This window comes from Leuresthes tenuis, unplaced genomic scaffold (assembly GCF_036924035.1).
Source record: "Leuresthes tenuis unplaced genomic scaffold, fLeuTen1.0.hap1 SCAF_9, whole genome shotgun sequence".
Lineage (NCBI taxonomy): Eukaryota > Metazoa > Chordata > Actinopteri > Atheriniformes > Atherinopsidae > Leuresthes > Leuresthes tenuis.
The window spans coordinates 8342980-8486129 of NW_027325363.1; the positions used below are offsets into that span (position 1 = coordinate 8342980).

Sequence of the window (143150 nt, forward strand, 5' to 3'; positions counted from 1 at the left end):
AGGGAATCATATTACATTTATTTTAAGAAACTTACAATTTATTATAAATTAATTTGATCATTTGTCATATACATACATATATAGATACACATATATAATTACATATATATATATATACATATATACAAATACAAATTACAATTCACAGTGGTAAATAGATTGTATGTATGTTGTTTCCAAATTGTTTTTTCTATTACATACAGTGACAGTGATAATGAAGGTTAGTATCTACTTTGGCGTAATTTTCAAGATGTGTTGGCTTTATTTTTCATCTTTTTGTGCAATAGTAAACTCATTTTTAACCGCTAACAAAAAATAGAAACTAAAGTCAAAATAAATATTGACTAAACTGACTTGGTAATTTAGAAACTAAACTGATTTTTACAAATATTTGAATAATAATTTCCACATATAGGTCCCTTCACTCAAAGAAACTGATAGACCGTCTTTCCAGATTCAAGTTTAGCGCCGTGTTTTGGACAACCAACTGCACAACAAGGAAGACTGGGACACAGAATGTCCAATGAGATACTCCAAGGAGTTTGCGGCAGCCAATGTCCGACAGCCGGAGCCTAATACACGGAATAAACACAGAGGGAATCTCTCAACCAAAAGACCACGTACCGACTGTGCTTTTCGTGCCATTGTTTGAGACGTACATTTGGCCGAGGAGGTAAGCATCCTAAACGCTATCGCATGAACAAAGCGAATACTGTGTTACACATATGAATTAATCCCCGGGCTAGAATATGCTTTGCACAGTATACATCACTGTAGTATGTATTTAGTTGTATGGCTGAGCAAGATAGGAGGTAAACCCAGTTTCAAGCTGTTTAATGTTGCCCCGCTAACTTGGCTACGCAGATACCCTACACTGACATTAGCCGTGGCTACGAGTAGATAAAATAAAAGGTAACTGTTCCATTATGCGACTTAATCGGTAACTTCTTATGAGTAAGCAACGTCATCTTCTGTGTAACCAGCTGATATCAATGAGCTAACTTGTATGCTATCCCGCAGTTAGCCTGTTAACGGTGGCTGTAGGCTAACGTTAGCTGGTGGTTGAATGTTGCCGCTGACTGGTGCTGAGGCAGCCCAGCTGCGGTGAGACTGGCATAGCATCTTTCTCCCTCACCATTGTTACTTCCATGAAAACTTTTATACAATAGTCAACATTAACGGGAACTGCTTTTGATATGGCAGGTGATTCCATATCTTAGATTAGAAGCAGTGAGGGTTGTGAAATCAGCATGCCAGCCATTGTTGGCAGTCAAATCAGCCATTTTAATAATCGACTCATGAGGTGAACACTGGCATGCTAAGTTAGCTTAAAGCTAATGCTAAAAGCGAGGGGACACAAAGCAGCAGCGGAGCCATAATGGATAACAGCAAGCGAACATTAGCGGAAGCTAATGCTAATGTATTCATGTACAACACCAATCCGGCTCACTACGCTCTGTCATTGGGAGGCAACAGAAAATAACCCAGCTCAACGTTTTCACCAGTTTGGTACTATAACACTGGATGACTGCGGAAAGTAAAGCGCTGGCAAAATAAAGTGTAGCTGGCCGTAATTTAAAAAGAAGCATCATGTTGGCCTCTTCGTACAATGGGTCATCATTCACCCCAGACACCCTCCTCCCACCTTCTTGTTTAAACAATAGATGGGACTGACAAAGCAAGAGACAGACTGTTAAGCAAAAGGAGATTTGCATATTTTCACTGCTATTGCGTGCCGGCACTTGGAGACATATTTTCAAACTATATATATATATATATATATATTTTTTTTTCTTTATTTAGTAAGTCAAGATGGGGAAGGATCCAAAGAAGCCAAGGGGGAAAATGTCCTCCTATGCGTACTTTGTGCAAACATGCCGAGGAGAGCACAAAAAGAAACATCCGGATGCCAGCGTCAACTTTTCAGAGTTCTCCAAGAAATGCTCTGAACGATGGAGGGTAATATAAATGATTGAGTATTTTCATCTTTTGTTTTTCTCCTCCCATGTTTTAATTCAGTATTTCTTTTCAAATGTTTCTTTTTTTTCTTTTTTTTTTTTTCCCACCTACATGTTTTTTGATAAACTGTTTTATTTTTTCCCAAAGACAATGTCACCAAAAGAGAAAGGCAAGTTTGAGGATTTGGCCAAACAAGACAAGCTGCGTTATGAGGGGGAAATGAAGAATTACATACCCCCCATGGGTCAGAAGAAGAAGCGATTCAAGGACCCTAATGCCCCGAAGAGGCCACCGTATGTACTGTATTCAGAAAGCCCCCCCCGCGACAATAAATTCTAACTTTGTAATGATGGTCTGCACAGTAACACTTTTTTTTTTCCACCCACAGGTCTGCATTCTTTCTCTTTTGTGCAGACTTTCGCTCCAAAATAAAAAGTGAGTATCCTGGACTTACTATTGGGGACACAGCAAAGAAGCTGGGAGAGATGTGGAACGGCTCATCTGCAGAAGAGAAGCAGCCGTATGAGAAGAAGGCTGCCAAGTTGAAGGAGAAATATGACAAGGTAAACGGCCGCCATGTAACTACGGTGTAAAGCTAGACGGGATCATATTTGATGAGTTTTATTGTTGGTTTTATTGTTTTTTTTTCTTTGTTTTTATCCGTTGCAGTTAAAATATATTTGCCATTTTACAAATACATTTTTTCTCTCAGGATATTGTTGCCTACCGCACAAAAGGTAAAGTGGATTCAGGATCAAGTGCTGCAGCTGACGATGATGATGATGAAGAGGAAGAGGAGGAGGAGGACGAAGAGGATGATGATGATGATGATGACGAGTAGATTGCATAAGGAGAGGAAGGAGCTGAGGTTTTGTTTATGCCATTATAATCAATGTACTCAATTCACTATCTTGGATCTGACTGATCAAGATCACGTGTATATTTAATGTTTTTAAGATGTACAGTGTTATTCTCCTTTTTTGTAAAGTTAACACTACATATCCTATGTTTGAGATTTTTCTAGTGGTAGTTCTTTATCCCTGCTATCAACTTATTTAGGAGGACTTCAAATCAGTATGAAAGCAACTAGTCTAACTTTAGGTGTTGCCACTCAAAAATGAGATTTCTGAGTTGGTAGTGTAATTTTTTTTTTTAATTTTGAAAATGTTTTTTTTTTATGTGCAGTCCCAATATCTTTTTAAGTGTTCTTTGAATACCACTCTATTATCAAAATGCAGCTGTTGACATTCAAGAATGTCTTCAATAAAAGTTTTTTTTTTCTTGATGACGTTCTTTTCTGACGTTCCTTTTTTCTTTCTAATTTTAGTTATCTCAACATCTGCAAGACTACTTGTCAGTTATTAGACCGTGTAGACCATCTAGGTTGTGAGTTACAGCACATGGATGACGGAGGGTTGAGCATTTTCATTTAAGATGCAGCTACTGTGTATCTGATGGTCACATGAGTGAATAACTACTTGTTGTTGCTGCCAGATTTCTATTTAGTCATGAAAATTGGAACTTTTAAGTTCAGATTTGGGATCTGACATGTTATCAACTCTTATTTTACATGTATGTTGTCTATTGAGTGATACTGCTTAGTGTTGTGGGGATATGCTCATTTACAGAAGAGGAAATTGGCAGCTGTGAATTTGAACACAATGAGTAATACTGGTTTATTAGACCTGTAACATTAGCATTCAATGAGTTATTTGAGAAACACATTGCTGAATAGCTTTGGTTTCGAAACTAAGAAGACAAATGCCACGAAATAACAAGAATTTCTCTGACTCACTTTGATATAATTCAAGCAATTTAAGTCCAGAGGGTGGCGCTGGAATGAAGTACACTCGACAATTAATTCAGATTAAATGCAGTTTGGTTATTCGACTGTGTGTACAAGCCAATGTGGAATTCTGTGACATCCAGAAAATGTAATGGTGAAACTGGACAGACATGCATGTAGCCTCTGCACTCTGTCCCAGATTACAAGAAATACCAGCCACCAAAACAAATCAAATGACTTGCCTATCCGGAAGTAATTAAAAGAAATAAAGGACATTTCGAAAAAGGAAATGGTTGTAATTGATTGTACAATGAGCAAAAATAAAACCTTAACAAACACCTTTTTTTTCTTCTTCAGGGAGAATACTAAAGATACAATGTGTCCAAGTCAAATATTACTCATACAAGAAAATGCCCTACCCTGCTACAGTTTCTAGTGTTTGCACAGACATTTAGAAAAAGACATAGTACGTCTAAATCAGTCAGATAAAGAAGTGAAAGGACTGTAGAAAAGTCCTTTTCTGTTTTGGTATGTGCTCCTGTCCTTTTGAGACAAGGCAGCAGCCTTTTCTGATCCCTTGCTGGTTTTGAGTTCCCTCTCTCAGTAATTGGAGACGACCTTGCGGTCACGGTGGCCTCACAGTCACTTAAAGGGGGTTAATATATCCGTTCATTGGACTTCTCTCTATGGCAATGCAGAAAACTCTTCTTTTCTCAGAAGTGTTTGCAAATAAGAACAAAGCTGCCGTGGTCTTTTTGGTTTTCACACAGAAACAGTCCTGGTGACGCTGCAGTGCACTTCAGGGTTATAATCGTTGTTTTACTGAAGACAGCAGGGATAATGGCTGCCTTATGTTCCCTCTTAGATTATGTGCTATGTAACCATTATTCAGCAGATCACAAAATGAGGTAAACCCCACAGAATGCCAATACAATTATAATTAATCAAACTTAACAAAAGATGTTAACATGTGCTCTAAAACAGTGTTGTGCTTTGTTTACGGCGGTACACGAAAAATCTAATTTTCATTGTTTCATTGTTAGCTCTCTTTTGAAAGCTGTTATTTAATGTGGAGCCCCCCCTCCCCCCTCCCTACATTTTTCTGTCCTTTCACCCATTGGATGTCTGCCATGGAGTCTCTGAATAAATCCCCCATCTGATTAAAGCACAAAACTGTGGGCAGCTGTTCAAAGAGTGTACTCTGTGTAACCTCAACAGTGAAGTCTATGGACAGAATAATATTCTATAGAGAAAAAAGCCAAATCAGCAAAACACGATGGGAGAAATTGTTATTGCTCTTTCTCTCCCTGCCTGTATTTGGGTTCAGTTTATGAACCGTGTAATGAGGTACATGTATTAAGATAAAGTAGTGAGCTTTCTGTTAAAGTAATTACAACAACAAACTTTTTATCTTCATTTTTGAAGGCGTAAGAAAACTTGTTTTCTCCTGCTGAATTTGCATAGTGTGATGTCAGAGAGGCGTGTCAGTCAGGATTACAGGCTGAGAAGATTGAGTAGTCACTATGGATACGGGTTTTATAGTTTTCCATGTGTGCAGTGTCCAGGACCTCACTCTTTCAAGCCACGTCTGTTTTGCTTTGCGCAGGATCTTTTTCTATGACTTGATTTTGTTATCATGACCAAGAGAAACGCAAGAAGGCAAACTTTATGATGGATTCAACAGGACAACTGAGGAGTTGCATAATAATATTGTTACATGTTATGGTAGGTGCATCTTTGAACTCATATGCTGTGATAACAGCTTTTGTTTAAAATAAAGTGGTTAAAGGATTTGGATCTTTCCTAGCAAATTTCCTCATTTAAGTGCATCAAATGTTGTACATTTTCAGCTTGAAACACGCAGTCTTTTCTTTCATTAGGTTTTTGAAACTGTGTCCTCTTATGGCCCTTCATCTGGGAACTCAGTGAATGTAAGTACTGAGGGGGAGCTTGCAGATCTTGTCGAAATGCAGCATATGCTTCCCTCCTGGTATCATACATCTGTTGAAGCTGAGCAAAAGCATGGCACACTCAGCTCACACTCACAAAACAGATGGCGACAGCAGATGGCTTTCTCCAAAACTGTGTATTCATTTCAAGTAAAAGAAGACGCAGTACCAGGTAATTCATCTTTCCTTATGTGAGCACGTAAATGTTTGTTAACAACAGTCAGTTTGACTATTTTATAATACTTTGTGCCAATCTGTCTAATGTTTAGTATTTAGGATAACTACAACACTTTTAGATTTTCCAGTAATTGCCTTCTTTTCACTCCACAGTTATTAGATCACCAGATTCTAATGCACTGTCCACTGTGTTGACAGGTACAATTGTGGGAAAGGTGGAAACACAGTTTGAGAGTCTCACGCCTATCGCATACTCAGTTCAGGAAGACGATGGGGATAACCTATTCCTCCTGAGCCCCATCTCAGGGGAGTTCCTATTATCTCGCAGCCTGGATTTCGAAACACAAAGATTCTACATTCTAACAGTGCAGGTGCAGCAGGGGGACGTGCAGGTATCCAGTGTCAGGGTGTACTTCAATGTGCTGGATGTGAACGACAACCCCCCTGCTTTCAGTCAGGATGATTTCTCTGCATCGCTGCTGGAGGACACTCCTGCTGGCACTTGTTTCCTGTCACTGAACGTTTCAGATAAAGATGATGGTAAGAGTACAAAATGCCACATCACAAACATTCATTTCACTAAGGACAGTTACAGATGGGTTCTATAATCTTAATTGTCACAGCATTCACTTTACATCAGTCACAACAAACTTTAAAGCTACATTAGATATGATATGATAAAATAAAGACTAACTATAGAACCATGGCTGTATGTGTTTATAATGCCTTTATATTAGGAAACAACACACCATTTTGGCTTCTGAGTGTGAAGGTTTGTCTACTTTAGGAGCAGTGTTAATCACAATGTCTTTTCTTGAAATAATTCAACATTAACAATAAATTATGTACATTTTTTCAAGAAAATGTTCCCAATGTCAGAATACATATAATATATTAATAAGACATACAGAAATAAGAAGAAAAGCAGAAAAACTGCTGTTTTTAGTTAAACATTTTAGGTCTGATTATATTCTCATTTCCATGAGGACGAGCATTGTGGTCTTAATGTAGATAACAGCTGCAATGTTCAGTTGAAATTGATCAAAATATAGCATATTAGATATTTAAACTGAATATTTTTTCTGTTCTAACAAAATATGATAATTTTTAATAATATACCACCAACTTTCCTCACAAAAAAGTTTGACGTGAAGTAGCAAAAGATTGGAAAAGCTGTGTTGCTAAAAACACAACAAACACAAACAACTGAATAAAATGTAAAACTGTTCTGTGATCTGATGAATCAAGGTCTGAAATCCTTTCATAAATCATATATGCAATGTCCTATGAATCAAGGTTTCTTTTTTTTAGTGGGCATTGACAATATTGACTATTTGTACTTCTGAAAAATATAACTTGTTTAAATCTTATTTCAGAATGCATTATTTTACAATACATTAAACAAATTGTTTTTATCTGTGAAAGACATGATTGCAGTCTTCCTTACTTTACGCTACACCAATACTTTATCATAAGGTCATCCATGACTTGTCATCATAAGCTAAGCTTTATCTCTTCCTCTCTGCCAGGAGATAATGGAGAACTGAAACTGAGAGTGGTCGGTGGTGATGAAGCAGGCGTGTTCTCCATACATTCAACAGGTAGTTTATGTTTGAACAAAGAGTTGGACAGAGAGAGACAATCCTCCTACAATCTGACAGTGATGGCCAATGACTGTGCCCAGCCTATGTCTTTTCAGCTCACCAGCTCAGCACACATTTCTGTAGCTGTTGAAGATGTCAACGACAATGCTCCATTGTTTATATCTGCCAATAGTGTTCATATACCAGAGGACACTCCATTACATTCTGTTATTAAGACTGTACATGCTGAAGATGGAGACATAGGATCCAATGGGATGGTTTTGTATTATTTAAACAACACTTCTGGGGGAACATTCAGTATCAACAACACAAGTGGGAAAATATACCTGGAGGAGATATTGGACAGAGAATTGGCAGATATTCTGACTTTCACTGTGACAGCGGCTGATAAAGGGTTGCCTCGGATGATGACCACAATGACTGTCACCGTGCATATTGAGGATGTGAATGATAATGACCCTGAGTTTTCACAAAGCAACTACAGCCTGTCAGTCAGAGAGGATATATCCTTGGGAAGCAGCTTGTTTCAGGTTCAGGCTCATGATCAAGACATTGGTCCAAATGGACAAGTGCGGTACAAGCTGAGCCCAGCTGGTCCATTTGTGGTGGACACAGTAAGAGGTGTTGTTATGGTCATGGATCGACTTGACAGAGAAAAGGACTCAAACTACACCCTAGTAATAACTGCTGTTGATCAAGGGTACAAACAAAGATCTGCCACTGCTGTTATCAGTATCACAGTGTTGGACATCAACGACTCAGCACCCCAGTTTTCTCCTGAAACACTGATCATTCATGTCAAGGAGAACGAAGAGGAACAATCTCAACTAACACATCAGGTTCTGCTGGCCCTCAATAACCATAGAGTTCACATTGTATGTTGTTGCCACAAAGTGTTGATACCAATCTCTTTTTTTGTGCAGGTCTCAGCCTTGGATGAGGATTTAGGGATCAATAGTCAGCTTACCTATTTTATAGAGAAAGGGCAACACGATGGTTTGTTTTCCATCACTCCTGATGGTTTGTTTCAGATTTTACACAGCTTAGACAAAGAGAAGGAATCAATGTATGCTGTTACCATCACAGCTGTTGATTCAGGTAATTGAGGTCCGAGTTAAACTGCAAGACACTTTGATTTAATTAGTAGATAATGCACACTAAGTATTTCTTCAAACAATACATTTTCATGTTTGTTGATGCATTTCACCTTGTGATTTGAAGGTCTGCCACCTATGACTGGTACTCTAACTCTTTGTGTCGTTGTGGATGACGTCAATGATAACTATCCAGAGTTTAGTGAGGAAGCCTACAACACCATTGTGACTGAGGACAGTCCTGTAGGCACAGTGTTTGCCATAATAACTGCATCCGATGCTGATGAGGGTGTAAGTGGGGAAATAAGGTAAAAGGACAAATCAAGAGGTCACTTAAGTATTGAGGAATAAGTTTGGGGAAATTGCTCAGTGGCATAACTTTAAATGCACTATCACCGAGAGACTGTCAGATACAATCTGTTTACTTTTATTTTGATTTCAAAATACTGATAGAGTATCATATTTCTTCAAATAGGTATTTCATGGAAAACCTTGATGCACCTTTTGCCATTGAGGCAACATCTGGAGAGCTGTTTACAACTGATTTCTTGGACAGGGAGACTGTCGCCATTTACAGGCTGACAGTGATTGGCAGTGATACGCATCCCACTCAGCCTCTTTCAAGCTCTGTGCTTGTTACTGTGCTCATTGGAGATATAAATGACCACTGGCCTCAATTTATTAACAGCCCTTATGTAGCTTATGTGCCCTCTGAGCTGCCTCCAGGTGAGAGATTTTATTTTCTTGTGACAGTATAGGTATATATTTTTGGAACTAACAGAATTGTTGTTCTTTTACAGGCTCAGTTGTTTGTGCAGTGAGGGCAACCGATGGAGACACTGACATGAATGCAGAACTCCATTATTCACTATATGGACCGAGTTCAGATCTGTTTTTCATTGATCCACACACTGGCACTGTATTCACTTCAAGTGCGCTTCAGGACACAGGCAATATCATTATGAATGTGCATGTAGAAGATGCTGGAGAAAATCCTAAATTTGACATAACTACAGTAAGTGTCAGGTTTCAAAACATGTCTGACTTTCCAGAGATGAATGCAGCTGTTCTGAGGTATTCTCTCGTTGAGGATGAACCAGTGGGAACACTAGTGGCTGTGATCTCTGCAGGGAGCACCAGAGCTGAACCCGTGTCTTTTTATCTTGCTTCTGGAAACTTTGAAGACATGTTTCATGTGGACCAATTACGTGGATCACTGACAGTGGAGAACCATCTGGATTATGAAAACAAAAAGGAATTTTCTTTGTTGATAGAAGCCAGAGACTCTGGCTCTCCTCCTTTCTCATCATTTTTAGAAATCCACCTGAACATCACTGATGTGAATGACAATTTCCCACAGTTCACTCAAGCTGAATATAGATGTGAAGTTTTCGAGAATTCTCCACCATCTGCGGTTTGTGATGTTCTTGCCATTGACGCAGATTCTCCCAATTACAGCACCGTCCGATACAACATAACAGAAGGAAATGATGATAACTTTTTCACAATTGATCCTGAAAATGGTTTTCTGAGCACCACTGTAGGTTTAGATAGAGAAGCTGTTCCGGTATTCAATCTAACAGTTGAAGCTTCAGAACCTGACAGTCCCCTTTATAAGGGCAGAGCAACCGTCATTGTGATCGTTTTAGATAGAAACGACAATGCACCTCGTTTCTCACGGATTTTTCTTGCAGAGGTGCCCGAAGATGCTCCTGTTGGACACACAGTTATACAAGTCACCTCAACTGATGATGATACTGATGCTAATGCAGTAATCAATTATTACATATTTGACCAAACTGAGGACAAGGTTTTTAACATTGATCTCACCACTGGCTATATCACTGTTCAAGGGCCTCTAGATAGGGAGGTACAGGATCATTTTATCCTGAAAGTAAATGCAAATGATTCAGCATGGAGTATAAGCACTGACGTCACTATCTTCGTTTCAGATGTAAATGATAATAGACCAGTATTTTCTCATTCTTTTTATTCAGCTGTCCTCCCTGAAACAAAAGAAAAAGAGGTGATTGTTTTGCAGGTTCTTGCCTCAGATGCAGATGTTGGGCAAAACAGTGAGATTTTCTATGTTGTTGAACCTCCAAATGAAGAATTTTGGGTGAATGCTTCTTCTGGTGAAGTCTATACAAAGCAGCCACTCATTTTACATAATTCTGCTTTTGAAGTCTATCACTTTACAGTTCTTGCTTTTGACTGTGGCAATGTTCCACTGTCCAGTAACACCACTGTCACAGTTAAATTAGAACAATATAACCACCACCCACCAATGTTTTTCCCTGTACAGCCTCTGGTTGCTATTCCGGATCACTTGCCTGTGGGAACTGAGGTGGTCCAGCTCACTGCAACAGATCTGGATGTCAATAGCAGCGCTAATATTGAGTATGATTTTCATGGAGGTAATGCTTCAGATTTCTTTAGGATTCAAGCAGACAGTGGAAAGATATTCTTAAATCAAACTTTGTCGGGGAGTGAACATATGTTCCTCGTTTTGTTAGTTGTGGCCAAAGATCAGGGCTTCCCCACTTTGACATCACAAACTGAAATCATCTTTGAAATAACTGGGAGGAATAACTTCTCTCCGAGTTTCATTGAATCAGATGTTAATTTCACTGTCCCCGAAGACTTGCCTGTAGGATCAGTGATAGGGAAAATTCAAGCAGAAGATAAGGATTATGGTCCCAATGGTGTAGTAAAGTACTTCATTAGTCCTGAAAATCAACATTTACCACTATCTGTTGGTGAAGTGTCTGGGCTACTAATACTTATTGGAGAACTTGACTTTGAAAGAGAAAGTATTTTTAAACTCCAACTTAAAGCCACAGATTGTGGCTGGATATCAAAAACTGGTGTTTTAAATGTCACAGTGATAGTTACAGATGTAAATGACAACCCTCCAGTATTTTCATCTTCAGAATATATCACATCATTGCCTGAAAACTCAGAAATTGGAACAATCATTCTTGATGTGAAGGCTACTGATGCTGATTCAGGAGCAAATGCACAACTATCCTACTCTCTTATTGCTGGTCATGTCGATAAATTTGCAATTGATTTAAGTAATGGCAGTATCACCACTTTGAATGTCTTTGATTATGAGCGAGAGCGGATTTTTGATCTAACAATCAAAGGTTCAAACACTGGCGGACACACTTTATTTGGTTTAGCACATGTTGTCATCCAGATCTCAGATGTCAATGAGTTCCCTCCAACATTCAGGAAGAAAGAATTTAACTTTTCAGTATTCAAAAATGTGCCTGTAGGAACACTGATAGGGAAAGTGACAGCTGTAGACTATGACCAAGGCTCTGAAGGTCAGGTGTTTTATTTGATGTTTGGTCACAGCAAAAATACAGGCTTTGACGTTGACCAATTTTCTGGAGAAATATATACAAGCAGCAGTTTGAGGAAACGAGGCAACAGCCATGTTGTTTTAAAAGTTCTGGCAAAGAACTCTGGTGTTATTACTGGCATGGATGTAGATGAGACTTTGGTCCACATCAGTGTTATTGACATAAATGATGCACCTATATTCACTTCCATTCATTATGAGGCAAATATTACAGAAGACAGCCCAGTAGGGAGATCTGTGCTAACTGTGAGTGCTCTAGATCAGGACTCTGTGTTGGAGTGGAATCGATTCTTCTTCAGAATTGAAAGCGGAAACACAAACTTATCTTTCTCCATTGATCCACTCAGTGGTGTCATTTCAGTTAATTCTGAACTTGACAGGGAACTCTGGGCAATTTATAATCTGACTGTTACAGCCACTGATAATGGCTCTCCTCCAGCCACTGGAACTACTAATGTCATTGTGACTGTTGGTGATATTAACGACAGCGCACCCAAACTCACATCAACTGAGGCTCAAGTTATGGAAAACCAACCAGAAGGCACCATAGTTGCCAAATTAAATGCATCTGATTCTGATTTACCACCAAATCAAGGTCCTTTTACCTACTGGCTACTAAATCCGTCAGCGGGCGTTGCTTTTGCAATCACTCCTGATGGAGTTTTACTCACCACACGGCCCGTTGATCGGGAGCTTTTCTCTGAATATCGAATCCTAGTGGCTGTTAGGGATGCAGGATTTCCTTTGCCACTATCCTCAACAACAACCTTCCACATCAGGGTCCTGGATCAAAATGATAACCCTCCTTTGCCGAGAAATATCTTCATTGAGGTGAAATATTTTGGTAGTTTTTTTCAGGGAGGCATGATCGGTAATGTGCATCCTGAGGATCGCGATGAATCTGATACATTCACCTGTGCCATTAAAAGTGGGCAAGTTAACATGTTTGCGGTACCAAATGGTACATGTGAGCTGTGGTCATCTCCTTTTCAAGGAGAAGCGACATTTAACATTACTGTTGAAGCTACAGACCAGCTTCACTTCCCAGTAAACAACAGTATCTATGTAAACTACAAAGGTTTTACAAATGCCTCTATCGACAGCTGTATATTATACTATGTGTCATCATCTTCAATGGAAGAGTTCTTGTCTAATAAGTATTTGAGGTTTGTGAAAGCACTGGACAGTCTGTTTAACCTGCAGGCCTCAAAGACTCATGTTTTTGGAATTAAACATATTGGCAGTGAAATCCTTCTTTTGGCTGCAGTCAAAAACTACAATGGTCAGTATCTTAGCAGAGAGGTAGCGAGTGGTATATCTGCTGGTCATAAGAAGTTACTGGAAGCTCAGAGCAATGTGACAATTTCTCACATCACCAGTGATCCATGTCTCACTAGCCCCTGTCAAAATGGGGCACCATGCAACAAAAACATCTACATCAGCCAGGAGGTTGCCGTCTTGGAGAGTGTGGCTGTCATCTTTGTGTCACCACAGAAGGAGATTCTTAATTGTACCTGTCTGGTTGGATTCAATGGTTCACTGTGTGAGGATGACATTGATGAATGCAAGCTCAATCCCTGCGAGAATAGTGGCACATGTGAGAATACTGCAGGAAGTTTCTACTGTCACTGTCTGGATGGCTTCTATGGCTCCGTCTGCTCTGCAGATTTTGATGGTTGTCTGAAGGTGAAGTGTCAAAATGGTGGAACATGCATTCCCTCACAGGATGGAGACTACTGTCACTGTGTGCCTGGTTTCAAAGGTAGATTTTATCATACAAAGAAAATGTATAAAACAGATTATCATGTGTGCATCTCTTTAAAATTTGTGGTTAATTTGATTTTCCAGGAGAATTGTGTGAGGAGCTTGTAGACCACTGCAGATCGGCACCATGTGGTCAGGGCAGCTGCATCAACCTGCAAACAGGATTCTCCTGTAATTGTCCCTTTGGTGAGAATAATGCCTATACAATGATGTTTTAGTGAACAGATCAGCAGTTTAGCAGAGAGTGAGAGGAGAGAAATGGTGAAAACAATAAGCTCTAATCAATGTGTTATATATATGTGAGAAGGTAGTTTGGTTGATGTTGGACATCACAATACCTGGCGTGCCTTTAACATTGGTCCACCTCCCGATTTTTGTAACCTGTTGTGTACTATGCAATGTTTGTGCCTTAAAAGCAAAAGAGCAGCCTCGAACACCAGTATAAATGGACGCAATGACTGATATGTTGAGCACAATAAACCCATAAGTATCTCAAAAATGCTCTTTTATGGATCCATTAACGTCTGTTACATTGCCAGTTAGAGTTTTCTCTATTTCTGTTTGGAAAAGGAAGTTGGGATATAAGAAAAAAAAAAACATTTCTCTGTTTCAACATTTTTACTATTACTTAGTTTTATACATTAAATTTCAATTATTTTCAATCCTTTCATTAAACTTGTATATATGTGTGTGTGTATGATATACTTCCCAAAGCACTGAATTATTTATTTAAATAATTTTTTGTTTTTTTCTCAACTAAAACATTTATTTAAATGCTCTTATTTTGCAATTTATCTTTATTGTAGGAGTCAGTGGAGTACACTGCGAGGAACAGAGTTATGGCTTTCAGGAGCTGTCCTTCATGGAGTTTCCATCTCTGGATCGCAGGACTAATCTAATTTCTTTTGAGTTTGCAACCGTGCAGAGGAATTCACTCCTTCTGTACAATCCTGGAGGATCACCCAGCAGGGAGTTCTTTGCACTGGAGATAATTGGTGGGATGATACATCTCTCTTATGACCTGGGTTCAGGGCCTGTAAGGCTGCAGACAAAAAAACAAGTTGCAGATGGGTATTTTCACAGTGTTGCTGCTAGGAGGATTGGCAATGTGAGTATTAAACATGTCCATGCACAGTATTAACCAGACAGCACTTTTCAGAAGGGGAAGAGGTATAAAGACTCATAGAACTGTATGGATTTAATAGATGGGGTCTTTGCTTGTGGACAACTGCACAGATGTTGAGAACGATGGATTTTGTTTTTCAAAGAGTGATGGCATTATCTCAGAAAGGTACCAGTGGAGCCATTTAAATAATAATTTACCATTTCTGCCTGTTCATAGGCTTGTGTCAACTCCTTTTTTTTTAAAGTCATTCTTTCTCTTTCTCTACCTCCATGTCTTATCAGGACACTTGATGTTGGCAACACTAATATGACATTTGGAGGACTGAGGACTCTTGAACTAATTTTGCTGCATCCTATTCAGATAACAACTCATGACTTTGTTGGATGCATTCGAAACATTCATGTTAATGGCATATTGTTAAGACCTTCAATGGCCCTTGCAACATATAATATCTTTGACAGGTAGGAGAGTTACACTTAAAACATGCTGAAGCTTAAATAGCTGTGGGTTTAATAGAGCTAATGTTCCTCCTTTTTGTTTTTGTATATGTTTGGGCTATAAAGGTGTCCTCGAGCACCAATGCCTGTATGCAACAGCCTCCCATGCAAGAATGGTGGTGTGTGCCATGACCTCTGGTCTGACTATCTTTGTGAGTGCAAAAGCCCTTTTACTGGAAGAAACTGTACCACAGGTGAAGAAAAAAGCTATCTGGTTGTGTAAGTGACTTTCTCTTCTGTAGTTGTGACTAAAATATCATGCTTTTTCGCTTTTGAAACAGAAATGTCTGAGGAGCTTGTAGTGCGATTTAATGGGAATGACTACATTGAATACGTCATAAAGGAGAGATTCAAGAGAGACTACCTGCTGCAAGACTTGGTGGCTGATGAAAAAGTGGGAAACACCAGAGACCAAACTGGGATTAGCATCAAGTTCAAAACCAAAGATGATGGAGTGTTACTCTTTGTTCTTGGGCCGACAGGTTACATTATGCTGATGGTGGGTATACAATATATTTGATTCTTTTTCAAATATTTAATGTATTCATATCTAACAAACGTTTAATCTTTCCTCTTCAGATAAAAGATAGAAAGCCTGTGTACATGCTCAAGGATAAATTGTCAGGACACCTGTCAGAGTTCAGTGTGGGGCCTCCAGTGGCGGATGGAGTATGGCATGTCTTCTCTTTCTTCAGCAATGGGCACAACATTATTTTGTCTGTGGATGGTAAACTAGTCTTAAACAGCACTGGGCAAAGCATCAATTTCACTCCCATTAGTGCGGAAAAGATATTTCTTGGTGCTGCTCCAACAAGAGAAACAAAGCTTCAACAGTCAGGTGATCTGATGATTTATTAGGTTTTATCAGGTTAAATTTTGTGCATTGAAAAGTTCAATCATTCAAATACATTCTAATTTCAATCCTTATATTGAAAGAAAATTTCAGCTGACACTTGGAGTAGCTCTGATCTATCTACATTCCCCTTATGACAGGATTCAGAGGATGCGTGCAGTATTTCAATGTGACCGGCTACATCCTGCCTGCCAGTGGACAGAGTATGATGGTGGAGGTCTGGCCGAGCTCGACTCTTATCCAGTCCAACTGCAGCGCTACAGGTGTCTGCCTCCCCATACCTTGCTTTGAGGAAAAAGCTGCTAAGAAGTCATGTTCTTCCCACTGTCAAAACCATTTGCCTTGTGGATCCACCTTGCAGAATAGGTCCTGCGTCTGTTTACAAAATGTATCAGATCGTTTCTGTGATATCTGCGTGTCCACAACTGTTGACTGGTGTCCTGAAGGGCAGCAGGGCAGCAGGCCTCTGTGGCTTATTGCTGTGATTCTTCCTCTTGTCTCCGTCCTGGTGATCATGATAATGTGTTGTGGCTTGTACAGAGTGAAACAGCGAGATGCAAAGAGTCAAAGAGAAACCTTTTGGCAAAAAACTGGACAAGGAACAGCACACACAAGTTTTTGTTTTGAAGATAACACAATGCTTTCAGGTGTTGTATCAACAGAGAAAGGGAAACCCTATGACACAATGAACCCCAGACAGCAGAGGTTGAGTATGGAGTTCTCCTGTGATGCCAGTGAACAGCTGACTGCACCAAGCGAGCTGGAGTATTATGAAATTAGCAGCATCTGTGGTGCACTTCCTTCAGACAATAACTCACTGAAACTAAGCTGGCACAAGCATTCATACAGTCAAAAAAATGTGAAAGCAGATTTGAAACAGTGGAGAGATCTAAAGATGCTGTTTACTAAATTTAAAAACGAAAGCTCCGGTGAAGAAAAAAGTCCAACAAATCCTCAAGATGTCGCCTCCCAAAACAAGCAGTTGCTGTATGAGCTTGATACAGAGCAGCCCCAGAAGACTCTGCCTTCTTACGCAAAGAGATTCCTGCAAACAGAGCTCCTGGAGCCAACCCAGTGTCTCAGTTTTGAAGAAATTTGCAAACTAAATGCTCCCCTTGAGCCAAGAGTGTCAAAACAAGCATCTCTGAAGCCTGAGTCCACCACAATGTTAGAGGCTTCATCTGAGTGTGAAACTGACAGCACATGCACTTTCTCAGAGTCTGAGTATGGACAGTTTTATATTATCACCAGCAAGGAATATATCCATGACCAGCCAACTCCATCAGGACACAACTTCAAGCAGGAAAGCATCCTGCCTGTCAACTTCTGCTTTGAACCAACCTGCCCCTCTGCTGTGGGTCAGGATGGTCAGAGATCTCCTCCGTCATTGTTTGAACACTGGGAAAATATTTTAAATATGCATCTTCCCTTTAGCTGCTATGCGCCTGTATTTGAGGATATTGCATGTTTACCCACTGAATACAGTCACAGTGGGGATATGCAAAGTGACATAGAGGAAATTATTTGATCGGTGGACAGGTGGATTAATGCAACCTGTTGCTGTGATGCAACCTTTTATGTTCTGAAACGCTCACAGGTGATTCATTTATTTTCTGGTTAACTCTGGGATCGTATCTGGGAAAAATTAACCTTAAGACAAAAGCCACAGGTTGTTCATGTATCTGGAAATTATATTAAATATATAAAATCCTAATAAGAACAACCCAGTTGGATGTTGATGTCAAATGCAAACTAATATGTTCACATGTTAATCCTTGTTGTCTCTTAAACTGACTTTCTTTTGTTATTTGATTTCTGAAGATGTTCATGTATTAAATAGTAAAATGTTGATGATTAAATGGCCACTTTAGTGAAGATCAACAGTGTGGTTGCATTCTTTGGACAACTGTGAGAATGTTAGGGAGATTTAAATGTAATCTGACACTGTGTCTTTCATTTAGATATACAGTAATGCCAGCTGTGGATGAAAATCACTCTTCATACAGTGATGAAATAGTGTGTTGAAATTCAAACTACTGAAATGAGTGTCGCACTCTCCCATTAGATCTTTGTGCTCCTTATTGCTTCAAAATGGGAGCACATAAGCTTTGTTCACATCTTCTATAACCTTGTTTCCGAAGAGATTGCGATGCTGTGTTGAACGTCAATAAAAATAGTGCAATTATTTGCAAATCAGTATATGGTAAAATTCTTTACAATTATAACTGAGAAATATGATAACTGAGTTGATGCACAATCCGTAACAGATAGTTTTATTTATTTATTTTTTTTTTTAACTATTAACTTTAGCCTCGTTTGCATCATGTAACTTTAGCCTCGTTCCCTCCAGTACTACTAGGCCTGCTAACTCCTCGGTGCAAACTTCGACACGTGAAACATTTTCGTCACCACCAACATTGCTGGGCAAAGGATCTGAAGTTGGTGTTTGGTGCAGGAAAACACTTTGTCCGACTGCTGGTGAGGCAGGGATGCGGCGCGGGAACGTGTCGCCACTAGCGGGACTAGCTAACAGCTGACCGTCATCTTCTGAAGGTAGATTTTCCCCTTCAGAATAAGGATTATTGAATAGAAGATCCAGCGCTTCTTTGCAGGTAAACTTTTTAGTGGACATTGTGCGATTATTGGAAAAAAAATACTCGCTAATGCTGACTATATCGCTCTGCTGCTGTCGCCCAATGACTACTCGCTCGTGAAGAACTCGTACTGATTCAACTTGCTGTAGCTCAAAAAAATTACATTGAAGGATGACGTTTTTTGCGTCAAAGGTGAAGTTAGACATGTCTGCCAACCAGAAGTGGAGAGTAGGAACAAAATATGACGTTATTTTTGCCACAATGGGCCGTTTTATTCAAGGCGCTTAGAGGGTTAACAGTTGTGAGATTTTTTCAAGAGGAATCTTTTTTTAGCAACTTCCCCAGCCTTCTGTTGTGTCTGTCCTAATTTTTGAAAGTGTTTGATACATTGTTATTTTTATACTATTTACAAATTAATAAAGCATCTTGATTATACAAATCACTCCATTGAGTTTTTATCAACATTTTACACAGATTTTTGTCTTTGTTTTGTGTGTTAATTATCTACTTCTTCATTTATCTATTTCTATTTATTCATTTTGGAAACAGGGTTTTAAAATAAAATGCATTCATTCAAAACATTTTTCACTGGAAATAAACTTTAAAGCATATAAACAGACACTCAATAAGATGCAATAATATTTATAATAATATTTAATGAAGAACAATAAAAAATAATTATACAGCATTGCAAAAACTCCATTGCACAACCTTCTACAACAGCACATAATTTCATCTTCTTTATTGTACAAGGCATCCACATTCTGCTCTACACTAAACACACTCTGCTGGTTTAACTCCATCTTGTGGACACTAGAGCTAACGCCAGAATCTTCTTCACTGGTTCTTTTAAACGTGGTGAAATTATTCAGTTTTGTGGTGGGTACAGAACATGACCATCCTCCATGAAAACGATTGCAAGGGACCATTTTAAACTAGTCATTCAAAGTCTGTGAGAGGTTTCTTTTGCATTTAGCTGCAGAACATAACAGTTTTATGTATTCAAGAATTGCAGACATTTGGACTGATTGACTTTGTATTTACTTCAGGAAAAGGAGGTCAAATAACTCATATAACTACATGTCAGAGGAAAAGTGGATTCTGTGAATAATTTGCTGTATATTTGAGACTGTAACCCACATGATATCTGCTATCAATTACCCTGCTATCAAAGACAAACTTTAAAACATGCTATCAACCAATCTCCCTGGTTCAATATAAATGAGTTAATAATAAATAGATAAGAAAAAATAAAATGTAATGGAAAGTTTCTTGCATCACCAAACCCATGTGAGTTTTACCAGAGCTGCGGATGTTAAAAAATACTAGATATTTTGCTTATAGTCCTTCTTTAATTCATTTCTTATTTTCCTATTCGTACACCTCTGTATCAAAGCCTTTTTAATGTCCATAGTCTGAAAGCAATATATCACTGGATTAACTGCAGCAGGTATGAGGCTGTACATCATTGTTAGAATTATGCGAGCGTCAAGACTGTATTTGAATCCTAAATGATCAGTGAGATAAACAAAACATCTAGGCACATAGTAAAGGCATGTAATAAAGATCTGAGGAGAACATGTTGATAGCACTTTGTAACGTCTCTCTATGTGGGACATTTTCAGAACAGCTATGATGATAGAGAAATAAGAAAAAATGATGAATGTTAAAGGAACCATGAGAGTGACCATGGCATTTGCAAGAGCAACTTTTCCAACATACGCAACCTTATCACTGCAGGCCAGCTTAGTTATCGAAATATGATCACAGTAACATTGCAGGATGACATTTAGGTCACAGTAAGGCAAGGTTAAGGCATGAAGCACAATCCCCATCAAACGTATTAATGTAAATACCCAACACAAGCTGCAAGCAATAGCAACTGTTCTGTTTGTAAATAAAATGGGATATTGTAATGGAGTCCATATGGCAATAAAGCGATCCAAAGCCATCATCAGTAAGATTAAAGAATGAATAGCTCCCAAAGAATGGACAAAATACATTTGAGCAAAGCAGGCCCCGAATGAGGTTATCATGTCATTCCACCAATATCTGGCAATGATTTTTGGGAGTGTCACAATGCCAAAAAGGATGTCTGTCATTGCAAGGTGAAAAAAGATCCAGTATGTTGGTTTGTGGAGAGTCCTCTCAAATATGATAACAGCTAAAATAAAAGTGTTTCCAAACACAATAGCAAGGAAAACAAGTAAGAGAACAACAGACACAAGCCCATAATACTCAGGCGGAAGTCCAGGGAATCCTTTGATTATGAAGTCATTTATATTTGTAACATTAGTGTATTTCATCATTGTCTGTACAAAGAAACAATCCTAAACTAGAAACTTGAAACAGAAGAAAAGAGAAAAGAATGATATTGATGCAATAATATCCAAAAAAAAGCTGTTCAGTCATGTAGTATCTGAAGGATGTTATTACAACAGTTACAAGTTACAACAATTAGGATTTAGCCTTGCATGTCACATACTTAGCTATCTGTAAATCTCACCTCCGATAGCTCGTGGTACCCTCCCTATGGCAGTTATGCTGTGGCAGATGCTATGTTTAAATATTTTCCCCAGAGTCTGGTTTTAGAGTCTCTGGAGTCACCAGCGCATCTGTGCTGTATTTCAGGAGGAAGAGCAGTCGCCCACCAATCGGAAGGACGGTGGTTCGACTCTGGCTTCCCTGGGCTACATGTCGAAGTGTCCTTGGGCAAGACACTGAACCCCACGTTGCCTCCCGATGTATCCATCCATATACATGAATGTGTATATGAATGATTAGAAAGCACGTAGTTATGTGTAGTATCTTAAAACGTGCTGTATGTGGCAAGTAGTGTTAGAAGTGCTTTGAGTGGTCAGTTAGACTAGAAAAGTGCTATACAAGTCCATTTACCATCCGTGGTGATGAAAGCTTAGAGGGGCCAACTCTCATTTGCACTAAAACTTTTGAATTCTTGAATACATCATGACACTCATGCTGGACACTTTTACTGTAGGTGCACTGAGTCAGTGGTATGAAGGCAAAACTGAGTGTAAGACTATACCTCAGCAATCAGACTTTAGGTCAAATGCTTCCAGAGCCAGAATGCAGCAACATGAACACTAATCATTCCCACAACTCAGAACAACTATATTTTTAGATTTTTATAACTTTAGATTTTGGGAATCTATTTTCTTTTAAAACCCTTAACAATAATCTGCATGACATTCTCAGGCTGGCATCACTTGTCTCTGTTGTCCTGCAGAACTGATACAGCTCTCCATTTATAGTTACAATGAAATCACCATTATAAGTGTCAAAAAGATTTTTTTTCTAAAATCATTTATTCAACTTGAAAATCAGACAATTTTTTTTTATGTTTTAACTTTTTAAAAATATTTTCATTTACATCTAATGTCAGTGATATCTTTCAGTCCTCTGTATTCATCCAGTATTAAGCCTGTATTAAGCTAATTTTATTTGTGTGTGTGCACATGTCTGTCCATGTGTCTACGTGCGTGTACATGTGCTGGGGTGGGGATGAGGGCTGCTTTCAAACATGTAAAGCACGTTTTTAATGTATGAAAAGTGCTTTATAAATAAAGTTTGATTGATTGAATGATTTTTATTCTAATGTCAGTGATATTTTTCATCAAATTTCAAACTTGATGCTGGTAATACACAAAACAGTTTAATGAAAAATGGACTTCTAAGCAGTAAATAAAAAAGAGAAAAAAGGTATATTGATACTATCCATTTCCTGGCGTAACCAGATTTCTAATACTTTAATTTATTTAAGAGTGCATTTTCAGAGTGCAACATGAATGGGGCCTACAAACAGCTCCATACTGACCAGTAAAATATGTCCAACTTCTAATGTCCATTCCTTCATCACATGACACTTACAGATATCTTTGAAGTGCCTTGAGATGCAGTTTGTTATCATATGACGCTATATAGATAAGACTGAATTAAATTTAATGGAAAAATGTTCAACAATGGACAATTCAAGCCTTTAGTGATATGCCACAAATGACAAATTAGTGGTCTGAAATAGAATTTCCCAAAAAATGACGTTTTAACAGTTATTTTACCTTTTTCCAGTTAGATATTGCTGAAAAAATTAAATCTATCAGTTTTTAAGCCAGATATTACTTTAAAAGTTTAGTGTGTATTTTTGACATGAGATACTATTATGAAATTAATTTAAGGTACAAGTAAATTTAATTATGAACAGAGATGCAAAGTATTACCTTAGTACAGAGACACATGGAGTATACATTTAGATTAGAACAATTAAGTAGATAAAAGGATAGAAGTTTGGAATGAAACATATGCATTCAAGCACAAATTAATATATGAATAATATTCTAACAACCAAGCTGTTAAATTTGAACAAAAAGAAACTTGATAAATATGTAGCAGATGTTCATTAACCCTACTTTGATCTATTAACCAGTTTTTAAACTCATTTTAATTTTGCTAGCAAAAAATTTCTTTTTCAAGTTTTCTTTGATGTCCTTGGTTTTAAAACAGTATATTATTGGGTTGACAGCAGCAGGTAAAAGGCTGTACAGCATTATAACAACAATTCGAATGTGAGCACTGAAAGTGAAGCCCACAAAATTTGACAGGTACACAAAACATCTTGGCAAATAGTAAAGACATGTGATTATAAGCTGTGGTGTGCAGGTAGACAAAGTCTTCATGCGGCCCTCAGAGGAGGAAATCCTCAAAACAGCAACAATAATGGCAAAATATGATAAGATGATAAAACCCAGAGGCACCAACAAACTAAACATGGCAAGACCTATCCCGAGAACGGTAGATCCTCTCACATTCTCGCATCCAAGGTTTATTATTGACAAATGGTCACAGTAGCACTGCACGATTATATTTGAATTGCAAAAAGGTAGTCTAAGAGCATCTAAAACCACGGCAACCATCCATGATGCCGGCATAAACCAGGATATTCCACAAAGCACAGAAACTGTAGTGTTTGTGAAAAGCGTTGTGTACCGCAGCGGAGCAATAATTGCAATAAAACGATCAAGGGCCATCACCATCAACACGAAAGAGTGAGTGGCTCCTAAAAAGTGAACAAAGTACATCTGTGCAAAACAACTGTAGAATGAAATAATGCTGTCATTAAACCAGTATTTTGATATAGCTTTTGGCAGCGTGACAGTCCCAAACATTAAGTCAGTTAATGCCAAGTGGCAAAAAATAAGGTATGAAGGTTTGTGAAGGGACCTTTCATATTTAACAAATATTAAAATAAAGATATTTCCCACAGCTATAGCCAAAAAAACCACTAAGAGCAGAGCTGATACAGGTCCAAAATATTTTGGCAAAAGTCCAGGAAATCCAACAATGAAAAAATCTTTTATCCTTGTCATATTAGTATACAGCATAATCACAGATACAACAGAAATACAAAGAAAGCAAAAGGTTTGAAGTAGTTATCAAATGTGACAACCTGAGAAAATGTGAAACTAAGCATCAGCAACTACAAAGTAAAATAATGCATCATTAAGCACGAGTACAATGCAACATCTCACTGTGCTGTCAACCTATATGTTCTCAGCAACTTGTGTGTTGCTGTTTTATGCAAAGAGATGAATCCCAAATGGGACACTCTCCCAAATGCGTTCAAGGATCAGTGTTGTCATTACACTTCATGTTTAGTAAAATAGCATTTAACTAGTGGCTTACAAACATATATTTAATTAAAGAATGATATATATATATATATATAATTTTTTTCCATAAACTGGCACAATTTCTACTGATATCAGCAAAACATCTGTAGCATGCTTTAGTCAAAACAACAGTGGATTACAAAACCACAGCACTTTTCTCAACCCTGCTCATGCTAATAGCACTCTTTCTTCTGCTGGGTGATGACCACCACGACTACTACCATACCACAGCAAACATAAATTTGGATACAAATTACACTCCCATGAAGCACATTATTATGGTATGAGAAAGCATGCAAAACCTAGGAAGCTCACACCACCACACACAACAGATCAGGCTGATACCACCACAAAACAAATACTTGGTCTCATGTTTGACCGCAGACGGCTGATAATGATCCTTTTTAGGCACAGTCTTGTTAAGAGTCCTGGGTTGACCTGACCAGGCTGATATATCACCGCACCACAGAAAAGAAAGCTGTAGGAACATAACAGGCAGCAGGTGGGTGATGGGCTTGTCAAACTTACTTCTTTAAGTATTCTCTGTTGGTTTGTTTTTCTTTGTAAATTTTATATTTTAGAGGCAAATCCCAAGAAAAGTTTTATTTGTGGGCCATATTTCAACATCTAGAATTTCTTTTTTGTGGTTGGGTTCCAGTGTGGCGCTTGTATTTATATACTGATGCTGCATTCGATTAAAAAAAAGTATTCCGGAATTTCCCATTTCTGTAAGTCAGCAGTTTTCACGCTGTTTCATATGGACTGAAATATTTCTCAAGTTATTAAATTTGTCCACATTTAGCTAAATCCTCTTTCCTCGGTTTACAAACAGGTGACATCAAAGACAGTCAAAAAATAATGATTTTTTTTCCATTGTAGATGAGCCTAGACCCTTCCATTTTATTTGTTTTTCATTTGAATATATCATTATTATATGATTATTTGCAGTCACTGCTTTGAAGACATATATGAGCTGAGCAAATTCAACCAAAACATAACTGAGTTTTGCCAATAACCTAATTATGAAGACTGAAGTTGTCCCAAACATTTTATTCAGAAGACAGAGCTTATCAGTAAAGTGCTAATGTTATTTTTCTCTGTCCCGCTTCTGTTAGCACTTCCAGCTCTCGTGGAGCAGGGGCTTAGCCCTCTGCCAGCTGGGGCTGAAGATACTGGCCACCTCCCCGGTCAGTAGCTGAAGTTAGTAGCAGGTTCTGTGGTGAAAGACATGAGTAGTGCTCTCTGTTTTTGCATAGTTGAAAGAGACGTTGCAGAACTATAGTATGCACAGATGTGCGTGAGGTTAGACCAGCATATTCATGGATTCTCAAGAAGTTGCAAAATTAAAACCCATACAATATAAAGGCCATGTTGATGTATAAATGCGAATGCCACGGTTTTAAGCTAATAAATTGAATTTTTTAAAGTTAATTTAGCTTTTAGGATGTTTGAGAGATGTTGCCACCAAATCTACTATGGTGAGTGGCTCTTTGTTGACATTATATAAAAAGAAAAGTGGATAGTTCATTGTTCACTGGACACAGCAGATGACCAAACCATATTAGGTGGATCAGCTCTACGTTTGTTCATCATTTTATATTAGATAAGTACTGACTTTGTCACTCTCCTGTTAAATTCACTACATGTTTGTTTTAGATTATAAACTAATAGAACAATGAAAAGCAATAATCTCCTCCTCCATGATCTTATTGACCAGGAGGGGTGAGATCATTTGTGCTGATCACCAAAACCAAAACATTTTCCTGACCCCAACCAAATAACTTTTCTCCTGTAAACCTCACAAAACACGACAACTTAATATGAAACAAACTGAAGTGCAACAGAAGGCTTGTTTAACAAAATAATTATCTATGCTGTTGGAGAGTGGTCCATTACAGAATAGTGGAGAGATGGGTGTTTGCCTGCACTGTGTACACATTTGAAAAATAGTGAAATGTAAAGAGGTGCCTAAAATAACTTAAAAACAACAAGATAAAGAATATGGTATCTGGAATCATAAATTGGCAAATGTTTAGTACAGTATTATTTGTTTTATTGGCTCATTTTGTACCATTTATATATCATCTATCATCATTAACATCTAAAGTAAATATAAGCAGAACAGGAATTAAACAAAAAAACATACAAAATTTAAAAGACTAAGGAGTTAAGACAACGTTCTACCTCATTTATTTGATTATATGTATATTTATGTGTATATATTAATATATTTTTGCACCATCACGCTTCCTACAAACTGATCTGATTAGTTATTAGGTAAATATCTTTACCACTATACCAATCCTCGTTGCTCTCAGTTTCCTCATCAAAGCCTGCTTAATATCCTGAGTCTTAAAACAGTATATGATTGGATTAACTGCGGCAGGAAGAAGACTGTACAACAATATTAATAAAATGCGAATATCTAAACTGAAAGAAAATCCAATAGTATTAGCCACATAAACAAAACATCTGGGTAGGTAGAAAAGACAAGTAATGAATATTTGTGGAGTGCAGGTTGACAGCATTCGTTTACGTCCTGCAGTATTGGATATTTTCATTATAACAACAATAATTGAAATGTAAGAAAACAAGATAAATGCAAGGGGTAGCAAAAGACAGATCATAGCTATACAGAGAGTAGTGACTTGTGCAAATTTGACATAATCTCCACATGCTTGACTTGTGATAGAAATGTGGTCACAGTAGCACTGAGCAATGATGTTTGATTTGCAGAAAGGTAAAGTGAGGGCATGGAATACTACGGTCACCATCAAAGACACAGGTATGAACCAAGCTAATCCACAGAGTACAGATATAATGTTGTTTGTGATCAGGGCAGGATAACGCAATGGAACACATATTGCAACAAATCTATCAAGAGCCATTACCGATAAAATAAAAGACATCGCTGATCCTAAATAATGAACAAAGAACATCTGTGTAAAACAGCCATAAAATGATATAATGCTGTCACCAAACCAATATTTTGCGATGATCTTTGGAAGGGTAACAGTACCAAATGTCAAGTCATTCAGTGCCAGGTGACAAAAGACCAGATATGTTGGTTTCTGAAGTGACTTCTCACAGGTGACAAATGTAAAAATGAAAATATTTCCTACTGCAATAGTTACATATACGAAAAGAAGTACAGCCGACACAAGGCCATAGTACTGTGGAGAAAGTCCAGGGAATCCAAGGATGAAGAAGCTTCTCATCCTTGTAATATTAGAATTGATCATGAGAGCAATTTTAACACCCAAATCCCTGCAACATATTGTCAAATATAAGAATCATGTACTGACAATAACAAGATGCATAATGTATTCAAAATGCATTAAAGGTTTATTGGTTGAAAATAATCATTTTGAAAATAATTGAAAATAATATTTTTCAACTGTTATTACTTAAGTTAACTGTTCAACTTCTTTAAACAGGATGATTTTTTTATGTTGTGACAGTGTTTTGTAAACTTGTGATGGACTAAATGACATGTTGATAGTGAAAAAAAAAGAAAAAAACTTTTTAAAGAAACAATATAATGTTAATTATCTCATTCCTCTCTGTACATGGCTAAAATATTTGAGAACCACAACTGGCCAATGGTAATAGAAACTCCACTTTTTTCACAAACTTTGATAATATCATGGACATTTTGTGTTTTAGAATTTAAAGCTATGTGTTAACTGACTATACTTCATAAAAACATTTACAAAAAATAACTACTGTATTTAAGTGTTTTGAAGGCAGAGTCTTACCTCTCTGATGCAGTTTAGCAGCTAAAAGCTGAGTGCAGCTGCTGAATGACAACTAATATCTGCTCCTTATGTCCAACCAGGCGTATCCTCTAAGGTCACAGTCTCAAATGACTCAAAAAGTGCCCAAATGCTTTAATTGCTGTAACTGCTAGAGAATATGTTGTCATTCATTGCTAACCTATATTAAACTGCAGATCAAACTTTTATTCAATCTGCTAAAACTAAGAATAAAACCGTCTTTAATCTCGGTTGATTTACAACCCAGTTTCCGTTAAAACTGGAATCTAAAAAGTACATTCAAGCAATTTTTTTAAGGCCCGAATGTTAAATAAATGACCATGCAGGGGCATGTTTAACTCTATGTTGCCTATGTTGAATCACAGCTTCTGAAAGACCACAGACCAATTGCTGTTGTTTTTAAACTGACTTCTTGTCCAATTCTTACTTAATATCGAATTTCAGCAGCACACCAGTTTTCTTTCTTTTTCTTTCTTTCTTTTTTTCTCAACCCTGTGGACGTGCCTTCAACAAGTAGAAAGGAAGAACAGTTTAAAAGTAATTCCTTCCTTTAATTTCCAACAGGGTGTGAAGGAAGTGTCACACCAGCCAGCCATTTCACCTTAATTCTTAATGTGGCTCTTTGTGAGACTAGATCTGTTCAATATGACATCAGTGGCAAGTATAACCAAAGAAGCTTTGTATGAATAATGGACCTAGCTAATGTGGCGGCAGTCATTATTTGTGAAGTATTTAGTAATTTCCACTTGGTTTGAAAAATAATGTATTGGGAATGGATCTGAGTGAGAACCCAGAGTAACTATCCACATTCGACTGCTAACTCAAACAGGCCTCACCTATAAAAATTCACAGTTTTAGGCCTCAGCATTGTTGAAACAGGGTTGTTTTCTTATTTAAAAAAAAAAACCTCCAGTATAGCTGTCACAAACCAATAAAGTAACTTTTTTTTCTGTACTCAGAATTAAAACATTTTTATTTCTCCTGCAAAGTTTAGGAGTTCCACATGGGCACAAAAGGGTTGTCACAGGGGACATTTTGTGGCAGTGGCAGTGCTCTCTGCATCTTGATTTAAGGAAGTTTGATAACAAAGGAATTTGATTTTACATGTTAAGGAGGTAAAAATTGTAAAATGATCCAAAAAATACCTGGATACAACTTTAATGAGGACCTTACATAAGTTGTGAACACAGATGTAACTGAAGATATTTTAGCTTGATCTGTTTTAGAAGGCAAATTTCCCTGGTACCATAATGTAAATCACAACTCAGGCATACAATAAGCACACTTGAGGCTACTTTTTTTTCATTAACAAATAATTATAATTACCATAGATCTTCAACTTGAATGTGCCATGACAAAGTTCCCCACGTGTTAGGATATTTAAGATATTGATAAGTAATTGCCTGGTTAGAGGAAGTTCATCTGAAAACATTTGTTTGGCTTGTCCCTCTTTGCTTGCAAAATTTTACTGCACTGACATAGACAGAAGGAATCAATTCTTTAACATTGAGCACAGTTTTCTCCTGAAAAAAGAAGAATGGTGAAACAAGAATTAACTGTAGTAGATTGTGTAATAGACTATTTTCCCATTGGAATACTTGAGAGGCTCTTCTTTCTTGACTGGTGGAACAGTAAATTATCAAAATGAGGAGAAAAGGGTATCAGGCCATCTTATAAAGCTAATACACTTTCTCATACTAACGAGTGGGAACCAGATTGGCACTAACGGTTTGCTTCAGCATATGCTCCATCCCTCCATGTATAATTTGTTTTGGTAGTTTCAGTGTCATCTTAAAGACAGATGGACAGAGACTCAAACAGCAATGAAAACAAAGATGGTCTGGATAGAAAAAAATTATTCTGTCAAGGAGCAACAAGGCCTATTTTAAATTTGTCATAAACAAAATCTAATCATATCAATCTCTTTTCCGATAAATTCCTTAGTATGACTCACGACCACTTTTAAATTAAGACTTTGAACTTTGAGTAAAGTTGAAGTTGAGTAGTGATCTGATTTATGCGTTACTAACTGTTGAAACTTTTACTCTTTGTGGTATTCTGTAAAATTGCTTCAACAAGCACTCTCTCATGTCTTTAGCTCTAAGGCAGTATATCAGTGGATTGATCATTGGGGGTCCAAGGCTATAAAACATTATGATTATAATCCGTAAACTTGTGCTAAATTTAATGCCAACATTGCTGGCTAAATAAACAAAACATCTTGGTAAATAATAGAGTGAGATTATTATCAGTTGTGTACTGCAAGTGGACATGGATTTCAGACAGTTTTTAAAACCTGCAATCTTACTTATTGCTATAAGAATAGAGGAATATGAGAAAACTATAAATGTCAGAGGTCCCAGTAGCGTAATCATTGCACCCACAAAAGCAGGAAAGGCATAGGGAGTCCTGTCAGTACAGGCTAGTATAGTTACACCAATATGATCACAGTAACAGTTATTGATTATGTTTGAGGCACAGTAAGGAAGAGGGAATGCTCTTATAGCCATCGATAAAGGAGCAAAATTGGCAACGATCCATGCAGTGACACTGAGAATGAGAACAGTGGAGTTATTAAGAACAGTTGAATATCTAAGAGGATGGCAGACAGCAATATATCTATCAAAGGCCATTATGAAAAGAACAAAAGAATTCACTGAGCCAAGATAGTGAATGAAGTACATTTGGACAAAACAAGCTAAAAAAGAAATGTTCCCTGACTGAAACCAGTACCTACTGATAATTTTAGGTAAAGCTGTTGTGCTGAAGAGAAGGTCACAGGCAGTTAGATTTAAAATAATATAATACATCGGCTTGTGGAGGCAACGGTTAGTTACAAATAAGAAAAAAACTGTAGCATTTGATGTCACAGTTATGAAATACACTAAGAATAATACAGCTGAAACAATACCGTAGTATTCAGGAGGAAGCCCAGGGAATCCAGCAAGTATGAATTCAGTCACACTGCTATGATTACCCTCTGACATGATGATGCAGAAACTTCTGTAAAACAGAGAAAAATCAGCAGCTGACTTGTAAGTACTTGTATGTATGCTGTAAATCATTTAAAGTAGTTTTCACTAATGTATTGTTATTTCATCCTGTACTAATAACTTTAACATCTTTCTAATGTTTTTTATTTCAACACAGCCTTGAAATAGTTACCGTATAACATTGATATGTTATCCAAATAAACAATAAAATGTTTGAATCCTCCAGAAGTTTAAACATAAAATGCAAGAATGAGTTAGCTTCTCTGTAGCTCTGCCGGTTTGCAAATAACTCTCACAATTAAAGCAGAAGAATACTGCTGACTTATCTGCTTCTTCACTGCTTTAAAATACAATTCACCATGTGATGAAGAAGCAATCGCTGTCCATCCTTTCTGTATTCTCTGAGGATCTCTGATATTCAGGCGGCTAATCTCTCCAAGCCAGACTCATGGCAGTTCCCATAAGCACAATATGGGGACGGGTGAGACTGGGAACATTATTTCTTTAAGTTCTCCATACATTCATCGCTACTTTGCTCCCATTCAGTTAAACATGTTATATTTTACCTTGGGTAAAGCCAGTTTGGCTCAAAAGCTTGATTTGGTTGCAGTCAAATAGTCTTAATTTCCGATCTGAGTGAAATAACTCAGAATCATCTAAGTGGCAGTCATGATAAGAAATGGTTGAATTCTTTCAACGTGAGGGAAAAGTGCTTTATAGCTTCCTGTTTCATCGTCACAAGCAATTGTAGTTCATCCTCTTGGATCTACAACTAGGCAGGTCTTTTAGGGATTAAGTTACAGGTGTCCTCTTGTTAAAATACACCTGTTCAAGGGCATGGTGACCAACATGACTTGATCTCCACGAGGAAAAAAGAGTCGGGATAAGACTGGGAATTGATATCAAGCGTCTTGTTGGACAAACATTTTGTTTCACGTTCTAACTGTTGTATTTTCACAAGGACCTAAGGGGGGAAGCATCCAAGCACGCACTTTTAACAGTCAAATTTCAGAACAGTGTGATTTTGTTACAGAAAACATTAACATTTTACCTTTACTTCAGGACATTTTAAATCCAAGTCTGAATACAGAAAGCTAAAAAAGCCTTTTTAATCAAAACCCAATAATTAATTCTCTAAATTTTTGATTATATAGATAGTCTGTGCTGCTGTGTTGAATATGTCTTTCCATGTTTTAGAATCCATTTTTTGGTATCATCTACTGTCTTTTATACAATTTAGTGTTATGTCACAATCAGCGTAAACCTAATACATAAAGTGAAATCGTACTTTTAGATTCTTGACCACATAAATGATATGCAGCTGGACAAACACGTAAACTGCACAACTTAACTGGTTAGCAGAGTAAAACATGCAGAGAGACATTCATTATTTACAGTGCCACCGCATTGTGTAGACTTTTGAACGTAATACAGATTATAAGAATCATAGCACTTATCTCATATTTTTAAAGTACTCTTTAGATGGTGTTATTCTACTATTGGGGCATTAAGTAACGGGATAAATAGTGCTCATGCTTAGTAAGGCATATTAACCGTATGTTGGTTTACTGGAAGACCCGCTGATTTAATAACACTAGATTATAATAGATTATGAATCCCTCAGGTGTTCACAACTGCAGTCTGACAAAACCCCTATGAGCATTTAAATTGATACAGAGGAAGGAGTTCTAATATCCCCTGTGTTTAATGGAGGTCTCACAGCATGTGTTTTACTTTATTCGAGTGGATGTATTCACAGCGCAAACTTCATCACCTCATGCAAAGGATAATCATGAGGTCGGAAGCCTAAGGACTTGTTGTTAGATGTGTTTGTATTCTTTTTATTATTGTTAAAGTTATATGTGATCATTTTTGTATGGGTAAAGGAAAGTAAAATTGAAATTTAGTAATTGCAGATGTAGAATGATGCTGGTGGTATTAATAGAAATAGGTAAAATATAGTCAGATTGTTTTAAAGACTGAATTTTAGGAAGTAAGGCTTTGATTTGATTTGAAAAGCTCAAACAGACATGTTCTCACTCCTTTTTTTATTTGCACAGACATCAAAGGGTTGAATTTAGCTGGTCTTCAAAATTGTGATCACTTTTGATTGAACTTAATGCTTTTGCATTTTCAATTTTTTTGTCACTTTGACACCTATGCCCTCCATTTTATAAACACCAACACAGACAGGTTAGATTTGATCACGCAAAGCTTATCCCTATGAAATAGATAAATAGATAGTTAAATTAGTGTTACTGTCTTCACAGCATCAATTTAATTTTAGAGCTTAACAGCATTCATATTTCTTGCTTCACAAACTTACTGAACATGACTCGAAGTCTACGAGTGTAGAAATTGATGAAATAGTTGAAATTCAAGAATTGAATTCACAAAAACAGAGTGAAGACTTTGTTTGGCAGTGTAGGAACACACAATAATAACATGTTTTGGGAAGTGCTTTGGAGAAAACAACATTACATAAGAAGGTTTTGACTTTTTGTTTTGAGAATTCACAGAGGCTTATACTCCCATATCCACACTTTATTCACACACTAGAGACCACTATTGGCTTGAGAGGCCAATTAGCTTCTCTTGACATTTGCTTGTGTTGTTGCTTTTGAGTATGAGTAGCCTGATGCAACCAACTCTGTGCCCCTATGTAACCTTTTCATGTTAAACCAGAAAATGAATACAAGAATACTGTTTTACACTGTATACTAATCATAGACCATTCACAGGATGGATGGATAGACATAAAGAGTGTGGTGTGATTCAAGGCCTATATATTTGTAGGCCTACATATTGACCATTCGTTCAAGTGGAATTACTGAGTTTCAGAGTGACAGAGCTTCTGACATTTGGGATTATCCTCACACAACTAACTTAAAGCATCTAACAATAAAGCCACATCAAAATCAAAACTTATATAGCTATTCTGTGCCGCTTCAGCACACCCTGCTGGTAAATATTGGTAAATGTGTTCTTGGCCTTGTGAGGGGTTCCTTATACAGTTAAGATATCTTTGATTTCAGTTTAGATGAACATTGTTTATGGATAAAGTATCAGGACTTTAGCTGGTAATCATGGAATTGAATTTTTGTCACATGTTTGCATTTCATAAACACACTCAAACTGATGGCAGCCACTACATGTTGTAACCACCAGTGTCCTATCCAAACTACAACTGGTCAAGAGGAAGGTCAATCGGTGAAAGCAAAAAAAAACATCTCTCCTTAAAGCTGCCGTGCCTAACCTCTGTCATCCCTTCCGAGGATTTCTGCGTTATCCTCTAATATGATTCCTGCACCTTAGTATGATGTACGTGTGATTGGTAGCGTGCGCCAGAAATATACTATTTTGGGGGGTATATTACCAGTTGACTTCTTGAGGTACAAAGATAGTGATGGTTATTGTACCAATGATAAGACTAGACTTGTCTGTTGAGCTCTGGTGAACCTTTGCCCAACAGTTGTTGATTTTGACTAAAGTATTGTAATGACTTGCGGGGAACTTCACAGACAAGACGTTGTCGAACTGCTCTTTTATTTTACAGAACTCAATCCCGTTTACAACACAGTACTGTTGGACCATGACCCACATGCGATCATCAGCACTGCTTCTCAACCAAAACACAGGAGAGCGCCCAAACCTGCACCCAGACTGGCTCACGCCCACTCTGTCCCACCAACCACCAGCCCACACCTGAGTGACATGGCCTGTGGTCTAGTGATTGACAGGAAGAGGGGGAAACAGCCAACTGTGTGCTCTTAACCTTATTCTGGGTCGTTACAGTATATTTTTATATAAACTTTGTCAATAAAAACTATATTTACATAGCCTAAAATTATTTACAGAAGGTTGTTCATTTACAGTCATTGTTAATGCATTGTTGTGGAAGAGAACACACAGCATAACACTATCATCTGTGTATGGACTTGACGAGAAAACCAGCTGGTTGACGATATCAGGATATACAAAAGAATAGACGGAAGACTGATCTAAGACGAGGGAGCTATCTCATACGGATCTGCACCACCAGTCAACCGTAACTTATCCAAATATCGTAACCTTTCCTATGGACCAGGTCCTTCCCTGTATGCCTTTGCATCTATACCGCGTTTTGAAGAGCTTTTCTATGGTTTCGGACATTTATCTCTCGCAGTGTTTACATTTTCCCAGCGCATGGTTTATGTATCCAGTGGAGCGTTAACATCCGAGTGCCTCCAATATGGCCGCGCATCCGGGTTACTGGCCGAAACATTTCAATCTCCCAATTCAATACCTCCATATAGTAGTATTGTTGATACCAAATCATGCTCATGTCTTCTCAGGGTTTGTCCTCAGTGATGAGATTTATTTCAAATTCGGACTTTTCTCTTTTATTGAAGGTGTTTTCTGCCATGTCTGTTATTAACATCCTGTATTTGTGTAAGATATTGTTCTTTGTTGGCAGATGGTTTTCAGTCACCATAAAAAATTATTGTTTCTTTGATAATTTTATCATTTTTTTTAATTGCACTCTTTTTGATTGTCTTTGTTGAAACCAGTGTCCCACATCGCTGTGAGGAAATCTATGTCGCCCAAGACAAACTTGTGAAAAAAGGTAATGCTGCAGTTTCTATCTGACTGTGGCCCATTACTATACCTATACATATAAGATCAGCGGGTTTCTACATATTACTAGATTTTTAGTTTAGTTTTAGTTTTAGTACTTGTGAACATGTGAAACAGCAACTCTCAGAAGCTTAATGTCTTTTGTGATCAAGTGTGTTATGAATATCACTATTTTAATAATTTTCTCATTGACATGGTTAGATTCTTATCTTTTAAAGATCTTTTAAAGATCACCTATACAAAATAACTGGCTGCATGTGCTCATAAGTGACACATAGTCTATATTATAGTTTTTATTATTATCAATATGTATATCATTAGTTTTAAGTTTCTTCCAAAGCTTCTTATTCAGGAAAGGACAGACGGCAGACTAATCCCCAGAACTGAACTGGGTTCTATTTGGACCCAACCTGTCTCTTGGTCATTATAAATCCACTGAGATACGAGCTTTCAGTGATGAAATTTCAGATACGGGAGAGACAAATCTCCATTTCACTCTGGTGTACAATGTATTTTCTTATCTTATCCTTGGCGATATAGTTTGGCTTGGCCATAGTTTTTGCCATATAGTTATAATTTTACGTAGAGAAGAAGTAAGTTCGGGCTGCACAGTGGTGTAGTGGTTAGCACTGTTGCCTCACAAAGAGGGTTCCAGGTTCAATTCCTAGCTGGGGCCTTCCTGTGTGGAGTTTGTATGTTCTCCCTGTGTATGCATGGGTTCTCTCTGGGTGCTCTGGCTTCCTCCCACTGTCCAAAAACATAGTGTCTGTAAAATTGTCCTTGTTGTAAAATTGCAGTTGTTTGTCCCTGTGTGGCCCTGTGATGGACTGGCTACCTGTACCTTGCCTCTTCCCTGATGACAGCTGGGATAGGCTCCAATTTCCAGATATTTAAAACCTTGCTTAGAGTAAGGATGTTAAATCATGTATTTTTAAGGGCCAGGTTTTAAATTATATCATTGCATTTGATTTGCTCGCATTAACTCTATAAACTTAGGCATGGCCATAAATTAAGCAGACAGTTCAAAAGAACAGGGGTCAAAGACAAGAGTGAGAACTCCGTTAAGAAATCCAACTTGAAGGCAAAATATTTCACTGTAGCTTTCAAAAGTTCCTCAGTCAGCCACTGCAGATGTTGCCAAACAACAGTAGCTGTTTACGACATTGTGTCAGAAATCCTCAGAGGTTCATTACTGGCACAAAGTAGTGAGGACATATGACTCTGGAGGGCTGACTGTAACTCATCTTTCCTGTCAACACTTTGTAAACAGAGAGGTCATTAACCTAATGATCAAAGTTAAGAAAAAGAACAATAACTAAGTGTCGGTAACCAAAACAAAATAAATAGCTGTGCTTTGCTTAGTAACAAAGTTCTGCTACAAGAAATCCCGAGATGGGTGATGATAAACTTACCACAAACCAATCAGGTGCAAGAAAACATTAGATGCAAATTTCGATTAGATTTGGGTTTTTTACAAGGTTCATGAATTATTGAACTATGTTATTAGAGGAAAAGGAGGGTATATGTGTCACAACAGCTGTATGTACTTCTAAAAAACTTACAACATGCAATTCACTTTGTCTGAGGAAACATAAAAGAAAAGGAGAAAAATAATACACAAAAACAGAGTGCAACAACAATATAACAATAGTATTTGAAAAAGCAGGGCATACTTAATTACCCTTTGATTTGTTCTTTTAAAACAGCAGAGTTTTCCCAAAGTGCTGTACAGTCAAATATTAAATGAAAAATATACATAAAACACAAACATTAAAAAACTCACATTGCAGTAGAAGCTAAAGAAAATAAATGGGACTGTAAAAGAGATTTAAACAGAGATAATTAGTCTGCCTAACATCTAAAGGCAACTTGTTCCAAAGTTTGGGAGCTATAATAGAAAAAGCCTGATTGCCTCTAATCTTCACCCTAGTTTTGGGGACAGCCAAGGTCATCAACAGAATTTAGGGACCGAAAGGGAACTTATAGCTGAAGCAGGTCAGAGAGGTAGTGTAGAGTGAGACATTTCAGACATATTTATACCAAAAGAAGAATTTTTAAATTGATTGTATTGTGCACAGGAAGCAAATGAAGAGCACAAGAGAAATATGCTCATGTCTGTGCTCTCTGGTTAAGAGGTGAGCAGCAGCATTCCAGACAAGCTGAAGGCGTGAAAGAGTAGCCTGAATAACCCCAACATGAAGAGCAATACAATAGTCCAGACTAGTCATGATAAAAGCATGAATCACCTTTTCAAAGTCTTGCAGTGTCAGAACAGGCGTTAGCTTTGCTATTTGACTTAATTGAGAGAAGTTTTTCTGTACAGTGGCACTGATTTGCTTGTCAAGTTTGAAATCACAGTCCGTGATCACAGTCCCAAATTTGTAACTGTACTTTTTATATAGCTCCAGAGAACCAAGGTTGAAAGGTGGTTTAAAGGGGGTTAAAAGTGGTATCAGGTGACACTTGGTCCAAACAAAATAATTTTTATTCATTTTTATTAAAGCTTGAAAAATTCAATGACATCCATGCTTTGATGCCATCAAATCCTAATAATTGTTGGATGGAGATAAATCTGTTACACTTTAAAGGAATATAAATTTGGCAGTTATCTGCTTAGCAGTGGAAATATATCCTATGTTCAGATAAAAGGTTTGTTACATTGTCCCAAAACTTATCTTTTTTACTCAAACTTTGCAGTTGAAACATGGGGTAGTACGTACATTTCTCATATCTGCAATTTATCTAGCATTGAGACAGGGATCAGTATTTTTTCATCATTTGAACCTCGGAAGTAATCTGAATCTTTCTTCTGCTTTGATTATGTCAAATCTTACAACTTCGTTTTATCCTTTCAGAACCTGCTTAACATCATCTCAAACCTCTGGACAATTCATTGGAAAACTGACAGGATTTTGTACATGCTGGGTGTGAGCGAATCCATTTTAATGAAATAGATTACTTCAAAGGAACACGAAATAACCTTTGAACACACTGATTGATCTGAAATTTTACAAAAGTCTGTTGGTGTGCTCTTCGCTTTAATGTTATTAACAAATCCAAATTTAATATTACTCCACAACTGTTAAAAGGTCAGTATTCCATCACTGTATATTTTTCACATGTTTAATATTTACATGTATGTTTCAATAGATCTTTGCTCAAATGCTACCAAAGATACTATTCATACTATTCTATGGATAATAGAAATCTAATCCTGCTACACTGCAAAAAAAACAATTAAATAACAACAATCCTTGCATTTGTGCTGATGGATACAACTGGTGTGTTATTTTATAGCACACAGCATGACTTACAAAATGTTGCATATTAGTAGGTGACCAGAACGTTATTACAATGTCAGTTTCAATGCAGACCATGATGTTTTCCTGATGCTTATCAAGTCACATTTTTAAGGTTTTGATTCCTAAATGTAACTAAACATCAACTGAAAAAAAAGGTGTAAAGTAAAAAAGCACCAGTTGGGATGGGGGTCAAATTTGGATCATTAGCTTAACAGTCATTTCTACCACCAGACCGCTCTGACTTCCAAATATGGCCTTTTGGGCCCGTTTAATGTATATAGGTCGCTTGGGACTTCTTAAACAAAAAAACGTCTGCTCTGATGTGGAAACGCACAAATTAATTTTATTTCTTCTCTGCTGCTTGTAGGGGTGGTACTTTATGGTTCAGTTGGAGAACTTCTTGGTTCGATCAGAAAGCACAAAAGTATTTGACAATACACAAAGATCGAACAAAATGTAGCAGGATAAGTTTTTAGAGTTTATTGCAAACTTTCACTGGTATAAAAACACCTCAGGGTTGCCTCTATTTGTAAGAAGGTGTGTGGAAAAACATGTATCCCCAGTGGTGTAGTCACTACTCATCTGTGAATAGGAATCCCCTGGTGGCAACAACAATGTAGCACTCTATTTGTGACACATTTTCAAGTGTTTTAATGCTTGCAAAATGTTTGGAACTTGATAATGGCTGCTTATTAATTTTCATTGTTTCATTTAGTCAACTAATGTGTTTTATAATGTGTTAAATTATCCAGAAATATTACGATAAAATAAATACTTTCTGTCAGCCCACAAATGGTCTTACCTGTTATTTGTCACATTAAATGTGTACTGAATTTTTTAACATTACCATCTGTAAAGTTAGCTTTAGCTGTGATGAGCAAATTAGTCAAATCTTTCTATTGGTAGAACCAAAGCCGATAAGAGTGAAGCAACCTCCTCTTTCTTATAGCCATGTCAATGTTTATTTTACCCTGTGGTAATAATGATATAAGAATGATGGAAGCAATTAAAGCACAAATTTATTGATTTTTAGAAACAGTAAAACATTTTCTGAATAATCACAAGAGACGTGGCAGATTATAAGAAGTGTTTGAATACTATAATGGCAAATAAAACTGTGAAAGAATATGATTACTGTTGGTAATGTATTTAATTGGTTGAATATCTTATGATAGATTGTTTAGTTGAGATGATGGCCTTAATTGTCCTGTCACTGGAAACACTGGGATCTCCTGAAACACAGCTACTTGCTGAGGTTTAGTGGAAATTATTAAACTTGCTATCTATGACCATACCACACACTCTATGTCAATGGATGAGAGACAGGGAACACTGTACAGAGGTCAGTGGTGTTGTCTATATGTGTAAGGTGAGTTTAGAGTATCATGTCCGAGTCAAATGTACTAGTCAAGTCAATGAAAAGCTGTTGGAGAGAAGGACTCTGTTATAGGATAGAAATTACACATATAAATAATTTGTTAGGTCATCATAAGGCCACGTAATTAAAGTATGCATTATCAGTTTCAACCACTGCTCAAGCAGAAATATTGTTATCAAATATCATCAAATCAGTGATGGTGTTTTTAAAGTTTCTCACTGTTTAAGAAAGAGAAAGAAAGATTAATATTATCATTTGATACTTTGGCAAACTGTGTAGAATAGATGACTGCAATATACATGTGAATAAAAAATTAGTTGGGTACTAAATAGACTAAATAGACTAACCAGTGATATTAAATGTTTTATACACCAAGAGGAATAATGTTTCTGTGTCAAAAATTCAATTATTTTAACATATTTGATGATCTTGAGCTTATAGCCCTTACGGACCTTGGTCTATAGGTTCTTGTGTCCAGGTTTGGGTTGTTTTGTTCTAGTTTACATTTCGTCAACCGTTAAGTTCCTGCACCTTAATTACCTTACTTCCTGATTTATTTTGTAAAGTTTGTCTCCTTGTCGATTCTATTTAGTTTTACTTGGTGGTCTGTCTGGTCTAAATGTACTAATTGCTACACACTTGCCATGCATTTGTCCTTAGTTTCTTCAGTGAATATTATGCCAGGATTACTTTGCTCACTGCCAGATCGTTGCCATCATTGTGATAGCTTTGGCCCTTTTAGCCTGCCTGATGTGTTCCGTCAACTTTGATGTTCAGCCCCTGGCCTCCCTGCTTCAGCAGTGCTTTTTGTGTAGTTTTTAGCTCTGGGACATTCCTCGCTCCCACCTATTTGATCCTGTATTTAGGCTCTTCAACTCCACTTAACATACCTTATGACGATATGAAATGATGTTTTGGAAAACATCAAAATTAAGCTTCAGTAAGTTCATACAAAATGCTAAGATAGAAATAAATATATAAGACTAAACAAGACCCACAGCTAAGTGTCTGGCAGACCAATAAATAAAGATGACCTCCAATCATCTGTCCCTAAGCTCTGTTCTTTGACCTTGATGGAAACATAATTGAATTAAGGAAAGATGGTAAGATGGTAGTACATATTTATTAAGAACTGTAAGGAAAAGACAAGAACGCTACAGAGAGAACTTGATCACTGTGATCACTGAGCTGTGATCGATCTGCACTGCAGTGCTGAAAATATAGCTGCTAAATCAATTTTCTTCAAAACGTGTTGGATATTTAGTCATTCGTATGACATTGTTACTTGAAGGTTAGCTCATATATCATATTAGATATTGAATAAAACATTACTTTGTTATCAAGCAAAAGAAAATTTACCAAAAGTGAAATATATTGTTGTCTAAGGCAGCTCATATTCTGCTACTCAAAACAAATCACAGTTAGTGCAACTGAATAAAAAAAATCAAGCCTTTCTATGAAAGTTGTGCCTACAAGGAATTGTGGGGTGAAACTATCTTCTTTCTTTTGTGAAGGATGGTGCTGTGTTTCCTATCCTAAAAGAGATGATAAAAGAAACACTAAAGCTCATTTTCGTATTATTTTGCAAAATTAAACCAGCTCTTATCATGGCTGCTGCTTAGATACTTCAGGGTCATTTAATTCAAGAGTCGAAAAGAAACAAAAATGACAATTAGATCAGACCCCAAAGCAAAGGAAAGACAAGGAAAACAGAAACAGACTCCATACAGTTATGATTTAGTTGTAATCCATTATCAGAGTGCACTGTTTAACAACCTGATTGATTTGAGTTATATCTGGAGCCACACTCCACAGAAGGATTCTGTCTTCATTTTTTGTCTTTCTTTGTGATTATTTTCATGTTTAAGTATGATAGCCAGTGTGCTTTGAATAAATAACGTGTATCTTGATGAGTACAAGACTGGCCTCCTCCATCTTTTAGTAAAACACAAGAGGGCAGCAGATCCCAGAAAAAGCAACAAGTATTGGCTGCATTTCCCAGATTCGCTAAGAAGAGCTTCTTAGCAAATCTGGGAAACGCAGCCATTGTATGTAGGTTTGGAGCCAATAGAGAGCAAATGCTTACGTCTTCAATTTGTTTGTGGGTAGGAATAAGTTAACTATGTACTGATGGCGCCCTCTCCTGTACTATACAGAGAATGAGATTCATCATTTAATGTTGTGTCCAATCAGCATCATACAAGATATTGTCCATGACCTTTTGCCAAGAAGCTGAGTTTGTTTGCTTATTTTTTTCCATTACAATCTGATCACACTGAGTCTGTTCGTTTGTCTTCTTTTTTTCCTCTTACTTATACCCCTTTACTTACTGATACCACTTACATCCAATGCCTATACCCTGCAAACATCCAATCTGATAAGTATTGGAAAGCATTTCATTATGACACATGAGCATCATGACCATGGCAGTTTGACTTCTTTAGCATCCCATAAACAAAAGAGGAGTAAGACAAAGAACAAACAATGCTACAGCTAGCTGCACTGTGACAGTGCTGTCACTGCTAAATTTAGATTACAATTAAAATATGCCTGAATCTGTATACTCTCTGTCAAAAACAGCTGTGATAAAATTAGCACACACTGGCTGTACAGAGGAAATATCCCATTTATGATGTAAAAGAAACAGAGCTCAAGTCCTGACATACTTACGAACACTGTTGATTTATTTGAAAAATGTTTTACTGGGTGCAGCGACTGTTTGAGAAAACATGACATAGTACATTGATTATTTGCAATTGCTTTTCATGCACAACAATATTAAGTGACATTCACAAAATATTCTCACTATCTGCCATTACATTGTACAATAATTACTCAGATGTTAATCACTGTTAAAGTTATGTTTTATATATGTGTAATCATAGGTATCACCTAAAAACTAAAAAAGGTTCAAAGGATTAATGAGCATAAAGTCTAAGAAATGTATTTCTATTTGATCAGGAATGAGGCCAATAACAGTATATAATGTTTAAAGTAAATGGATAGGATAGTATTAATGGAAAGAGAAGCAAATATATTGTAAAATGTTTCAGCTTCCAGCATAAGGTTAAGTTAAGAAACAGCAAATTAAGAGAGAAGCAATTCATAACTTAAAAAAGTACCGGATTCGTTCTCGAATTTCTTTTGTTTTCAGGCCATAGATGATTGGATTTAATGTCGGGGGGAAAATCAATGTAGACACACCCATAAGTCTTCTTATATGTGGTGAAATGTTCTGTAGTCTGTAAGATATGATGGTGAAAAGCCCTAAACACTCCAACAACAAAAAAACAATTAAATGTGTTGCACATGTCTGCAGAGCTTTGGCTTTGGTGTCTGAACGTTTAGACCTGAAGCATGCATTTAGGATCTTGAGGTATGTGTATAAAATAATTCCATTAGCAACCACTTGTGAAACTGCACTTATAAAAAGGCCATAAATGTTATTAACGGTTGTGTCCTCGCAAACCAAACTCAACAAACTTGGATTATCACAGTAGATGTGTGTTAATTTATATCGACAGTGGTGAAAACGCAACAGCAAAATAAAAAGCACACCAATAAGAATGAGACAAGATGACCATGCAAGAGTTATTATTTTCATTATATTAGCATTAGTCATAATAGTGATGTATTTCAAAGGGTGACATATGGCAATGTATCTATCGTATGCCATGGCAGCCAGGATGAACACACTACCTGCTGCATAGATGTGAATAAAAAAAGCTTGAGCAACACAGGCTGAGTGCTGAATCATCCTGCTGTCTGTCAGGATTTCTTTTATAAGCCGTGGAAAGAGGGCTGATGAACCTATCAGGTCACAGATAGGAAGGTTCACCAGAAAGAGATGTATTGGCTGATGCAGAGATTTGTTCAGTACGATGGTGACAATTAGAGTAAGGTTGCAGAAAAGTATGATCATGTAGCTGAGAGTTGCAAAAAGAAATGTAGGGATGGTACTTTCAAAAGACAGATTAAAGCCACTGAATTCTAAACTAGATGATGTGTTGTACAGCTTGTCCATTTTACGCTTTTCCTGCTTTTATGAATGAAAAATCATTCAAAGCACCATAACTTCTACATACACAACATAGAATATGCAATCACATGAGAGGACATGAGACAAGAAATGCATGACAAGAGGAGAAAAATGACATTAATCACAGTGAAGGATGACACTTACCAATCAATGGCTCAAACATCCATACTCTTTGAGTCCACACACATTTAACTCAAAATCATGTTTAACATATTGTAGATAAGTTAAAAGTTTTGGAATTAAACTGCAGGAGAAAAAAATCAATATACAGAGAAAGAAGACAAAAAACAGTACATTCAACCAGCAGAATATGATTCATGTGGTGGTTAATAATTGAGCAGTTGTGGTGATACAGACAATGACAAACTGGTAAGATGTTCAGAGGGATTAGCAGCTTTATAGAGGTGATTTTTCCCAAACAGCATGGGGCTCCCAAGAGTGCTCTCGGTTATCATAAAGTTTATCTTTAGATCATTGAGCACTACCTCACAAGAAGGAGGCAGTTGCCTTAGGAGCAACAGATGATAATGAACGAGTGACTGCATTAGTCAGACTTTAACATTACCAAGTACAAACTAACAGAAAATTCTTAATAATAAAATAATAAAAGTAAAATATTTTCTGCAGGTAAAAAAGTGCCACGTTGGTTGTAAGAAATCTGCACTTTTTATTTTCAAGATTTGTAAGGTTGTTGTGTTTTTTTGTATTGAACCTTTCATCTTCGAAGTCAAACACAACAACCTGAGTTTCTACGTAGTTTTGTTAACAAGAGCTCAAATATTGTTTCTGTTTATGTATTTAGCAGACGCTTTTATCCAAAGCGACTTACAAATGAAGATTTAACAAGCTATATAAAGCTAACAATAAACTACATAGAAGGAACACACTAGTCTGACTCTGTCAGAGGTGACAGAGTAGAGATAGGGTGCAGGCATAGAAAGAAGTGCAGAAAGATAAAGTGCAGAGATAGAGGGGGTAGGGAAGTACAAGGTAAGTGCTAGGATAGGAGATGCTCTGTGAAGAGCTGGGTTTTCAAGAGCTTCTTGAAGATAGACAGGGACGCCCCTGTTCTGGTAGCGCTCGGTAGGTCATTCCACCATCGTGGGACGACACATGAAAAGAGTTTGGATTGTCTTAGGCGTGGTGTAGGCACTGCTAGACGACAATCCTGGGACGAACGGAGGGACCGAGTTGTGACATAAGCCTTTGCAAGAGCATTCAAGTAGATGGGAGCCGTTCCATTAAACACTTTGTAGGCTAACATCAGTGACTTGAATTTGATGCGGGCGGCTAAGGGTAGCCAATGGAGTTCAATGAACAGAGGGGTGACGTGTGTTCTTTTAGGCTGATTGAAGACCAGACGCGCCGCCGCGTTCTGGATCATCTGCAGAGGTTTCACAGCACAGGCTGGGAAACCAGTTAGGAGAGCGTTGCAGTAGTCAAGGCGGGAGATGACCATGGCCTGCACCAGGAGCTGGGTGGCATGTTGGGTCAGGTATGGTCTGATCTTTCTTATGTTTAGTAATGCAAAGCGGCATGAACGAGCAACCGAGGTAACTTGATCCCTGAAGGTTAGTTGGTCATCAATCATGACACCCAAGTTTCTAGCAACCTTTGATGGAGCAAGAGATAGGGATTCGGTTTGGATGCAGATGCTGTGTTGTATGGTTGGTTTGGCTGGAAAGACAAGCAGTTCAGTTTTTGGGAGGTTAAGTTGGAGATGATGGGCTTTCATCCATGCTGATATGTCAGAGAGACAGTCTGAGATTCGTGCTGAGACCATGTGGTCATCAGGTGGGAATGACAGATAGAGCTGGGTATCATCAGCATAACATTGGTATGAGAAGCCATGTGATCGGATGATCTGTCCCAGTGAGTTGTTGTATATGGCAAAGAGAAGAGGTCCCAGTACTGAGCCTTGGGGGAACCCTGTGGCAAGGTGGTGCGCTGCAGAAGTGTGACCAAGCCAGGATACTTTGAAGGACCGACCAGTGAGGTACGATTCAAACCAGGAGTGTGCTCTCCCTGTGATGCCCATGCTTGAGAGCATGGACAAAGCTTGAGAGCATGGACAAAGCTTGAGAGCATGGACAATAATGTATTTAATATATAAATATTCAATATATATTTTTAGACCATAAAGTGGTTGCAAACTAAAATCACTGCAACTTTTCTGCTAAAGTTAAAAAGAATGTTACAAAAGAGATTTTGATCTCAATTAATTCACAGAAGAGAAAAAGCTTAAAGAACATTAAAGTCCCCCCATTGGTTTAATGTTTTTGTGTTGTATGACCAAAGGTTAGAGTCTGTGTTTTCTGAAGACTTGAGTTGAAGCCAGAAATTATCATATTTGGACAAAATGGCGACACTTGTAAATTTGATTGAGGACAAAAAATTTAATTATTTCAGCTCAGTGCCACTCAAGAACAAATAGCAGTTACATTTATCCACACCACAAAAACAATCAACACGATCGCATGACATATAAAACAACTTTGCTCTTGACTTTGCTTTTTCTCAGTATGATTTTTTTCCCTTTATTTTGACTTCCAGTCTTTTGCTTGACTTCCTTTCACTGTTTCTTAACTACTTTGTTCGGCATTAAAAGTACTTGATTAGGGTTAGGAAAACACCATGTTGAGATGTTAATAAACACGTGATTGTGAAAAGCTTTGCCAATTTTCTCTTGCATCATGGCAACGTGCCTCCTGACTGTTAAGTTACGAGCTCTAGAATCCCAGCATGTTCAAAAGTAAGGTTTTATGGGTCCATTTGGCATTTAGGATTTCTGACTAAAGCTCAGAACAGATTGTAATAGTACTCAGCTAACTATTGCTACAACTAACATGAGTCTGTAGTTTAGGGCCTGCTGGCTTGACTGCCGTAGTGCTAAAAAGCTCATACCATGGATCATGTGTGTAGGAGTCACATAACTTCATGTAAGCCCTGGGCTTGAATAGACCTACACATTAATTTGTTGTCATGTTGAAGAGGCCACAAAGACTCCATCAAAAATGTCAAGCAACTGTAAAGCAAAACAATGTGGTGCAGGGCTGGAAACTGGAGTCATGAACTGCTGTATCTCAACCCTCAGGCACGACAGGGTAGTTTCAAGTCTGGAAATGTACTTCTACATGAGCAAGACGCACATGGTTTTCAGGTTCACAAACTTATTTTTTTCCATTACAGTCTGATCGTTTGTCTTCTTTTTTCCTCTTACTTATACCACATTACTTACTGATACCACTTATATCAAATGCCTATACCCTGCAAACATCCAATCTGATAAGTATTGGAAAGCATTTCATTATGACACATGAGCATCATGACCTTGGCAGTTTGACTTCTTTAGCATCCCATAAACAAAAGAGGAGTAAGACAAAGAACAAACAATGCTACAGCTAGCTGCACTGTGACACTGTGATAGTGCTGTCACTGCTAAATTTAGATTACAATTAAAATATGCCTGAATCTGTATACTCTCTGTCAAAAACAGCTGTGATAAAATTAGCACACACTGGCTGTACAGAGGAAATATCCCATTTATGATGTAAAAGAAACAGAGCTCAAGTCCTGACATACTTACGAACACTGTTGATTTATTTGAAAAATGTTTTACTGGGTGCAGCGACTGTTTGAGAAAACATGACATAGTACATGGATTATTTGTAATTGCTTTTCGTGCACAACAATATTAAGTGACATTCACAAAATATTCTCACTATCTGCCATTACATTGTACAATAATTACTCAGATGTTAATCACTTTTAAAGTTATGTTTTATATATGTGTAATCATAGGTATCACCTAAAAACTAAAAAGGTTCAAAGGATTAATGAGCATAAAGTCTAAGAAATTTATTTTTACTTGATCAGGGATGAGGCCAATAACAGTATATAATGTTTAAAGTAAATGGATAGGATAGTATGAATGGAAAGAGAAGCAAATAGATTGTAAAATGTTTCAGCTTCCAGCATAAGGTTAAGTTAAGAAACAGCAAATTAAGAGAGAAGCAATTCATAACTTAAAAAAGTACCGGATTCGTTCTCGAATTTCTTTTGTTTTCAGGCCATAGATGATTGGATTTAATGTTGGGGGGAAAATCAATGTAGACACACCCATAAGTCTTCTTATATGTCGTGAAATGTTCTGTAGTCTGTAAGATATGATGGTGAAAAGCCCTAAACACTCCAACAACAAAAAAACAATTAAATGTGTTGCACATGTCTGCAGAGCTTTGGCTTTGGTGTCTGAACGTTTAGACCTGAAGCATGCATTTAGGATCTTGAGGTATGTGTATAAAATAATTCCATTAGCAACCACTTGTGAAACTGCACTTACAAGAAGGCCATAAATGTTATTAACGGTTGTGTCCTCGCAAACCAAACTCAACAAACTTGGATTATCACAGTAGATGTGTGTTAATTTAGATCGACAGTGGTGAAAACGCAACAGCAAAATAAAAAGCACACCCATAAGAATGAGACAAGATGACCATACAAGAGTTATTATTTTCATTATATTAGCATTAGTCATAATAGTGATGTATTTCAAAGGGTGACATATGGCAATGTATCTATCGTATGCCATGGCAGCCAGGATGAACACACTACCTGCTGCATAGATGTGAATAAAAAAAGCTTGAGCAACACAGGCTGAGTGCTGAATCATCCTGCTGTCTGTCAGGATTTCTTTTATAAGCCGTGGAAAGAGGGCTGATGAACCTATCAGGTCACAGATAGGAAGGTTCACCAGAAAGAGATGTATTGGCTGATGCAGAGATTTGTTCAGTACGATGGTGACAATTAGAGTAAGGTTGCAGAAAAGTATGATCATGTAGCTGAGAGTTGCAAAAAGAAATGTAGGGATGGTACTTTCAAAAGACAGATTAAAGCCACTGAATTCTAAACTAGATGATGTGTTGTACAGCTTGTCCATTTTACGCTTTTCCTGCTTTTATGAATGAAAAATCATTCAAAGCACCATAACTTCTACATACACAACATAGAATATGCAATCACATGAGAGGACATGAGACAAGAAATGCATGACAAGAGGAGAAAAATGACATTAATCACAGTGAAGGATGACACTTACCAATCAATGGCTCAAACATCCATACTCTTTGAGTCCACACACATTTAACTCAAAATCATGTTTAACATATTGTAGATAAGTTAAAAGTTTTGGAATTAAACTGCAGGAGAAAAAAATCAATATACAGAGAAAGAAGACAAAAAACAGTACATTCACCCAGCAGAATATGATTCATGTGGTGGTTAATAATTGAGCAGTTGTGGTGATACAGGCAATGACAAACTAGTAAGATGTTCAGAGGGATTAGCAGCTTTATAGAGGTGATTTTTCCCAAACAGCATGGGGCTCCCAAGAGTGCTCTCGGTTATCATAAAGTTTATCTTTAGATCATTGAGCACTACCTCACAAGAAGGAGGCAGTTGCCTTAGGAGCAACAGATGATAATGAACGAGTGACTGCATTAGTCAGACTTTAACATTACCAAGTACAAACTAACAGAAAATTCTTAATAATAAAATAATAAAAGTAAAATATTTTCTGCAGGTAAAAAAGTGCCACGTTGGTTGTAAGAAATCTGCACTTTTTATTTTCAAGATTTGTAAGGTTGTTGTGTTTTTTTGTATTGAACCTTTCATCTTCGAAGTCAAACACAACAACCTGAGTTTCTACGTAGTTTTGTTAACAAGAGCTCAAATATTCAATATATATTTTTAGACCATAAAGTGGTTGCAAACTAAAATCACTGCAACTTTTCTGCTAAAGTTAAAAAGAATGTTGCAAAATAGATTTTGATCTCAATTAATTCACAGAAGAGAAAAAGCTTAAAGAACATTAAAGTCCCCCCATTGGTTTAATGTTTTTGTGTTGTATGACCAAAGGTTAGAGTCTGTGTTTTCTGAAGACTTGAGTTGAAGCCAGAAATGATCATATTTGGACAAAATGGCGACACTTGTAAATTTGATTGAGGACAAAAAATTTAATTATTTCAGCTCAGTGCCACTCAAGAACAAATAGCAGTTACATTTATCCACACCACAAAAACAATCAACACGATCGCATGACATATAAAACAACTTTGCTCTTGACTTTTTCTCAGCATGATTTTTTTCCCTTTATTTTGACTTCCAGTCTTTTGCTTGACTTCCTTTCACTGTTTCTTAACTACTTTGTTCAGCATTAAAAGTACTTGATTAGGGTTAGGAAAACACCATGTTGAGATGTTAATAAACACGTGATTGTGAAAAGCTTTTCCAATTTTCTCTTGCACCCCGATGTCCATCGGGGTATGAATGTGTGTGAATGATTAGAAAAAGCACGTAGTTAAGTATCTTAAGACGTGCTGTATGAATGTGTGTGAGTGGGGTGAATGCGGCTTTGAGTGGTCAGTTAGACTAGAAAAGCGCTATATAAGTACAAGTCCATTTACCAACGTGCCTCCTGACTGTTAAGTTACGAGCTCTAGAATCCCAGCATGTTCAAAAGTAAGGTTTTATTGGTCCATTTGGCATTTAGGATTTCTGACTAAAGCTCAGAACAGATTGTAATAGTACTCAGCTAACTATTGCTACAACTAACATGAGTCTGTAGTTTAGGGCCTGCTGGCTTGACTGCCGTAGTGCTAAAAAGCTCATACCATGGATCATGTGTGTAGGAGTCACATAACTTCATGTAAGCCCTGGGCTTGAATAGACCTACACATTAATTTGTTGTCATGTTGAAGAGGCCACAAAGACTCCATCAAAAATGTCAAGCAACTGTAAAGCAAAACAATGTGGTGCAGGGCTGGAAACTGGAGTCATGAACTGCTGTATCTCAACCCTCAGGCACGACAGGGTAGTTTCAAGTCTGGAAATGTACTTCTACATGAGTAAAACGCACATGGTTTTCAGGTTCACAAACATCTCTAGTGTTGCTTTAAGATTACCAGAAGAAGTATTTAATACTCCGGCACAGAGCAGACGTCATCGTTGACAGAAACAATATCTGTAATGCTAATGCTAATAATAACACTTATTATCATTATAATTATTATCATTGTTGTTGTCCTCATATGTGTTTTTGTTGCTAGTATTCTGTTCACAATGTTTGAAAAATAGTTTCTTAGTAATAATGTCATAGCTAAATTGATTCAAACATTAGAACATTTTAAAGAATCTGCAAATCTTATATTTAATCTCATTCAATTATTTTAAAAAAAGAGAATGAGAAGCTAAAATTAAATCAAATTACTGTCTAAAAGTTTCTTTCAAAAATGTTTTAATGATGAAATGTGTTCTTTTTTTCAGCATTGTCAAAACTTTCCCAGTGATTTTATACAAATCAGAATTATAATAAACACGACAAACTCTTTAAAACACGCTTTTATACATTTATTACATCAAGTAAATCACAGGAGCTCAAACTGCAAAACATCAAAACAAACATTTCATATTATATGACCATATTTGTAGTCCATTGATCACACAACGATTAGAAATGTTAAAGTCATTGCTGTGTCACAAACATGCTGCTTCACTGATTTAGATGAAAAAACAAAATCATGAAAACGGAGAAGAATATTTGAGTATCCTTTTAGATACAGTTCACTGCACATATTCCTGTACTCTTTTTCAACTCAGCTTGATTAAAAAAATGAGGAGCTTAATTTCAAAAACTTGAACAAACAGTTTGAATAAACAAACCACCATCTCTGACCCACTGGTGGCCGCTGAGTGCTTTCCCCTCTTCCTTCAGTAACTCAAGTGTCTGAATACATGCAGTCAGTTACACCTGCTAAACACAGTCCCTTTTGCTGTAACCAAAACAGTATGACCTATCTGCATCCTGTTGTGACTCATTTATCATCCACTGTGTAGTACAATTGTGGCAACTAATAGACATATCATTGAGGCTGAGCCTGTGGTTATTATCTGGAGTTCATGTCTGAAAACAGCTTTGGTAGAAATAATCATCAGTCTGTCCCCACTCGGGGTGACAAATTTTGTACGCTTCAAGGACCTGCCATTGAAAAAGGAGGTCAAACAAAAAGTAAAACCCAAATCTACAGTTAACACAGAAAAGGTGGCTACTTTGTTGAAACCACATTTCTTTTGAGGAACGTTATTATGCTTTGCTTTAGTTCTCTGGTTTTAAGTCCATATATGATTGGGTCCAAGAATGGAGGAAAAATTAAAACAGATACTCCGAAAGCCCTTCTCAGAAGGGGGGACGCATTCTCAATGCGATGAGAGAGAAGTGTGAAGGTAGTATTGATTTGTAAGACTAGAAAAACAACTAAATGTGTGCCACAGGTCTGAAGGGCTTTTTTCCTGCCATCTGTATGATTCGCCATTACACATGTGCGCAAGATCTGCGCATATGTGTACACTATTACTAACAGTGGACCTCCCATAACCACAATCATGCTGGCTAACCCGTAATAGTTGTTCCCTCTGATGTCCTCACAGACTAGTTTCATTAATGAAGGATTGTTACAATACAAATCCACGATATTTGTTCTGCAAAATTTGAAACGTGCAATAAGCATAAACAATGTCAACATCACTGAGAAATTAATTAACCATATTAGAATAATGATTTTTATTAAATTTTGTGGACTCATTATGGTATTATACTTCAGAGGACAACAAATAGCAACATATCTGTCATATGCCATTGCACTCAACACCAGCAAGTTTGCTGTACCATAGAAGTGAATGAGGAAAGCCTGAGTAATACACGCAGCAGGGGAAACCATTCTGTTCTGTGTCACAATGCTGAAAACAAGGTGAGGGAAAAAAGCTGTCGCTCCCACAATGTCACTAATAGGCAGGTTGAACAACAGGATGAACATAGGCTTGTGAAGCTTTTTACTCACAGCAATAGTTGTTAGAACCAACAAATTGCAAAAGACAATGATTAAATAGAAAAGTGTTCCAAATACAAATGCTGGATAGATGTGTGTAAAATGTATGCCCGTAGTTTCCAGCATTAATAAATTCCTTACAGATGAATTTGCAGCCATAACTACAGACTTATTCTGTCACCTTCCTTAATGAAAAAAATTACCAGAAAGATCTTGTCATCTGATGTTGAATCTCCATCTGAAAGAAATGTTTTATCAGCAAGGAATTTCAAATGAAATGAACTGCTCAGCATTAATTCAAATGCACCTCTGGGTTCTTACCTGCTTCCTCATTCTCAGCCGGACTGTGTTGTGTGAAAAGATTGTGTCTTTATATAAGACAAAGATGACCCATGAGACAGCCCGATCTCGCAACAGACCATGAAATAATTTTTTTTTTTTTTTCACAATATTTGTTCAACAATTACTTTGTTTTTATTACTCTGTATCCTACACAAGTGAGGCGTGAAGGCATAACTTGTTTTTTTTTAAAGTGATGTACTTGTGATAAGTTAGTACCTTAAGTACCTTATGATAAGTTAGTAGGCAGCGGTCAGAGAGCTCTCACGGGGGAGTCAAGCCAACATCTACAAAGAACGGTAAAAAAATATCATCATCTAGAACAACTAAAACCTCAAAAATGTCAAAGCAGTTCAGGAAACACCACAGTGTATATCGTTTTATAACATGCCACTGTTGCATCAGACCATTGTTTAATTGTCAATTTTTCTCATACGAGCAACTTCCATGTTGCTTCGCTCAACTGCTTCCCCTGTCACTGAGTCCGCGAGAAGTTGTATCAGACTGGTCTGATAGCTTCCTCTGGGGCATTACTTTTGCAAAGATTTGGCATGTTTTTGCTTTTCCAGGTTATTCCAATAAAGCAACATCCAGGTCACCCTATAGTTTTTGTAATGCAGGATATGCTAGGCAGCCGCAGTGATGTTTTTTTTGTTTTCCCCCTTAAGATTTGTTGTGCTGTTGTGGCCTTTATTCAAAAATAGGATATGTTAGCTAAGACTCAGAGTGGACTCAAACCTTGGATTTGGGAAAAGGGACTCAAACATTGGCCTTGGGCAAGGGATATTTTCATCCTCCGTATGTAGGAAGTTTGTGCAACACATTTAGATAACTGGTACTGTGGTACTTTACTAGATTAGTGAGTGAAGAGTTGGAATTGTATGTGTAAGGGTGAGACGCATGGCACAATTGTTCCACTTGGTAAGATAAAAAGTTTATAACTTGTTATCCATCCATCCATTTTCTATACCTGCTTAATTCAATTCAAGGTCGCTGGAGCCTATCCCAACTGCCATTGGGCAAGAGGAGAGGTACACAGTGAATGGGTCACCAGTCCATCACAGGGACAAACACAGAGACAAATGAGACAAGCAACCATAGACACTCACTCTGACAGACAATTTAGAATCACCAATTAACCTAAAATGCTTGTCTTTTGATGTTGGGAGGAAGCCAGAGTAACCCAAGAGAACTTAAACATGCATGGCAGAGGTTTTAGAACCTGAAAGACATCTTACAAAACAGAGCATGAATATTTGCAACTACCAGTGCAGTCAGGGCCACTGTTAAAATAGTGCTGCATAATCCATACATGATTTCAAACCAAGTGTGTAAAGCACATGCTCAATTATAGCAAAACACAAAAATGCAGAGCCCAGAAGATGATGTGCTTCACTCAGAGATACACACACCAATGTTTCCTGTGGGTTGTGCATTTATGTTTAATTTGCAGAGATACATTTGTAAAAGATTAAACACAAAGTTAACTTTGTTTAATCATGTCCAGATGGATAAATGTAATGAAATAGACATATTAAGTCAATTAGCCATTTCTGTCAGCAAGCATTATTGTTATATAAAAGTAAAATCATACATTCTTTGAAACTGTGGACAGAAATACAGTTAACTAGTGGCAAATCAAAGTATCTAGGACATGCAGAAACAAAGCTTGTTTGATAAAGTGTTCATTCACTTTCTTCCCAACAGCTCAACTTTTACATTAGCAGCCAGCAAAGAGCTGCTCGTACAGTGGACGGTACAAATAAACACAAGCATAATATCCTTGTGTTTACCTTCAGTTTAAGTTTCCCTTTTTCAAGAAAAAAGAGGTCCCTATTGTGTCCTTATTCCTGCTGTATGTATATAACCTCATGTGAGGATAACTGACTGGTAGCAAGCAGGTCATTCTGTTCATAGCTGTGTCAATTTATTTATTAATCTATTAATTTATTTATTAATTTGCTTACTTATTTATCTATTTACTTACTTATTACAATTGCAATTGGCAACAAGAGCATCTTAACTAAAGGGGACTTCTGACAACAGTGGACAAACAGGCAGGAGCTCCTTCATCTGGCTATATCTGGCCTTTTGCTGACAATAAAATTATTTTCTGTGATCTGTTCATCTAGTCTAATACTTATACATACACACACACAAATTACTGGAATACACTGTAGATACAAATTTCAATATAAGTCTTGCACATCACTTGATTTACTATTTACCACAAGATGAACCAGTTTGCAATGTGTCCTGGAACTTCTTGTTTATATTCTACTTTTTCATGTAGATACAAAGATTTCTCTTTTTCATAGAAAGTTATATTCTAATCAGTTTAAATGAGAGCAAAAACAAGTTTTAGTTAGTTTGAAGAACTGAACTTGAGTATGATTGAAAGTATTACACGTTAAACTATGTGGAGTACAGTGACTATGTATGAATCATTGTACTGGAACAACACAGTGGACTGTACAACAAGTGAAAACTCAATAAATCAAAATGAAAATATCCAATAGTCCAGAAAATTGATTGTAATTATTAATATGAAATGCACAGACTATGTAAGACTAAGTATTTTATGTAATTTGAAAAGTTGACAACTGACTCACTCTTCATTTCTGTAACCCATTTTATTTGATCATTTTACATCAAGTTGTGCTCAGTCAAAATTGTGTAAACTACTGTGATAGGTTACAAAACAGAATTGTTACACAAGAGGGAAAAAATGGGACACACAGTGAAATGTTAACCTGATTTTAGTTTATGTTATTGTTGTGATTCCAAGCAAGTTGGATGTTCTTTACAGACTGCATGAGAGTGCTGCAGATATTTGTGAACAAAATACAGATTTCAATGCCACTATCCCATTATAAATTCAAAAGGATAATCTGTTTTTAAAGATGCTCAAGAGATTGTTTCGTATTTCACTTGTATACAACCCGTACACAATTGGATTAAGAAGTGGAGGTATAAGAAATATTAGCATGCCCATTATCTTTTGCAAGTCAGACGAGATATTTGTGAGCCTATAAGATAAAATTGTGAAAGTTCCCACAACCTCAAAAATAACTAGAATAAGTAACTGCGCAACACATGTGTTGACAGCCTTTGTCTTGACTTCAGAATTCCTCAAACTCACACATGTGATCAGAATTTTGACATAGGAAAATACCTGAATGGACACACTTAAAGCTTGCATGACAGCCGTGTTGAACAGTCCTATTATATTATTGATTGCCGTGTTTCCACATGTGAGCTTCAGGAGAGACGGATTATCACAGAACACATTCATAATTAGAGATCTGCACCTGGGGAGTCTCATTTGTAAAGAGAATAATGACAAAATCAAGACAAAGTCAAGACCCCAAACTAGAGAAACAATATAAATAATTGTTCTTGGGGTCATGACAGAGTTGTAACGCAACGGCATGCAGATTGCAACATAACGATCAAAGGACATTGCTGCAAGAATAAACAAAATTCCACCACCATACATGTGGAGCAGGAATGCTTGTAAAACACACAGAGGATAGTAAACTTTATGTGTCTCTGTAACAATATCTGAAAGTATTTTTGGGAGCATTGCAGTTATTCCTATTAGATCATTGAGGGGGAGACTAAACAGGATCAAATACATGGGCTTGTGAAGGTTTCTCTTCAGAATGATCAAAGTCAACAGAGTCAGGTTGCAGGACATTCCAAACAAATAAATCACAATGCCAAATAGAAATATGGGATACTTTCCTCCAGGTGGGATGGTAAATGGGTCCAAAGTTAACTCAGAACTGAATTCAAATGAATTGTTCTCCATTTTCATTTAAGATAATTGTTATAATCCATCACTAGAAATAGTTACAGTCTGCAGCAATCACAGTTTAGACCACACACCACTTTCAAAGTAATGCTGCCTGGACTGAGGAGAGCTGCCCTGCACGTCTTGCTTTATCACATTTCCATCGCCTGTTTTCGTCACTTTTTGCCTCTGGGATTATGGCTTTGCCACAGCAAACAATGACAAGATGACTGAAAGTACAAAGATTAAGATTTTTTTTAATTATCTAAATTTGTATTTACCATGTAAGTAAATTACAAGAAGTGTGGCATCAGAGTGTTGCTTGTTGGCAGTGGAGTTAAAGGCTTAACACTGAGCACACTATCAAACCACATTGCAGTGACAGTGGCATGGTTTTATTTATATAGCACATTTAATTACATGTAAAACCTGATGTGCTTAACACTGACAAAGAGAATCACACACATAACAAAACTACACAGGTAAATAAAATACAGGTTCACACACACACACGTACACACACAGTTATTAACTATAGACTTGTGAGAACAGGAATGATATGAGCTTAGTTTTGAATGTGGACACAGTTGTAATGTATCTCAGGTCAGAGAGTTGTTTGTTCTGGGCCATAGTAACTGAAAGCACCGTAGACTTCGGTCATATTCTAGGGACATCTAAAAGACCTGCTTTTATTGACCTGAGAGACCTGGTTGGGTTGTACACTGTGTGCAACTCAGGGATGTACTGGGGGGCCAAACCGTTAAGTGCTTTCTCGACTTGTAAGAGTTTTTTAAAGGTGATTCTGTATTGAACAGGTAGCCAGTGGAGGGTCTGGTGAAAGCTTTTAAAGTGAAGTTGATGAAACAGAATAAAACACATTTGTTGCACCCACGTGGGTTTTAAGGGGAGACTGATTTTTTGAAAAGCAGTTGTAATCAAACAGAATGAATCAGTTGATTAGTAACGGGCCCTATAAAAGAAAATGTATCCTCAATCTTGATTTAAAAAGAGGAACAGCCTAGTTCGTCTAAATGTGCAGGTTCTCATGAGGTTGAGATTTTGAAGTCTTGACCAGTACTGCTGAAGACAGCAGGCCCTTATGATTTGTTCATGAGCACTGTTCATTCAAAGAACACAAAGCAGGTTACCTCCAGTTCAATAACGAGGTGAGGATTCAGTGTCTCTCTCCAGAATATGTAATGTTTGTCCACTTCACAAGCACCAGCCTCACAATGAAGGCTGAAAGACTTGGAAATTGCCACTTATTCAAGGTTTCCAACATGCTTATGTTTTCCTTTGCAAATTGCACCATGCTTGTGTTTTACATTAAGTGAAACTTACATTTCTAAAAATGTTTATGTGTAGGTAGGAGCTGGATGGTGGCGTTGGACTGTGGGAAGTGGGGAAAAAAACGATGATTAAGCTTACATATTAATAAATGTATTGTTGCACACTGGATCATGTTTTCTGAAGGCTTAGTTGAATAAAACAGCACACATTAAAAACTTTACCATCTGATCATTTCTGCACATTTAGTATGACACAACTATGTTTTGGACAGTCAAACCAACATAAGAATAACACATTTTCCTCTTCCTCATGATATTTGTTAAACTGTTATTTGACATATTTATGTGGGACAGTCAATTGATGTTGGGCTGAATTTCCAAATATATATCAAGTTGTTTTTTTTTAAGTTTGGATTTTATAATTCACTGACAGAGTTGGTTGCTGTTTTTTGTTGTGAAGGGTTGTCAAAAACTTTAAAAAAATAGTTTTATCATATTAAATCTATATCAGCATGAATTAATAAACAGCATTACAACCATAATTATGAAAATGAGATTTAAGATTAAGCTTTGAAATATTGAAATACTGCACAACTCTTTTGCAACAAAATACACTTCAAGAAGGATGAATTACGTCAGCTAGATGCTTTTTCATTTCTTTGTCAAAACGCTTGTATTAATGAGCTCCTTTGAGATGTGATTACATGATTGTTATTAACAGTTTCATGCTATAATTAATCCCTGGAGAATCTGTAAACCTCCGGTCGATAATGGATGCATTTGGTAATAAGGGATGTTGTTGAATAACACTCGTGGGAGGCAGCATATGAATCCACAGTTGACAGGTTGTCATGTAAGGTTGCAACTGATGTAAAAACTTGTAACTGTTTGAGTAAACTTTCATCACAAAGTGAGTCATTAAGTAAAAAAACAATTGATCCTCTTCAGCTAAACTTTCTTAACAGTGTCTTTGCATTTAACTTTTTACAGTGTATTAATATCACCACTATAATTCTATTGAGTTACTGAATTAAATTATTCTGACATGTGTAAAATCGCTATATTATTTAGTCCACTATGTGTTTTTCTTTGGTCTAGCAGAAGAACACCAATTGAAACAGAGCACTGAAGTCCCTGGACACAAAGTCTTTTTCATTCAAACAAAAGGACATTTAGGACATTAGGTCTTTAGACTAATGATCTCACCCCTGAGAAATGGACATGGTGGACCATTAAGCTGATGTGATAATTGTTTTGGTCCGCTAATTACTTTCTTAGTTTTGTTCTCAAATCAGTGCATCTGTCAGGCCTGCAGGTTCTTTTGGTCTTTACATGGAATCCAAACACATTCAGGTTCTGTGAATTTACTGAAATATACGAATCCTCTGTTACACTGTTACATTGTTGTAAAGACTTCAATACAAATTTTTATTTTCATGTAATTTCATGACCAAGGAGGCTTGTAGCTGTGAGATAGTTGAACACACTTTCAAATAATCTTCATTTGTAGCTTCATAAGGCCAAAGAGCGCAGTGAGGTTTATTTACGTATCCTTACAGTAGATCATTCTAATCTCAAAAACATTTATATTCCTGGGATTGCAAAAAGCCTATAGGTCAATGTGCCTGCCACATAATGTTGTGCATCATTTGACTCTCGGCCATCCTTATTCTTCTGAATGATAATTCCCCCAAAGCTGTTTCCCATTTCACGCTTGCAGCTTTTTAACGTGAATAAAGTAAGATCAAATGTGGAGATTTTCCCCAAAGATTTTGTTTATCTTGACAATGTTTGTTAAATCATCAATTACCTGAGAACCCTGACCAAAACCTGCCACATCTCAATCCCAATGCAGTCTTTTAACCCTATCAGCTTTTTTCACCATTTTCATCCTTCACATGCAGTTGCTCTGATGACCTTTAGAGGTTGCATTCAAATACATTGGCCTGCATGAGCAAATGACCCATTAGGTCATCCCTGGGAGAGGGATAATCTGAGTAACTGCTTGGCTGGTGCTGGGAAATGAGAAGGCAACTGCTTGTGTATCTAACCCAACAGCCCACTGGATCCAGATACTGCGTCTCCCGGGAATTTCCACAGGCTGGCAACGAGCAGCATATCTTGTTCATCAGTCCACTGTATGGTACAAAAAAGTCAGTTTCTTTCCTTTTTTTTTACTCAGAGTCAAGACTGAAGCACCTCTTTTGCACATAGGTGTTCTCTGAAAATACAGAGGTGGAGATGGGGGTCAGGTTTTATGCAACAATGGTACTCCTTTGAGGTGGTAACTGAGGTAGTCACAGAGCCAGAATTGTCTGTGTGTGTTAGGGAACACTCGTATAACGGAACTCGCTCCGTCAATTGCTCTTTGTAAGACAACACCGATACAGCACTTAGTCACCTTCATTTGGTCTGTGTAAATGATCAAAGGAGACCAATAGCAGCTTAAAGATGACATCTTTTTTTGAACCAATAATGCACAACCACTGTGGGAAGGGTCAGCGGGCTGCTAGCCTCGGTTAGCTCATGACCAATTGAGTACAAGCGGTATCACAACCTACTACTACTACTAGACTACTAGTAGTTGCCTTCTCATTTCTGAAAAACATCAGTTTCTAGCACTGGCTTATCATTGGTGAGAAATCCAACATTTCCTAAAACTTGTTTTGTTGTTGTGTTTTCTGAAAAAAATCTTGTGCTTTTGGATTTGTTGTGTGTGTTTTGTCCAGTGTTCTGTTTTGCACCTAAGGGCCATCACACAAGACTGTACATAGACAAGATCATCATTTACTATCAAACTGAATATTTCCATGCCCATACATTTGGGACCCTATGGGAAGCCAAACCCCTGTTACATAAGGTACTGGAGCGATATATAGTTCCTCCCCGAGAAAAAAAAAGAAATCAAGATCTGCAGACTTAGGATTCCCTCCTCCTCCAGAAAGGTATTTATCATAACTGACATGACATACAGCAGTGTGGCAGTTTCTGGTTGTAGGTTTTGTCAAGCATTTGTTGTATGTTCAAAGAAAAGGTCAGCATAATTTAGGACATAGCATTTTCACTTGATTGTATTGAAACCACTCTGTATCTATAGTATAGTACATTGAACTAGTCTTACCACTGCATACTTTACTTGTGCCAGACTTGAAGTGTTGCTGCACGAATAAACATACTAGAAGATTAATGTTGATTTTTATTCTGATATATTTTTCAGTCATCATTTATTATATACAGCCTGATGTACCTGATGCATTTAGTCAAAATAGTGTACATGTCATTCAATTAAACCTTCTTAATTTTTTTCTCTCTCAGATTTTCCACCAAATGAAACACAATGGAGGAAAATGCAACAGTTTTACCTGACATACTAGAGGTCCAAGGGTTTGATATATCTCCAGAATTCACATATCCTCTGTTTTTCTTACTTCTTTTTGTTTACTCGTCTCTGCTCTTTTCTAACATTGGTGTTCTCATGCTCATCATCACTGAGAAGAGCTTGCACCAGCCGATGTACTTTCTCTTTTGTAACTTGTCTGTCAATGACCTGATCGGTAACACAGTCCTGCTGCCTCGGCTGATGACTCACATAATTTCAACAGAACGTTTTATCACTTACAACCAGTGTGTGGCTCAGGCTTTTCACAGCCACACATTTGGATCAGCAGCGCACATGATTCTCATTATCATGGCGATTGACAGATATGTGGCGATTTGTCACCCTCTAAGATACAGCTCAATTATGACTACCAGAACTGTGATTGGGCTTTCTGCATCTGCATGGGGGGTGTCCTTAGTGCTTGTGTCTGTGCTGATAGGCCTTACAGTGAGGCTGTCCCGTTGTAAATCAGTTATACAAAACGCTTATTGTGACAATGCTTCACTTTTCAAGCTTTCGTGTGACGATGTGTCCATCAACAACATTTATGGGCTCTTTTTCACTGTGCTGCTGTTCACTTGTTCCATTGGAGGAATAGGGGTTACATATATCAGAATAGCTCTCATATGCTGGATGAGGAAAAGCAAAGAGCTGAACAATAGAGCACTGCAAACCTGTACAAGCCACCTTGTTCTTTATCTCATCATGCTCTGGTCAGGGTTTTTAACAATTATATTGCATCGTTTTCCGAAATATCCAGATTTAAGGAAGATTGCTTATATCTTATTTCACATCGTTCCTGCCAATTTGAATCCAATTATTTATGGAATGCAAACAAGATCCTTGCGCGATAAAATTACTCAAATATTGCAGGGAAAAGTGAGAGCAATTTAATTCCTTTTCTCTTCTGTTCACAGGAGCTTTGCCTTTTATATGTTACACACAGATCTCCATTTCAGTTGAAGCTACAATTGAGTTTTAAGTTCATATTCCATTGCTTCTGCAGAATGTATTTGAAAACTCAGCACAGAGGATCTTCGTCACAAAGCATGAAAATATTATCAGTGAATGTATGACCTGTTTGTCTTTAATATCAAGCTCTGTCGACAAAGGTCTGGCCATCTTATTTATCTCACTCTAATACAAGTGTGTTTATGGGTTATTCTATGTTAGTTCGACAGGTTTTTGAAAAAAGTTTTTCCCACAGGATAGTGTAGTGGTATGAGTGCCACCTTCCATGTGGGAGACCAGGGTTCAAATCCCCTGCATGAAAGGCACTACCTCTGGAAGGGTCCTTAGGCAAGACCCCCTTACCCTACCTGTAAGTTGCTTTGGATAAAAGCAAATATATACTGCCAAATATATAAACTTAAAGGCATCACCACATTTTCATTCAATACATTTTCAGACCCATTTCTTTGTTTATTATAAGCCACATAATTTAAATTGGCACGTTTAATTAGATAATACCTTAATGATACCTATTCCAGTTTATGACAATTTCAATGTTTTTTTCTTAGACAGCTACAACTAGATGTTTGTGTGCATCAGATAAATTTAAATACACCAAACTTACTAGAGCCTTATAGACCATATCTGCCTGTATTGGCATAAAGAAAGTGTCATCCACCCTTCCATTTTCAACTCCCACTAAATCCAATCCAAGGTCGCAGGGGTCCTGGAGCCTATCCCAGCTGCCATTAGGTATGAAGTAGCATACATCCTGGATGGATCACCAGAAACAAATATAATTCAACTATTTTACACAAAAAACAGTGGACTCACCTTTTGCGGAAGTTGCTCTAAATAGATAAATAATTCATCCACAGTTCTAACATTTATGATCCCTGGCAGAAGTGACTTGATTTGCTAAGCTAAGTGAGGCCTCACTCTGAAGGCACCGGCAGAACAAAACAAGAACAACAGTCTTTGTGTTTTGTTTTTTTTATTGTTTTCTCACCTTAATTTTGTACTGTTTCTTTTGAACACTGAAAAAAATTGATAATTTCAGAACTGTATATCTTTGAACAGTTAAAGTGTTTGAGGATATCATTATTATTTGTCTCATCTTCATATTGGCATATTGGTCTCATCTTCATCTTAGGTGAATCCTTCAATAAAAAACAGAAACAGAAACTAATCAGTATTTTGTAATCATTGAAACAAAAACACATAAGAGAACTCTTGTGACAATACCATGACTTGAAAAACGTATCAATTTGCCAACAGACTTGCCATTCCTTGAGTGTTTTGGCATTGCAAACTTGTGAAACAAAAGTCAAACATCTAATTCTATTTATTAACAAGATGATAACATTTCAGAACAAACCATTTCTAACAGGTATGCAAATGTGAATGTTAATATACGTTTTTTGGTAATACTTGTGTAGACTGTAACACTGTCTTTATGACTGGCATCTGAGGTGGTCTTCAGTTAGATGGCTTTGTCCATGATGAGGAAGCTCAAGAAAAACACCATTATGAAGAATATCCACATGAAGAAGCGGTCTAAAACTTTGGCCACCTTCTTCCATTCCCCGGTCCTTTTCTGTGTGGCTCTCTGATCTCTGTAACAGTTGGCTATGTACTCGATGTTATACAGCAACAGCCCCTCGTTGCTTTGTGTGTTGCAGGAAATCTCTCCATCTTTTCTCTCTCCATCGCTCACTCCTCCCTTTCTGCATCTCCTTGAAGCTTCTGAATCCCCACATTCCATGCTCATGAAGTTGCCATTCTCCCAAGTGCTGTAATGACTGGTCGGGTTCCTACCAACTGAGTCTAATGGACTCATTATCTGATCCATTTCTTCTTGCTCCCCTGTGGTGATGGAACCCACTGTCTCCTGTCCTCTTTCCATTTTGAAGATGCCATCCTCTCTGCACGGTCCTGCCTGTCCATTCATGTTACAGGTGGTGTTCTTTGCAAGTGAAGGTTCTTGTTTCTCTGGCTGGGGTGACATGCAGTTTTCACCAACCTCATACACAAAGCACATCCTGGCCATGTACTGCAGAATTACTTTTTTGGCCCACTTGGGAACAGGCTTTGCATCTGGACCACAGTGATGAATGTTCATGATGAAGATGGTCAGAGCAGTAGAGGCTGTGATCATGGTCATTGTTGCAATGTAATATTTTCCTATGTAAATGAAAAAAGACAAGAAAATCACAATATTGATTTGCAGCACTGTTATCATACCTGCAGTGTTAGTATTTGACCTCATTTGATTAACCTCACCAATAAGTGGTACATTTTCAGAGGGTGGCATGATCTCTGCAACCAGCAACTGAAAGACAGTGAGTGCGAGCATCACAGTGACACCCAAAGAGACCTTCTCTCCAGAATCCGCGGGCAGGTAGAAGCCCAGTGGAGCAAGAAAAGAGATCATCACACATGGTATAAGCAGGTTGAAAACATAGAAGGAAGCTCTTCGCTTGAGCTTCAGGGTGTAGGTTATATCTGGGTACGGGTCAGCACAGCAGCCATACAGAATTATGCTCCTCTTAGCTGGCATACCGAGGACCTCCCACTCCACATTTTCCACGAGGTCAGCCAGGTCAGCGCTCTCCATGGCATTCAGAATGTCGAGCTGATTTCCGTTATAGGTCCAGGAGCCATAGGTGAACCTGCATTGCTGAACATCAAAGGGGAAGTAGGACACATCTACTTTGCAGGAGCTCTTGGTGATAGCAGGGGAATCCCACATCATCTGGCCATTATGTTGGATCACCACATTTGTGTCCATGGGACCGGTGAAATGATTGTCTGCACTGAAAAACAAAGATAACTTGTCTGCAAAAGTCAATCGGAGCAAACGGATTAAAGAATCATTGAACAGAAGAAACTGAGCTGAGGCAGGAACTTGAACAGCACTCAAAGGCATAAACACGACAAGTTAATCCACACACTTTTGAAAGTTGTACTTGTTCCTCAGTCTTGTGTCTGCATTTTATAACAGTCTTCAGAGGAGATGTATAAAGTCAGACTGGATACACCAACACTTGTCTTCTGCACATTTATTCAAGTTTAAAAGGGAGCAATGCTTGACAATAAAGAAAGGTTTGTCTAATGATAAAGTCACCATTGACTTGGTTTCAAACATTGAAAAGTACAAAAAAAGATAGAAATAAGGGCCAGAAATAAGATACGTAAGATACAGAGTTACAATCTCAGGTATGTAAAAAGTGATCCTAACCTATATGTATATGACAATATGACAAACACATGAATTCAAGGAATAAACTGTCAAAAAAGTGCTTTTTTTTTTCCATTGCTGATTTAAAAAATACTTAATATGAATAATATAATCAGAAACTTCCTTAGGTAGTAACACATCTACTTAGGTGAGACTTCTTTGCTCTTTTCTTAATCACACGAGCCCTGCCACTTTAAACATGTTAGTCCTGTTGTTATCAGCTGCACTGTCACATTTTTACTACTGTGATAAAAAGCAGACAAATGTGTGGACACCCTGAATAATGTCTTTGGGGAACTGACCAGTAAAGGCCTCCTGTGACATCAATCAAACAATTAGCCCAACAAAAGTCTGACCTACCTGTTATATAGAACTATATCAGGTCTCCATACATAACTGCCAGGTATACGGATTGTGTCTAGTCCATCGTAATCTTCTTTATTCCATCTGAGGTGAGCATCATACCAAACTTGCCGTATCCATAAATATGCAGTCAAAATTTGGTTTCTCTCATCCTGTAAGAAATTGTAAATGATGAAAGATAAAGGCATCACTGGAGCAAAACCTGCCATAACAGTTGGAGTATTAATGTGACTGTTTCTGCACAGATTAATACTGAGCTGACGTTCACTGTGGTGTTTTACCATGTCGATGATTTGTGACAGAGTAACCTGCAGAGTAACGTTCAGGATGGTGTTTGTGTCCTCCACAGGCCTCAGTGCACTTGTATAGTTGGTCATTAAATCAGTCAGGAGCTTCTGAGCATACTTTGTGTGAGCACTTCGACAGGCTAGGGAAAGGAGAAAAATAATACAATGCACTTTTTTTAAATAAGTGTGCAACATGAATTTTCTCTTTTAAAGTTTTATCTAAAAAAGTGGTATTTACTCAAAGGGACATTCAGATTATGTGTTAAGTATCTGTTCTGCACAGTGGCAGAGCCAGGGTGAAGGATGCTGCTGAGGTGGAAAGGGAGGAAAAAACATGTGACACAAAATGTGAAAGCATGACAGATGGTGGGATGGGGCAAAGAGAAAGCCAGGCTAGATCACCCTTCTATAAAGCTTTCAAAGGAGATCAGGCAAATCTACCATTGTGTCCCAACAGTGACCTTTTCTGCTGAGGCTGCGTATGTTGACTGTAATATGTACTATTTGAATGCTTAACTGGGCACGCAATGAGTATAAAGAGGAGCTCAGACATTTAAAGTAAATTAAAATGTGGATAATACAAAGCCTGGTATTATATTTTGAATAAGCGCTATGGAACAATGTTCATCATTTTATTTTGAAGAAGAAAAACACACAAACACAAGTATTACAAAGATATAGCTCACAATCTTATTAAACGAATGAATAAAGTATATTGTGAAAATTAAATAATGAAATATTTTCAGATCAAGTAGAAGAAACTATATGGGATCGCAATGTGATTTATATTTGTACAATAAATACATGCACTACTGTAAATATGCAAATGAGTTGTCGAACCTGGCTGATTGGTAGGAAACATGCCCTAACAAGAGAACTATCCGTGGAAACAATGGAAAGAACAATAAAACTCATCCATGAAGTCAATTCAGAACGTTGTGACCAAAGCTGTGAGTAATATGCCTTTGAAATAGAAAATGCACAATGAAATAATGAAAATCAAGTGTGCAGAATACTTGTAATTTCCCTGTGAGAAATCAGTTAAGGGAAATGCAATTTATGTACAGAAAAGCCAAACTTAAACCATCACTAACAACCAAACAGGAGAAAACAAGATTACTGAGGAATAAAGAGAAGCAGTCACAGACTGTGGATGACTGGATGAAAGTGATATTTATTGATTAATCACCAATCTGCACTGGACAAGGAGATGATGTCAGAATTTTTGTTTGCTGCAATGAAACATATGAAGACAACTGACTGAAGAAAACAAGCAAATTTCCACAATCATTGATGATATGGGGTTGTTGTCAGGTTAAGGATATGGGTAGATGACAGTTATTAACCCTACAGTACATTCTAAATTTAGGACACTTTCTTTATTAAATATTTTGTCATATCAGTGTTTTGTTTTGTTTTTCTTTTCCAAAAGGAAAGACTGGTTAAGCCATACTTTTATCGGGGCTGTAGAAACCAGATATAAGCTGTTGTTTTTTTTATCTTGAAATTTTTATAATCAGTTATAGATGTATGAATAGTTTCTTTTAAAAATGAAACACATGCATAATTCCTACTCTGGCCTCAACAATGGATGTGGGCAGACCAGATGTTAACGCAGCATCACTGTTGGAATAAAGCCTTTGAGTGAGACAGAAAATACGGGATTAGGATGAATGCACAATCCCTTAACAACTGTCACAAATTTGCAGATTCTGGGTAACAGCTTGCATTGGAGATATATGTGCAATCTATTAGACATTAAGACAGTGACATGAAGAAAATCTGAGAATTAACTGGAGTTGAAGAAGAAACTTTTATTGTTGTCATATTTTTATTTTATTTTCAGTTTTCTATGTTTTTGGGAGGTGATCAGATTATCTGCTTTCCCTCAAACGTAGTTTGCTTTTTTATATGACCAAACAGCACACAAAGCTGATCACCAGCACGGATATCAAATCAATAATGTATGTAGATTCAGGAAAAAATAAATTAAAGCAAACTTACTTGGCATGACAGTGACGCACAGCAATAAGCGAAATAAGGTTTGGATTCTCCATGGTTTCATTGTGCTGAAGCAAATTATTTGGATCCAATGACCATTTGAGTGGCTCTACACCGGTTTTATTCAATAGAAATAAGAATATAACGGGAGGCTGAATCCAGCAGTAAAGCGTGCGATATCTTCTCCTGCAGAAGTCTACCAAGTGCACTGAATGAATCAAACCAGAGAGGCGGGGCGGCGGATTGGCAGAGCAAGTTCTGATACAACTACCACATGTTTACCTCGTCTTGAACCACATAGAACAGTGGGCTACATGCAATAAACGAGGAATAGAAAAAAAGAGCAGATACATCGATCATTTGTTTGCTGTTGTTCAGCACCACGGAGAGCGTACATTTACTATCCAAAGCGATTTTGCGGTATTTTTCACCAGGATACATTTTACCAGTAACTGAAACATATTCCACGCACCATTTTTCATGTGATGCGCGCATTATTTTGACAGGCCACGCAAGCTGAACGTCTACACTCCCTCACCTTCTCTTCCGGGTGCTGATTCTCTCCACCCACTCCCTTTTTCCTCCAACTATCTTCATCAAAGGGAAGAATGTTGCATCCGCAGGCCGAGCATCATATGTCGGGAACATTCAAGTGAAAACATCGTGGGTTTAAAAATTTCGGGTGAATATAAAATACCCGTATGAGCCCTAGTTTGTTTCACCGCCTTGATGGAATCTGGAATATTCAGCTCCATAATAAAAAGAATGCAGTTGTGGGGTAGTTAATGTTCAGCCAATACGTGTGGCTGGCGTCGATTATTGGATTTTTGGATTACCGTAAACTGTGTGGAGGTAGGTTGATTTCAGTGCGCACATGTTTAGTGCATGTGTAAATTTGTCAAATAAATACATATTTATCAGAAAGACTGGAGATCAATGACTGAAATTAGACGCCAATGACATTCTCCCTGTTTAATTCTAAATTTGTGAACTTGTAAGCTTGTCAAGAAGAGGCTCTCAAATCGGACATTTTTCACTTGCAGGGAAAGATGCTCCAAGGTTCAAATATTTTGGGGCATGAGAGGCCTCTGGTCATCAGGATATCATTCACCACCTGTGTTCTGGGTACTGTGTGCCTGCCACTGCTAGGACTCATAACTTGTGTCTTCATATCTGCTGTTTTTCATTTTGAGGATGCTATCGGTACACATTGCCAGGTAATGTCTGTAGTTTTCCTACATAGCCAACCATGTTTTTCTATCCGTAAATTGTGTTTTACTTTAAAGGATCTTAGTTCCTACTGAGGAATTTATAGTACATTCCCTCTTTTGTTCTCACATCATTATGTTTCTGATTGAATTTAGCCTCTATTGTTATATAATTATTTGAAACTAAAACTATGTCTTCACTGTGTGGTTTCAGGTTCCGAACTACTTGCCATCTATTAGTGCCTCAATAAGCCTAAGCCCTGAGTGCCACATATGGCGGTTTTGTATTGGACTACATTCAGCACCGAGGCTCCTGGTGGCCTTTACCTACTTCAGATTTTACAAGTCACGCTTTGCCGCCAGGTTCCCTGAGAGTCCACTCAGCTGTTTGAGCTTTGTCTTTTCTGTGTCTGAAAACCTTGGCCTCTTGCTTCTAACATATGTGTCATCTAATGAGACATACTGTAAGTATTTCTTATTGTCTTTACACTTTTGGTGAATCCTCTTTTTACATCTCTAAAGTCTTCAGAAGTGTTTCTGCTTTTATTTACACAGAAAAGTGCACAAGATATGTTTAATGCAGATGCAACCCAATTTCTCATTTAAAATTATTATTGCCTATATGCCAAGGCATGTTACACTGTGGTGATTCAGTATAACAAACTGGTTGGTGAACTGATCCAAACTGCACTTTCATTTGGTCGTTAATCATCACAAAACCCACCCTTTACAGATCAAATGTTCCTTTCTCTCTAAGATATATCTATATTTTGTCCCTTAGTTGTGCATAAGGAAGGTTTTGTCCTCTTTATCGTGAGTTCCCTTATCTACATGCTGATAACCTGCCGTCTGTGGAAGTCCATTAAGAAGTATTCATTAAATCCTGAGGTAAGAAATAATAATTTAAGCAAAATGCTAGAGACCTGAATTTATTATTCTACATGCGTAATTTTAAACATTTTCAGTAATATTATTTCTTTCTTAAAGGATGCCAAATCCCATCACTGGAAAGTGCGTTTCTTACTTCTCAATGTTTGCTTCTGTGCATTTGCTGGATTCTTTTACTGGAAGCACAACATGTACTGTGAATCAGGAAGTAAGTATTAAATCTGTCCTTCTCGTAGAACCTCTTAACTGTAAACTGGAATACCAAATAATGCCAGCCATATTAGTCCCAAACACTAATAAATCAATGTACAGAGATGGTACATATGTTTTGCAGCTGCTTGAAAACTGGTACATTTTTCTACATCCTTTCCGTACCTTTGAACAGTTCTGCATCTGTGGTGATGAAAGTACCTTTATCTTTTGGTGAAAAAAATTACCTTGTAAAAGGTCAAAAAATACCCTTAAATTCACAGACCATACACATTCACTTTTATCCCATCAATCAATCCATTTTTCATACCCACTTTGTCTCGAACATGGTACAAGATCATCAGAAGGGAGGCGAGTGTACGCCCGGTCCCCAGTTCATTACCAGGCTAACAGGGACAAAATATAGAAAGAAGCAAACAAAAAGAAAAACATGCACAATCACCCCATCAGCCAATTCAGAATCATCAATTAATCTAAAAGGTTAAAATGTTTTTTAACTGTTGAAGGTAGCTGATGCACCTGGAAAAAAATAAGGGTAGATTTGAACCTGTAGTCGTATTGTTGTGAGACGGTGAGACTAACTTCTTCACCATGCAGACTGCACCCATAGATAAATACAATGAAAAATAATAATGAAGATACATAAAATATCATGTCAAATAGCTTGTTAAGAAAATAAAGAAGTAAAATGGGGAGACTATAGTGGCAAATGGAAGCATTTAACTCAGCATTTAAATGATAAACATACTTGACATTAAAATAAATCCTTCCTTTAAATTTAATAATTCACAATTTTTTTCAAGAAAACTCTAAATAAGCTCCTAAAAGTTTAGTTTGTCCGATAGTTTGTACCTACAGGTTACTAAAGATAGGTTTATGTTCCCCTTAGTTGTTAGAGATGATGTTTTTTTACCTTTGAGATTAAACAAAGGTTCTGGGAGTGTTTCATATATCCATGTTTCTTCCATTGACAGGTTATACATTTTTTGCCCTGTTTGAGTATCTGGTGGTGTTCTCCAACATGGCCTTCCATCTGACAGCCGTATGGGACTTTAAGAGCAGGGAGGTTATGGTCATTTCATCCTCTGAGGATAAAGATTTCTGACTAGAAACTCAAGGACTAAGTACTAAATGTACAACCATGAAACCATCTGATAAAACAAACGAGGATACAGCTCCAGAGGCAGAGTTGGATGAAGGCCTTTTTCACATATGTCCATGATGACAACTCTCAAGTGCTTGGAAATTGTTAACGTCTATCAAGTACAAACAGACAAATGATAAATATGTGCTAGCAGAAAGTACAGTTTTTGTCTCATTCACAGAGGCCTTCACCTACGATGTGTTATGTGATGTGAAATTTCAACTTTTGTACATTGCACTGTGAATGTCTTGTCATACTACAGCTTATGTATTTGCCAAAATAAAGTGAAAGTTCTTCATGTATTTTTTTTTTTAATTTTCATTTTGCACTGTAGACATAAGGTGGTTACAGATTGTTATGACTTCGTAGAATGCCTTTTGTTTCAAGATACTGTCCCGGCTCAAAAACAATGGCTTCTGACATTGTGTTTATACACCATTTATCACCAAAAGCTGTAATGAAATGCAGACTGTTGTTGAGAGCAGATGTTATCAGTCTTGCTTGTGTTTATTTTTTATATTTCAGAACATTAAATGTCCCTAAAGTTTTACATTGTTAGCAGTTTAAATCTAGTAAAATGTTAATGCTCTCTATGATCATGAATGTTGTCTTCATTGATCACATACAACTCACTGGTGACATTGCAATGGGACTTTAAAGACACAATCCAGTTCTGTCCAATTCATCGTAATTGAATTGTAATTCAAATAGATCTGATCAAAATTTTCCTCCCTTTACCCAGCCAAAAACACATTTTGATACCACATTTTGAACTGGGTCATTCTTGAACATCACTTTAGCTCTGCATTTAGTCCATAGTTACAAAACTATAACAACCATATTTCCTGGGAACACATTTGATTTTGATTTGAGGAAAAGATAGATAGATAGATAGATAGATAGATAGATAGATAGATAGATAGATAGATAGATAGATAGATAGATAGATAGATAGATAGATAGATAGATAGATAGATAGATAGATAGATAGATGATAGATAGATAGATAGAATGAATACTGGATCTTGAGATGGCTTCAAATGGCCGCGAGATGGCTCACTTCAGTTGAATGACGTGTCATCAAGTATACACTCCAGCCGCTAGGGGGCGACATTTACCGGTGTTTACTTGGACCTTTCTTTTAGAACAAGACAAGCTCGCTGCGGCTTTTTTGGTTCAGTCTTGGTCGGTGGAAGACCGACACCTCAAACAGAAGGTTGAGTTCACAGTGTTTCCACTACGCGGGACCAAGCATTTGCCGCGATGTTGGCCCACAGCTGAAACTACAGATTTGCTGGATCTGATAAATGACAGGTAACTTTTCTTTTTGTTAAAAAACGATATCGTGTTGACTCTGTTGTAACATTCCCATTTATCCGAGCTGAAACTACAGTCGCTCCTCGTTAACGTTTGTGGTTAGCTAAACGTCAGCGGTGGCTAATGAGTGTCTCCAGAGAATACAGCATGTCCATACATACGTGAATTGACTGAAGAAACACGAAAGCGATACTCTGAGGGTTTTAAGTGGCTATGTTTATCCCTTTTGTTGACAGTTATTCGGTATTTTCTATAGTCAGCCTAGCTGTTTAGCTTGCTAGCTTGCCGATGCTTGACAAACACGCAACCAAGTCACGCAGACGGATCAGACTGCTGTCATTTGTCAGGATCTTATTATTTTTCCACTTGTAAGTGTTTGTAAGCATGCAGTTAAGGGCATTAACTTACAATTTCAGAGAGAAAGTAGGAATTTAAAGACTTCCTGAACTAAAACCAGACTTTAGCCAGCTAACGACAATGTGCGGTTGTTCATTCAGGAAGAGGAGGCATACTTCAGAAGTGATCTTTACATAACTAGACATATTTCACCAAATACTGTCACCTGACTACAAGTGTCGACTCCAGCAAACGTTATTATGGTCCTTTTTCATGCACCGTCATCACTGTATCCAAACTTGTCTGCAGTATAGTATTTACATCAGGTCATAAACTTTGATATGTGAGAAATGTGTGTAAAACGGCCTATCAAATATTGTCACTTGAGTTGTTTGTCCTATACAGACAGGCATATAAAGTGTTATAATATATATCACAGTTTGTAATCATATGTAAATACTGCTGAGCTATTCTAGATAATGCTCATAATGACTAAATGAGAAACAATTTGATAAAACAGTCAAGCAGTGACGGTACAACTGATATGTTTACAGTACTGGGTCCCAGCAGTTAATGTAGTTTTTTTCCCCTTGGGAAAGCTGTGTCATATATGCTCTAAAACATCAAGCAGTTGGTTAGTTATGAAATTGGACTGGATTTCTAAGTTACTCTCTCTCCTTTACAGCTCGCAACAGTCATGGAGCTCCACAAATCTATGACCTTGTGGATTTTTTGTTTGTGCCTCATTGGAGAAAGTACGACTGAAAAACAAAGTCCCCCCACATCAGATAGCCAGATTGTTGAAAACGGTGTTTCAGGTGAGTAATCAGACATGATCTTAACCTGTTGTAGTCTTGTCAAAGGTTACTTTATCCTTTTCTTGAACGACACTGACACACACTATAGTTTGACAGAGTATTACAGTTCATGCCCCATCTTTGTGATTGTGCATGCACTAAATGTAGCCATGCTGAGAATAGTACAGCTGGCATTTGTCATTAAATCCTGTCTGCCAACTTAGAGCAAGCCACCTAGTCAGACTGAAGGTAATTGAGCTAATGTTCAATAGACTTAATGACAGAGGTTTTAAGAATCCACTGGATCTGATAGTGATGTTTAAGTTGTTTAACTATTTCAAAGAAATCTTAAATTAGCCATTTTTTTCCAACAGTTTCCCTCACAATGTTTGCAGATTATTTAAAAATGGTCTTCAAGCTTTTTTAATTGCCGAACCTTGCTTGTTATTTGTAGTTAATTTTCTTGATTTCTGTCATGATTACTTGTGTTTATGTTTATTTATTTAGCAGACACTTTTATCCAAAGCGACTTACAAATGAAGATTTAACAAGCTATATAAAGCTAACAATAAACTACATAGATTACTTGCCTCCGTCTGGGAAGTGACTTTGTATGGGTGTCAATAGCGGACTTACACTTAAAACTCCGGGTTTTTAAAGTGTGCTAATGTAACAATTTCAATCCGTTTATCCAAAAAATAGCTGATTTTATAAAAAATAAATAAAAAAATAGTCATTTGGATTTATATAACTTTGCATTTGCAAAGTTAATTTTTTAGTTTTTTCCAAAAACAAAACACTGCTAACGTGTACAGATGAGCTCTTTGTAAGAACTGTTGAACATATGTCACCTAAATCACTCACACAGTAGTTAAAATATACTTGAAATATATTTATTGCTGCCAGTAGTTTCAATAGGCCACAGTGTGAAAAGAATATTTGTTTTTCATATGGTAGTGAGGCCAAAACTTTACGAGTATCCTGAATGGCGATATGAGATGGTAACTGTTGCAGTTGTGAGGTGGCAAAGTTCTGGAGTGTATCGTCATCTAAATGCAGGCACACAGAATAGCTTATGTAACCTGAGCTCAAAAAAAAGAAGAAAAAAATCAGGCTGACTGGTATGTAAATATCTCATGTCTCCCGAGGTTTGCAAGCCAAATGAGAAAAAGGTCCAGCTTTGGCGTTTGAGAATGTTACAGGTTGTAGACTTTTTGCTGACTGTCATTCTTTGTTAACACAGTGAATAAGTCGTTGCTTTTGTGGTATGTGGCTGTGCAGGTTTACAAAGGCTGAAAAGCTTGCAAGCTGTGGCTCAAAAATTAACTTTGCACTACACGGAAGTTCACTGTGTGCATCCAGCCCTCCTGGTTTTGGTTAGTAGTTTCACATAGGGCACAATTGGCCAACGACAAAAAGGTTTAGAGAAGTATACAGTAATGGAAACGGAAAGTGTTTCGGATTATAATCGGTGATGTGTTTTATATGGTTTTGTCTCTCCAACTCTTAAGCCTTAAGCCTTAAGCCTACTTGTCAAAATAGCTTGTTCTTGGAATTTATTTGAAAGAAAAGATATAATTTGTTTATATCTATATATATATATATATATATATATGAGTACATCAGTGAGAGGAAACATTAAGCTGTAATTTCCAGCTCAATGCAACCCAAATGCCTTCAATTTATTATACACAATTATGTCGGTGGCCGTGACCAATGAAGAAACAGCATCAGTAAAGTTTTGTGGACCACAGCCTGATCATTTTATAAAGGGGAAGTGAGGTCATGTTGGTACAATGCTGCGACATATTGTTGCATAATGATGCAGGCAACGCTGTAAGCAATCACTGCCTGAGAAGTTCTGCCCCAAGTTTTAAACCAAACCACATTGAACTTGAATGAAACACTTTATCTAATCAAACTAGTGTTGTGTTGAGTAAAATTTAATACAAATACTCCTTCCCTTTGGTTGTTTGAAAAACACAGACTCAGATTCAGTAAGGAAATGTAAGCTATTGTTTTATGTTGGAGGGACAAGCTGCACTCGTCATCATCATCCCTGACCTTCATCTTCCTTTTTTGAGGGTGTAATGCAGTAAAATGCACAACAAGGCCTACTGTATTTGACATATACTTCTTCTGTAGCTTTATTCAACCACCAGGTGTGTAGGAAAAGACAGCAGCTGCAGAACAAAAAGCTTAAACAAAGCTCAGAGTTCAATGGACTTGATAAGAATTGAATAGTGTAAAAGAAGTCCTTTTGGTCACTTTTTTTGCAAATATACCTGGATAACAATGAGTTGAAACTTAAAACATATTGCTATATCCCATGTCGCCTGTCATGGCTTTTGACATAACTCTTGGGTGTCTGTAGTACATGCCGAAGATGGTTTCCTCTTTATGGGAGTAGTAGATTTATCTGATCTGTAGCAGAGGAGTCGCAGTCCCTCAGGAAGTACAGAAGAGACAACGCAGTGGGCAGACGGGGACATCGTTGAAAGACTTGCATTTCTCAGTTGTCTATAATTAATTGTGAAACCCTATTTGCAAATATTCTTACACATAAATTGTGCCTTCAAAAAACAAAATCAAAAAGCCCTTTTTGCATTGAATAAACTGGTGGAATCCAAACTGAGGATAAATGTATATATGAAACCGATCTGGCTTTAAGACATGATGTGTTTTTAGTCTACACAATAAGTCTGGCAGTCTTTAGTCTACACATTTCTGACAGATACAGTCAGACAATACTTGGTAACATTAGGACATTGTGTAAAAAGCCTTATATAAACAGCACTTTCTCTGCAGCCAAGGAATTTTGCAGTTCAGTTATTTCAGCAGGACAGAGCGGTTTAGTGAGGGCAGCTGCACAGAGGGCATTTTCTGACCAGCCACAAAAAGATTAGAAGCCAGGAGCATTTGTGGCATTGCAGTAGTTGTTCATGTTAGTTCTTTAAGTTTTTCTTAACTGTCAAATTAAGTGTTTGATTTGGTGAATTTGCACATTGTAAAACATTCTCTAATCTTAATTTGTTTTCGTGATTGTAGGTGGACAAATTTGAACAATTTCTTGACATGACTCTGTTTTTCCACCAGATTTTTGTCGCATCGATAAACCTCTATGCAAGGATGAGAGCGCCATTCTCAGCTTTGAAGCTATCCGTAGTATCCATAAGCAGATGGACGATGACGCAAACGGCAACATAGACGTTGCAGAGACAGACGGAGTAAGTACCAAACTAAGAAGTCCTCAACAAGAGCTGATGATCCACTGAAGGCACATATTCTGCTTTTTACAGCTACAAAGGGTGTCCTCATTCAGTCTGAAGAGCTTTAAAGATGTCATGACTGTAAATTTCTCATTCTAAGGCTTTGTCTCTGTGGCAGCGCTTTAAGTATCTGGGATTTCAGTGTTTGTACTCCAGAGCACTTTTTTCAGAGGTTTCTCTCAAATCATAGATTAAATTAATGTTTAGTCTTGTTGTGAATGGCTTTCATGTTGCGTGAAGGTTTATGAAAGCACAGCACTACCACCTATTTCTGTTCAATGCTCTGTTATTAGCTCCGTAGGATTTCAGACATAGGACTTGCCTTGAATATGGCCCCTGCAGTCCATCTGAGCCTCGTTTAGGTTTGATTCGCTTTCTGGCGTTTTTTTTTAGGCTAGATCAAAGAAGGCAATATCATTACCGCAGCCTCTTACCTTTGTGAAGAAACTGCTGACTTGCAAATACCTTTAAGGAGAAACCCTAAGTGTAGTGTAATGAGCACTCATTAAAGGTAGTGATTTTGAGCTGGGAAATGGCTAAGAATGATACTTTTTGATACAGTGAATGAAAATGTTCCTGTTTCTGGTTACCGCACTGTAATTAGATAAAGAGGAGAGATGATTCTGTTACGACCAAGATCAAAGAATACATCTGGCTTCAAGAATAAGCCTCAGATCTTGCCTCATACAGGTCGTGTTAATTTTCCAGTGAATTTATTTTCATGAGTCAAATATTTTGCCTGCAGTACAGACAACCTCTCCACACTGTAGTGAAATCCACCTACAACAAGCTATGCAGAAAGAAAAGCATCATGAGTTATTACTGTCTTTTACCCATGTTGCATGACTGCTTCAGTGGGGGTGCTGCATGTGTGGTGAGGCACATTTTAAAGACCTCGTGAGTGGTTTAGCCCACAGTAAAGTAGGCCATCGTTGTCCAACAGGTGACAACTACCATTCTACTGGGAACAAAAGTAGAATCTAGTTTTATGTTAAGGTGGCAAGAGTTCATGGTTGAGACACGGATTACATGAGCTTTAGTCAGAAAGACTGCTCAACTGGTTCATGTTTCAATAGGAACAGTAAGTGAGGGGATATCTGCATTTAGATCTGCAGGGAACACGTTACTGAATGGGGATGGAAATTACAGTTGACGGCACGCGTTTGATGACCATGATGCTTGTACATTAGTGTAATGCTCGGGGAAAAAAACAGAAGGGGAACTTGTTTTCAGGTGACTGAGAATGTCAGTGCAAAATGTCATTTGACTGTCTAAATGAACGGTCTATCACACAGTTGCACAGAGAGACATATTGTAATAAGGGGTTGCTGTTTATAACTCCCATTTTGAATATGAGTGCATATGCAGAGGTTCAGTTGTGCAAAAACCTTTTAGATACAAATAAACAGAATTGTGATGAAAGTCATGATTGGCAAAAACTGCTGTGCAACACGGCCTTCAAAACACCATGTAACGCCATGCCGTCATGTTGTCGTAGTTCCAGGCTCGTCTCCAGGGAGGTAGTGGCACAGTAGCTACTGCACCGGATGCACTGTGGTTCCAGAGCACTTTGGGCAAACTGCTATCATAGGGAGTGTACTTTTTCCAGTGGTTTTAGCAAGTGTAACCACATTTTGAATAAAACAAAAGCTGTTTCAACATGCTTGGTGTTCTTCGATTATATTGAAAGTTGATAGCATTTTATTTAAACAATATAAGACATTGTGTGTGTTGTTGTTTTTTAATTAGTCACCTGTCTTTTATGTTTGACCTGTGTACTTTCTTATTTTGGCAAAGTACGTGAGCTTCTTCAAGTATTTTCTGGTCATTTTCTTGATGGCTTCACTAAAAGCTGTAGCTCTGTTGATTAGTTGAGGCTGTTAAAGAAAGAACAATGAGAGGGCTCTAAGTGCTTTAGTTGCATAAGGTGACACTTGATCACTAGAATGTTGCACAAATGTATCAAGAAGAGAGAAGAAAAGACTACTGCCGTCTTGAAGATTGCAAAACTTACTAATTTCCTCAGTTCTGTTGGGTTTCATTGTGTCACAATCTGGCCTTTAGTTAGCGATAATCATTACATGCTGTTGAATAACTATTAACATGCGCGAGGATGACGTTCTGTGCTGTTCCAGACAACTGAATAGTGAGTGAAACATCGTAGACAATATCTGCTTTATTAATAGTTTAGATATTTGTCATTGCTGTGACTTTCACAGTAAGTGAAGGTATTACACACACACACACACAATCCTTTATGAGATTCATAAAGACCACAGTGGTGAAACAGGTCAAAGTGCTCACAGCAAATCCAATTCTTAACTCTGTCTAGAGATGTTAGCACCACATTTCAATGAATCAAACCCCGCTCAGGTGCCTTTTCAGCTTTGGATTTCAGCGCAGGGTTTGAGCCTCGTTTATGTCACTTCTGCTGATGTGGAAACGTCTTTGTCGTCCTGCAGTTCCTCAGAGAGGATCTTAACTATCACGACCCCAAGGCCAAGCACAACACTTTCCACGGCGATGACCAGTTCATCAGCGTGGAGGACTTGTGGAACGCGTGGAAGGGTTCTGAAGGTACTCTGAAGCACAAACAGACCTGTCTTTTGGGTTTTCTCCCCATCTTTGAGTCTAAGTTATGTTCCAAACTGTTACCTTTTAATACCTACGTTATCTTTAATGAGACACTCCATTTGACGGGTTGAGAGTTTTTGTTTCACCAGGCACGCGTCACATGTCAAATTACACATAATAAAGCACATTTTAGCGTAACAAAATTGTAAATAAATGGAGATGAAAATGCCTTTGGCAGTTAAGTTCTGAAGGTAAAAAGCTTTGAGTGATAACATGAACTTTAAGCTACATCGGTGTGTAATGTAGCCTGCAACACAACCTTCCCACAGTGATATGTGGCCTAGTTTATTTGCACCAAACCAGTTAATAGAAATGTGTTTTTATGTAGTGACATTAGAACTATTAATGCCATTTACCCCTGTGTAAACATCCCTCTTAACAAAGGAACAATGCAGTTCCTGGGATTCCATGTTGGGCAAACTCTTCTTATCAGCGACAGATAGTCGTAAAGTGGACATCATTGAATCTGTCAGCACAGAATTCACAGTCACTCTCTCCCTTGTTCTGACCATCTGTGTGGATGGTCTGTCTTCTAATCAGAGAGCTCTTTTCCTGAGCTCTTTCCATGCTTGGCACTCTTGTCTTTTCACACCCTTTCCTCTTTAATTTCTTTTGCTTCCTTTTTGCTTGTAGTGCTGACTAACTGCATTGCAGGTTCTTGACAAAGCTCTGGAGGTTTTAGCCAAGAGCAACATACGAACACTAGACAACCCACTTTTGACTCTTTGCCAAAGAGCTGGGGAGCAAATATGCCTTTCTTATTAATTACATTGGATAGACCATTGCATGTTACTCTGTAGGCTACCTCTTTAGATAATTTTGGGTGTCGTATGTAGTCGAGCTGTATGTACACATCAGTTGAGATTATAACTGTTTATTTGAACAATAGTTTTAAAATCTTCAAAGTCAGTGAGACTATTGTTCGCTCTCGGATTTAGTTTAAGATATGCTGATGATTGCTAGTTGAAACAAATTGAAGATTCAGTGTGGTTTGTTGGCTTTCTTATGAATTTGGCATTGCATGAAAACAAATTGATTAAATTAGATTGTATGTCATTAATCTCAAAGTCTCATGAAAAACCTCTCTTGTGAATTAGCACTAAAGAAATTAAATTAAATTGAAGTGAACTGAATGTACTATTTTGGTAGTAGACAGCGTTTTTGAGGTGGACAGCCCAAAGTGTCTCGTCTGGAGATGCTCTGCAGGCCTGCATTAAAGCTATCTTGAATTCTTTGCTCGTTTAAGGGACTTTTGCCTTCAGACTGGTAAGCGAGTCAAACACATGATTAGTTAAGTTGAGGTCAGCTGACTTGCTGCTTTGCCCCAAAAAGAAAAAGAAAATATATAGCTTTTCCTGAGTTCTTTTTGTTCTTTGTCCCTCAGTGTATAATTGGACAGTGGACGAGGTGGTGGAATGGCTCATCACCTACGTTGAACTTCCACAGTACGTGGATGCATTTCGCAAGATGAGTTTCAATGGAAGTGCTATGCCAAGGTAGGAGATCTCATGTCATATTTCAGTGACTTCAACCTGCTTTGCATCAAGGCAAAAATAGCTTCTAGTGACAAATAACTTTCAGCTTTCATAAGGGGAATTATATTTTGTACTGGAAAAAAATGAAACATTAAGTCATGGCAATGGGGATGTAGGAGAATAATGCCAATACCAATAATACCATTAATTACCTTCTTTATACCTCAACTTTATAGTGCCGGCAATTAAAAGTATTTTAGATTTCAAATTTTGCTCTTTTCCCACCAAATCATCCAAATCTTTATTCTGATAACCGTGGACCAGTCTTGACTAATGCCAACCTCCCATTTTTATTAAGTCACAATTGGTGTATTTAATAACCATTAATGCTTTAAGAATGATTTGTTTGGATGAGAAAGATCTGTGAAGGGATCACTTTACACAGAGCTCAGAATGGATTGTACCCTTTGCTATTTCTTCCTACATCCTGTAAGATGAACATGTGTCTGCTCTCTCTCAGGCTTGCTGTAAGGAACACCAGTCTGACACTCTCTATTCTGAAGATTTTGGATCGCAGCCATGTGAAGAAGTTGGAGCTCAAGTCTTTGGACACTGTGCTTTTTGGAGCGCCCTTGAGTATGTGAAGCTATTTATTTATTTTCAGTTTGTGTCGCAGCTCTGCTTTGTGCTGTCATTGGTTAGTTCCAGATACTTCAAAACCACGGCAAGAGTAGGGTATAGATGAACTCTTTATGTTTTGAGGAGCTTTCTGAATATGGAATGACATGTTACACCAGGTCGCACTGGGTTAATGAAATCTTCCTTAGCATTGTTGACAGACTGAAATACTTTCTCGTGCCCAGAAAATAGTTTACATGTTTTTCTGTTGCCACTATTTTATTAAGATACTGGTCCAGATGCACATGCTTTTTATTTTTATTTTTTATTACTGACCAACTGCAAGATGTATCTATCGCTTGTTCTAGAACAGTTGATTAGTTGATTTAATCATCTCTGGGTTATGCTCACTTTGAATAAAGCGGGTACACTGTGAATGAGAAAAGACTCATTTTGGAAACGGATTAAACAAGAAATCCTTCATTTTGACTTTCAGTGCACATTCATGTTTAAAAACGCAGCAGAGGTGAAAAGAGTTTGCTGTATTCATTATAATCACGGTGCTTTGTCATGATACATCAATGTTTTAATCTACTTATTCAGTTTTAATGTGATTGGAACAAAACATTAGTGGCAGTAATTGAAGATGAAAATATAAATCAAACTAACTTTAGTTTGTTTATGCGCCGTGGACATAAACTCATAATACAGTCCTGTAAAGATATTTCTTTGCTATTTCCAATTGAGGAAGCATCTATTTTAAGACCACTTTGAGTCATTGAATTAGATTTAGTTGCTGATTTGGTAATTGTATTTCAACATGAAATAATACAGAAAATGACTGAAGGCTGCAGCGCTTATTCAGAAACCAAATACCGAGAGCTACGGTGTCCCAGAGGAGCATGTGGAATACATGTTGTGTTGAGGAATATTACTCGATGTGTAATGTCTGAATGTGAGAGACGGCATCACTGTCTCTGTCTTCACATTAATCACTGGCCATAAAAGCGGCAGCGAAAACTAAGCCTCTGCTTCTGTCCCGACTGTGTCTGAAACTGAAAATGATTCAGGTCGGCAAACTCGAAGAGACGCAAAACTTCGGAACAAAAAAACTCGCCACTTGCTGCAACTCCTCGTCAGAATCTGTCAACTGAAAACTGTGAAACATCTGCCTGCAGTTTTGAGACAGCTGTTGGCACAGTTTTCATTTTTCACCAACTTTTCCATTCATCTCGTTGCTCATCATTCATACTCTGATGTATTCATTTACTTGAGCCAGCTCATCTTTAATCTGTACGAAAGCCAAGCTGTTAGCTCCTGTATCAGATTCGGTGCTTAAAGAAGTGAGATAGGGTTGGACTGCACTGCTCTGTATTCAAGACTCATCCCTCTGCGTACTGAGACAAATAAACACACCTCTCTTCCTCTGCCTTTCCAGTATCACTGCTCCAATTTCTGCATTCAGGGGCTTTCATCTTTGAGGCTACTGCCACAATGGTTAGGGTGTGTCAGCTTTTGTATGTGGAGCTTGAGATTTTGAGGTTATTTTTTTGTATATTAGCTCCATCAGTGCATTCGGAATAACCCTGCTAAAATGATCGCTATCTATTTTTAAGATACCCTGTTATTCTGTAATTATTAAATGACATTTTCCATCACTAGACCTCTGATGCAAGCTGTAAAGGATATTTTAGTTTCCAAAAAAACTTAATGGCCGTATTCTACGCTGGAGAACAGCTAAGAATGAAGGGAAAGTGTTTGTATCTGGAAAAGGATTACTGAAAGAGCTCATCTGGTCCTTAAAGAACGCAAGCATTTGCATTGCTAAAAGATTGCACAGTGTGTAGTGCTCTGTGTCTGGCACATGCTATTGTGGTTGTTTTGTTAGTCGAACCTAAAAGAAAGACATTAGCAAGGGCCGTCTGGCTTTGACAGCCTCTCAAAGCAAGGGGTTACCATTAATAGTGCAGACTGTGTGGAGCAGCAGCATTTTAAGACGCACATTACAATAGGTTAAGCCAAAAATAGCAGACAGTTGTGTAATTATTAACCCCGGCATATTGGGATTATGCTCTTTCCAGATTTGTTGCTCATTAAATGTCACTTGTGCTCTGTTGATGGCAGTTCTTGCAGGGATTTAACATGTTTATTGCGTGTTGTAGAAAATCACTTTGAGTCGAGAGATGTTGTAAGAACAACTTGAACGTTTCTTAGAGAGCGAAGTTCTCTGCCAAGGCCAGCGCACTATCTTGCAATTACAGAGAAATTGATCCAGATCTGGAATAAAACTCTGCCAAGTGTCATGAAATCCTACATCTTGGCAGTCTTTCAAATAGTATCACCAAAGACTGTAAGGATTCCAGGAGTAATATTTTATTCTACCATTAGGGCTGGTGTCCACACAGTGCCAGAATCTGTGTTTTAATGTGAGAAACGCTGCACCTTCTGTCTTTTCTTCAGAGCTCTCCACTTTTTCTTGTCCGGCCACTCAGAGCACACAAAGTTGAAAATCACCGATGTTGTCACGGATGTTTTCTTTTTTTTTCTCAAGCAACCAATCATATGAACAGAAACTGTTTCCCTGGTAACCAGGAAAATGGGAGATAAACTTGTTCCCACTATGTCTCTGTTCCAAACAAAGAGGCTAAGACAGAAATATCAGAACAAAGAAAAGCCCGCTGTCCAGATTGATTAAATGACCAAATCACATTAAATGCTGATGGTAAAAGTTTCCCATTTGTGATGTGATGGCGACAAAGCTGAAATGTTTTGTTAAAACAAGAAGGTTACCCAAGACCTTGATTTTCATTGTACTGATATCATCGACGGATTGTGTCACCGACATGCCTCAACACGTTGTCAGACTTAGTTGAGAGACGAGCTCATCAAGTTCTCTGTATGAGGCCAAGTGTTCTCCATTTGCTGCTCATTATGAAATAGACCGTGTTTAACTGTGTTTAAGCGTATTTGGGCAAATAGTCTTAAATTAATTCAAATGCAAAGTGCAAATGTGTTGTCATGTTGATGTTGTCATGGCTCTAAAAAAGAAAAAAAGATTGCAGCTGCTGTATCAGTGCTTTTCGGTGAAATGCAGGCAACAAGCGCTTCCAAGTACCAGAAAAAAGCTCCATGTGGACACACTCTTAGGTTTGAAAGTCAAGTCAAACACGTTCAGTCTTGCTTTTTACAATCTAAAAAAATCAGGCAATTTATCTTTCACAAGAACGTTTGTTTGGGCAATCAAGTACTGAAAAGTCATGATGGTTTACCAGGCGAAAAGGGCTTTTGAAACTTATTCTTAACACAAAGAATTTATTTTCATGTGAAAAGCTATAATAAAGGTTGGTTAATAAATCTGTGTGAAAGAATATGTGCACACTCAATGTGACAGTGTAATGAAGGGCTGAAATACTAACTTTCATTTTTTTTTTTTTTAAATGCGTATTTTGTTTCACTGATATCAAAGAAAGAAAAAAGAAACGTAAAAACAATCTGTATTGGCCATTGGCTGGCGAGCAAATTATTGTCTTAACATCGTGGTGATATCAACCCAATCGCTCATTCTCGGGACAAAAGTCATGAACACATTTCCCCGTGCCCTGCCTCCCTGTACTGGCTCCCTGTTAGAGTTCATCTTATCTTGAAATCTTATACCTCACCTTCAAAGCCTGAAAAGGTCTTCCCCCGAAATACATCTGTCTTATTAATCTTTTATGCCCCCTCCTGACCATTGATATCTGCAGATACTGCCCTGCTAACTATTCTAAGAGCACAGCTTGTGACAAAGGGAGACTGGGCCCTTTCCATCAGAGGCTCCATAACAGACAGATAAATAAGAGATCGGTAGCATTAAGCATCTTAGAGGCAATGCTCAGTATTTAATTTAATGATGCACACTGCTGCAAACCCAAGAGAGATTAAGGAGACATGCACGCCAGCTGAATACTGTGACCTCATTTTGCGGACTTATGCATATTGTGGTTAAGAGATAATAATCTGCATATAGCAGCCAATCAGATGATCTGCAGTCCAAGTGCAGTTGTGTTTTTCTTACATTGCTGAACTACAAGGACAGCAGAGCAGTAGTGTACATCTACCTTGTAGATTTAACGTTTCAGTTAGTAGCTGTGGTAAAATAACAGCCACAGCTTGCCCTACTTCCTGAATTCTGATGAGATCACAAGCTAGAGAGTAAAACATGTAGCTTACAGGGTGGCATGGGATGATCTTTATTTAGAGCAGAAAGAGGTGCATGTTAGTAAAGAACTATACTTCCAAGCTGCATTTCCTCATGACCTAATCTGTGGCATCTAAAAGTATACCTTAGTCTTTTGTCTCACTCCAGGAAGTACAAGTTCTGGTTTTGACATCTCTTTCCTGCGCACTCCCTTGTTGGTTTTGCAAGAAAAAAAACGTGCCTCAACAAGTAACTAACAAGGCCAAATGACAGGGTTTGTGTCAGGTGCTGCATGCATGCTGTTCCTCTGACTTTCCAAATCACAAATTCACTTTATTAAAGCTGAACATGACTGTGGATTTAATTTAGGCCTTTGTGTCAAGTTGAAAGGTGATCTGATTCTCATTTAAAGCTTCTTAGAAATGGAGAGGTTGCTTTCCAGCTGGTGAGATCTAAGGTAGCTGAGAATCTCTTATTCAGACCACATATCACCATAATAACATTGTTGTTCAAACAAAAATCAGCTACGGTTTAGTTTAAAAATGAGGTTCCCCTGTTTGGTTTTCTTTGCAGAGTACAAGCGTTTGTTACTGACTGAAATAGGTTGTGTTAAGCTGCCTTTATCGTGGTCTTTTGCATTCAGACCCTCTCACCGCAACCTGAACTTGTGCTACTGACTCTTCTATTTGTGTCACTTCACAACATTTGCAGTATGACTATGCCAAGCTCAGGTCTCACACCACATCCGTGTGAGGTTGTTCGACAGCTTTGTCTCATGGCCCTCATACATTTGCTGTTGCTACATATACTGTTGATTAATCTGATCTGGTTTTTGTATTGATTGTTCTGGATATTATTAGACTGAAATGTAACTTGTCTTTCTTTCTTTTTTTCCCTTTCTACTAGTGAATAGACATAACCACTTGAAGGACTTCATGCTAGTAGTGTCAATAGTCATAGGGATGGGTGGCTGCTGGTTTGCCTACATACAGAACCGCTACTCAAAGGACCACATGAAGAAGACCATGAAGGACCTGGAGGGCCTGCAGAGGGCTGAGCAGAGTCTGCATGATCTACAACAGAAGTGAGGGTTTTTTCCACCACCCACACAACAAACTGTTGCACTCTACAACAACTGTAACGCTCTCTATTTGATTTTACATTTCCTTAAATTTCAGTATTGCATCTTATAGTTTGATTTGATAACATTTATACACACACATTTTGTCTAAAGTTCAGCACTCACTGCTTCAGATAGATTTAAAACCATCTCTATCACCTATAAACAATAATCAACCTGAGCCATTCTTAGACTGGCACCTTTGAATGTTTAACCTCAAATATTCACTGAATTAACCCCCTTAGTTAAGCCAATCAAGTGACCTTAAATAAGGTTGTCTGTTTATTTTTGTGACTGGCTGAAGGACGTCCTTATTAAAATGAATTAGACAGTATAAGGTCATTTTTGTTTTGTTTGGATACACTCTTTGGTGTAATGGTACATGTCTACAGAACTAAATTGTCCAAATCCCTTCATTTGAAAGTCTTGCCATAGATTAGGAATTGGTTTACGCACTTGGTGCTACAACATTGCTGTACAACATACAGCATTTTTTTTTGTGCAGCATGAGTGCACTAAAGGTCCATCTAATCAGGATTTGAGCTGTGGATATTGCGTCCTAATCATTCGTCTGATGTTCATGCAGAGAGCTTTGCTTTGGGCAGTGGTGATCAAAGCCACTGACCGGGTGACCTTTGGATTTTAATCTGTTCGACCAGTTTCTTCTAAAATATTGCACACAGTGACCAACAATTGCCACGAACAGCACTAACAAATGCTACTTGATATGAAAATTGAACTTTGTGTGTCACTGCAAAATACGGTGCTGGCGACATCGACTGCATGAAGCTCACATAAAGGTGGCTTTTAATTGTTTAACTGTCTTTCTGAGGCCACATTTAGGCAACACAATAGCATCACAACTGTGCAAGATGTTAACAATATTGTACAGGTGTGATGGATTGACATCATCTGTTCAAAGACACGGTCTTTTTGAGCTTTATTAGAAAATAAAGCACCCTATATACAACCAAATATGTATATGCACTCAACTGTATGAGACTATTTTGGTTCTGTTATTTCTTCAAGGAATTTTAAGAATGTGTTTCAAAGCACCCACCGTTCCCTCTTCAAAAGATGATCAAACAATTATTTCATGCAGTCTTTCTTTTTCTTTTTTTTTTTTAAAGCTTTCGAAAGGACAAAGTGCAGGGACAGTACCATAAAAGTCATCATTGATAATAAAGTGACATTTGTTTTATTAACGTTTAGTCATCTGTTCTTTGAAGTATTTTTTTATTAAAACCAGCAGTTACTACAGAACATGCACTGTAACCTGCCTTTACTACAAACACATTAACATAGAATTCATTTAGAAATCTGAAGCTGCAGCTTTTGCATGATTAAATGAAGCCTGACACAGTGAAGACAGGAATTTTAATGGTCATCTGCTGGTTTTAACACGAAGTCTCAACCTCACTGCATGGGCTCCATTTGGGAAAAGGTCAAGGAATTTGAAAGCAGAAGAAAAGAGTCAAATGTGACAGTTATTGCTCAGTGGCAGTTTGTTGATTTTGGTGAAAAGACACCTAAAGATAAAACACCTCTAACTTTAGGCTCAACAGGTAGAACAGATCAAAGAAGGGCCAAATTGCAAAGACTTGAATCTGGGGATGTCATGTTTTGTTAGATTAAAAGCAAGTGAGGAGCCTTTTCCCTGACCAGAGGAAGGAGCAGTGACAGGCTCTTCAAGGCTTGATTCTTGGAGACTTTGAACAGAGACAAATGAGCGTTACTCTTTCTACTCTGTGACCCACAAGACTTGGTGTTCGTATCAACTGGCTGTTTAGGATACAGACTTTTGAAACTTATCTCGATATCCTTTGATGAACAGCAAATATCCTGATAAGACTACATTTAACCAGCTGAAGTGAGCGTATTGAGATGTGTTCTGAGGAGCGAGCTTATTCTATACTGAGCAACGGAGACATTGACTGCTACAGTGGTGACAAATCATACGCTCAGTGTCCCTCTGTTAGACTGCCAGGCCAGTCTGAGCATTGGCTCAGTTGGGGTATATTTTGATCATTTTAACCCTCGTCTCTACCAGTTTTTAAGTGGACTTTGATATATCTCTCTAGCGAGGCTAATTGCTCACATTCAAACTTGAGTACATTTTGTGAAATATCAGCAAACAAAGGCATTTAGTATGCTGTGCACATACCCCATTATGTCATAACTGCTTGAGATACCTTGTTAGAATCTGTTTTAGTGTTTTGGAGCTTCACCTAAAGTACCCCGACCAGAGCAGGCACTGCATTCTGCTCATATCCCTCAAATTGTGTCCAATGTTTCAGCATTGCAGTATAATTTATCTGCAGCAACGTGAGTGCATTCAAACTTTAACTGTGGAGTAAGAGCTCAGAGACAGGACAGACAAAAGTCTTGTATGTTTCTTATGAAGTAGCTTACATGTCCTAAAGCTTGATCATATGAAATGCTTGTTCATTACAGTGAGGATTTGCACTTCTTTTTAAAATATATAATCAAAGTGCCATCTTACAGCCATAAACTGTGAATTAGTGACTTGCAGGCAAACGCTTGCATCTTTTGGTATGTCCTCTGTCTGTAGCCTTGCCTTTCTTCCTGATCCCCAGTGCCAGCTGCTGTCTTTCCATACCTTCAAGCAGATCCTGTGGTGGTATCAAGTAGCTTGGAACAAACATGGCTTCCCCTGTTGGGAGGCAGTGAGCAGAGGCTTTGACATGAGCAGGATTTCCTTGGTGCCTTTTACAACCTGGTTTGACACAGCCTGTGTCTCACTGATGGTGATAAGCATGACCGCTTAACATGTTGGTCTTATTGCCAGTTCCCCCAAATTTGGATGTGGGTGCGGTGTGCAGAGAGACATCCTGAAAAATGACTCGTGACAAGGACATTGTGCGTGACAGACTTTCAGAAGTTATTTGGCATGTGAGCTTGTTTAAGATAACACGAATATAATAACGTTAACATTTCCTGCTTAATGCTAAATTAATATTGGTTCTGTTAGTAAAGCGGGTTAGTTTGAACAGCGTTTGGTATCTTTTTGCTGAACATTGTGGCTCCACCAATGCTTTTAAATCTTTGCTAGAGTGAAGTGGAGGTCAGGGTCGAAAGCATTAGCAGGAGTGCCAACTAGCCACATTTTCCATAGCTAGTGTTCTGGATCAGCTTTCATTTGTCTGCCTGGGCTGTTGTTTTCAGTGTAACTGGGGAAACGTGCTGCTCCCTAGTGACTGAAAGGTGGTTTTACCTTTGCGATAATGAAAATATACAACTTATTTTCTAACATTTTAGCTTAATTTTAACATGTTTACCTCTGATTAATGAGCCAGACCAGTGACTCTTTGGGTTGGGTCCATACTTCCCATGGGGGGTGTTATTATCTGAAGGCCCAATGTCAAGTTTATGTTTATGTAGTTCATGTAGATTATGAAGTACATTTATACATACAATTTTCTTACTTTTTTATTCTAATTTTTTTTGTTAGATGTGGATAAAGTCATTTCATAGTTTGTGTTGTGATAAACTGTGTGTGTTCAAACACAAATGATAAGCCATGGAAGGCAAGCTTTTTCTTTTTTTCTAAATGTATGTGTAAAAATATCCCACACAGAAACCAACACATACACTCAGGATACTACAGGGGCATGGGGTGTCACACTGTGCTGTTCTAAAGTTACATAGTGACAGCTGTTCCCATTCTTAGCTGAGCTCCCTCTGATGTTGGTTTATTGTGAACTGCCTAGCAGCTGACCACGGTACTTTGCTTTCTTGATGTTAGCCATTGTTTCCGGTGATGTATGTCTGATGCAATGCCTACATTCCACACATTAGTGCCACATGCTTTTGCTTACCCGTCTGTCCATAGACAACTACACTGGCACCAACTAACTAGGTTACTTTTCTTAGCCTTAGAAAGCACCCACTGATGACTTGCATCCAAGACCAGATTAAAATAAAGATAACAGTTTCCCCGATGTTTCCCTATCCCCAGGCTACAGATTGCCCAGGAAGAGCATCGCACGGTCGAAGTAGAGAAGGTAAACCTGGAGCAGAAACTGAGGGATGAGATAAACGCAGCTAAGCAAGAGGCCCAGCGTTTGAGGGACCTGCGTGAAGGCACAGAAAATGAACTGAGCCGCCAAAAGTATGCAGAAGAGGAGCTGGAACAGGTACGCACACACTGACCAGTGACATCTAAACATGGCATATGTTCAGATGTGACTGGAGTTTTATAAACTTTGAAGATGGCATCTGTACCATATGTTTACTAGCTGTGGTATAAATGCACCCAGTTAGGTCTTTGTCCATTAGAGGTGATCAAAATGACATGTTATTGTTTTAATGCTCTTGTTCCAAATGCCAATCGAGCAATTGAAGCTATACAGGGCTTTGGGATTGCATTTAGTTACAAGGCACTTCAGACCAGTAACTCTTTATTTGGTTTACACTCATATTTATGAAGTCTTAATGCAATACCTTAACCGTAGCTGTGTCTGAAGTGTCATCACGTTTTGAGTAGATAGTGTTAAAACACATCAGTTATATGCTGTATTGAAATATTTAGATTCTTGTATAATTTATGAAGGAATTTCATTTCTTTGAAAAAAATGATGTAGAAATGATATATTTTTATATATCTTATTAATACTGCACATACAGAAAGCAAGAAAATAATTTTCTACAGTCTTTATCTATTTTAGTACAATGTAAGATTTCATGCAAATAAGTTCACACATATTTTCAGGTTTTATGTAAAGTTAGCACTTCTTTTAAGATATAGAAAATGTTAGAAATAGAATTCCATAATTGTGCCATTTTAGATGTCGTCTGTTTGTGTTTCTGTAACCAAATGTTTGAACTCTGTTGCAGGTACGCATGGCTTTGAAGAAAGCAGAGAAGGAGCTGGAGTCACGAAGTGGCTGGTCACCACCAGAGTCTCTTCAAAAGTGGCTGCAGCTCACCCATGAGGTTGAGGTGCAGTACTACAACATCAAGAAGCAAAACGCTGAACGGCAGCTCCTCATGGCCAAAGAAGGGGTAAGCATGTAAAAACCTAAGAGGAAATGGCTTCCTGTTGAAGGTTTAATGTTACTGCATTGATATGAAGACAGTCCCAGACCCTTTGACCCATGTTCCGTCATTTTTATTTGTAAAAAAATAGTAAAACTTCCTCTCCTTTTCATGATTGTCCAGTAACAAAAGTAGTGTAATTTAGAAAGGCAGTGTAATTAAGAAATAGTGTCATTTCCAAACGCAAAACTGTTCATGTTTCAGGGAAAATGCAGATCCAGTCATTTTACTTACGGTAAAGGTGCACAGAGAACTTGGTCATTTAATCATTGATTTAAGATAAGTGCTGTTTCTCTGAATAAAGTTCCACACAGACTACAAAACAGTAGATGCAGCAACTGGAATGAAAGCAGTTGGAAGAACCATTTAATGATGCATCACTTGTAAGCAGATGGTGATGGGCTGACTTGGATACATTTTTTTTCTTTTCAAATTGGAAAACCCATGTTTCCAAATGGCAAACAATCCCAGCAGTAAAGCTTTTACACTTAAGTAGATCCGCTCATGCAGGAGTACTCTGCAGAGCTGGTAGAGTTGAAATGCTTCACAAAAGCCTTGGTATTTTTTGCCAAGTTCAGCCTGGTGTATGTCTGCTTTTAATGATTAACTCCAACTTTGCATTAAAAGCAAATCCTTAGACCTGCACAGCTAATAGATTGGCGACAATGTCTTCCTCACTGCTGCTATTGTGAGCAAGATGTTAGCTGACTAGTCTTCTGATCTTCTGAGCGTTTCTTCAGTTAAAACTTGCACAGAAAAGGCTTCGGATAGCTTGTGGTTCATGATCCCTCAGCAGGTGGAACTTGTCATGCAATATTGTAACACACCTTTTTTTTTCTGGGAAAGATTGGTCAATTTAACTGTCATTTCACATAGATCCCTCATTGCATTACTATATTGTCACCTGCGGTAATTCTATGGAGGATCCACCAATCACAGAGCTGAACACATTTCATTGTCTTCCTAGCAACAAAAACCAGGAAATGTTCTGATGGGTTGACAAACTGGCGCCTTATGGTTAATAATAATTTGCCAACTTATGGTTCGCACTCTAAATGAAAGCAGTCTGATGTAATCTGATTAATTTTCTTCGTCTTAGTGAATTCTTGGACAGTTTCTGTTCCCGGGCACAGTACGCTTACACAGCAAAAATAAAAACGTTGGTCTCTTACAGGCAGAGAAGATAAAGAAAAAGAGGAACACTCTCTTTGGGACTTTCCATGTGGCTCACAGCTCTTCCCTTGACGATGTGGACCATAAAATATTAGCAGCAAAGTAAGTCGGACTGTAACGGTGAAACAGAATATGTAAAGATATGTGAATGTATTTTTGTTGATGAAATGGAGAAAGAGAACTTGTCTCTACTTGTCTGTACAGTGATCATAAAAAGGTCAATTTTTTCCCTCATCTTCCTTTCTTTTTCCCTACATTCTTGTTTGTTTCATAGACAAGCACTTGGTGAGGTGACAGCTGCTCTGCGGGAGAGGCTGCATCGCTGGCAGCAGATAGAGATCCTCACAGGTTTTACCATCGTCAACAACCCAGGCCTTCCTTCACTGGCCACGTCCCTCAATCTCGATCCCAGCTTTGTGGGCGGCAGAGCCACACCCCAGCACTTTGTCATGTCTGATGACATGGACGACTTGGACGAGGGCATTTTGCCTGGAAGCCTGCAATGTAAGGGTTCATCCGAATCTGTGGGCCTTTCAGTGGGGACTAGCAAACAAATCCCTGTTCACCCAAAGACCCTGCTGGGGAAATCTAAAAATCCACCCACATGAGAATTTAGACTGTTCACGCAACATTTACTAGAATTTGTCTTCGTGGCCTCCCTGGTGATGGAGGAAGTCTGCGTTCAAAATGTCTATCACTGAATGAGTGTTGATTTTGTATGATGTAAATTCAAGTAATTGTCTTGTATTTTTTACACACAATTCCAGTTGAATGAGTTTTGTTAATCATTTTCTTTTTTGGATTACAGTGTTTACATAATTCTCTGTGAATTATTGAGACTGAAAACCTCTGTGACTTTGCCTCTGGAAATTGATCTGTCAAGAAAAATACAATTCTTGATGAGAACAAATTTTTTTGTGTAGGCAATTTGTAGTGGTTGTGTCCTTATGTGCCTCAAACATGTTAAATAGATTTTTGTCAAATTGCTGCAACAAAGGAAATGTGTCTTATGCCATTATTTCTCAAATTCCTATTTAAACTAATTGTGAGATACAAAATAATCCATAAAACTCAATTTCATTGCAGAATTACTAGGTGAACTCTTCATGCATCTTCATGTCAATAAAACCACTCAGCTGTTAGCCGTAGCCATGTGCTGGTTCTACACTATATTTGACTTGGAAGTTGTACTTCAGAATTTCTTTCCAGCTGGAATAGTGAGTGAGCCTTTTTAAAATCAACATTAATTACCCCCTTCCATCTCACCCCCCTCCCTCCCTCCACCACCTTTCTGCCATTTGGCTTCCAAACACCGTCTCATTGGCCTAACTACAGATGGCAACCTACAGCTGGAGCGGCGAGCCAGTGACCTGTGGTCCATTTCTTCAGACTGCCAGCCCATGTGGAAATATCCTGGTTGGCTATTTAATAATGCCCCAGTTCAGTCCTCAGTCTGTCTCTCTCTTTAACTAAAAACTTCACAGAACCTTTATACTTTTTAACTAGCAGTAGGCTGCAGATGAACACAGCTGAGAAGGAAAGGAAACCTTTCCATGTTGCGTTCATCTCCAAACTCCCCTGATCTTGCCGTATTAACTCCTGGTCACACGTACTCCTCTATATCTTGTCACCACCCAGAGCACCCTTGCATTCTTCCCATTCTGGTTTTCTCCCTTTGCCTTTTATTTAAAACATGCTCTGCCTTTCATAAAAGGACAGATTGTTTCTGAACATTGTCTTCCTTTAAGTGAAAGAAAATAGTCTGTTTAGTTAGATTTGATATTTTTCCTCGTTAGGAGGAGAGATAAAGCAAGTGTTGGGATTATGTTGCAATGCATTAATGATGTATAGTACAAAGGCTAGATTGGTGGGTGGAAATTATGACTAAATAATGGTTAAAGCAAGATAAATGTATCCCAACACATGGATGTCTTTCCACTAATTTCCCCTCTTGGTCTCGCCTTATCTGTAAGACTTTGATTCACGATTTGCTGTTAATAATGCTGTCGTTTTGTGCCAACAGCTCCCAGTATGATGTCTCTGCGCCAACGCCACATTGACCCCCAGTTGGCCATGGGCTCCCAGAGGTTGGTAGAGAGTTCCCTGCTCACGGGGCAGCAGGGAGAGGGTACTCCCTATCCATCTAGGTCTAAGGCTACATTTAGGCAGTCACGCAGCCATTCCTTTGGGCAGCTCGATTGTCTTCCTCTGCCCCCTCTTTCCTCTGCTGTTTCCCACCCTTCAGTCATCTGTACTTCCAACCCAAACCCTCAGTCCGTGCCATCCCTTTCCTCCTCCTCCTCCTCCTCCTGCTTACCCAGCTCCGTGGCTGCTGGGTTAGCCCATCATTCCTCCCATATATATCATGCTTCTTTCCAGCCCATGGACTCCATTCCTGATTTCTCATTCTCAGATGTCTCAAAAGTGCACTCCTTGTGCAGCAACAGCTTCGGGTATTCGTCTTTCTCCACACTCTTCGCATGTGCGTGGGTGTGTTTTTCTTGTTTTTCTTCACTACCGGCTGTAATTAAATTTTTTTTTTCACGCTTGTAGCCTAGCTACCTCCTTTACATTATTTTTGTCATCACTTTCTTTTATCTTTAATTTCATCGCACCTCATGCAGCATTTACCATTTTCAGCCACTTACAGTGTTCCTTGTGTCCTTTGTCCTTAACAACTAACAAGTCTGAAGTTCCACTATCCAGGCAATGCTTGGTGTATTTGTGGCTTTGCAGGCATTGTGCAGACAAGCCCAAGCATGCAAGAGTTCCTCTTTGAATTTTATTTTGGTCTGTTTTTTCCTCTTATTTTATCTAATTTGTGTATTTCTTTCCATCACAGGGACCTAAATCGCTCCGACTCCGATTCTTCGCTGTCTCTCTCCCAAGTTGGTGATCGTCTGTCTGCCTACAGCTCCAAAGGCCACCTTATCAAGCCCACCTCTTTCATTTACGGGCTGTCCAGCCGGGCAGATGATGCAGTCTCACTGCACGCTCATACCCCCAATGGAGGGAACCGCATTCATGAGGGAGGTGCTGCAGAGTTTGTCTCCGACAGCCCGATACTCATGAAGGAGATTTACGGTATGGAGAAGTCTCCCAGCTTGGGAGAGATCAACACCTTGTCAGAGTCCTCCCGTTCTTTCAGTCCTAACTCCACTGAACCGGAAACACCATCACCTACAGGAGGGCAAACGGCGGTCGTTGGGGCAAAGGGCAGCAGCCGCATCCCACAGCTGACTTCCAAGAAGAGCCCTCTGGAGGAAGACAGCGGTTCAACAGGAGAAGACACAGATTCCACTGCCAGCCGCAAGAAACACACCTTCAAGATCTTCAAGAAACAGAGGAAATAAGAGCTACAAGGACTAAAGGCTATCAAAGCTGTTTGACTGTATTTCTCCGTCTGGTCTATTGTTGTTTTTGTTTGTTTTATTTTAGTTTTTGGGGTTCATTTATGGTCAAAGGATGGCATATTTCGTTGCCATTGCATCTTTCTGTAGGTTACAACACCTACTGTGAGAAACCGCGGGAGCAACTGTTTGGCTTTATCTGCTTTTTCAGTCGATGTTAAATATGTGGGGAGCGGGCAGGTCTGTATATTGGAATGTTAAGTATTATTTATTCCTGCAGGAAATTGTGCCAGTCAAAAATTCCTCCCTCTGGGTTTTTCTTTCTTGTTTGACAATCTATTACATCTTGCATGTCTTCTCTTTGGTGTGACTGATACTCAAATGCTCTCAGTGTTTGCCTTGTTCTTGTCGCTAATCTGCTTAGAAAACACTTGATGTTACTTTGATCACTACCTAACCACCAATCCTACAAATCCAAAGTGAATGAGGACTGTTTTTTTTTTTGTTGTTGTTGTTTTCCTCCCATTTATTATTTTTTTTATTGATGGGTACAAGTTTTTCTGTCCTCTGTTCTGTAGGTAAAGTAAAGGACACATTTAGTGGAACATCAAGCAGTAGTAGCTTAGGAACCGGAGCTTCTCCTTTGGCTGTCAAAACATGTTACCACCTTGAATACAGTATCAAAATAGCAGCTAATGGATGTGATTGACTGTCCCAAAAGTGAGTGGATTAGATTCAACCCAGGAAGCACAATTCATGACGTTAAAGAAGGACAATCAGAATGCAACATTAACCATTTTGCTTTGAGTTTTTAATGCTAAGCCTTTAGTGTATGCAATTGTGGGAGAGTGGGGCATGTCTCATCTGTCTCTTGCAAAAAAAAAAAAAAAAAAAAAAATCCAGCTTTGTCTAGCAACTTGTTTCATTTGATAATGAACTTAAATACTGTTTCTTGGAGAAAATCTGAAAATACAAGGGACTTCATAACAGCTAACTGGTATAGGACCATGTATTGAATTTGAACATTTAAGATGCACCTTTGACAAGGAAAGCCTAACTTGTATATGTTTAAAAAAAAAAAAAAAAGAAAAAAGAAATGGTTATGTTGTATTTTTTAGGTACTTGCAGCTAAAATCCGATCCCATAGTTTTTCATTTAATATTTGGTGAACAGGGTGAAGGTTTAAAGTCTCAGTAAAGCAGAAATAAATATCTGTCATTGTCACATCACCGAAAATGTTATTAAACATCCAGCCAAACACAAATGATAAAGCAGTTGCTAAGTATTAAAAAAGAGTAAAAGAGTATTACTCTGAGATGCTGATTGACGGGTCTTAGACCAGCTTAAATAAACCGTACAAGCAAAGCAAACCGAGCTGAGTTAATTTTGAATAAACCAGACTGCTCCAGTGTGAAATCACAAATGGTCCACTGCAGTTATTAAATACAGTTACTTTGTGGATGTGGACTTAGGTTACCACTATAGTTAAGTTGTATAGTGCTTTCACGGTGAGAGTATTCATTGGCAATTGGAAAGACCAAGTATTAATTTCGCTACTAAAAAAAGAGCGGTAGTGCATCTGTGAACCCCACCTGTCTGTGGTGCTCAATCAGAGCAGCGCTGCACAAAATCAAACCATCGGACATCCACTTCCACTTGGTTCTAGGAGGTGCAGCACTTTCAGAAAATGACATGAGGATGAGTAAATCCTCTTAGCATGTGTACGTTCAGTGTTCTAACGACCCTGATGCAAGATGTTAAATTGGCCTTTCAATCCAAGACTGACTCGGATTCTCTGAGCTGGGTGTTGCACCTGTAAGATCTCTGATTAAGTGTTTCATCTTCACTCTCAACTCTTTGAATCTACATCGCCATCTCTGTAGACTGCCCAAGTTCTACAAGCGTCGACATCCAGGGAAGATGCATTTCCCCGTCAGGGGCAGGATATTCAGCTAGTTGGTCATGACAGCTGGGGGTATATATTTGCCCAGCCCGATGCTAATGCATCATGATAGGTCTACTTATGTTACTGCTTGGGGACAGGGGTTGTTTTTTGTTTTTTTTTCTCACTTTGAATACTTTATTGCCGGGTTATGAGATTTACGATTTCGAACACGTACCTTAAATCTTGAACAGAAAACTGATGAGAACCTGTTCGGCAACAGCACAACACCAATTCCCAATCTTTTAAATGTTGCAACTATTGTAAAACTATTACAACATGCATCCATGCAAATATCTGTATTTGCTTTACTTGGACTTGGCTTCTGGTATCTTGCGCTTTGTTTTTTTCTGTTTTAGATGGACAAGAAAAGCTGCGCAGCAGATTGTCAGTGAAGGATGGGTGTTTGTAAGGGCTAATGTTACAAGGAAAATAATTTGCTCCGTTTAAGATAAAAATGTTAAAGTTCTAACCGCTTAAGGTAACTTTTTTATGAAAGACTTGGCTCAAGTGTTGGAGGCAAAAGACCATTTGTGTAAAAGTGCCAAATTCCTATCTTTGTCAGAGGCCTTTGTATATGTGGTGTGTTCAAATCTTTGAATCCCTTTTACACATGATGGATCTGCACGATATACACAGTACTGTATGTCCAGGGTTTAAATGCTGAATGTCCATGGGTATTGTTCCTGTAACAGTATCATCAGTACAGTATGTTTACATTTGTTACTGAAATTTGCTATCCTCAGATTATTACAAAGAATCTTGTGCCAGTTTTAATGTCAGTTGCTTCGTTTAAGCAAAGAACTATGCATCAGTAGTTGTAGGTGATTTCTAAAGTAGTAGGGACGCCAGTACGCTTAGGGTGCTCCTGATGAATGAACAACCAAAAAGTGCTGCAGAAGACACAATCCGTCTCCCCCAGCCTCAAAATGTAACAGGTGGATGGGATGTATAAGACATGTTTTGTTTTTTTGTTTTTTTTTCAGAAGCCAGATAAAAGATATAAATTTCCTACTGGTACTTTTTTAAAATGTCATTTGTACCTTTTTTGCACGACAGCTGTAAATTGTTAATGCCACCTGAAGGTATGAGTGTACATGTGGGTGTGTGTGTCTGTCTGCTCCCTGTATATTAATGCACTGTAACGTTGATGCATGTCAACTGTCATAACGGAACCTATATTGGGTTAGAAGAGTGGATCAGCTTTAGCTCTCAAGTCCCTACCCAACTTTCCTCCTCTTCATTTTGAGCTTCTATTTATGAATACATGCAGTATATTTGTACAGAGAAAATGATAATTTTGCATCTACTGTGGTGGTCTAGACTTTGATGGCACTCCTGCATGATAGCAATAAACAATTTTGAATGAAAGACTAAAAGCTTCTTTTTCAATGCATGCTTCCCTGTTAGAAAAATAAGCAAAGGGTGTTTCCTCCTTCAGTGCAAACTTACAAAGTTGACAGCATAGTTTAAAGGTTAGCCCAGAACAAAGATTTGTGACTCAAATACAAATATAGATTTTTGGTAGCTGGTAGATGCGATTGGTGTACATGTACCTTTGGCTGTATTTAAAGCATTAGAACGCAACCCACTGCACAAAGTTCCTCCCCTATCTACTCTGTATATATACTAATTGGGAGGAGGTGTGTTCAGTTAAATATTTACCTATGACTCAGAGCGGAGGTATAGTAGGATCCGGATCTTAAAGGCTCTTTGTTTCACTTCAGCCTGAATACCTTTATTGAAAAGATTAATGAAAAACGCTGTGCAAAAGATGGATTTCCATGCAGTGTACAAATATTTCTGCCAGTTTTGCCTCAGTATGCAGGTAAGAGCTGGTTTATCTCCATCATCTCGGACACAGTGGTTTATACGGATTAAGAATTATATGCATGTCTTTTTTACATACAGATAGTTTGGGGATTAGATGAGGTGACACTTCTAAATCCTCCAACGGAAGCTCTGCCAGACCATTTACTGGGAATACTTTACTCATGTGATGCACCTGCTACAGTACAGCTGGACTGTGTTGTATCTTTTGAAACTGGCAGAATCTCCACATTCCTGCTAAGACAGTGGAGTTGTGTCCCTGGTGACCCTGAAATAAAAACTGTGAAGCTGAAGCTGCCAGATTGGTTGGTGTATCAAGCAGATGGAATTGTTCCAGACTCTCCATTGGTGCTAAGTTGTCTCCTTCGAGCTTCAGTCGGATACAATGGATTCTATGATACTGAGAGGTCTGTCACAGCCCAGGATGTGGCAGCTTTGCAGCCAAAGCCTTTCTTTAGTCGACCTGTTAAACAGCATCGGCTCTGTATTGCCTGGAGCAAACAAATGCTACAATTAAGTCAGCCGTTCTTACAGAAACAGTGTCCTTTAGAGCAAGGTAAGGTTCCAGAAGTAAGCCTGAAACTGCACATGAGAAGAACCTAAAATCAGAAAATAGTTCAAGTTGAACTTTGTAAAATTCTACAAATATTCTGTCAGCAGCTTAGAATTTGAGTGCAAAATCCTCACAGATGGCTGTGCATGATGAAAGTTTCACAAGCAAAACATATTGGCTTTTTTTTTTTTACATGTTGATACCATAGAAATATTGACTTGTTACAGCTACACTACTCATGTCATTCAGAAACTGTGCAGTTCCTGTCCACAATTTATGCCTCAACTGGGGAAAATTTTGGCATCACAAAGACACTTGAGCCCTTCCGGAATGAGCTTTTGGAGTACTTGCGTCTTAAAGCAATCTCTTTTCCATGGTATGAAAAGCAAAGTTACTGCATATATTTTTATTCTGCAACTGCAGATGCTGGGTTAGCTAACAGGTTTCCATTGTGTATTTCCCAGGTGTGCACTTTCAATCTGGATATTTGTGACCAGGCATTGCCAAGAAAGCATGTGTGGCGTGTTTTATCATATAAATTCCCACGATAATTACATCACACCAACACTTTTGCTCACAAATTTAGGTATCCTTATGAAATTTCTCTCACCTCTCGAATGTTCCTACTATTCCATTATATTAATTTCACAGTTGCCCCATGAATACAGGCCAGCTCCACGTGCAGATAAGTGGAGAATCTGAGGAGTCTTCTGCTTTTCTCTCCTCATTCACGGTGCCTTTACGTGAGTGGTGTCAACTCGGTGTAATGGTCCAAGGCAGAGCAGTGAGTATTCTCTTGTTGACAGAGGACATCATTTATCACATGCATATTGATCGTGAAAATTAAGCGTTCAACTGTCACTGTATCTCAGGTGAATGTCTCTATGGTGTGCATGGATAAAGAAGTAAGAACAGTTGAATTTACAGAACACATGTAAGTATACTTTTAACATAACAAAATAACTCAAAAAAAGTGTCCTGCTTATCTTTAAACATAATGTCTTTTAGGTCGAGGCATGCTGTTATGCTTGATGACACAGAGGGATATTTTGTAATTGGTGGAGGGAAATTTATACAAGGTGTGGAGGGTTATCTTGGACCTGTGGTCTATAACCGCAACAGAGCATCACTCCACATCATGGTAATAACATTACTACCTCTAATGTGCTGCTGTTGTAAAAGTCAACTGCTCAGCCCATTTTAGTCTTATGATTTTTCTTCTTCAGTCTGAAGTTATTCCAGATGTTATTAAGAATGTGAATCTCACCGGATGGCTGCAGACCTGTCAGGAATTTCATCTTGAGATGACAGCCAAGATCAATGGCTTTTCACTCAAGGCCAGACAGGGGATAGAGTCTGGTAATGGGCTTATATATCCACTAGATGGTGATAAAATGACTTTTTGTGGGGGGAAAAAAAACTGCTGTTCAGCTGCCAAAGAAGTGACTATTTTCCTTTTTTTCAGAGACTTGTTTTGATGCTTTCCATCAGTGGATGGTAAAGGAAAGACTACCAACAAATCAACAGTGTGAGCTGGGGGAGGAAACTGTCCCTCACAGAAGACAAGCTGCTAAACTAGCCAAGTTATTAGTTTTCAAACACGGTAAGGAATGAGGTACACAAAACTGACATGGCTTAGTGAACCGCATGAATTTGCAATAGCTTCTGATTCCTTCTCAATATCTGTTACTTTAAAAACAATCAGACATTTTTCACTGGAATAAGTTTAATTCCTGCCTTGTAGGAGGAAGAGCGGTGAGCCTCCCAGCTGTGGGCAGAGCTCTGTACACCTTATCACTTCACAAGCTGGGCAAAGCAAGCGACACTGCAGTAGTCAGCAGGTTATTACCCCTGCTGCTCCAAGCTGGCTGTCTGGGTGAAAACCAAGCTCTGTACATGTCATCTGTGCTTTGGAGCACTGGCCTGGGAGTCCAGAAACAACGTCATAAGGTGTCCTTTATTGGGTCAGCCATAGCTTTAGTATGCCTGCAGTTAACATGCCCAGTTTAGTATCACACGGTTCTGTGTTTGATGCAGGCTTGGCTCCTTACCCTGCTGGCTGCCCAAAGGGATGACCGGTTGGCTCTTCTACATCTTGGGCACCTGCATCACCAGGGACTACATGGTCTCCCCACAGACCCAGATCTAGCCTATGCCTATTATGCAAACATTGCGAAACAGACAACTTTAGACCGTCAAAACCCCACACCGCAGCAGGTAATGTGTGTTTTGGATGCTTGGGAGTATAAGAAAATACCAGATCTATTGACAGTGATTGTAATGCAGAGGAAGGGAGGAATCTAACACATTACATCTAATCTACACTTTTTTTCTTTTCATGCCATGTCCCCCTGAGTTGTCATCATCAATAAGTTGACCTCCGTCACTGTTCTCCATAAAATCAGAAGCATAACAGTGGGATAATAATGGTATTAGTACAGAGCTTAATGCTTCAGTCAGAGCACAGAGCAGCAACTGGGGCTATTTGGAGGTGTTTCTGTAGGGAACTGTACGATAGAAAATAAAATTTTGCAACCTTTACATGGGATTTTTCTTTCCCTTTGTTTAGACATTTGTTGAAGCTGTTTACTTAAACAACGATGAGATGTTGAATCTTCAGACCAACGAAGGGCATCACGTCTTTCAGTGGCTCAAACTACAGGCAAACAGGGGAGCAGCTGAAGCTGAGGTACCAGATCATCTTTACCCTGTTGCTGATGCATCTTACAGAACTTATTCAAACTCCTCGGTGGATTCAGGCAATCTGAATTGCTTCTGTCTCTTTGGGCCATGCCATATGTTACCAAACTCCTTGTTCTTCTTGCTACCTTTATGTCTGTGGCTCCAGGTTTGAGGTTGTTACCATGCTGCAGAGTAAATTTGAACCTGATCAGATACCAGCCAGATCTAATCAAATCCTCAACTATGTTTGTAAAACTGCAAAACAAAACATGTAGCAAACATCCATCATTCAACTTTTTCCTGCAGACACTCATACCTTAAGCTGCTTCTGGCCCTTGAGTGAACAAACTGCCTTTTGTGAGAGAGGTATATTTTAATGAGTACGCAGCACCTACTGCTTTTTTCACCTACTGCATCACACTTCCCGGAATCCCAAAGTAATCGTGTATAAGTGAGTCATGCATTTTCACCACAAAATAATGTTTATAAGCTGCAAGTCTTAGTTAAAGAGTACTTTTCACACAGAGTTCACTGTGTTTATGGTCATCAACCTTATTCATTTATTTGTACTTCTGCAAAAGAGCAGCACATCTTGAAACCCAATCTCTGCCCCTGAGAGACACTAAGTTTCTTTGTTACCGTGGTATATTTAATGACATTATTGGGCAGCCTCATGTCTTGTTTTCATATGTCTCTCATTTTGCTTTATTCCTCCCATTCAGCTGTTTCACATTCATTTTTAGTTAGTTGCAAATGGAATGTATGAAAATCAAGGGTATTCCTTTTTTTAAACAATAAACACTTGACAGAGTATGACAACTTTTTTCCTATTTTTTTTATAAAACTACAATTAAGGAAATTTTCTTAATACACAAATGAGGGTTTAATGAGAATTCAACAACCGTTTCGCAGCAAGCTCTTGCACGCATGCTGTTCTGGGGTCAGCAAGGATTGTCTCCTAACATTGAGGAGGCTGTGAGGCACTACAGAAGAGGAGCTGTCCAGTTGGGAGACCCAGTGTCAATGTATGACTATGCAATAGTACTTTTACAGGTCAGATTCTTGTACTTTTTGTACTTCTTCCTTTGGTTTTAGCTATTATTTGCATCTACTCTTAATGAACATTAATGTTTTTCTCTGTAGGGACATGGGGTTGAGAAGGACATACCAAAAGCAGTTTATTTCTTGAAGAAAGCAATGGAACAGGTTTTGTATTGTTAAAAGTTAACATCAAGTTTGATGCTTGTTTGTTAGCGATACCTTCATTTGATGAGTCTGCTTTTTGGAGCAAACATCTGCTGAAGTTCTCACAGTGGTCTTTTCTGCAGGATTTTGTTCCTGCAATCAATGCCCTGGCCTGGTACTATGAGCAGTTTGAGGGCGACTACGAGCGGGCGGTGCAGCTCTGGGAAAAAGCCGATCTCCTCGAGTGTCCTGATGCTGCTATGAATCTTGGTGTTATGTATTCAGTGGGTCTTTATCCAGGAAAACCTGCTAACCAGGTAAGCTCAGCAACGACAACATTGTCTAGTTATACAGAAACACACAAAGTTTCTGTTCAGACAGTTGAAAATGTTTTGTCTTTTTCTACAGTATAAGGCCTATAAGTACTATTTGAAGTCTGCAGATAGAGGGCACATCAGGGGAGGAGTTCACCTTGCTGAAATTTGGACCACTGGGATACCTGGCTACGTCAACCGACGCCCATTAGATGCAGTTTTGTTAGCCACTTACATTTTTATTCATTTCACTTCATTTACATATTTTCTCATGTCTAAGCTACAGTATCTTTTTCACTTTCTCAAGGTGGGTCAAGTGGGCAGCTGAGCACAACGGATACTTGGGAAGCATCCTACGGAAAGCCCTGGATTCCTATCTCAAGAGTAACATGTAATGTTTTCCCTGTTCATAACTGACATGACCCTGATCAGACCTCTACGCAGTAGTTGCATCTCACTTACATTTGAACTCACCTGCAGGTTAATTTCACTGTTAAATTACATGATGGCAGCTGAATCTGGGTATGCACCTGCACAATTTAATGCAGCATACCTTTGTGAACAAAATACGGTGAGTTATTGAATAAAAAAAATCCTTTCCAATATCTTTTCAGTGGCTTTAGCGACATTGTCAAAGTCCTGTTTTTCATTCACTCGACACCTCTATGTTTCCACTCTGTATGCCAACAGGGAAATTTTCTGGATCCTGCTTATGCAGCACACTGTATGTGGAGATATTATAACCTCACAATCCAAAGTCAAAATCCTGACACTTATGGTAAGATTTGAATGAGACCATTTCCATGAGACCATTGTGTATGAGTAAACTATGCTTTAATTGATCACTAATTTTGTTATTTCTTCAGCCTTCATTAGGATGGGGGACCTCTTCTATGACGGCTATGATGGCAGGCAAAATGGCTTGTTTTCTGCAGCACAGATGTACATGCTGGCAGCTCTAAGGAACAATCCACAGGTTTCCTCAGTGTATTTTTTATTCCCAAGTTTGCATGTATTTGTTGTGTTGTGTTTATTTGTTAGTCATACTTCTCGTTTTATACAGGGATGGTATAACCTCGGCCTGCTTGTTGAGGAGGGTTACAAGCTGCCTCTTTCTGTACTGATTGAACTCGGTCTGTCAGAGTTGTACCTCAAGGACAACAATTTACTTCTTAATGCCTTGTTTAAAAGGTAGGTTAATGATAGAATTGTGTATGTTTGTGGCTCCTTTATGAAAGAGAATTTTGTGTTAGAAATAAAATCTACATTTTCTATCTAAAAAAGATGCAGAGACTCAGACGACACCGATTCATACTTACCTTGCAGCCTCGCTCTCTTCAGTGTATTTCTACAGTCGTTCCAAAAGGACTATAGTGCTTCTATTAAGGTTTGTACGATGAGCCAATCAATGCAAACTCCCATTTATCAACTCATTATGATGAATCTTTTCAGGAGGTCACTTAGACCTTAGCACAGTAATATTTTGTTCATATTGTTTGTGGTATTTCCTCACAGGTCTCCACTGCTGTTGCTGTGGTTATGGCTCCAGCAATGTTCATAATCATCCTTGGTGTACTCAGAAGACGCGTCTTGTCGGTTAACTAGAACCAAGGCTTTTGATGTGAATTAAACTGAAGAAGCAAATTCACTGTAACATCACAGTTTATATACCGCCTGCTACTGAGTGACCACATGATTGTTTGAAATTAATGTTTGATAATAAATGTTGTGCTTGTCTAATGTTTTTGCTTTGTGAATTAATGCATAAATAGTGAGTTATTATACATATAAAAACCCTGGACAGGTCGCTAGTCCATGACAGGGCCACATAGAGACAAACAACCATCCATACATCAGCACAGCAAGGCCTCAGCCGGGATTCGAAACAGAAACCCTCTTGCTGTGAGATGAGTGCTAACCACCAATGATAATACTGTTCTTTTGAAATACAACTAACTGCTTAACATTAAGCCTTTAAACAAGTGATTTGCAAACTTTTTTGGTGTCTGATTTCATACAAAAAGCATATATAATCAATTGATATTATATTCAACTTTACTGACAGTATGCAGATATCTGATCACAACCACTATATTTGAGCTAGGATATAAACTTTAAATTTTAGACTTTATTTATTTCTTAATTAATTTAGACTTTAGAAATAAATTATTTCTTGGTGTGTTAGTCAGGAGCTCACCCCTGACGTCAGTGTAACGGTTCTGCGCATGACAGAACCAATTAACGGCACGAGGCCAGAGAGGTGAGCAAATAGTAGGCTACTGTGGATATTTAGGGGTTACTATTGTTTTAAAACAAGCTCTGTCAAACAAATTACACTTATACCATGACGTTTGAAGGCACTCGGCGGGGGTTGTTTTCCAATTGAAGATAATAAAATGTATTTATTGGTTAGCATTCACTTGTTGGCATTATTGTCGGCAGGTAACCCATCCTTCATTATTGCGAAATAAGCGTAAATTTAAGCTTCTCATGAAAATATACGTTGGTTCAAAAAGTGGAAATTTCCGAAGGTCATTAATAAACGCTTAGATATGAAAGTATTCTGAAATTTTCTTTGAAGAAACCTACATTGAAAGAAACTGCAATTTAAATGGTTAATGATGGTAAACGGAAACAGCTGTTCTCCATTTGACCGTTTTAGCTGTTAATACTATGCCAGAAAACGATACTGTGGGATACTGTTGTTGTTTCAGAGAAAGGGAGAGTTTTAGAATCTGCCTCAAGTTTTGCATTAAATTGTTTTCTGTTGTAAGGCAAACACTCTCATAGGCTGCAGTGCAGTAATGTTACCTCATTTATTTGACAGATTTAGTTAATATATAGTTAATATATAATATATAGTTAATTCTGTTTATCACTATCACTTTATCAAAATCCAATTCATTGTAATCGAATAGTAATCCAGTTAAACCAAAGTTACTTTTCTAAATGTTTGTCTTCATTTGACCCTATATGAAACCATCTGAAGATGCTTATTATGCTTTAAATATCAACTAAAGTACAGGTTATTTTTGTCCCGTGGTTCTCCAAACTGCTTTATCTGATTATATGTCTGATTATAAACCATAGCCAAAAGTTCCAGCTAAATACTTTTGCTACCGTGTGGAAAAACTCAAGTTACTTCTGATTTCACCGTTTACAGTCATACAATATGATATTTATTAACACACCAGCACTGAGTATTATTTCAACCCAAAACTATGTGGGTTTGTATCGTGTGCTTGTGCCTAATATAACAGAGCAATATTCTTCTCCATTTTTTGCGTTGCAGGCTTTATTGTACTGGGTTTGTGTTTTGTGCTGCTGTTGAAATTTTGCCACATTGTGTTGCGGTTTTCTATTCTAAGCAATGATTGTGTAAAATTAAATGGTGATGTTGGCATATGACTAATGTTCCTTTTGGACAGCAGCCTGTAGTCAGCAGGGCGACTGTCCTTCAGCTGAACACCAGAGTTCAAATCTCTGTGTCAGCTTGTATTTTTGTTGGAGTTGCATAATTTAGAAACCCTCACGGGATTCTACTATCCTCTTGGCCTGTGGTCTGATCTTCCGATGATGAAGGGTTGCGATGAGGTTAATCAGGGTTGACAAAAAAACTAACCTACTAAACTAGCCCTCCATTTGGTGATAAGTGTCAGCCTTAAAAATCAGTTATTGGCTGAGCTGATGCTATTAATTTAGCATATATATATATATAATAATTCAAGGCTTTCCTGCAGCATGACATCTGTCTAGCTCTCATCCAGTAATAACAGTAGAATATTTTAGACAGACAGAATTTCAAATGTTTTTTCTATTGCCTCTTATTTAGAAAAGATATGGGGCATGTTGTCCAGTACTACAATAGCATTCTTCAAAGATTGGGATTTAAGTGCACTGCAGGACAAGATCAAAAGCTGAAAGGCATGGAGAAATAAGTAGGGAAAGCAAACAGCACCACCGAGAGGATGTGAAATCAAATTAGTTTATACTCTTGTTATTTGCAAGATTGCAACTTCTGACAATCTACATTATCATTGCAATCTATCTGCTTTCCTTTTGCGCCTCATTCCCATCTGCTGGTGTTCCTCTCTTTTGTCCTCTTTCCCTCAATTTTTTTCCTCTCCTCTTCTCATTCGCTCCTTCTATCTTTACCCACTACTTGTCTGGTGAAAGGGAAGAGAGCTGTGCTAGTCATGGGTGTGGAGCCAAAGCAATGAGAAGACGCTCACTGAGGCAGCACCGTGAGCTCGACTCGCTTGTAGGACATACAACAGAAACGCTACACAAGTTGAAGTTACAGTCCAGGTACCTTGTGCGTGTGTCTGTGTGTGTGTGTGTATTCAGGGTTTAGGAAGAAAAATTGAAGCCTTTCACTGCCTCACTTCACTTGTAGACTTGCAGCATAACTTGAGAGTCTGGGGTTACAAATGTATTTTTCCTCCTTTTTTGCTAAATTGTCAAGCTGTGCGATAGATATGTCTATGGGAAAACCATGTTGACAGAAATGATATGCAGTGATAAGTATGTGTAGCATAGTGCACTACAATAAAGTACAACTTTTGCTACAATACCTTGGCTTGCTATTAGATGCTGCGCTGAAAACATTTTCTGTGTCTAATATTTGTAGCAGATAAAGTGAAGGATTTACTGCCACTAAATTTGAAATTCTCCAAGATGGTAGCAAAACGGTACTCCCAGATTGATTAGGTCTATTGGCTGATGATCAAACACAATGCTAGCTGTTAGCATGGTGTCTTTTTTTCTTCTTGCAAATTGGTTTAAGTTATGAGTTTGATTATGAAATGGAAACTTGTAGTTAATCTCTTTCTTTGGTGTGATGTGAATATAAATGAGCGCATAAATGCCTCAGCCTGTTGATTGCGTCCTGCCTTTGGAAGTTTGTTGAGGGATGTGATGGTGAATGAAAGCCCTTGGTATACTTATCCCGCAGAGTGCATGAGAGGAAAATTAAGTGAATTGGAAGAAGTGAAAATGAGCTCAACATTTTTTTGCTAAAAAAAATAAGATAAACCAAACCAATAAAATGCAGCTTAAATTGAAATGCCTTTCAATGACAAACATTGTTTTTTTTGGTGTCTTTTCCAAGAATTCGAGGGTGCCATGGTCACAAGCAGCTGGACTACTGTGGGATGCAGGTTAATCCCAGTGGGTGTACTGTTTTTCACCTTCCATCTTCTCATTCTATGTAGTCACGTACTGGGTGCCCATGGTCAAGGTAAAAAAAAAAAATATTTTTACTTATGCATGCACTGGGTCTCTTTTAAGTATGAGTTAATGAGCAAAACTGTGAAATCACACCTTTTTTTTTTCCAATGTCATCTTCACGTTGCCTCTTCTGCTGTAGTAGTCTTTAGAAACCCGACACACTTATAGTTTAACATAGAGAGAGCTTTTAGGTCTGTACCTCAAACTCTCAATTTCAACCAGAAAGAAACTTGTACTTTATGTTCAAAGAATCTTGTGATGCTAATTTCTAGCAAATTGTTTGTTTGTTTGTTATTTTTAATGTTGGAATTTCTGTAAATAATGAATAAATGTCCACGGACCAAACATTTCTCCACTGATCACTGATAGTGGCACAGATGTACCTCAGATGGTAAAGCTTTGGAATTAATTTGAGGATCTTGGTCCTTTTTGAGTCTGAAGTAAATTGGACAAGTGAGTGAAGCTGGAGAGTATGACTTTCAAACTGTTCAGACAAAAAGACTGTTCATTGAGCCCTGCTATTTATACTGAATTATGGAACTATTTACACAAGGACGTAGTACCACAGTAACCAGAAAGAGTGAATATAGCAAATTAGATCATAATGACTTGTGGGAAATATTGATGGAATTGGAGCCAATGCTTAGTGGCCTTCAGCTGTGTACCCCTTCTAAGGTACTTTGGTGCTTGTGTCATGTCCAAAAGCGAATGACTTAATCAGTCTTTGTCTGTTTGTGAGGGAGTGTTGATTCAACAAAATATTTCCATAATCACGTACAGATGTGAAGGTTAACTACACTATAGTTTTATGTTTGGACGAACAGTATTTTATCTTGTACAAAAAGCCTAGTTTGATATTCAGTTTTTACACTGAATGTTGAATAGTCAGCACAGCCTTAAGGCCAGAACACCGTGGTGCCGAATGACATGAATCAAATAAGCTACTCTTATTTTTTTCTATTACAACCCCCCACACTTATGGCAGCTGGCTGCACGATGAGGCTTATATGAGGCGCCATGCTGTATCCCTTTTTGACATTGGCCTATTTTCAAGCATTACAACCCCTAAAAAAAGAGGAAAAAAACATTTAAAAAACCCTAGCTTACCTATTACATACAAGAACATACTGGCTCCCACCCCCTAGCAGTTGTTCTTCTATGTTCCCTTTGCAATACGCCTTTTATTGTATCAAACATACCTATTTGTAAAACGAAAAGTTTATTGGGAATAAAACTAAGGGGTTAATATTATGTGAAAGTTTTCCACAGCTCTGTTCCTGGGACTATTGAATAGAAAAGTTTAGCATAGTCTGTTTATAGTGTATGAAATATTAATTCAAATTCATACTAGTTCTACTAATATAGTGATACTGATATTACTTTGTGTTAAACAAATTATTTATTTGAAAAAAAAAAAATACTCAAGTTGTATAATGCAATGCAATCGTTCTGTCTCTAAGATATGTAGTAAGCTATCAGTTTGACCAGATTTAATCCTTATATCCTTGGGAGACAAGGCCACTGTGCCCTCTGCTGTCAGAGCACTCCGCCGGCTTCCATCCCTCCCTGTGACTAGCTTTATTTATAGCACGGCAATAACTGCAGCAGTAACAAGTGACAAGAGCTCAAAACACACACACACACACATACATTTAAACTCAAGAGCACACATGCTGCACACTAATGCCAACTTTCAGGGTGGTAAGGGGCATCAGCAAGGTTAATGTATGAGAATAGAGTGTTGTGTTTTCTGCCTTGATAGAATTAGCTCTGATTAATGGACTTCCGCTGTGGCGTATGCCAGACTGAAATGCCCTGGATGAGAACAGGAAAAGTGCCAGACCAGGAGAAGATTGGCGCCATCCTACTGTAATGAATAAATATGATAAAAATATCAATATTTAATCCTACATTTGTAGTAATAAGTTAACAGATTTTTCCAAATCAAGTGTTTGTTTTAGCTGCTTTATCAGTCACGTAATCATATAAAAAGGTTCTCACTTGTTCCATAAATCAGAGTTGTATTGCTTTATTAAATTGAATAAGGATGCTCCAAAAGTTTTGAGATTTAACCTTTTGACATTTGTCCTTTGTTATCTGATGCTCATGCTTCTATGACTTCTAATGAGGATATGGTATTCTTGTCAAAGTGAACTTTCTCACGGACTCAGGAAGGAAAGTGAACTTGTTCTGTATGCTTGGAGTTTGGCCTGCCAGATGCAAATAATGTAAAATACTGTATATGAATACTGTTTGCACAGCTAATGTAAAAGTGGGGCTCCATGGTGATGTGGTGGTTAGCACTGTCGCCTCAAAGCAAGATAATTCCTTGTTTTAATCTTGGCTGGGGCCCTTCAGTGTGGTGATTGCATGTTCTCCCTGTGCATTCGTGGGTTTGCTCCAGGTACTTACGGGATCCTTCCATTGTCCGAAAACATACATTATAGGTTAATTAGTGATTTCAAATTGTCCGTAGGATTGAAAGTGAGTGTCACTGGTTGTTTTGTATGTTGGCCTGGCGTTGGACTGGCAACTCTTCCATGGTGTACCCAGACTTTCACCCAATGGCAGCTAGATAGATGCCCACCCATGGCCCTAAACTGGATTAAGTGGGTCTAGAAATGGCATTGATGTGTAACTATTAACTCTTAGTCAGCAGTGCCAGCTGCCCTAGCGTTGTATTTGTCTGATTTTAGGATTAAGATCACTGTTATGATCTGACTCGTTGGGCTGCAACATAAAATATAGACTGAACATAAGTTAAGAAAGTACTTTTATTGTTATAAACCCAGCCAGTATTAATTCTCATCACACACAACAAGAAGCAACAGTGGTGAGTCCCTTCAAGCCACACCAGGCATGCCTAATCCACACCTTCACAGGTGCAGCCAGTGAAGCCACTTAGAGCAATTAAGCCATGCATCCCCAAAGAATTGCGCTGCCAGTGCAAGACCAGAGGGGTGTAACAATCACTTTGTACAGTAATCGGCTGTTATCAACAAATAATGGATTTTGCTTTACATTGCATACTTTTGGTTTGTGTTTGTAATTTTTTTGTGATCTAATAATGTAGACTCATATATCTGTTGCATTCATTCTTAATTTCAGTGGTTACGAGCATCATCAAAATGTCTAAAATATTAAATGTGCTGTATGCTGCTCTTGTGCCATAACATAAAACTGTCATACAGCTCTTATTCATCCATTTACGCTAAATCTGCCAAGTGACAATCTCTGATTAAACAATCAGTATGAATGATAAGCAAGTAATTTCTTATATACACTGGACAAGCCTAGGAGCAGCACTGGATTCGCTTCAACTGCTCATAATGTGCCAAGAGACAACTCTGACTTATCAGCAGTTTTGGAAGTCTGCCAACCACCTAGTAGATAGATTTATTTTTTTTTATTCCCAAGAATAAATGGATATTGAATCTGTGAGTAACGCAGTGACCTGGCAGTGAAGACACTAATGTATTTAAGTTGAGTGTGGGAAAGTACAGTTTGACAGCCAAGCTGATTTAATTAGGTGTAGTGTTGTACATTTACACAATGAAAAGTGCTCAAACTTGCAAGAAAGGACATGAGAGAGTTATGGGAGACATTGAGAGGCCGCTCGTATTTTTCAATCTCTTCTGTTCGCACTGCCGTGCTCTGTTTTTTTTTTGTTATAACTAGCAATCCACATACATAATGTATATGTATCTATTATGTATTTTAGATAATATAGCAATATAATAAAATATCTTTCCGTAATTGTGATAGGTAGGTGGCTGGTGATGTTTCAGATTTATTTCCACTCAGCTCGCTGCCTGTTTTAAGTGAGATCAAGATTGGTTGATATTCAGTAAGATAAGCATGCTATTTGTCACTGGAGGCCATTGGTTGATCTAGAAACCTGAGCGAATGTTCAAAACCATGTAAGAGCATCACACATATTCAGAGTGAAAGTGTGGTGTGTTGTGGAAAGCATAGAGGAAATGAGATCTTTAGTCTTGCTGAAAGAACTTCTGTATTATGTGAGTCAATCCCCTGGCCACAGGCATCACATTCTGAGGTAGGGTGTCTGTCTTAAATATCTGTAAAATATACAAAAACTGAGACTTCCAGAGCTTCAAATGCCTGGCTCCTTATAGATTTTGGTAAATCCAAATTTAACTAACAAGTATGTAAGCTATTCTACATTTAAGGCCTAATTAAACCTTTGTGAGCCAGGCTGTTATTACTTTATCACATTTGTTTCTTTATCTTCAATTATAAGCCTTTGAAAAAGTTTTTCTGAACTCTAAAGTGTAAACCAGTGTTTAGATTAACTTCAGGTTACATTGTTCTTGCATGTACAAAGACTTTCCAGTCCTTAGTTTACTGAAATACACTCTAGCTAGCCGCTGTCTTGCCACTAATGTTTTACAGAGCAAAGACAATCTTTGGTTTTAAGACAATGTAAACATAGTATTTGGATTGGATATCTTTCTCATCTTATATTAAGTGCGCTACTGTTTCATGAATATGTTGAATCTGTGAAGACAAGTCCCAATTTCTTGATACACCAGATGGCAGTAAGGCTTTGGTTAGAAGCAGAAATTCATCCCCACTATCATCAGTGGATACAATTAAGTCAAAAAGACACTGGCTTTAACCATTTATTAAATAGATTAATAATATAGAGTGCCTGTAATATTTTGCTATTGAATAACTCTTTTCCTTACATGCATTATTTTGCATGCATTCGATGTTTGTATTTCAGGGGTAGTGCAGATTTTAAATGTTAAAATTATTATATGTTAACTGAAATTATGAGTTATGTTAAATTTGATAGAATTTCTATGAAGCAGAGGGAGCAAGATTGTTTTAGAGTGGGGTGATTTTTGTTGGTTTTGTTTCCCAGGGATGTGTCACTGCAGTTTCTTCTTTTTTAATGAAAATGTGGAGTGCAAGTCATGGAAGATTCATTAGTCTAAAGATAGCTGAGTCCTCAACACAGCAGGTTGCTGCTCCATTACAAGCACAAATGACATCAGGAAGCCTTCTACCAAAAAAACACCACTTAGTGAGTTAATTTAGGATGCCTGGTTGCATATGCTTATTTTGATGATGTCACTGAGCCAAAAGACACAACAGGATAACAGGAAGGTTTTTGTGACATTGTTTATGTTAGAAACCTGTGACTGCTGTACATCTTTAATCTATTTCCCTCTGATTTATCAATGTACAGGGTCATGAAATATTACAGAGTGCCATAAAATCATAGCACATCTACCACTCTATTGAGAACTGGGGGAGTGAAACCCCAGTGGACTAAATCATAGTCACACCCTCTGATTCTCTACACACAGCAAGGCCCATTAAGTCTAACTATCTCGCTTTATCCTTCTCACTAGCTGCTCCTGTTTTACAACTCAAATTGCTGTGATAACGTTATTTAATCAGGAAAAAAAATTTAATATCGACATATATATGTATTTATAGTATTGACAGGTTGTACTCTTTAAATTGAAAAAAGTTTTTTGTGTTTCTCCAGGAAGTTCTCTTAAAGCTGAGAGAACAAACTCGATGATATCATGAGTACCATATCAGCTTTGTATTTGAGACAAATGTGAATGTCTAATTTTTAATGTATAAGTATTAACCAGTATTTCATGAGAAAAGCAAACAACCTTTATGGTTGCTTTAGGTCAGTTTGAAATGACCAGTTGACCTAACATGCATGTCTTTGGACGTTGGAAGAAGCAGCACTGGGAGATCATGAGACTACATACAGAAAGACTGTAGTTGAGATTGGACTCGGGAACCTTCTTGCTGTGCAGCCCTTCTTCAATATTTGAATTTTGCTGAATACTTTATTATTAGGACAACATCGTATATCTTCTTCACTTGATCCTCCTCAGCAGATGTTTTTTATGATCAAATATATGTTAATGTTTTACAATATATGTTGTGTTTTTAATCCTCTGAGCAGGATAGTGTTGTGGGAAAGGGTACAGCAGTCTGACTCAGCGCTTACTTTGGCTGTAGCACTTCTATTGTTCTTCAGATGGACATATGTGGGAGGGACCTTTCACTGTATGCATCACAGTCTCATCAAGTGTTGCAGTTTTCCCAGATTAATGGGGCTGAGAGCTGATTATGCAGGGCTGTACATCATATCTGTCTTGCTCCCTGCTGCTCTCCCTGCCTGTCAGTGATCCACCCTTCTATAGTCTCTGCTTTCATAGAAGAAAGCACAAAAAGTTGCAAAAAGGTTTATAACAACTCTATATTTTGATTATGTTCATTCAGATGTTATTTTAGTTACATCATGTCTTTATTGATATTTCAAAAAGCACAATTTTTTTGTTCCTTGTCAGTTTCCTTAAAAGGAAAGTGCTGACCAAAGACACTATTTCAAACACTGTGACTCAAACAGAACTAAGAATGCCACAGCCTGCCATAAAGAGTGACCAGACTGTTAGTGGGAGCTGAAACATACTGCTGTAAAGAGAAAGAGCGTGCTGGACAAAACACACAAAACACAAGACAAAACAAAATAGTTGCAACACATATCAAAGCAGTTCTTATTCATTTTCATAACTGTTGAAAGAAAAAATTGTAATTAAATGCACAACCCTAATTTATGTTTTTTGTCACAAATCGTTTTGTTTCAGTTCATGATTGACTGGATAGTTTAGTATACTAAAACAGATTGGAACTAGTAATATACTGGTATTTCAACTCCAAAGGCCTTAACTGCTGAGTTGGACTACCTATACGTGTAAATTACCTTTGCCATAGCACCCCATGAGCCCAGCCCATGTGGGGGATGGATTAATCTTCCCAGCACATTATTGAATGTGTTGCTTTGCTTGGGAAATAAATTGTGCTCATCACAGTGGCCCTGCACCTGCTCTCCATAGCCTTGGAATTACTGACAAAGCATCACATTTCTGAACACAGCACTCTAGGCTGTGAAAAGTCACAACCTGGGTAGAAAGAGCTTGAGGAGAATCTGAGGAGCAAATTTGGGGTGTGGGTAGCAGCTCTTTTCACACAGATTACACTTAATTGTTGCAAAGAAGACACCCTTGTGATGTTGCTGTTTTTCTCCTTTACTTAATAACTGAGGAAATAGAGATGGCAAAGCCCTGTATTAGTCTTGAGTTTCCAGTAGCACACCAACCTTACAGTATCAGAGGGGTGACAACAGCATCTTTGTCTAGAGTGCTGTGTTACATTGCACCGGCTTTCCCTACACTCAGATGTTGATTTAGTTCTCCCCCCTCTGCCATCTAAGAAGGCCAATAGCTTTTACCCCCACCCAGCTACTCTGTGCCACAAAACAATGTGGTGCAACAAAGACACAATACCTTCTAGTTTTTTACGAATTGTATAACTCTGAATAATAATTCAGACTTTGGGCTGTTGCTGTTATCACCACAGATGTATAACTCTGCACTTTTGATAGGTCAACCTCAGGGAATGAATAGCATCCACCACAGCTGTAATGTTTACTATTTTTCTTTTTTTTGTGATTCTGTGTGCATGCACTGAATGTTACAACCCCGATCTTCTAATAGGTTGGCTAAAATGCTAATAGAACAGAATGCAATGATTTCCAAATCTCTTAAACCAATATTGTATTCATATCAGATCATAGAAAACATATCAAAAGTGGGACATTTTCCTATATCATTAAATATTTTAGCTCATCTTGAATTTGATTAACACATCTCAAAAAGTTTGGGACAAGGCCATATTTAATTGTATGTAGCATCCGCTTTTTCAGCGACAGTCTGTAAATGTCTGGGAATTGAAGAGACTAGATGCTGGACCACTGTGCGAGGAATGTTGACCTGTTCATGTCTGATATAGGATTCTAGATGCTCAACAGTATTAAGGCTCTTTAGTTGTATTTTGACTTTTCTGATTTTGTCAAATGTTATCAGTAGGTAAAAGGTTTGAACTGCTGGTAGTCAAGTAAATACCTGGACTGTTCTACTACAAATCTATGCTGCTTCATTAGATGTTCATCCACATAGATGTCTCCATCCATCCATTTTCTATACCCGTTTACTCCAACTCAGGGTCCCGGAGGGGATGGAGCCTATCCCAGCTGTCATTGAGCAAGAGGCAGGGTCACCCTGGACAGATCACCAGTCCGTCAAAGGGCCACTTAGAGACAGACGAGACAAACAACCAGCCACAGTCACTCCTAGGATCAATTTAGCGTCACCAGTTAATTAATTAAAGCCAGGGTACCCGGAGAGAACCCACATACACACAGGGACAGCATGCCAACTCCATACAGAAAGACTTTATAAGACTTTTGTATTTTGTTTTCCTATTTTGCTCACATTGTTTTGTTTGCATTTCTTGAATTCAAACCATACCATATAGTTTATCTAAATTGTTATTTGACCATAAATCCTTATTGCCCGACTATGATTTCTGATCAGGCATACCGTATGGTGTAAAAATGCTTTTTCCAGTAGGGGGAGCTAAAACACTTTATATCATCTGTGTTCTGCACTAGCCCGTTTCCAGTCTTTGTCATGCTTCTTTATTCATGTCCTCTCAGATAGCCCTTATAGCCTTTGTTTTAAACACCAGCTTAAGATGTCGTGCACTGTATATTTTCATTCCTTGTCTTTATTTTTGTCACTTTGTTAAAAAATGGTTTCAAAGCTCAGACAATGATTAGTTTGCTTCATTGCTAAGTCACCAAAAACCTAATTTTTCCTGAGAAAAAATCTTCAACACCAGTTGTCAATTGAATTTCACTACTCCTACTCCCTCGTCACTCTTGTCATTGTTGTCTCTTTGTTTTCACTCACACACTTCTCACTTCATCCTGGCTTCCTGCACCAGCTACCACCCACCCCCACTCCCCACCCTGGCTTTGCCCATGCAGTTTCATCCCCAGAGGTGAAGAGCTGAGCCCTATAATTACCCAAGTGTCTGTGAAATGAATCATTGGGCGGCTGATTGAGCTGCATGATGGGAAACATCCATCCTGAATAGTTCATCTGAGTGTTCTCAGCCCTCTGCTTCATCCCTCTGCTGATGCCCAGGGCTGCCATGTGTGCATACTCAGTGCCACTGCTGAAAAAGACAGGGTGTGGTCTGAAACCACTGCACACTGTAGCAGAAACCAGCACTGCAGAAATCATGAATGTTGTAACCAGCAACTGTACAAACTGTGTTATTGTATTACTGATTTATTAGATTGTGAGACAAAAGAAGAAAAAAAAAAAGAGCGATTGAAATAAGGGCATGACCCATAAAATGAAGTGTGATTGTTTTTCTTATGTCTTTTTAACTTGAAATTGTGGCACATATATTTTGGTTATCTGCTTAAAGGCATCTGCACACTTCTGCAGATTAGTGTGTACCATTAATATTCCACAACGTCACTTGGTCAGTTGAGAGTCAGAGTTATTGGTACTGCTGTCAGCACGTACTACATATATATCCAACGTGTACACTTTTAAAAGACACTCCCTGGGCTTCCGTTGTTCAGAGTGGGCTGAGGCCTCGCCCAACCCGTATCCCACAAAACACAAAAAAATAACATGGCAGTAGGAGCTCATTTGCAAAAAATTCACTATTTTATCAGTTATTTGGAACTGGTTCAGTTTTGCGTCCTCAGTCTTGGAACAAATAATGACATGTTGCAAAATATGTTTAACGGCTGTTTCTACCAAAGGTGGTAGCACAACCCGTTTATTTCAACACCTCAAACAGAGGCATGCCGCCGAGTGTGAGAAATGCTGCTCTCTACGAGATGTACAAGACAGTGGCAGCCCACAAACTCCTGCTAAGAGACAACACGCATTAAGGGAATCGTTTTCACAGTGTATCCTGTATAATAAGAAAGGGGCCCAGGAGAAAGTGTTCATGGATGCGGTTGTGTTGCAGATTGCTAAAGATATGGTGCCCATTTATACAGTGGAAAAGTCTGGCTTTATTCACATGCAAAAAAAACCCTGATGATGAAGCTGAAGGCAAAACTTGTTTTGAATCATTTATGTCATTTGTAGAATGTTACTAAGAAAGGACATAAAAAAATCAATTGGAATCATACATCGAGTTGGACATCATCGAATTTGACTTTTAAGCCCTAATCTGTATATATATTTACCGTATTTTTCGCACCATAAGGCACACCTAAAAAGGGCCGTGCGCACTGGATTCCAAAACCTGTCACGGATACCGCCATTTTGAATTTACCGCGGGGAGCGCCGAGCATTCATCAGGGCATTAAACCCTTTCTGCATCACTCACCGCTCTTCCTTCGAGCCGCTCACCGCCACGTTCACTTTTGCCTTGCCTCTTCGCTCTCGTACATTGGAAAAGAATGGCAACTGGCCTCTTCCGTCGCTCGCTTTGCGTTCGGTGTGAATCTAGGGTCAGGCGGATCCCAGCCATTCACTCTGAATGGGGCGAAGATTGTGTCGAGCTCGTACTTAACGATTGAATCGTGTCATCATTAATGCTTTTGCCCATGTCCCAGTGAGTGCCTGTTCTTCAGTCTGAGATGCATGATGCAGACTGATGTGCAGTTTATAAGTGTAAAAATGACCTTCATGTAGTGAAGCGCTTTGAGTGGTCAGTTAGACTAGAAAAGCGCTATACAAGTACAAGTCCATTTACCATTTACCGACGATGTTGTCCTTTACCGTCGGACCATTTCCCGCTGACACAGGGATGTAATACATGCACTATGTGTGCTGGCAGTGATAACTCAATCAGAGAACATTAGGTGATACGTACGCCTTATAATCAGATGTGCCTTATGTATTGGTTAAGTTAAAGTACAGAAATGGACCCCATAATTGAGGGTGCGCTTTATAATCAGGTGAGCCTTATAATGCGCAAAATATGGTATATACATCCATCCATTCATTTTGCTCACCTGCTTAATCCAACTCAGGGTTACGGGAGCAGCTGGAGCCTATCCCAGCTATCATTGGGCGAGAGGCAGGGTACACCCTGGACATGTCGCCAGTCCATCACAGGGCCACACAGAGAAACGAGACAAACAACCCTCTGTGCTTACATTCACTCCAAGGGACAATTTAGACTCACCAATTAACCTAACATGAATGTTTTTGGGCAGTGGGAGGAAACAGTAGTACCTGGAGAGAACCCACGCATACATGGGGAGAACATGCAAACTCCACACAGAAAGGCCCCAGCTAGGATTTGAACCTGGAACCATACATATACATACATGCATATGGTGCTAATATATATATTAGCACCAGTTAGCACCATATGTATGTATGTATGTATGTATGTATGTATAGCCCAGAATTAATCTAACACTGCAAATTGAACTACTAATTCAAGAAAACATCATGTAAAGCTTCCTCTAGTCTGTTTAATAGTGAAACACTCCCAGCCTTCCTGAAGAGAATGGGTACCTTCTGATACTAACTGTAAAGCTATGTAAGCAAGATGGACAGAAAGAAGTAGTTCTGTGAGTTTTGGTATCACAAGGATAAAGAGATTTACTGGTGAGTCACTTTACTGTATCACTGCTGAACAGACTGCAATGGACACTGAGCTTGCTAAATGAACAGCAGGATCTATGAGAATAGAAGGTGAAATCATATCAACCGTACACAACTTTTGCATATTTAAATGCCTTGATGTAAAAATGAAAATTGCACAAGTAAACTTAAAACTGACTGCAACTAGACTAAAGCATTTAGATTTTGTTACTTGGAACCAACAACAATAATGGACTAAAACTAATACATGCTGTATTTTCTGTAAGACTAGATCAAAATACCAGGGAAAAGGCTTGTAAAAATTAGTATTGCACTATGATGATTGTGTCTGTGTGCATGTCTAATGAATTAAAAATAAAGTCAACTTTTCATTCCCAATATATTTGCAGTTGACATTTTACCTCACAGATCTTTAAACATTAATGCTTTTTTCTGACTAGAATGATTCAGCTTCATTTGGATAATTGACATAAGAAACCCAGAGCACATGGCTGATAAACATAGCTATACATATTCACATCACTGCATGTACAGGTTTTTATTCTATAGTTACACACAGTGTTTACACCACAAAATAGTCCCTTTATAAAAAGAATAGCTGAACTGAGGTTCTGTCCATAAATCTACCACAAATTTTATGTCAGCTTTATCAAGACATTTGTTTCTATCACCATAATTAAGAAGCGACAGAATGCCTTAATGTATCCAGTCTCACTCACATTAACATCTTGTGAGCAGCCGTACTGCTTCTTGTTTATGTTGACAGTCACTTGAGAGACTGCAGTCAAGTCCGTAGCAGCTTCCCCTTGGTCAAATTGGCAGAGCGTTTTGAGTGTTTTCTCACACGGTCCACAGTGTCACAGAGTTGGAAATGCTCTTGCCAGTCACTCGAGTCTGCTCTAGTGCATGTAAACTGTTACAAGGACAGTGGGACAGTTCAACTGTAACCATTTCTCAACCCAACTGTGCATTTAACTGTGCTGATTGTGACTGTTGATTTAACAAAGGCTGAAATGACGCAACAAACCACCCATCAGTCATTAAAAATCACACGGATGTTTACATGTGGCTGGTGACTTGTTATCAGCAAAAGTTTTCCCAACTTGACAATTTGTTCAGTCTATACAAGGGCTGTTATACGTGCTTTGTAGGCTGAGCAGAGCACATCTCTCTGAAGTTGGCTGATAATTTCCCATGAGGAATAAGTGGCATGACTTTTTACATGACTGACTGGTTGAAATTCCTGGGGACCTATTCACCTTCAAATGTAATAACACATTCATCTTTAGAGCCTACAACACCCAACAGATGATGTACAAAGAGGAAACCTTTCAAAAATATCCTCAATTTTGTGTTGAAATACAGTTTCTATACCTATTTGTGTGTTTGAAGAAACACATGATGTTCATTCTTGTTTATAGCAGAATTTGTCAGATTTAAAACCACTCAATCTGATATTTGATATTTCTTTGTAGTACATTTTGAATACCATGCACATAATTTATGAATTTATTTATAAGCATTTGTAACTTTGTCATTTAACAGCACATTTTAATGTGTTAACATCATAAATGTTTAATTCCAAGGTGAATGTCTAAGTGAAATGTTATTAATGTTGTTCTGGATTTGTTTTTAACAAAGTCTGGATATCTTTATATATAATTTACTGTGCACACCATTATTTAGAGTATGGGATCATGTACTTAAAAAGGTCCTGTGACAAGTGCTATGACTAATGGTCAATTCTTTGAGTCAAGACTTCAAGAGGAAGTTGTTTAAAGACACTTTTGGAGATGCAAGTCTGCAATACAACTTCAGTCATATTTGTGCAGTTAAGCTTAAATTCAGAACTTAGAGCTTTGCTTTGTTCACTCAAAGCTTACTTTGCCAGCTGCTTTGATGCTGACTCTATGCTCACAGAGACGAAGAGCGATAGAGGGACAAACAGTGTGTGACAACAGCTCTTCTCCCTGACTGGCATTAGACATGGGACTTCATGCTGGGGAGAGGATGAGTGCTGTGACAAAGTCAATAGGACAGAGGGGCAATGGGGCTGCTTGAGTATGATTGTTTAATTAGACTTTACTTCATGGTATGCCAAGTCAATCAGAAAGAAAAAGGATATAAAAAATAAATAGAAAAAGATTGGGGACCAAAGTCTGATATTCTTGGCCAGAACTCATTGTCACAGATTGTGATGGGCTTATGAGATTCTGGTGAGTTGCTGATAGTGTTTTTACTGTAGAGTTTGTACTTCTGTTTAAAGCCAAGGCTTTGCATACAAACGGTGACAATTGTACCATTTTATTTCACTATGTATTTATTCATTTTAAACCTTCTACCCGAGTCATGCAGTGCATCATTGAATATTTTAACCACCTTTTATCCATCTCAGAAACTCTGTTAATGTAGGTAACAGACCGCTAAGCTCTGCTGATGTCACTATTGGGCTAAGATGGCCTACCCCTTTAGTTGTTTCATGAGTTCATCTTAGTTTGCAACCACTTAATGCTGTATATTTTACCCTAGCTGGGAAGTGTGCAACTGATGGAGACTTTACTTGTTCTCTTTGAGCATCTCTGACCGTTACTGGAAGCATTTACAAATCCACACTCTTCGGCCTTGACCTCATTTCTTTTCTTTTTTTTTCCAATTCGGTGAAGATCATTAAGAGTTTATAATGCAGACTGATCAAGAATACTTCAAATGTGAAGAATGAAAAAAGTTGAATGTCAGTGATTGTCTCAGCATCAGAATTTTTGTCATTATCTGATTAGGAAAGGGTGATGTTTAGCCAACTGGCATGTGCTGTGTTTTAGGAGGGTCCTGGATATAAAGAGAGGAAATTAAGTCTTCATATCCCTACAGCTATTTTTGTTTCTCCCCACTCTTTCAAATTGCAAGAAAGAGTACGGAAACATGCTTGCCAAACCAAACAACAGATGACGAGGCTGGTTTATGACCAGTAACCTTGATCTGATATGGTCTAGACTTGTAAATGCTGCATAATGTTTGCACTTGCAACACATTTTACATTTTGCACCAGAAAAAGCACCTAACAAACATCCTGACCTTAAAATACCAAAAGTATGTCTTTGCAAAAAACACTACCTATTCTCCCACAGGCTTTTTTTAGAATCTTGCAATTTGTCAGGACAACTGATTTATAACATCACTAATTGGAGAGTGATTTCCAATGGTCCTGAGAAACTGACTGCTCCTTGGTCATTGACATCTGTTTACTGTTACTCCAGGCAATCCAGTGCATTTGTATAGAGCAGCATCCTGACAGCTGCATTGGCTCCCTGGCAGCCCGAGAGAGATTCTGACTGTGCAGTTGATATACCTTAGTATTGTCACAGCTGCCACCTCCTCCCACAGACATTTCAGCACAATTTCAGCCAGCCAACAGAGGCAGAAGATGAATGATTGAACTCTCAAAATATTGAAGTCCCTCTGGTGTGTTTTTTTTTTTTTCCTTCTAGGTTTTACTATATACAGTATTTTTCTACATTGAGAGAACTTCTCATCATACTTCTTTTCCAAACTGTTGGTTTGGTAAGAAAAAAAGCTTGCAAATGCTAACATCTGCTTTCATTTTAATTATGTGTTTTCCTTTTCTCAACCGTTATGTGCAGTAGTTCTGCATGCAAGAACGAACATATATTACATTTTTCATATAGTATTCACTCGAAACCAAACAAAAGATATTGCTTTTTTTTCTATGTTTAATGCATTGCTTCTTGAATATAAGTGCTTATGAGGTCAGATAAGATCTGTGATATGTCGCACACAGTGTAATATCTCAGCAGTAGCCATTGCTTGACTAGCTAGGGTCTGAGTCTGTGACAAAATGCCTTCAAGGATAAGCCTCACAAAGCAGTTTCAGTGTGACAGCGTGAGAGAATTGGAACAGATTTATTAAATCTTCAATAGGAGAAGGGAAAAAAAAAACTAATAAAACACCATAGGCTATTTTGCTATAAGTCTATATTTATGACTTTTTGCCTCCTCAGTATGAGCAGAGTGCCATGGGTTTGTGCATTTTTCTGTAGGCTATGTTGTAATTATGAACCCCCATTGCCCTGCCAAGAAGAGGCTGAGAGAGAGCCTGTCACGCTGTATTCAAAATGACTTTTGGACTGCCTTAATTCTTCTGTCATGCTGACACAGATATATTTATCCCTTCTTTTCATTTGCTTTTCTTCAGTGCAGTATAATTTACATTTGCTGTGCTTCAGAAAGAAAGTACTGAAAAGAAACAATGACCTCAAGCTTCTTCGATGTATATGTGTTTACAATAAAATAATAAGTGTGGGAGGGAGTACTTTATGAGTGTGACCAACATGCAAATGTCCTCCCTCTTAAGTTTTAAGGCTATATGTAATGTTATGGGTCACGTACCACTTGGGATTCTTTCGGTTTAGCGTAAGGAGCAAACTGTTACCTCCTTTTAGATTTGTTCTTAGATTTTGTTCTTGCTGTTTTCTAGCAAAGAATGTCAACATCAGCTTCTGAAATAAAATTTCACAATTTGGGGACTCCTTCCCCCTCTATTAGTATTACGCCAGGACTCGAAACAGGACATATTAGCAGAGATAGATTACAGGCAGATGCCGACGTCAATGAAATATCAAAATCACTCCAAACGGAGGAAAACAAAATCTCATTGGAATAAAACGTAAAACAAGGTTCTAAGCAAAACTACAAAATCAGAACCTATTATGAAGGAGGTAAACAAAAGGGTTACTCACGAAGAGGCAAAAGACAAAACGATGCAACGATAGCTATAGCTATTAGAAAAGGCTATAGCTATAGATTGGTCAAGGTCTTGTAATACGGCTGGGGTGATCGAATGGACGGAACACTGGCACAGGACAAAGGGAGACACAGGCTATTTAAACACATGGGGTAATGGGGAACAGGTAGAAACAATCAGGAATCAGGGGAAGACAATCAAACCGGTGAGGGAAGGGCAAGAGACCTGAAATGAGAAGAGAGTTACATGTCAAAATAAAACAGGAAGTCACAAGACAAAAAATGGGAATGAGACAAAACTTCACCGTGGTGTAACAATTAGTTTAATATATGGGAGATTTATTCACATTGGGCGAACACTGCTCTTCACCTCGATCATAAGTCCTATGCTGTCTTACTTTTGCATTAGATTGCATTTTATTGTTTTTCACCAACTTTAGGATTTCTTGGAAATATACTGGGGATGAGAAAGAAAATCTTATCTCGGATGCACTGAGATGCTGATCTGGAAGATTCTGAATTGATTGAAGTGTCAGGAATGGATTTTCCAAATATTCATAGATGGAAACTTTGAGCACAAAAGGGGGAATTCTGAAAAGTCTAAGTTAAGTGTCCAGACAGTCTGTAGTGTGCAGATAACAGAGGTGCGAAATGGGTGAGCGAGAATTGTGAAATAGCATCCTCTGCATTAAAAGCTAGCCAACTCGACAACTCTTTGTTGCTATCTATTATTGTTCATGCAGTTATTTCCTAAATTATCTCAAGGTAAAGCCGTTTTGCCTGACTTCTTTCTGGCCATTTGTCTTTTTCAGATGTTTGAGTCTCTATGATGCATTCTGTGCTGTTGACCTTTATCTGTGTAAACGTGCGGTGAACAGGTTGAACATGCAATTTGGCATTCACTACCCAGAATGCAAACTGTGATGTCATTGCTGTGTGTGGCGCACGGAAGGTGCAATGATAAAAGAGCTGCATCAAAAATAACTGTGCTACATTGTTGTGTTTATGTTTTCCGCATCTCCTGTGTCAAGAATAACTCACGAAGGAGTAGCATACTGCTATCCGGGTTCTCAGTGGAGACTGCAGCTCTATATATGTTTTAATGAGCTGTAAAAAAATAAACTGCCGATATATAGAGCGTTAACACTTTCTGATGTTAGATTTTTTGCATACAGTATAATGATAAGCCAAATTGCTTGAAAAATTGCCTTCTTCAGATTTTCCAATTATTAGGTGAATGTAGTTATAACAATTATTTTGAATGTATACTACGGAAGCATATTGTTGCAGTAGAATACATATTTCCTTATTTTAAAATGTAAATACTAATAACCCTTGTGGGGAATTTTATACTGATGAAAAAACTATCCTTACTGTGTGAGCTCGACAGCATCAAGACCTGGACTTTAATAGACAACATTGGTGAATGATCGCAGGATATAATCCTTGTTAACATCCAGCTGAGTGAATATGACTCACCAAGATCATTGTTCAAGTTTATTGTAAAGAGAACGAGAGAGAAAATGTGGAAGACTCCTGAGAAGGGGCAAAAAACATAGATTAGGCACAAGAACAAGGTCAATTAGACCGATTAGATTCACCAAAAAGCATTTTGAAAAGTCAGACCAGTTCTGGAACAGCACACAACAGATTAAAACTGATTGCACTGATTAAAAAAGTATCCTATGGTGGTAAGAAAGAAGTATGAAGAAGTCTTGTATCAACACAAAGAAAAAGAAATACACATATAAAATGTATATTTATTCCCTCTGCCCAGGAGGTTATGTGCCTGGTACTGTTTGTTTGCCCTGCCACCAAGGTGACAGCTAAGGTGCAGGTGTGACTGTCGTTGCTGCTTGGATCAGGTGACATGTTCTAGCCTCTGTTAAAGTGAACAGAGAAACTTTAAAGCTTTTCCCCTGCTGATCTCCTTCAGTCTTCACCCACCGGTTCCCCTGGTTCTGTTGAAAGAAATACTGCTGAGCTTCTTTTTCCTGAAACTTGGTGGAGAGTTGGAGCATATTCAAAAGAAAAGCATAAAATTTTGGTCTGGATCAAGATAACTTTACTCAAACTTGTAAAACCTGCTTTGGCTTTCTTTAGGGATGCACTGTCAGAGCGCCCTTGTTGTTTTTTACTGCATAACTCAAAAAGTACTGGGTGAATTTTCAAAAATGTTTGACCAGAGGTAAGGCACGGTGTAACTTATGATTAACCTAAGAGTTTTATTTCTGTTATCACTTATGTTTAATCCCTTGTGCATTCCAATTAGATTAGCTTCCCGTGTCTATTTTGTCCCACACTAATGTTCCATAACCTGATTGCTTCTTACCTGTCTAAGCAGTTCATATTTATGCACTTAAGTTGTTTTGGTGGAGTGAAGAGCCAAAATGAACTTTTACAACACTGATCCAGACATTTCAGATGAACATAAAACCCCTTTACTTCCACATTTTCTCTTTTAGTTATTACAACTTTAATAATTGGAAATTAATTATTTGAATCCCCAGTCTGGGACTTAAATTAAGGAAGTGTGAATGGCAATAACAAATATTTTAAATGAAGACTTTAATCTAATTTAACTCACCAGGTTCTGTTAATGAAACTATGAAATTATTATGAATGGCACAAACTTTTTTGTCTGCGGGCTACAATGAGCAATGGCCCATATTTTTGTTAGCATGATATGAAAGCATTAATTTTCAACACTAACCCTGACAGAACAGGGCTCCTTGAGGCAAGTTAATACAAAATGATCACATTTTCACTCATAATCAATATTGTTATGTGACAGTGGGCCCTCATTTTTCATCATGCCACTTGTCTGCAGAGAATGATATGTGGCCCTTTCCTGGTAAAGGACCCTCTCAGCGACTTGGAGATGGAAATGGCATTTTTAACAAGTGGCCTGGGAAGCTATTGATTATAGTGCCATTTCTGGAGCTTCAGTCTCCATGCCCTGGGAGTCTTTTCCAGCCATGTTTGCCTGTTGGTTCTTAGCAGAAGCGCATAGTTCAGTGTTGTGCAATGTGTTTTTTCATTATAATGTCTTACTTTGTGTCTCCTTTTTTGATATTTTATCCCACTTTAACTATCCCGTTAAAACATTACGGTTACTGTTTTTTTCTTTCACTAAAGCTGTGCTACTATTGTCTTTTTCTGCTTTTACATATGTTGACATATTTCAAAGCCTCACATAGAATGGAAGCCCATCTTAGGAAAATTTTATCTCACCTTTTTTTTACCTATAAGGTAAAAAGTTTTTTATGTCTTTGTAACTAGGTAATTTTGAACTTTACAGTGCTTGAAAACACTTTAGAATTTCTATTACCTAAAACATCACTTGAGTCCTAAAACTAGGGAAAGAGAGCCCAGTTTGTCTGGTTAAATATGGCAAAAATATTGGGGAATGTCCCAATTAACATATTTTTGTCCCTGACGCTCTGACTGATGCTGCCAACATCCAGGCTTAACTTGACACTTGCATTTTTGAACAGACTACAAATCCTAAGTACATTAAAGTTAACAAGATCAATTCCACATATTTGCTTGACACTTCTTTGGGGGACTTCTGTTTATAACCAATATAAAGCATTTACAACAATTTAACCAAACAACCTGTTCAACCTGAAGAAATCACTGGATAAATGACACAGTTGACCTAGCGATTGTTGAATAAAAAATGTATGTGTATACACAAAAAAAAAATAAATCTGTTCATAACCTTCTACCTTGACTACTTATTGTGAAAATAGTTCATGTCTGCATTTCTTTTATTTAGTATGTAAAATAGTTACCTGACCTAAATTCCTGGCTTTTCCATCCACTGGTTTGAAACACAGTCAGAGCCCAGAAAACCAGAAAAATGGCAAAAAACCCACTTACTGTAGCTGAGTGGAGCGTTCTTTCAGCACCTTGCCACAGACTTTGTGTGGACTGACTCTTTTCAGGTTGGAGGTCACCAGCTGTTGACCTGTTAGAGCTTGAAGAGTAAAGCCAGGGGCCTGGGAGTTTCCAGTTGGTGGTTGTGCTTCTGCTGTTGACCTGCTTAAGAAGCTGTTGAGCTTCTTTGCCAGGGAGGTGAGTGAGGTCAGCCAATCAATGTTTAACCCGTGCTGTACCTCCTTCTCCTTTACTTTTATTAGTTTCGACTTGAATGTGTATTTATTCATTGTGGCCAGCTTGACTCTCCTCCTGAAGTCTTTTTCAAATTCCCTCACTGTGACCATATCTCTTGTTAGAGGTTATTATATTGGTCAGTAAATTCAAATTATAAGCCATCTTGGGCCAGATAGAGTGAAACAAGCTCAAATCACGAAGCACTTCCACATTTCACTCATGGAATAAGGTTTTTTATGGTAGAATGCATGTTTCTTTCTTACACATGAAAGTTATTTCAAACCAAAAAGTAAATTGTTTTTTTTGTGTTTTGAGTATTTTTTCCCTATAGCCCAGAGGCTTGTTCATGAATTTTTAGCAAATTGCAGATGGGCAGAAATGTTCTTTTTGGAGAGTAGTAGCTTCCTTCTTTGAAATCCATGCGAGGCTCATTGTTACTCAGTCCTCTCTTCAGCATGAAATCATCAACATTAATTTTAACCAAGGTGAGGGGGGCTTTTAGTTGCTTAGAAATCACTCATATGTCCCTATGTGACCTTGCAGATTATTATTTGTATTGCACATATCTCAGTTACCATTGTTGTCTGGACACTCTTCGTTTGTAACACATTGTATACAACTGGTGTGACTGCGAAGTCCAAATTCTATTCCAGCCTAATGAGAATCAAAATCTATTTTTTTCTTAGGTACTCATAGATCTCTTTTGTTTGTGATACACTTCGACTAATGTGTTGTGAGGATCTTATGATAGATGCCTGGTCTTTCAAGTAAATTAAATTAGGTTCTTCCTCTCCCTTTCAATTCAGTATAATTTCACATTCAACTTAACTGCTGATCCTAATCTACTGCTCACACTAATATATCTTTAACACTCATATATGTAGCATTGGCCTAGGACAGGAAGTGCAAAATGTGTAATTATTTTATTTAAAGTAACACATCTGTATCCAATTTCCAATTTTGGATTTTTTTTAGATGTAGTTTAGACTCTGTTTTTGCAAGCTTCTTATGTCTTTATATGTGCATCCCAGTCAAGAAAACAAATCTCTGTGTGAGCCCTGCAAATGTACAGTCATACACATACGTGTTTTGTCAGCTTGAAGAAACCCCAAAGATGTCAAGCGAATGTAAAACAAAAAAATGTTGTGCAAAACTGAAAACCAAAGTTGTGAACTGCGGTATCTCAGTCCTGGGAATGTGCATAACAGATGTTGAGTCAGAATGAGTCAGAAGTACATAGTTTTAAGGTAGTTTGAGGTTAATAAAAATTCTGTGTTTCTATTTGTAGGAGTAGAATTCTGTACAGCTCCTAGTAAAGTTTCCGCATCAATCTGCATCATAAAAACTTGCAACCTCAGAGGTCATAACATGTAAAAGTTGGAGCAGAAACGAAGGATGTCCAGAGGCGATCCACAAGAACGGGATCAGGTGCCAGTCATAGTTGACAGCACATGAAATTGAATTCATGGAGAAAGGTCACGATTTTATGTCTTTGCTTTCTTTGTCCCTTACCCATTTGTTCCTGCTGAGGACAAATCTTTAAAAAAAAAAGTTTTTCATTTTAGGCCACTCAATTTTCTTCAGATAGCGAGCAACTGGTTTGAATCAACCGGTCTATTTAATGAGTTCCCTCATCTGCAGTGGGAACAGCTGGTAGGCTCCCTCCTTAAGGCACAGTCGAGTCACAAGTCATCTGTTGAACTGGCGCAAGTTGTTAAAATACCATTAATAACATAATTGAGAACTCATGTCAAGAACTGTTGCTTATATGGGCAATATTTCACAGATGTTTATTTTTGTTACCAGTGCTGTTTGAATGATGCATTTATTGACAAGCGTGAAATCTGAATTTGTAGGCTCTGACTCATAAAGAATTAAAGAGCACCAATATAACATTAGATTTCCATGTTGGGATTTAAAATGATAAACAAAGTTACGATAGACGATTATTAGCTTATTTATTTATTCTTTTAAGTGATCTAACTAATTATCCAATTTAATGTAAATGACAAAGCAAAAAGCAAGAGCAAAACAATTTCAACTTTCTACTTCTGAGGTACAGTGCAGTATAATTGAAGTTGAAGCTCGACAAAGAGAACAAAAACGGAGTCTGCATAAATATGTAAAGTGATATAAGCTTCCCCTGAAAAATCTGAACTGCTGATAATGTCACATTTTCAGATATATAGGGCCTAAAACAAAATGTTAAAATGGTTGCATTCTGGTGCTCAGTTACAGGAGTCGAGGTTACTCATAAGTGCTCTTTTTTCAGTTCACTGTGTGTCAAACTATTGCCTCCTTTTCTTTCCCCACTGACCTGCACATAAAACATCACTGATACCCAAGTTATTGGGTCTTGATAGGGTCAGAAAAGAAAAAAATTCAGAAGTCAGTCAGTTGAATTTAAGCATTTTTCTTTTAAATTTCCATAATTTAAAGTTACCTGTATTATGTCTTGTATCTTAAAGTTTTCTTCCTTCATGGAGGTATTTTTCCCCACATGCTTAAATCAAAGGTCCGCTTGGAAATTTCAATACATTTTATGTGCTTCACATTGTTGAATGGTAAGAGATAGCTGAATCTGTGTATGAGAGCTTAACTGGGAGGATTAGTTTGTTTCGGCAGGTTTATTTACATTGATAGTAAAGGTTGTATTACCCACAATGTCATCAAACAAATATTTACATCACAAAGCATTCATTTTGCCTGTCAAGTTTCTCAATAGGATTATCTGTGACCTTAGGGCATCTTAACATTGTGTAAATGCTTACAGAGCCATCCATTTTCATTGCTCATTAATTACCTAATTACTTCCCAACTGTCTTAGTTTCAAATAATGGCTTACTGACTGAGGGGGCAGCACCTCCCAGCTGGTCTCTAAAACAACCTATTAATCTTTTGTCACAGCTTTGCTTTAATTTTGCTGGCATTGATGGCCCATACAACTCTTACCATGAGTTGAGCTTTACTTTCAATAATGTGTGCTGTTACATATTTGTGCTGTAGACTTGGCTTGAATTCAGTTCAGTTCATTTTATTATGATATACACTGTTGGCTAATTTAAAAGTACTACAGTTATGCAGCTCCCTGTAGCATTGTCACAACTGAATTTGGGAACCTTCACATTAATATAGTACGAGTAAAAATAAATAAATAAAATTTATATAGTATATTACTGCATTGTACAATCGGACACACTTCAGTCAATAAGTCGATTTTGCTCCTGTGCATGTATACTGAGACAAGAACAACTATCCAACTAACTGTTAAGCTTCAACTGTAGTTCAGCTTAGCTATACATCTACCACTGCTAAATGTATCCAGTCACTGAGCAAAACTTTAAATCCGATCAGAGAATTTCTTCAATAACTATTTCACAATGTTACTTTCATAAGCACTGATCAACATGTCAACACCTTCCACAGCCCTCCCTCATCAGAGATTTTTTTATATGAAAGTCTGTGTTCTGGATGTACGTGAATCTATGCAGACGTGCACACAGATTGAAAAACACGACACAGGATGGAGTCAGCGACTTGAATTAATTGCTACATTCTTCTAGTCCTGTCCTGAGCTAATACTCACCCACTGCCTAAAGGCATGTGCCCAGAAAAATCCCGAACACAGAAAAATAAGAAAAAAATCCAAGCAGTGTCCTGTGTCTGTGCGATTTAGCACATCATGACGAGCCTGGATGAGCTTACAAGACATTATTCAAAGGAAATTGTTTGGAATACATTTTTGCTGTCTTTACTGGAACAACCTGCATTATTTTCCTTTAAGCTTTTATTTCAAACCTTACTTTAAGTCGCACCTCCTAAATTCTAACCAGAGTTTAAAGTGGAGAGAAACCTTCTGTTTGTTGTTTTTTTAAAAAAAGAAAAAATTTAAATGTTAAAACAATTTGTGTAACTTTCTGGAAGGGAAAATAATGTGTTTATTTCTACCTCTTGAAGGTGATCATGTTTTTGAACATGTTGGCTAAAAAACAAATCCATTTGTGACGATTCAGAGAAATGTTTCCGAACACAGGACACTGTAAACGGGTAAATCCCAGTCAAATACACCAGTTTCAGTCATTAATGGGCATGCAGTCGTCATTTCGAACAGAAAGAACAAGAGGCATGCAAAAGGCAAAATCGATAAGTCGACAAACATGAGGAACTAAATGCATTCTGCTTTATGTTAAGCATTTTTTTTGTCACATTATATTGGTTTGTTGTTTTTCTTTTTGTTTATCTGGTCTGGGTGGGAACTTGGGGTGAGATGCACTAGTTACCTTGGCAGAGGTTTTCTATTTCCAAAGCAGGATGGATGAGGTTCAACCTGACATACATAAAACTCTGGATATTGTAGGACTATCTGGGCTGACATGCATCTTCAATATCTGATGGTTTGGGATGACGCCTATAGAGTGGCAGACCGGGGTTATGTTTCCCATTGTTAAAAATGGTCTCCAGAGTATGTGCTCCAACTATAGGTGGATCACACCACTCAGCCTTCCTGGGAAAGGACCTGGTTTTCATCCAGGTCATGGTCAACATGTGTTTTATAACCACAGATCTGGTGATTGTCACTGATACTACTTGTCACTGATTTGATGCCCCTTCAAAATCAACAACCTACCTCCTCAGTGATGTCTACAGACACCTTAACAGTCACAGCTACTAGGAGAAATTAGGCAAATCAGCACAGCTAATCATTCCCTGGAAACTAAGGCCACCTAATTTGTGGGCAACCAGTACTTATCACTTATTTCATATAGATGTGTAAAGTACAGAAATAATGATCAGTTGAGTGATTGCCACTTCAGAGTGGGTGCCAACCCATATGTCACCTACTTTGATTCAGAATGTGCTGCAAGCCAGGAGCTGTTAAGCATGTGTCGTAACACCTTCATTAACAAAACTGATGTTTTTTCTTTCTCACACTACATTAAGAATGATCAGATACTACTGTAACAGATCATACAAAACTTTAGATGTGTGCACATTCAAATTTAATTTAAAGACACACTCAATCACCTTACAAACATGTGAAAATTATGTTAAAAATATTGCCTCAAGCTTTGTAGAAGTTTTTGGCCAGACCTTCATTTCCCTCGCCAACCTTATATAAACAGTTATTTTGAACTTAAAATTCTAGATAAACACATTTTCTTCTAAACCTTGAAAATCCCTAAAAGCCTTTCCAATTTCAGAACAACTTAACTGGAATTGCATGCAAATAAAAATAATTTCCTGTACAGACATGGTAGCCACTTGAGCACCACCATGTGTTTGATGATAATCACCATGTCCTTGTGTCCTCTGTTTTTGAAATGTGTTGATGATTAAAGCTGCTTAGTGTGGGGCTAGGCCACAGCTGTACACATGTAGCTCAGTGCAGGGTTCCTCCTGTTCTTTCTCCTGTTTGACATATAAGCTCTGTTGGTGCCAGATGAGCTCTCACTGAAAGCTGGATGTAGGCCGGACAATCCTCACGGGCTCACCTGTCAGCCTGTGTTTTTTCCTTGCCTTCTAAAGCACTGCTGACACTTCCTCTGTCCCTCTCCACTACTACGCCGCTGTCACTCTTTCTTCTGTCCTTCACATTCTCTCTTACTCACTGACTTCTATCACTAGTACAGGGTTAACGATGTAGCTGCCTGGTGAGGGCACATGTTTTTCCAAGAAAACTGATCCCTCTATATTATTTTTCTGTATTGTCTATTCCCCTGGAGACTATCCTCCCAAAAGCAACCCCAGCTTTTTTTGTTCATGCAGGCTGTAACTATCCTTAATTACTTACACAGTGTGCGACCCCTAGTGAACTTGAGAGCAACTGCATGTTAAGTGTCAAGGTGGCATCCATGACTGTGACAGTAGCATTGTCAAAAGAAAGTATTTCAGCCATGAGCATTTTCTTTTGTAACCCTAAGCAAGTAGTTTTGATTTCTAGCCCTAACCAAGTGATGTCATCCAGTGATGTTCAAGTGATCTTTGATCCAGTGCGCTATGGTATATTCTCATCTCAATTCTAACTCAACATTGTATTTTATGGGAGCTGGTATTTTGTAAAAACTGTCTGATAACCAGGTCATGGCAGCTGATGCAATAGGCTACAAAATGAAATAGCTCACATGGCTGTATGTTTTAGTGAGCTCACCAAATTTTGATTTCCAGTGATGTTTCTCCTTGCTTTGAATGACTAAGTAAGTAAAGGCTTATGGTAACCGATAGCAAAGCCTCTATTTTCCATCGCAGTAGAGTGCCGTGGAGAGTTCTTACTCTTCAAGCTGACCATCTCAGCTATCAAGCACTTCCTATGTTTACTAACAAGCTTTTCTTAAGTCTTTACCAGGATTTTAGGCCCTTTTTTTGCTATGATCTCCAGGTTTTTTATATTGGATTTCTTGATGTTTAGTTTCCTCCACAGATTCTTGATGGCATTCGGGTCTTGGCCACTCCAAAATGTTAACTTTAATCTCCCTTAATCTTATCGCGACCATTGTGGCTGTATGTTTCAGATCATTGTCTTGATGGAAAGTCCAGTGCTGCCCAAGGCCAATTGTTATTGTTCAGAGTGTTGTATATCAAAGTTGACTTTGAATTTGTTTTTAAGCTTTTCTCCCTGTTAGAGGTTCATTCATATCCTTGGAATAAATAGCTCTAGCTGTTGTAAAAGCTTTTTTGAGATTTTGGTCCTCACAGACACATAAACAATGAATCATTTCTGTTGATTTATCAGCTGCACACTCATAGTGCAAATTCACCCTCTGACCACATAACAAAGATGTTCTGTTATATTCAGACCTATAGAGCATAACATTACATAACATTGCCTACTCCATTTCTCCAGCTTCTGAGCCAGAGACTTTTGACAAAGCTAGGTCTTTAGTTACTCCACATAAGGGAGACATAACGCAGGTTTTAGTTTTTAATATAATATATACAACATTCCAAAAAAGCCATTGGTTCTTATTGGTTTGTTTGTCTAATTCACACTCATTTGTTTTTTACCCTTATGAACAATGGGCATGTGCTTTGTTAGGTGTGACCACAAGATCTCTTTCATCGCATTGAATTTTGTTTGCTTTCATTGAACCAATGGTGAATGTTATTTCAGCCCAATCTTATTCTTTTTTTTTTTTACTAGCATTATGTCATAATGATTAATCAAATTCGTTTTTTTTCTTCAGCTTACTTTTAACTGCTCTTAGTCAAGATTTATATGCAAGTAAACAAAATATGGGCATATCATTTATCAACAAAATCTAGTATGGGTGTAAAAGTTCAAATAACAACATGAGGATATTTAATGAAGCCAGCACTGTGAAGTCATATCATTTCCTAAAAGAAGAAAAAAATAGGGGGAAAAAAGCACAAGAATGTGTCATTTTTATACAAGTTACACATTGACTATAATATCCATGCATGCAAATAGACATGAATTGACTCTGATCCTTTGAGCTTAAGCTAATTAATGAAGTGCACCTTAAAACTCAACACTATATGTACCCAAAGAAACATAACTTTATGGATCCTAGGGGAAAACAAACAAACTCGAGCAGTAATTTCTTGGCAATAAGAAATATCTGTGGACCTTATATGATAACGAATTCAAGGTATATTCATTTTCGTATCATTTTGTCTTTTTCAGTAGCTGTCAGATGCAGAGTGTACTCTTTTATGACTATTCCAAGCTAATCTTAGATTTTTTTTATTTTTTATTTTTTTCACCTTAAGTCTGGTGTTAATGATAATCACATGCTGTATCAAGATAGACACTAAATATGATTGCTAACTTGAGTGGACTTCTGTCTTATCTAAAACCCTATCTCCAGATGGGTCTAGGAAGATTTAGTGAAGAGCAAAGGTTTTTTTTAAATGAGCGAGTGCTGGAAATGTAGGGAGACATCGCCACACTCAGCCATTTGGACTGGGATTGCAGACAGTGAGCACTCAGGTCTTATCCATTTGGAAGACTGACAGCACAATCAGGGCCATTTTAATCACATCTGGTTGTGTCGTTAATCAAAGGAAGTACTATTGTTAAATTTTATGCCTCTTTCCATCAATGCATCAGTACATTTCTGTTAATAATTTGGCTAACCTTCAAGGAAAGGTATTTCAATGAACACAGTTTACAGATGATCTGCCATGTTTTGTTTTCATAAAACTACTTGTCCAAGTGCTGAGACAGAGCTACTTATAAAGATAAAGATTCCAAAGCACATGATAATATATTTTAGTATAATACTAAATATTCATTCCAAGAGTCATCTGTGTTGTTCATTTGCCTTTTAAATACATACTGAAATTGTTTTATGGGAATTTAACAAGTAAGAAAATGCAACTACTGCTCTGTATGGTGCAACCTTCTTTGCTATATTTACACTAAGTCTAAATGTAACTAGTGGAGTTTGCTTGTGAACAGATTTATATTCACATAAAGTAGCCCTGCTCTCTGTCTTTGCAGTAAACTTGCAATGTTTTGTTGACTGTAAGTGAGGTGATGCGAGACCAGTATGATGTTCTGCCAATATTATCGATTGACATTTAATCATCATTTGAAATATTCCTTTCTCATTATAAGACTAACACACTATATGCATACATATACCGAATATGAATAATAAAATAATAAATAAATCAGTTTGTGAAAAAACTTTCCCTCTAAAAATCTGCATTGCTTTTTGTGTGTGTGTGTGTGTATACAACAAATGTATAAGCACCCGCTTCTTTTCAAGGTTTTTCCTTAGATTCACTGATTGTGTTTTTATTGTAATGTGTGTTTGAAATACTCTTGTACCGTCTGTATTTTTGAAAAGGTCTTTTGAGAATAAGGCTACTCTGCAACTTTCCAGGTTTATAATGGCCTAAGGCTTTTTTTTTCTCCATTTGATGCGCTCAGTATTCTGGTAATGTACAATGCTGCTGTCATCATATTTGCTGGATACATTTGAATGTTATGGAATGTACAGTGAAGTTTACTTCTGGGGCATATTGCAAATCAAACTTTGCCCAACCTTTACTAGCTTCTGCTAGTGCGGGGACAGGTTGGATTTCTTATTTCATTGATAATGATCTTTCCACAATGTAAAGCATACTTCTTTCTACCAGATTTGATAAATCTAACTACTTTGACCTTTCAACTCTGCAAACAGCAGGATTCATGGACATCTGCTCATTTCCCAATCAACTATCCTGAACATTAATATTTTAAAGACCTCTGAATATGGACCTCTCTTCACTGAGGTTGTAGTTCAGCCATAGTTAACAGGAAAACCACATAGGAACATAAATCCTTAAAAGAAAATGAATTTGTGAAATTAATTAATGCAGTGTGACATGTCCTGAGTCTGGGAGTTGATTTTAAAGGGGAAATTGAACTCTAGATAGAGTATGAAGATTTTGCAAGCTGGATTCCCTCTCTAAAACATCTTTACAGTTATTACATAGTGAAACAGGATTGAATTAAGAAATAATCAAAGTAGATTTTTTGAATAAGTGTAACACCATCTTGTTGTGGCAAAGGGTGTGATGTGTTTTGTCAGCTTCTACATGGGCTGTCATTAGTGAGTGAGTTAGGGAGTTAGGTACTTAATAACAGTGATAATTGTGATAGTAAGAAAAAAGGACACATGATTTGCCACTATTTTATTCAGAGTGAAAAACCAATTTGAGTCGTTGGCAAGTTGCACTGAAAAGAAAAAGTACTCCAGTGGACTTCACAGGACTAACAAGATGAAATACGAGGCTGCTCCCTTTGTGTTTTACCATCATCTTTTTGGGTTGGGTGTACACACACAAGCAGGTGATCTGCATTAGCGTCCCAACAGCTGATTGACGTGCTTGCAGTCAGTATTGCTGTGCAGTGACCACACAAGAAACAGGTGGTGTTGCCCAACCTTCCCAGACTTTGGTGAACCAGTAGCTTTTCTTCTGGACAAACTTTAGCTTAAACGTTTCTGCTGAGGTTCAGGTATGAACATGTAAGCCAGAGACTTATTGTTGGCTTTGCTGTATTTCCATGAAAGTTGCATGAAGTAACTGTTTTAATCGTTTGACTTTCCGGCCAACAAACCTTTGATGTTATCAATAATGCAATATTATAATAATCCAATATTATAATAATGCGTTATTACTTCACATAAATCTCTTGTGAAATTATTAAATTATGAATTAAAACACACCCGATACTTTACAACTTTACACCCAGCACTTTAATTTCCTCTTCAACCCCACACATGCACACTTCTGATTTCCTTTGTTCACACACACTTTGACATGATGCACACTATTATGTTGGAATGAAGCAAACAATAGGTTGCTTTCAACCAATGTTGGCAGCTCTGTACATTTAGCAGAGGTTCAACCAGGGACAAACACACAGAAAAGACCCTGTGATGAGAGCTTGCAGCTATGATCATGTGACGAGCCGTTTATGTTAAACATTCATATCCCGCCTTGCACCACTGCAGCAGTCCATGTGACGGATGTCTTATGCTCAGTTTTGTGTGCAACTTACTATGAATGGAATTAAGAACAAATTTCTATTGGTTTGTATTGAATACAGATGATGTTTTTAAATTTGTAGGATTTAGAAAAAAATAGCATTTTCAGACCAACTTCACTGCTTTGCATGCAAGTTTAACTGACTTTCTGCAACCTTCAAGTTGGAAACATAAAGGCCAGCTAACTGTCATTCCTGTCAGCGCTGCCTGAGAGGTGGACGAGACATGTCATCCCGACAAAATTTAAAATGTGTTTCGAGGCCCCCTAGTTGAGTGCCTGCCATTCTTTCTCATCCCCAGGCAGATTTAATGCCCAACACTACTCCCGAGAGCAATGAGCCCACCCCAGCACATCAAGGAGTATATTTCTTTCTCTCTGTCTATTTCATTTTATCTCATGAAGTGACCCAGGTGGGGGTATTGTTGAGCTGTACCTTGAATTCTCACCTGAACATCTCATGGATCACTTATTGACCTCTCTCCTTCCTTTTTAAGGCATTTGAATAGGAAGTAAATGTGATAAGTTTCACACTTTGTTATAGGAACCAGAACAAAGTAATAATGGACAGTGTGCACCCCCGCTGTTTTAATAATACATGGAATTATTTTTCTGCTATCAGTTGTTGTATCTCATCATGTCGCATTGAGCAAATGTATACCCAGTGTATTCATTTATACTGTCT

General features: G+C 38.0%; 14 protein-coding genes across 17 annotated transcripts; 6 read left to right on the forward strand and 8 right to left on the reverse strand.

Moving 5' to 3' along the window:
• Window positions 1–523: 523 nt before the first annotated feature.
• On the forward strand, window positions 524–4083 carry hmgb1b (high mobility group box 1b). Its single transcript, XM_072392162.1, has 5 exons — window positions 524–673; window positions 1804–1959; window positions 2107–2252; window positions 2348–2522; window positions 2672–4083. The coding sequence occupies exons 2-5, from the start codon at window positions 1813–1815 to the stop codon at window positions 2798–2800; spliced, it is 597 nt and encodes a 198-aa protein (XP_072248263.1). The 5' UTR covers window positions 524–673; window positions 1804–1812; the 3' UTR covers window positions 2801–4083.
• Window positions 4084–5666: 1583 nt separating this feature from the next.
• LOC140314109 (protocadherin Fat 4) lies at window positions 5667–18037 on the forward strand. 2 transcript variants are annotated; one of them, XM_072392164.1, is made up of 15 exons: window positions 5667–5866; window positions 6070–6411; window positions 7401–8314; window positions 8399–8573; window positions 8697–8877; window positions 9045–9295; window positions 9370–13701; window positions 13788–13889; window positions 14510–14811; window positions 14909–14994; window positions 15111–15290; window positions 15393–15520; window positions 15608–15825; window positions 15906–16164; window positions 16320–18037. In XM_072392164.1, exons 1-15 carry the CDS (start codon window positions 5713–5715, stop codon window positions 17705–17707), a joined length of 9012 nt encoding a protein of 3003 aa, XP_072248265.1. In that variant the 5' UTR covers window positions 5667–5712; the 3' UTR covers window positions 17708–18037. The 2 variants fall into 2 exon arrangements, with proteins under 2 accessions (XP_072248265.1, XP_072248264.1); XM_072392163.1 differs by having other exon boundaries at window positions 7401–8573.
• Window positions 18038–23206: 5169 nt separating this feature from the next.
• LOC140314718 (olfactory receptor 52N5-like) lies at window positions 23207–24169 on the reverse strand. The gene has a single exon (XM_072393070.1). It carries the CDS (start codon window positions 24167–24169, stop codon window positions 23207–23209), a length of 963 nt encoding a protein of 320 aa, XP_072249171.1.
• Window positions 24170–26730: 2561 nt separating this feature from the next.
• On the reverse strand, window positions 26731–27699 carry LOC140313690 (olfactory receptor 52E8-like). Its single transcript, XM_072391682.1, has one exon. The coding sequence runs from the start codon at window positions 27697–27699 to the stop codon at window positions 26731–26733; it is 969 nt and encodes a 322-aa protein (XP_072247783.1).
• Window positions 27700–30248: 2549 nt separating this feature from the next.
• Window positions 30249–31220, reverse strand: LOC140314719 (olfactory receptor 2AT4-like). Its single transcript, XM_072393071.1, has one exon. The coding sequence runs from the start codon at window positions 31218–31220 to the stop codon at window positions 30249–30251; it is 972 nt and encodes a 323-aa protein (XP_072249172.1).
• Window positions 31221–43626: 12406 nt separating this feature from the next.
• LOC140314729 (olfactory receptor 52K2-like) lies at window positions 43627–44547 on the reverse strand. The gene has a single exon (XM_072393088.1). It carries the CDS (start codon window positions 44545–44547, stop codon window positions 43627–43629), a length of 921 nt encoding a protein of 306 aa, XP_072249189.1.
• Window positions 44548–48580: 4033 nt separating this feature from the next.
• On the reverse strand, window positions 48581–49501 carry LOC140314730 (olfactory receptor 52K2-like). The gene has a single exon (XM_072393089.1). It carries the CDS (start codon window positions 49499–49501, stop codon window positions 48581–48583), a length of 921 nt encoding a protein of 306 aa, XP_072249190.1.
• A 3163-nt stretch (window positions 49502–52664) lies between these two features.
• Window positions 52665–53603, reverse strand: LOC140314731 (olfactory receptor 52H1-like). Its single transcript, XM_072393090.1, has one exon. The coding sequence runs from the start codon at window positions 53601–53603 to the stop codon at window positions 52665–52667; it is 939 nt and encodes a 312-aa protein (XP_072249191.1).
• Window positions 53604–56661: 3058 nt separating this feature from the next.
• LOC140314732 (olfactory receptor 52J3-like) lies at window positions 56662–57597 on the reverse strand. The gene has a single exon (XM_072393091.1). It carries the CDS (start codon window positions 57595–57597, stop codon window positions 56662–56664), a length of 936 nt encoding a protein of 311 aa, XP_072249192.1.
• Window positions 57598–62205: 4608 nt separating this feature from the next.
• LOC140313691 (olfactory receptor 52N5-like) lies at window positions 62206–63141 on the forward strand. Its single transcript, XM_072391683.1, has one exon. The coding sequence runs from the start codon at window positions 62206–62208 to the stop codon at window positions 63139–63141; it is 936 nt and encodes a 311-aa protein (XP_072247784.1).
• A 1450-nt stretch (window positions 63142–64591) lies between these two features.
• chrna10a (cholinergic receptor, nicotinic, alpha 10a) lies at window positions 64592–69154 on the reverse strand. The gene is made up of 5 exons (XM_072391684.1): window positions 69094–69154; window positions 67084–67229; window positions 66800–66954; window positions 65482–66014; window positions 64592–65382 (listed from the first exon to the last, which is right to left on the reverse strand). Exons 1-5 carry the CDS (start codon window positions 69152–69154, stop codon window positions 64682–64684), a joined length of 1596 nt encoding a protein of 531 aa, XP_072247785.1. The 3' UTR covers window positions 64592–64681.
• Window positions 69155–69661: 507 nt separating this feature from the next.
• Window positions 69662–73074, forward strand: LOC140313693 (post-GPI attachment to proteins factor 2-like). 2 transcript variants are annotated; one of them, XM_072391685.1, is made up of 6 exons: window positions 69662–69942; window positions 70134–70307; window positions 70513–70762; window positions 71080–71186; window positions 71286–71394; window positions 72371–73074. In XM_072391685.1, exons 2-6 carry the CDS (start codon window positions 70140–70142, stop codon window positions 72499–72501), a joined length of 765 nt encoding a protein of 254 aa, XP_072247786.1. In that variant the 5' UTR covers window positions 69662–69942; window positions 70134–70139; the 3' UTR covers window positions 72502–73074. The 2 variants fall into 2 exon arrangements, with proteins under 2 accessions (XP_072247786.1, XP_072247787.1); XM_072391686.1 differs by lacking the exon at window positions 69662–69942 and having other exon boundaries at window positions 70026–70307.
• Window positions 73075–73693: 619 nt separating this feature from the next.
• LOC140314113 (stromal interaction molecule 1-like) lies at window positions 73694–101185 on the forward strand. Of its 2 annotated transcripts, XM_072392171.1 has the most exons (14): window positions 73694–73854; window positions 74879–75011; window positions 78087–78217; window positions 80722–80836; window positions 82278–82389; window positions 82889–83004; window positions 88070–88247; window positions 92263–92440; window positions 93141–93308; window positions 94516–94616; window positions 94789–95018; window positions 95850–95930; window positions 96538–96601; window positions 97357–101185. In XM_072392171.1, the coding sequence occupies exons 2-14, from the start codon at window positions 74891–74893 to the stop codon at window positions 97865–97867; spliced, it is 2106 nt and encodes a 701-aa protein (XP_072248272.1). In that variant the 5' UTR covers window positions 73694–73854; window positions 74879–74890; the 3' UTR covers window positions 97868–101185. The 2 variants fall into 2 exon arrangements, with proteins under 2 accessions (XP_072248272.1, XP_072248271.1); XM_072392170.1 differs by lacking the exon at window positions 95850–95930.
• Window positions 101186–101274: 89 nt separating this feature from the next.
• Window positions 101275–108009, forward strand: LOC140314112 (protein sel-1 homolog 3). Its single transcript, XM_072392169.1, has 23 exons — window positions 101275–101634; window positions 101718–102192; window positions 102439–102565; window positions 102654–102775; window positions 102858–102973; window positions 103062–103123; window positions 103198–103330; window positions 103416–103548; window positions 103655–103792; window positions 103934–104139; window positions 104227–104406; window positions 104759–104878; window positions 105784–105924; window positions 106015–106077; window positions 106200–106373; window positions 106465–106592; window positions 106678–106761; window positions 106851–106941; window positions 107061–107148; window positions 107237–107346; window positions 107434–107561; window positions 107655–107757; window positions 107886–108009. The coding sequence occupies exons 1-23, from the start codon at window positions 101560–101562 to the stop codon at window positions 107973–107975; spliced, it is 3087 nt and encodes a 1028-aa protein (XP_072248270.1). The 5' UTR covers window positions 101275–101559; the 3' UTR covers window positions 107976–108009.
• The last annotated feature ends 35141 nt before the right edge of the window (window positions 108010–143150 follow it).

What these genes read in the sequence shown, in the direction of transcription:
- chrna10a (XM_072391684.1), bottom strand. Translation starts at nt 69,154, where the DNA reads ATGAAACCATGGAGAATCCAAACCTTATTTCGCTTATTGCTGTGCGTC. An exon ending in GTGCGTCACTGTCATGCCAA is followed by an intron (nt 67,230 to 69,093) that starts GTAAGTTTGCTT and finishes TCCTTTCCCTAG; the next exon opens with CCTGTCGAAGTGCTCACACA. An exon ending in TGTCACAAATCATCGACATG is followed by an intron (nt 66,955 to 67,083) that starts GTAAAACACCAC and finishes AATTTCTTACAG; the next exon opens with GATGAGAGAAACCAAATTTT.
- LOC140314112 (XM_072392169.1), top strand. Translation starts at nt 101,560, where the DNA reads ATGAAAAACGCTGTGCAAAAGATGGATTTCCATGCAGTGTACAAATAT. An exon ending in TCCTATCTCAAGAGTAACAT is followed by an intron (nt 106,762 to 106,850) that starts GTAATGTTTTCC and finishes ACTCACCTGCAG; the next exon opens with GTTAATTTCACTGTTAAATT. An exon ending in ACCTTTGTGAACAAAATACG is followed by an intron (nt 106,942 to 107,060) that starts GTGAGTTATTGA and finishes GTATGCCAACAG; the next exon opens with GGAAATTTTCTGGATCCTGC.
- LOC140314719 (XM_072393071.1), bottom strand. Translation starts at nt 31,220, where the DNA reads ATGTCAGAGGGTAATCATAGCAGTGTGACTGAATTCATACTTGCTGGA.
- hmgb1b (XM_072392162.1), top strand. Translation starts at nt 1,813, where the DNA reads ATGGGGAAGGATCCAAAGAAGCCAAGGGGGAAAATGTCCTCCTATGCG. An exon ending in AATGCCCCGAAGAGGCCACC is followed by an intron (nt 2,253 to 2,347) that starts GTATGTACTGTA and finishes TTCCACCCACAG; the next exon opens with GTCTGCATTCTTTCTCTTTT. An exon ending in TGAAGGAGAAATATGACAAG is followed by an intron (nt 2,523 to 2,671) that starts GTAAACGGCCGC and finishes TTTTTCTCTCAG; the next exon opens with GATATTGTTGCCTACCGCAC.
- LOC140314109 (XM_072392163.1), top strand. Translation starts at nt 5,713, where the DNA reads ATGCAGCATATGCTTCCCTCCTGGTATCATACATCTGTTGAAGCTGAG. An exon ending in CTGTGTGCCTGGTTTCAAAG is followed by an intron (nt 13,702 to 13,787) that starts GTAGATTTTATC and finishes TTGATTTTCCAG; the next exon opens with GAGAATTGTGTGAGGAGCTT. An exon ending in AACAAAGCTTCAACAGTCAG is followed by an intron (nt 16,165 to 16,319) that starts GTGATCTGATGA and finishes CCCTTATGACAG; the next exon opens with GATTCAGAGGATGCGTGCAG.
- LOC140314718 (XM_072393070.1), bottom strand. Translation starts at nt 24,169, where the DNA reads ATGCTGTATACTAATATGACAAGGATAAAAGATTTTTTCATTGTTGGA.
- LOC140313690 (XM_072391682.1), bottom strand. Translation starts at nt 27,699, where the DNA reads ATGATCAATTCTAATATTACAAGGATGAGAAGCTTCTTCATCCTTGGA.
- LOC140314113 (XM_072392171.1), top strand. Translation starts at nt 74,891, where the DNA reads ATGGAGCTCCACAAATCTATGACCTTGTGGATTTTTTGTTTGTGCCTC. An exon ending in TGTTGAAAACGGTGTTTCAG is followed by an intron (nt 75,012 to 78,086) that starts GTGAGTAATCAG and finishes TTTTTCCACCAG; the next exon opens with ATTTTTGTCGCATCGATAAA. An exon ending in CAGAAGAGGAGCTGGAACAG is followed by an intron (nt 92,441 to 93,140) that starts GTACGCACACAC and finishes ACTCTGTTGCAG; the next exon opens with GTACGCATGGCTTTGAAGAA.
- LOC140314730 (XM_072393089.1), bottom strand. Translation starts at nt 49,501, where the DNA reads ATGGACAAGCTGTACAACACATCATCTAGTTTAGAATTCAGTGGCTTT.
- LOC140314731 (XM_072393090.1), bottom strand. Translation starts at nt 53,603, where the DNA reads ATGGCTGCAAATTCATCTGTAAGGAATTTATTAATGCTGGAAACTACG.
- LOC140314729 (XM_072393088.1), bottom strand. Translation starts at nt 44,547, where the DNA reads ATGGACAAGCTGTACAACACATCATCTAGTTTAGAATTCAGTGGCTTT.
- LOC140314732 (XM_072393091.1), bottom strand. Translation starts at nt 57,597, where the DNA reads ATGGAGAACAATTCATTTGAATTCAGTTCTGAGTTAACTTTGGACCCA.
- LOC140313693 (XM_072391685.1), top strand. Translation starts at nt 70,140, where the DNA reads ATGCTCCAAGGTTCAAATATTTTGGGGCATGAGAGGCCTCTGGTCATC. An exon ending in CTATCGGTACACATTGCCAG is followed by an intron (nt 70,308 to 70,512) that starts GTAATGTCTGTA and finishes GTGTGGTTTCAG; the next exon opens with GTTCCGAACTACTTGCCATC. An exon ending in CATGTACTGTGAATCAGGAA is followed by an intron (nt 71,395 to 72,370) that starts GTAAGTATTAAA and finishes TTCCATTGACAG; the next exon opens with GTTATACATTTTTTGCCCTG.
- LOC140313691 (XM_072391683.1), top strand. Translation starts at nt 62,206, where the DNA reads ATGGAGGAAAATGCAACAGTTTTACCTGACATACTAGAGGTCCAAGGG.